Source organism: Staurois parvus, unplaced genomic scaffold, assembly GCF_062004578.1.
Source record: "Staurois parvus isolate SC_StPar_1 unplaced genomic scaffold, SC_StPar_1.0 ptg000668l, whole genome shotgun sequence".
In the NCBI taxonomy this organism is placed as follows: Eukaryota; Metazoa; Chordata; class Amphibia; order Anura; family Ranidae; genus Staurois; species Staurois parvus.
The window spans coordinates 8,018,172-8,143,182 of NW_028318464.1; the positions used below are offsets into that span (position 1 = coordinate 8,018,172).

At 44.5% G+C, this 125,011-nt stretch overlaps 1 protein-coding gene across 3 annotated transcripts; it reads left to right on the forward strand.

The window, feature by feature from the left end:
* The first annotated feature begins 40,854 nt into the window (after positions 1 to 40,854).
* On the forward strand, positions 40,855 to 92,939 carry LOC149447891 (cdc42 effector protein 2-like). Of its 3 annotated transcripts, none has more exons than XM_089652015.1 (2): positions 40,855 to 41,063; positions 87,059 to 92,939. In XM_089652015.1, the coding sequence occupies exon 2, from the start codon at positions 87,200 to 87,202 to the stop codon at positions 87,899 to 87,901; it is 702 nt and encodes a 233-aa protein (XP_089508141.1). In that variant the 5' UTR covers positions 40,855 to 41,063; positions 87,059 to 87,199; the 3' UTR covers positions 87,902 to 92,939. The 3 variants fall into 3 exon arrangements, with proteins under 3 accessions (XP_089508141.1, XP_089508143.1, XP_089508142.1); XM_089652017.1 differs by lacking the exon at positions 40,855 to 41,063 and adding an exon at positions 41,078 to 41,222; XM_089652016.1 differs by lacking the exon at positions 40,855 to 41,063 and adding an exon at positions 79,058 to 79,517.
* The last annotated feature ends 32,072 nt before the right edge of the window (positions 92,940 to 125,011 follow it).

The window sequence follows — 125,011 nt, forward strand, 5'->3', positions numbered from 1 at the left end:
TAAGAAGATTCACCATTCCACCAAAGAATGCAGGACACTGCAATGCTGTTTTAATTAGCATCTAGTGAATTCTACCTAGGAATATTTGGAAACATTTCCCTATACTTGGGACAACCACAGCTTATCTATTGTGTGTGTGTGTGTGGGGGGAATCTCCTAATTAGAGTCCAGAAGAGACATGCTGGTAGGTTAATTGGCTCCTGTCTAAATTGTCCCTAGTATGTGTATGTATGAATGTGAGTTAGGGACCTTAGATTGAACGCTCCTTGAGGGTTAGGGACTGATGTGATTGTACAATATATATGTAAAATTAACGTAAATTGATGGCGCTATATAAGTACCTGTAATAAATAAATAATAAAAGGGAACCAGACAGAAATCAATCCCCCCTCCCACAGTGTCTCCTAAGCCCCCCCCCCCCACAGAGTCTCAGAGTCTCCTGTGCCCCCCTTCCCACAGAGTCTCCTAAGCTCCCCCCCCCACAGAATTTCCTGTGTTCCCCTCTCACAGTGTCTCTTAAGTCCCCTCCTTCCCACAGTGTCTCCTGTCTCCCCCCTCCCACAGTGTCTCCTAAGCCCCCCCCCACAGAGTCTCCTGTGTCCCCCTCCCACAGTGTCTCCTAAGCCCCACTCGTCCCACAGAATCTCCTGTGTCCCCCTTCCCACAGTGTCTCCTGTCTCCCCCCTCCCACAGTGTCTCCTAACCCCCCCTCATCCCACAGAATCTCCTGTGTTTCCTTTCCCACAGTGTCTCCTGTCTCCCCCCTCCCACAGTGTCTCCTAAGCCCCCTCCACAGAGTCTCCTGTGTCCCCCTCCCACAGTGTCTCCTAAGCCCCCCTCATCCCACAGAATCTCCTGTGTCCCCCTTCCCACAGTGTCTCCTAAGCCCCCCTCCTCCCACAGAATCTCCCGTGTCCCCCCTCCCACAGTGTCTCCTAAGCCCCCCCCCCCCCACAGTGTCTCCTGTGTCCCCTTCATATCACACACACAGGTACAGGTGCCTACATGTCAGTGTGTGTAGAGCAGAGCAGGGATCAGAAGACAACACAGTGCTGAGTAGAAGGCAGGAGAAGGAGCTGCCAAGCTGGGGATTGGGTGCTTGGACAGCCTAGCAACCAATCACTGAACAACTTCCGCCCCTGACCCCGCCCTCCATCTAGCACTATGCTGCCTCCTGCTCACTGCTCTGCCTGTAACATGAGAGAGGCGGAGGCTGGGGGGAGGCAGAACTGCAGTCACAATCGACCTGTCAGCTCCCCCCGGTCCCCCTGTCTAGGGGTTTGCTTTTCTGATGTTTTAATGAAGAACGTGAACCTTGATCAGAGTAGGGTAACTGTGGGATACTTCAGCAACTCTTAGTAGCAATTTGAGGACACTAAACTTCCTTCTTTAGAACTATTAGCCACATCCTTGGACAATGATGGACTAAGCTTTGTAGTTGCAATATAAATCTTCCTCTTAGAAACCTGAGCAGAATCCTTTCACTAAGAATTAAATAAACTGAGCTCTTCAGGACACCAGACACAATGTCCCCTTCACACGCAGCTCACTCTATAGCACCAGAGGGGTGGCAAGAGCCCACAGTCTCTAGGATCTCTCACGCCAGTCTGTACTCACAGATGTCTTCATATAGTTGGTTGCCTCCTTTTAGTATCTTCCAGACACCTCCTCCCAGTGATGCCAGACTACGTCTTCAGAGGAAAAGCCCCTCAGTCAGTTCCAGCAACTTAACTACTTGCAACCTGGACCTGGAACACTGTCTACAAGGCACTAGCTGTGTATTGACCTCACAGCTTATGAGGTGCTCCGGCTGCCTTGAATTGGAAGGAGAGGTCAGCTTAATCCAACCAAGGCGCTGTGACACTACACACTGGAGTAACACACAAACAGCACCAAGACTCATGCTATTTACCAGTAGCTTTACGGGAAGTTTACATCTGGCAGAGGTGGTGGATTCCTTCACTGCATCATTATCTGAGTTTTTGCTGTGATTGCGGTGCCTTGTAGTCCCAGGGACACTAATACATTTTTGTATATATTTTATGGACTATATTTACTTCACTTTATATGGTGCACTTGACTGTTTCACTTGATATTATATAATTTGTTTAGCGTTGCACTTTTATACCATAGATCTCATTTGTTGCCACAAGTTTTTGGAAAACGAAGAAAGAAAACGAAAATGTATTTTTTCTTTTTTTATTCTTTTTCAAAACCCTGTGACAAAAATGATTCTGCAAAGTACTCACTATGCCTCTTATCAAATTGCTTGGGTGTCTACTTTCCAAAAAGGGGTCATTTGGGGGGGAGTGTTTGTATTATCATGGCATTTTAGGGACTCCAAAACTGTAAGGTTATGCACTTGGGGGCTAAGAATATGCATGCATCATACATACTAGGGGGAGTACAACTGGGGGAATAAATGGTGGAGAAGGATCTGGGAGTTCTGGTAGATCACAAGTTTAATAATGGTATGCAATGCTAAGCTGCAGCTTCTAAAGCGAGCAAAATCCTCTCTTGTATTAAAAGAGGTATAGACTCCAGAGAGAGATATCATATTACCCCTGTACAAATCATTGGTAAGACCTCATCTGGAATATGCAGTTCAGTTTTGGGCACCAATTCACAAAAAGAAGATTGGGGAACTGGAGAAAGTACAGAGAAGGGCAACTAAACTGATACGAGGCATAGAGGAGATCAGCTATGAGGAAAGATTAGAGGAACTGAATTTATTCTCTCTTGAGAAGAGGAGATTAAGGGGAGATATGATCAACATGTATAAATACATCAGTGGTTCATATAGTGAACTCGGTGTAGAGCTATTCATCCTGTGGTCATCACAGAGGACAAGGGGGCACTCTTTACGTCTGGAGGAAAAGAAATTTAATCTCCAAACACAGAAAGGTTTCTTCACAGTGAGAGCTGTGAAAATGTGGAATAGACTCCCTCAAGAGTTGGTTCTGGCCAGCTCAGTGGATTGCTTTAAAAGAGGCCTGGATTGTTTCTTAGATACACAGAATATAACTGGATACTAACATTTATAGGTAAAGTTGATCCAGGGAATATCCGATTGCCTCTCGGGGGATCAGGAAGGAATTTTTTTCCCAGCAGGAGCAAATTGGATCGTGCTTTGCTGGGTTCTTTTTGCCTTCCTCTGGATCAACTGTGGGTATAGGATAAAAACTTTTTTTTTTTCTATGGTTGAACTGGATGGACTTTTGTCTTTTTTGCAGCCCACTAACTAACTATGTGATAGGTAGTGAGGAAATGTCTAACTTTGAGTTTACTATATATTGTTTTAGAACCAAAAGTAAAAAATATCGTTTTTTTTCAAAATGTTCTGTCTTTTTTCATTTGTATCCCAAAAATAAAAACCATTGGTGATCAAATACCACCAGAAGAAAGCTCTATTTGTGTGAAAAAAAAGGATGTACATTTTGTTTGGGTAAAGCATTGCATGACCCCAGAATTACCAGTTGAATTAGCACAGTACCGAATGGTAAAAAATGGCCTGGTCAGTAAGGGGGGTAAATCTTCTGGAGGGCAAGTGGTTAATTAAGCTTTAACAATAAAACCTGTAAGCTGATTGGTTTCCATGCAGAAGTGTACAAGATTCTTGGTGACCCAGCTTTAGTAAATAAACCCCACTATGTTCTTGCAAGGGGTGATTCCTCCATCTACCTTACTCCTTATGGATGGAGGAATCTGTTGCTTGCTGGACGAACAAAAAACCTACACATCTATGACCAGTTTTAGTTAATGGTGAACAGTGCGTCTCTGTGCTGTGTATATCAAAGACTTAACCTATGACTTAACTACTTATCAAGATTTCTCCATGTACTTTATCCAGAAAAGAGTAAGTAAGATTATTTGTTATCTTACAACTTGGCCTGTATCCCAGCAGCTCTAAGACAATCACGTTTTCACCACAGAATTTACAACGAAATATTAAAGTACGATGAGCCATCTGGACGAAAAAACATGTGCAGATTGGCCCCTTCCTGCACTCTTAGGGGGCTTTCCAGAAACATGTAAAATTCCCTGTAGAAATGGGACATTTTACTGTAAAAACCCAAGGGCCCCCTTTCCTGCTCCTTCATGTTTTTTCAGAACGGAGCTGTCATTTCTGATTCTATCTGCAGTGTCACAATCTGGAATTGTGTGATGACCATAAAATATAATGACTGAAAAACACTGATTAGACGCCAGTCTGCCCAGTGATGTTCACAAAAGCAGACAGGAAGCCAGCTACGAATTACAGGAGGGCTGCAGTAAGATGCGTTCCTCCAAGTAACTACACAGAGAAGCCTCATTCAAATAGGAGATTACCATTTTCTTAGAAGTCCCCTTTGAGCTGATAACACAGGTAGGATAAAGATTACTAAAATTACCACATAAGCAATGATTTCTGCCACTTACTAAAACAATTCCTGTACACTCCACTGTGTTTCTGTGCTGTGTGTGTTAAAATGATTCAGCATTATGGAAGATTTTTTTATACTTGTTCTTGCTTAATTTTTTCTTCTCACACTGTTGATCACAAGCAGCTGCTTGAACCTGATGCAGAAGGGATAGCTGAAAACATCACAAGGGCAACATCCCTTTAGGAAAAAAGAAAACATATTTAAAAATACATTTGGTCTGTGCATGAGGCTTATGGGTAAGTCCATCTAAATTGATACTTTCAGGGATGCCGATAAAGGGGTCCTATACTGAGGGGAGAACTACAGAAGATCAGTTCCAGTAAATGCCATATCCGCAGCATCAACCACCCCTCTTGTACAGGTTCCCCTTCCTTCTGCTGACCAGAATCTTTATTTAATCATTCAGAAGTAAATAATATTATTAGATTGTTTAACTCAAGGGTAGGGAACCTTTGAGAGATGGAGATCTGCCCTAAACAACTTGGAACAGATCAAAGATCACCAGGGTTTGGCACCCTTTAACAACTTCAATACAGGGCACTTTTACCCCCTTCCTACCCAGGCCAATTTTGAGGTTTCGGCGCTCTCACACTTTGAATGACAATTGAGCGGTCATGCAACACTGTACCCAAGCTAAATTTTTATCATTTTGTTCGCACAGCTAGAGATTTCTTTTGTTGGTATTTAATCACCACTGGAGTTTTTATTTTTTGCTAAATTATCAAAAAAGACCAAAAATTTTGAAAAAAAACCCACGTTTTTCTTTGTTTCTGTTATAAAAGTTTGCAAATAAATAATTGTTCCTCATAAATTTAGTCCAAGATGTATTCTGCTACGTTTCTTCGGTGAAAATAACCCCAATCAGTATTTATTATTTAGTTTGTAGGAAAGTTAGAGTTCACAAACTATGGGATATATCTGAAAATTGACCAATCCTGAAGTACTGACAGCCAATCTAATTTCTTGAGGCTCAAAAATGTCAGAACAGTACAGATATCCCCCAAATGACCCCTTTTTGCAAAGTAGACAGTTCGACGTATTTCATAAGAGGCATGGTGAGTTTATTGAAATTGTAATTTTTTTGTCAGAACTTTTTGGAAAATGAAGAAATTTAAAAAAAAATGTTCACAAATTGTTTTTACATACTGTCACCAGTGCAGTACAGCATCATCATATAACTGGTGTGGCAGTGATTAGGGACATTGACTGGTGACAGTACGAAAATTTTTATTATTTTTTTATTTCTTATTAAATTTTTTTTCTCTTTTTTTAAGATTTTTTTTTCATATTTCACTATACCCAAAGTAGTATAATGTTACCATAGTAACATTGTACTACTTTGGGGAAGTGATCCGTTTTTGTTTTTTTTTTACACAATTTGATTGCTGATAGCAAAGAATTTCTTTGACTGAATTAAACTGCAGTTAACTGAATTAAATCGATTCATTCAGGTATTTTTGTTGTGATTAGCTGTGATTGGCCACAGCTAATCACATGACAGAGATGGGCTGTGATTGGCCTAGCCTGTGCATGTGATCACTGTGACCATTCACAGCTAGACACACTTGTATACAATGGATGGCATGAAAGGAAGCCATCCATTGTATACAACTGTTATGTGGCCTGCTGTGATTGGTCACAGCAGGTCACATGATACTGGCAATAGGGCCGGTAAACAGATTTGTAATCGACTGTGTCCGAGGTACACAGCAGGTGACAGATCTCACAGATCTCTGCGGGCATGCGCAATGCACGATCCTGAAAGGACGTCATATGACATCCTCCCGGAGGAATGAGAGGCTCGCCCAGCTGTCATTTTACTATAGGCCGGGTAGGAAGTAGTTAAAAAAAAAAAGATTAAATGGCACGGCCCCAATAATAAAAAGAAACATAATAAAACAAATGTCACTGTGAAAATACAAACTGTGTGTCTTATAAATCAGCTTTAATGAGAACCTTAGCATTCACTTTCATTCACAGATTTTTTTCGAGTCTGCGGAGTAATTGGTCACCCCAAGTCTGATGCAGGAGTAAATTTTGATGGCAGAATAACTGGTATTGCAGACTGACTTGCTTGAATAGTTTGTTGCTTGGATGGGCTGAGTTTTTGCTTAGCTGTCTGGTCTGAGTGCTGTCCCAACTGGCTGGTTTGACTTTTAGTCTGTGGGGCTGGTTTAAGTTCTGGACTGGTTGGCTAGGTTGAGTTCAAGCCTGACTGACTGGTTTGAGTTCAGGCCTAGCTTGCTGGGCCGTGTTCTGGCTTTGCTGAGCTACATACTTGCCTGGCTGGCTGGGTTGAGTTCTGGCCTTGCTGATTTCTTTGAGTCATGATCTGGCTGATTGCTTTGAGTTGTGGCATGGTGGGCCTCAGTTCTGGCCTGGCTACTGTCTGACCAAACTGACTGGTTTGAGTTCTGGCATGGTTCGCTGGTTTGAGTTCTAACCTGGTTGGTTGATTTGAGTTCTGGTGTGGTGGTCCTCAATTTGACCTCGCTGCTGTCTGGTTCAGCTGACAGATTTGAGTTCTGGCATGGTTGGCTGGTTTGAGTTCTGACCTGGTTGCTTGATTCCAGTTCTGGCCTGGCTGACTGGTTTGAGTATTAGCCTGGTAGATTAATTTAAGTCCTGACCTGGCAGACTCGTTAGAGTTCTGACCTGGCATACTAGACTATGTTCTGGCTTGAGTTCTTGCCTGGTTGGCTGCACTCTGCTGGGTTTGGCTTGTAAGAGCAGTATAAATTTTGGTTAGGACAATGCAGGGGTTAGGAGTAAGTAACACAGAGTTCAGAGGACTGTTGTGTGTAATGAAGAGCGCAAAGGTACGTAGAAGGTAATGCAGAGTGCATAGGTTGGTAATTTGTAATGCAGAATTCCACGGTCAGTCATTTGCAACACAGAGTTCAGTGGTCAGTATTCTGTATTACAGCATTCAGTGGTCAGTAGTATGTAGGGCAGCATACAGGGGTCAGTTGTATGACAGTGTACAGAGTTCAATACTATGTAGGGAAGAGTACAAGGGACACTAGTTTGAAGAGCAGAGGACAGGGTCAGTAGTATGTAGGGCAGTGTACAGAAATCAGTAGCATGTTGGGCAGAGGACAGGGATCGGTAACATATTAGGCAGCATGCATGGGGTCAGTAGTATGTATGGCAGAGTGCAGGAGCCAGATGTTTGTAGGGAAGTGTAACAGTGTCAGTAGGTTATAGGTTAGTGTGGAGGCATCAGTATTTTGTAGGCCATGGTGCAGGGTCCAGTAGTGTGCAGAGCAGTGTACAGGGGTCAGTAATAAGTAGGGAAGAGTACAGGGGGAAAGTTGTATGTAGGGCAGTATATAAGTGTCAATAATTTGTAGGGCAGTTTACAGGGATCAGTAGTTTGAAGGACAGTGTACAGGGGCTCAGTAGTTTGTAGAACAGTGTACAGGGGTTCAGTAGTTTGTATCGCAGTGTACAGGGGTTCAGTAGTATGTATGGCAGTGTACAAGGGTCAGTAGTTTGTAGGGAAGTTTATAGGGATCAGTAGTTTGTAGGACAGTGTACAGGGGTCACAAGTTTGTAGGACAGAGTCTCAATTTCCCCCATGTGCAGGGCAGTGCAAGGAAGCAATGGGGACACATAGCTCCAGTACATATTCTGGCATGCTGTTCCCCATGGCCCACCTTTCTCATCCAATCATTACATACAAGCAGCTATGATAAACGAGGGAGGAGGGCCAGTGGGGATCAGGGCAGAAGGACACATAGCTAAATTGCTTCCCTGTACAGCTCTTCATATGTGAGGAGAAGCACTTGAGAAGGAAGGTCAGCATACCATGGTCTATAACCACCAATCGAAGGGTAGATCATGATCAGCAGGTTGCAGATCCCCGATTTAACCGAATCCTTTTGTTACAGTGGCTATTTTATTATATTGATTCAAGTTTGTTTAATTTTTGGAAGATATGACTTGGTCTGCTTTTGTCATGGAAATAGAACATTACCGTATGCCAGAGTGGTAAACTTGCAGACTTTTTGTTAGCTATGAATGTTCATGCTGAGCTTGTGGGCAACTGTAATGGTTTTGGACATTCCTCTGATCATTGAGATGTGACTGTACATTTAACTTGAGCTACTGAGCATTGTAAAACCACAGGCTTTTTTCCCCAGCAGAACAGCTAAGAATAGGCAGATAAACATGTAAAAATTAGCGAAGAGTTGCACTTACTAGCTAGAAAAACCTATAATTAAACTATTCATAGACAATATTTATTATTTACCTCAATAAAAAAAGACTTTTTGAAACCTTAGCATATTAAAGGAAAAAGTATGCAAAATCATCCTATAAAAATGAGTTTACTGTATATCTTTCACAGCTGTAACTAAGCTAATTAAAGGGCAATTATGATTCTGGTTAGGGAGAGGTATTATTATTATTATTATACAGGATTTATATAGCGCCAACAGTTTGCGCAAGGCTTTACAAAATGAAAGTAGACATTACAGTTACAATACAATTTGGTACAAGAGGAAACAGAGGGCCCTGCTCGTTAGAGCTTACAATCTAGAAGTATTGATCTATGCAAGTTGTCAGTGTCTAACAGTGTTTATTAGTGAACACTTAGACATTCTTTATGCTGCCTTTTAGTTCACAGTGATGGATATAATTCTAACATCCAAATGAGCAATTACTGTGTCTTTAAGAAAGCCCTGGGAAAGGGTTTAATTAGTGCGATTGACTAGCTGAGTATTAATCCGACACAAGTCGTTTATCCTCTTTAGTCTTTAAATAGGCGTGTAAGTCTCAGGATTACCATGACAGCGAACACACGCTTCTTGGTCACCCTGGGAAACAACATATAATCATTATACGCTGCCTTGGGCCATGTTATCACAAGATGTGAGTGCTGTCATGAGCTAATGACTGCTTGGAGAATTGGCTCAGTGTACAGCAACACAGGACAAATCCAGAGTCTCACAGTGTCACACAGTAGCTACTTCTGTGCAGAATAAATGCAGACAATTGTGTTAAATTGGTTTTAAACCCAAAAGCAAACATTTATTATTTGCAGCTTACCAATTCTTAGATGCAATGGCTGCATTCGTTTTCTTTTTTAGACTTTCCTTCCTTTATTTTCATCTGGTGATCTGGCCAGTATGTCTGCTATTTTTCAACAGAACAAGCTCTCTTGAAAATGCATCAGTTAAGAGCAGTGTGAAAACCATTTACGGTTAACAGTGCTTACAACAATCAGCTTTTATTTATGTAAATTAAGCCTTTATCCCAAAAGAAAACCAACTTTTGCTGTAACTCCTTGTGTAATTGCAGTGTTAGATGGAGGTTGGCTTCAGTTTGTTAGTGTATTTAAATCTTCTAGTCCATCTAACACTCCCCTCCCACAGATTAACAATGTTGCTGTCTGCTGTGCCCTCGTAATACTTCATCTAGAGTGGGGGCAGGCTAATACAGGATCACAAGGTGAAAACAGAGAGAAAAAGCCTAAAAACATCTATTATATTGCAGCTTACCACTTATTAGATGTGATTGTTGCATTCATTTTCTTTCTTTCTTCTATTTTCATCTGGTGATCTAGCCTGTAAGTCTCTCTTGTTATTAAAAAGCACAAGCTCTTCAGCAGAATGTATCAGTTTCCTCCACTTAACCTCCTCCTTTGCATTTGCACAGTGCATACAATCCACCACCCACTCCGACGGTAATATCCTTGATCTTGTCTTCTCCAACCGCTGCGCTTCCCACAACCTCACTAACACCCCCTTCCCTCTCTCTGACCATAACCTGATTACCTTCTCTATCTCCTTGTCCTTCAACGCCTACCCCTCCAAATGTCACACTACTACCAGCCGTAACCTCCGCAACCTTAACCCTGCCCCCCTCCACTCTGCAGCTGATCAACTCCACAAGAGCATCCTCCCCCTGTCCTGCCCCGACTTGGCTATGACTGCCTACAACAACGCGCTGTCAACAGCCCTTGACTCACTAGCGCCTTTAACCACACGCAACATCAGACCCCGACCGCTCCAGCCCTGGCAGACTGATCACACCAAAACCCTCAAACGACACAGTCGTGCCCTGGAGCGACTATGGCGCAAAACCAAATCCCAACAAGCCTTCACCCGCTACAAATCTGCCTTCCACACCTACACCTTCTCCCTGCATGCAGCCAAACAAGCCTACTTCCTGACCCTCATCAAGGCCCTCTCCTCCAATCCTCGCTGACTCTTCTCCACCTTCAACTCTCTACTCTATCCACCCCCACTTCCACCCAGAACCTCACTCACTGCCCTTGAGATTGCCAATCACTTCAAAAACAAGATTGACACAATTCGCAAGGACATCGCTGCAACTCACACGCCCTCTCAACCTGTCCCCTCTCACACAGCTACCCCCTCATCCCCCCTTTTCCTCAACATAACCCGCAGAGACTTTGTCGCTGCTCAAACTCCCTCCAACCCCGTTCCCCCTCACTCAGCTACCCCCTCATCACCCCTCTCCCATGGCCCCACCACTGCTCTGACCTCCACTTCCACCCCACCCTACATTCCTCATACTGAATCCCCCCCAACACTTCACACCTTTGACCTTACTACCATCGAGGAAGTCTCCAAGATCCTCTCTGATGCCTGCCTCACCACCTGCCCCCTCGACCCTATCCCCTCACAACTCTTACGACCTCCCTCCCCCTCCATCCTACGCTCCCTCACCCACATCTTTAATCTCTCCCTCTCCTCCGGCACTTTCCCCTCCCCTCTGAAACATGCACACATCACCCCCATACTTAAAAAGCCCTCCCTGGACCCCAATGACCCAAACAACCTCAGAACCATCTCCCTGCTTCCATTTACATCCAAACTCCTTGAGCGCCTAGTCTACACCCGCCTAAGCTCTCACCTCAACGACAACAACCTCCTCGATCCCCTACAGTCCGGCTTCTGTCCCCTACACTCCACCGAAACTTCCTTACTCAAACTCTCCAATGACCTGCTAACGGCCAAAGCTAATGGCCACTATTCAGTGCTCCTACTCCTTGACCTCTCTGCGGCCTTCGACACAGTTGACCACCCCCTCCTGCTCAAAAAACTACACTCCCTCAGCCTCAGAGATTCTGCTCTCTCCTGGCTCTCATCCTACCTGTCACAACACTCTTTCAGCGTTACCTATAATGCTACCACCTCCCCCTCACTCCCCGTCTCTGTTGGGGTCCCTCAAGGCTCCGTCCTCGGGCCCCTTCTCTTCTCCATCTACACCTCCTCCCTTGGCCAGCTCATACACTCTCACGGCTTCAACTACCACCTATATGCCGACGACACACAAATCTATCTCTCAACCCCCCACCTCACCATCTCAGTCTCCGCCCGAATCACACACCTACTGAGCGACATATCTGACTGGATGTCGCTCCACTTCCTTAAACTGAACCTCTCCAAAACCGAGTTTCTTGTCTTCCCCCCAGCCCGTACACCATCCCCCATTGACTTCTCCATCACATCCAACAACGCCACAATCAAACCCGCCCTGCAGGCCAAAGTACTTGGTGTCATTCTGGACTCCAACTGTAAGGGACCGCCCGGCGGTACCACTAGCACTCCACTGATCGGACGTTCCCAGCGCACATAGTCTAAGCCCCAGAGTACTTGTTCACCAGGGCCCCTGATGGTGGGGATGGACTTGGAGTACCCTGGGACTAGGTCATGACTACTGAGGACACCCGTCAGTGGTAGGGGTATTCGCCAGGGGCTCCCACGGGAGAGAGCCAGGTATGAGGAGGTCTGGAGACCCCGTTGAGAGGGATGGATGGATGGATGGCTGAGCAAGTGCAAGGTCATACAAGCCGGGTCGGTAACTATGGGGACGGTGCGGTACAGAGAAGCGGGCAAAGAATAGTCGGGTCACACGCCAGGTCAGCAACAGCAGGTCAGATCCAATAGGAGGCATTCAGGAGAGAGGTCAGGCAAGCAAGGGTCAAGAACAGGAGAAACAGCAAGGTCAGGGCACAATCCGGGTCAGCAACTTACTTTCACAGGTTTACAGGTACACAGGATTCAAAGAGACCAGAAGGCACTGAATGACAGCTCAGGGCCGTTTAAATATCCCGCCCTGCGCTGTCATTGGTGCCAGGCGCGCGCCCGTGGTCTCTACTGCGCATGCGCGAACCTGGTTGCCGTGGTCAACCAGGTCCCGGCGCCCGCGTCCCTGCACAGGGCGGTGTACTGCGCCTGCGCCGAGCCCAGCTCGGCGTGGCGATCCCCGACATTGCCCCCCCCTACGGGCAACCTCCGGATGCCCACCCGATCTCTCCACCACGGGTGGTCGCGAAGAAACTCCCGGACTAGTCTAGGTGCATGGACATTATGAGCCGGTTCCCAGGAATTGTCCTCTGGACCATAGCCCTTCCACTTAATTAGGAATTGGGTCTGGCCCCCCCTTCTTCGGCACTTAAGGATTGTTTCCACCTCAAATTCCTCTTGTCCTTCGACAGTTATGGCCTCCGGGGGTCTGGATTCTCGTTCTGGGAAGGCATCTGGGATCACTGGCTTCAGCAGGGATACATGGAAGACTGGATGAATTCTGAACGTGTCCGGAAGGATAAGCTCATATGCTACTTCGTTGACCATCCGCTTTACCCGAAAAGGCCCCACAAATTTAGGTCCCAATTTTTTCGAGGGACAAAGCATCTTTAAATTGGTTGTGGCCAACCACACCTTCTGCCAAATCCCCTCTTCATTTCTTGTTAAACGCCTTCTTATTGTCCTCTTGGGCCCGAGCGATGGCTTCCTGGAGTATTTTGTTATTAGCGGAGAAGAAGGTCAATGCATCCTGCGTTGCTGGAACTGGGCATTCAGAGACCAAATCAGGGAGAAAGACAGAGTGAAACCCATAGTTCGAAAAGAATGGGGACTGCCCCGTTGCAGAATGGCTTGCATTGTTATAAGCGAACTCCGCCAGGGGTAAGAGTGACAACCAATCATCCTGCAGGAAAGACGTGTAGCAACGCAAGTATTGCTCCAGGGTCTGGTTCGTCCCCTCGGTCTGACCATTGGTCTGAGGGTGGAATGCAGAGGAGAGGGACAACTTGATTTCCAGGGCCTTGCACAGAGCCCTCCAAAATTTAGATGTAAATTGGACCCCTCGATCAGAGACAATGTCCTCAGGTACTCCATGAAGTCTAACGATCTCCTGGATAAATATTCGCGCCGTCTCGGCTGCTGACGGAGTCTTCCTTAGTGGCACGAAGTGAGTCATTTTGGATAGGCGATCAATGACCACCAGAATTGCTGTGTGGTCTTGCGACGGTGGGAGCTCGACTATGAAGTCCATCGCGATCCTCTGCCAAGACGGTTCGGGAATCGGCAAAGGTCGCAACAGCCCCCAGGCTTTGCTCCTCGATGGTTTGCTCTTCTGGCAGATGGTACAGGATCTCACGTAGCGCTTGCAATCCTTAGCCAGGTTTGGCCACCAAAAAGAGCGCCGGAGAAGCTCCAGAGTCGTGACTGGGCCAAAGTGTCCTGCCAGCGGGTGATCGTGGCAATGCCCCAAAACCAGGGTCCGGACTTCCTCAGGTACCACGATTGAATCTTCCTTCCACAGGAGTCCCCCCTTGTTCTGGAGGGATACCCCAACTGGGGTTGATGTGGCCATAGATGCTTCTATTAGCTTGGAGTGAAGGTCCGTCTGGAGCGCCAAGAAGTTCCCTGAAGACAAGATAGTGTCGGGTACCAGTTCTTCTTCGGAGTCCTCATACATACGAGATAGCGCGTCAGGCTTCGTATTTTTAGATCAGGGCCTGTAAGTACCGTATTTTTCGCTCCATAAGACGCACTTTTTTCACCCCAAAAAAGGGGGGAAAATGTCAGTGCGTCTTATGGAGCGAATATAAAGCGTCCGGTCCGGTATTTCTGCCGCCACCATGTCAGAATACCGGGCCGGCCGCTCAGCTGTTCTCTCCTGCAGGGCCTTACCTGTTCCTCGCTCCAGTGCTGCACAGTCTTCCCGCGCTGGCTTCTGTGACAGCCGGGTGCCAACTGCGCATGTCCTGCGCTTTGTGAATGGTCCAGTGTTTTCTGGGACACATGACAGGTCCCAGAAGGCGCCGGGCCATTCACAAAGCGCAGCACTTCTCGCGCATGCGCAGTGGGCACCCGGCTGTCACAGAAGCCGGCGCGGGAAGAAGAGGGAAAGACAACTCTGCGGAAGTGGGAGCAGGTACCTGTCAAATTCAGGTCCCCGCTCCCCCTCCCTCCCCAAAGGTCAGCAGTCTCTGGTCATCCCCTGCACTGTCTGCAGTCTCTGTCATCCCCTGCACTGTCCGCAGTCTCTGGTCATTCCCTGCACTGTCTGCAGTCTCTAGTCATTCCCTGCACTGTCTGCAGTCTCTGGTCATCTGTACTGTGTCCCTGGTATTTTCCCTGTACTATGTCCGCAGTCTCTGGTCATCTCCTGTACTGTCCGCAGTCTCTGGTCATCCCCTGTACTGTGTCCGCAGTCTCTGGTCATCTCCTGTACTGTGTCCGCAGTCTCTGGTCATCTCCTGTACAGAAATGCCCGTAGCGAATAGGGAAGAATGGAAATAGCGCAGGGCATACATGACTAGGCCCAGAGTGGTAGGGAACGAAAAGGGTTAAATTTAGCTCCAGGGGGTGGGGAATTGGTTGGGGAATTACAGGATTGGCAGATGTGGAGTGTAGGAGAGGTCTTTGGCACCTTAGGGTGGGGGTTCTGCGGAAGGGGCGTCAGTGGAGCTGGACGTGTGCAAGGACCAGAGCTTGGACCAGAGCTTCATTTTAGCTGGGTCCTGTAATTTTTCCCCCCTTTCAGACCTGTGCAGCATGGAGGATATCCTAGCTCAGCTGCGGGTGGCGGCAGCTGACAGAGGTACTGACTGGTTGCAGGGCCGGGTCTCTGAGCTGTTGGGAGACCCGGGCTTGTCACCAGCTGCAGGGGGGCGGGTGCGCCCACGTGCTCGGAGGTCTAGGCCTCCGGAGCGCTTCAGTCCGGCCCCGGCCCCTGTTGGAGCTCAGCGCCGCAATGGGAGCCCCCCTCGGGACCCTCCGGCCCCGCTGGCAGGGCGCTCACTTGCCTCTGCTGGCGGAGGTGCCGGGAGGAATCCCCGGCGATGGCGGAGCTCGGCGGGTGGGGTTTCGCGGAGTGGCCCCTCCCCCCCGCCCGCACTGCAAGGAGGAAGCAGAGAGAGCTCGGCGGGCGGGGTTTCGCGGGGTGGCCCCTCCCCCCCGCCCGCACGGCGCAGAGGAGGAAGAATGAGTGCGGGTACCGGCTCCTCCGCTGACAGGCTGTCTGTCAGGGAGGGAGCTCGGCGTGGGAGACGATCAGCTGCGGCTTCTGGGCTGTCCCCTGATGCGGCTGGTGGGCCCCCTGGACAGTCGGGAGCTGGGGCTCCAGGAAGACGGAGGAGGAGGTGCAGCGCTGGGCGGAGTGCAGCTGGGAGTGCTGCAGGACGGAGCCCAGGGACGGCGACGGGCATGGCTGGTGCCCAGAGGCGGAGGCCGGAGCGGCACAACCCTGCAGGACCCGTGGCTCCTGGGAACGGGAGGCCATCCGGACGTCGAGCTGTGGACGAGAGGTCGGAGGGTGAGCTGTCAGAACCCGATGCGGGGCGACGGCTCGCCACTCTTCATCGGTGGAGCGGGAGCGCGCGGCTGATGGGGCATCTCCTGGGCAGCCTGGTGAGTTATCTGTTCCTGTGTCTGTCTCCCTTTCTTCTGCGTTGCAGGATCTGCTGGGGGGCGGTCAGGCCGCCCCTGTGGGTGCGACCTCGGCGGCGGGCGTTGGCGGCGTTCCCCTGTCAGGTTTAGGTGGGGGTCTCGGGGAGGTGGTTTCCGGTTTGCAGGACTTGTTGCGGCGGCTGGAGTGGGGAAGTGTTGGGATCCCTAGGCCTGCTTCGGCGTGGCTCCCGCCAGCCGGTGGGGACGGGCTCGCGGTTCCTGGACAGGACAGTGGGGTGGTGCGGGGCCTGGGGGTCTCTTCTCCGCTTGGTTCTGGGACTGGGGTGGTTGCCGCGGAGTCTGGGGTTATGAGCTCTGCGGTTCCTTCCGCGAGTTTGGGGGAGGGTTCAGGGGTGTCCGGACCTGTCGGCGTGGCGGACTCTGCGAAGGGGGAGGTGTATGTGTGTTTTGAGGGCCCCTTGGGTGCGCATTTGCAGTCGGCCGTGCGGGAACAGATTTGGAAAGGGGAGTATGTGGACATATTCACGCTCTTGCCTTTGGAGCGTTTTCCATTTGATGGGTCCCGGGTTGATGGCGGTAGGAGGGAGGATGCGGAGCGGCGGCGTTTTCGGCTTATCCCCCGTACTTTTGCGAATTGGTTGCAGGCTTTCACTATCATGGCCAGTGTCCTTGGGGAGAAGGCTCCGGAGCATTGCTCGGCGTTGTTCTGTTACCTGGACGCCATTAGTGAGGCTCACAGGGTTTACGGCGGGTCTGCGTGGCTTCGGTATGATGAGCAGTTTCGGCAGCGAAGGGCTGTTCGCCCATCGTTGCGTTGGGACCATAAGGACATTGGTCTCTGGATGCGGCTCATGGCGCCGCCGGGGGCCCCTGGTCCGTTTTTTCAGGGCGGGGCCGGTGGTTCGTTTTCCCCGGGACAATCGGCCGCCGAGCGTAGGGGTTTCTGCTGGCAGTTCCAGGAGGGCACTTGTCGTTTTGGAGGGTCCTGCCGGTTTCGGCACGAGTGTTCCGGGTGCGGTGGATCCCATCCTTTCTCGGGCTGTTTCAGGCGGGGTAGAGGCCCTCCCGGAGAGCCTGCGGGTAAGAGGGACGACGCCGGTGCGGGTGGAAAGGATGGGGCCTTTCTTAAATCGATATCCTGATCGGGCTGCGGCGGTCCTGCTGGCGGCTGGTTTTTCGGAGGGTTTTCGCATCCCCTGTACTTTGACTCTGGTCCCCCCCTTAGCTCGGAATTTACGGTCGGCCTTGCAGCATGCTGAGGTGGTTTCGGCTAAGTTGTGGAAGGAAGTGGGGTTAGGTCGTATGGGTGGTCCGTTTACTTGTGCTCCGTTTGCGGATCTAGTAATTTCTACCTTGGGGGTTGTGCCTAAGAAGGAGCCGAATGCGTTCGGTTGATTCACCACCTGTCCTTCCCTAAGGGGGGGTCGGTGAATGACGCTATAGATCCGGAGTCGTGTTCGGTGTCTTACACATCCTTTGATGCGGCAGTTTTCTGGGTTCATCGGTATGGGCGCGGCGCGCTCATGGCGAAGTCAGACATTGAGTCGGCGTTCCGGCTGTTGCCGGTTCATCCGGACAGTTTTCGTTTTTTGGGTTGCCGTTGGCAGGGAGCGTTTTACGTTGATAGGTGTTTGCCCATGGGGTGTTCTATCTCTTGTGCGTTGTTTGAAAAGTTCAGTTCGTTCGTGGAGTGGGTGGTTCGGGATGTTTCGGGGGTGAATTCGGTCATCCATTATTTGGATGATTTTCTTTGCGTGGGTCCGCCGGCTTCCGGGGTGTGCGCGGTCTTGCTTGCTACGTTGCAGCACGTTGCTGACCGTTTCGGGATTCCTTTGGCGGCTGACAAGACAGAGGGTCCGGCTTCGGTGATGACTTTCTTGGGCATCGTTTTGGATTCTGGCGCAATGGAGTGCCGGCTGCCTGCAGCGAAGCTGTTGGCCCTTCAGGGTGAAATTCGCGCGGTTCAGGGGAAGCGTAAAATTCAGCTGCGGCCCTTGCAGTCTTTGTTGGGAAAACTTAATTTCGCTTGTCGGATCCTGCCGATGGGTCGGGTGTTCTGCCGCCGGTTGGCGGCGGCGACGGCGGGAATTGCCTCCCCTTTTCATTTCATTCGGCTGACTCGGGAGCATCGGGAGGATTTGCAGTTGTGGCACACCTTTTTGGATTCTTTCAACGGGCGGGCTCTTTACATGTCGGGCCCGGTTAGTAATTTTGACTTTGAACTGTTCACGGACGCGGCGGCTTCTGCGGGATACGGGGCCTTTTTCCGGGGTCGGTGGAGTGCGGCCTCGTGGCCAGCTTCCTGGCGGGAGGCAGGTTTTCTCAGTAACCTAGCGCTGTTGGAACTTTTTCCAGTGGTATTGGCGGTTGAGGTTTGGGGGGAGAATTTTCAGAATCAAAAGGTGCGTTTTCACTGCGACAATTTGGGGGTGGTTCAGGTCATCAATAGGGTCTCGGCTTCTTCCCGACCAGTGGTGGCCCTGCTTCGCCACTTGGTGTTGCGTTGCTTGCAGCTAAATGTTTTTCTCCATGCGGTACATCTCCCTGGGGTTGACAACACCTTAGCTGACGCTTTGTCTCGTTTTCAGTGGGACAAATTCCGAGAGTTGGCGCAGGCGGCGGAGCAACACAGGGTTCCTTGTCCCGACTGACTGTGGGAGATTGCCTTGGAGTTGTTGCGGGCTGGATCCGGCGGTCGGTCAGTGAGGCGACTTGGTCCGCTTACTCTGCGGTTTGGCGGGAGTGGCTGGATCTGTTGTGGCTGGTCGCTATTGATCCCTGGGGGCCGGAGGTGCGTGTGGCAGTGTTGTACTTCCTGGCGCGGAGTTTGGAGCGGGGGGTGTCGGCGTCCGCAGTGGATCGCCGACTAGCGGGATTGGCGTTTTTCTTTAAGTTGCAAGGGTGTCGGGATTTTACTAAGGATTTTTGGGTTCGACAGGCTCTGCGGGGTTATCGGAGGGCTCATCGTTGTAGGGATTCTCGTCGTCCGGTGTCGTTCGAGTTGTTGGGGTCTTTGTTTGAGCATTTGCGGACAGTGTGTTCCTCGGATTTTGAGGTGGGTTTATTTCGGGCTGCCTTTGCGGTGGCCTTTTTTGGGGCATTGCGGATTGGGGAGCTCGTTAGTTCGTCCAAGTCGGTTCTTGGGGGGTTGTTGGTGGAGGAGGTTGTGTGCTCCGGTGATTGGGTGGAGGTTCTGGTCCGTCGGTCTAAAACGGATCAATTGGGCAGGGGTGCAAAGGTGCGTTTTTTCGCTCTTCCGGGTTCACTGGTGTGCCCGGTTCAGGCGGTTCGGGAATTTTTGTCCCGTCGCCCTGGGGGGCGGGGGTCCTTTTTCAGGCACGTTGATGGCTCCCCTTTAACGCGTTTTCAATTTGTGGCGGTTTTTCGCCGGTGTTTGACGGCTGCAGGTTTCGATGCGTCTTTGTTTGCTTCGCACTCATTTCGGATCGGGGCTGCTACGGAGGCGGCCAGGTGGGGGCTGTCGGAGGATGTGGTGAAGCGCATTGGTCGGTGGGATTCCCAGAGATTTACCACCGGATGTGTTGGTGATTCACGCGGGTGGCAACGATTTGGGGGGGTAGGTCCATGCGGGAGCTGGTTAGAGATGTCAAGCTGGATTTTCTTCAGTTGCGGCGGGAGTTTCCGGGGATTGTGGTGGTGTGGTCTGACATGGTCGCCCGCACTTCTTGGCGCTTGGTGCGGTCAGTGGAGCGGCTCAACAAGGCCAGGATTAAGGTCAACCGGGAGGTGGGGCGCTTTTTTAGTCGCAATGGAGGGTTGGTGGTCCGGCATGTGGAGTTGGAGGTGGATACTTGGCGGTACCTTCGCAGTGATGGAGTGCATTTGAATGCGGTGGGCACGGATTTGTGGTCCCTGGAGCTGCAGGACGGCATACTACGGGCAGTTCGTTTGTGGCGTGGCACGCATGGGTAAGGGTTTACCCAGCGTGCTGTGGCGGTTGTTGGTCTTTGGAGGCGGTTCTCATCTTGGAAGGAAAAACAATGGTGTGGGACCCCATCCGTGGTATGGGGGGCCCGGTGGATATTCCCAGTTAACCAAGGTTTAACTGGAAGATGGTGGTGCTGCACTGCGGACGGTATGGTTGTCTCCGAGCTGCTTGGTTGCGGCTGGAGGCCTAGTGTATAGGGTTGTCCGCAGGTGCATTTTGGATCGTTTGTGGGTGCCTTTGAAGACCAACAACAATTCTTTGGTTTCCGTTAAGGAACGGTTGATGTATGTTAAAATGTGAAGTTGTTAATAAAAGGCCATGTTGGCCATTTACTCCAAATGGTGTCATGTTTTTTGTAAAGTTTATTTGGTTAAGGGGGGTGTGGAGTTGTATGGTTATGTAATGGTGGAAGTAGGAGTGGACAAGCCTATCTATGGTGCATTAGTCAAGAAATGCCCGTAGCGAATAGGGAAGAATGGAAATAGCGCAGGGCATACATGACTAGGCCCAGAGTGGTAGGGAACGAAAAGGGTTAAATTTAGCTCCAGGGGGTGGGGAATTGGTTGGGGAATTACCGGATTGGCAGATGTGGAGTGTAGGAGGGGTCTTTGGCACCTTAGGGTGGGGGTTCTGCGGAAGGGGCGTCAGTGGAGCTGGACGTGTGCAAGGACCAGAACTTCCCTCCTGCCCTCCCTGTTTGGTTGGGTATAGGGTCTCGTCCGGGGGCAGGTGAGCAAGAAAATAAAAATTAAAAAAAAAAAAAAAAAAAAAAAAACACCAGTTGGAGAGGTGGGGTTTTTCTGTTGGTTCGTGGGTGGTTGTTGGTCTTTGGAGGCGGTTCTCATCTTGGAAGGAAAAACAATGGTGTGGGACCCCATCCGTGGTATGGGGGGCCCGATGGATATTCCCAGTTAACCAAGGTTTAACTGGAAGGTGGTGGTGCTGCACTGCGGACGGTATGGTTGTCTCCGAGCTGGTTGGTTGCGGCTGGAGGCCTAGTGTATAGGGTTGTCTGCAGGTGCATTTTGGATCGTTTGTGGGTGCCTTTGAAGACCAACAACAATTCTTTGGTTTCCGTTAAGGAACGGTTGATGTATGTTAAAATGTGAAGTTGTTAATAAAAGGCCATGTTGGCCATTTACTCCAAATGGTGTCATGTTTTTTGTAAAGTTTATTTGGTTAAAGGGGGTGTGGAGTGGTATGGTTAGGTAATGGTGGAAGTAGGAGTGTACAAGCCTATCTATGGTGCATTAGTCATGTGTCCGCAGTCTCTGGTAATCTCCTGTACTATGTCTGCAGTCTCTGGTCATCTCCTGTACTGTGTCTGCAGTCTCTGGTCATCTCCTGCACTGTGTCCGCAGTCTCTGGTCATCTCCTGCACTATGTCCGCAGTCTCTGGTCATCTCCTGTACTGTCCGCAGTCTCTGGTCATCTCCTGTACTGTGTCCGCAGTCTCTGGTCATCTCCTGTACTGTGTCCGCAGTCTCTGGTCATCTCCTGTACTGTGTCCGCAGTCTCTGGTCATCTCCTGTACTGTGTCCGCAGTCTCTGGTCATCTCCTGTACTGTGTCCGCAGTCTCTGGTCATCTCCTGTACTGTGTCCGCAGTCTCTGGTCATCTCCTGTACTGTGTCCGCAGTCTCTGGTCATCTCCTGTACTGTGTCCGCAGTGTCTGGTCATCCCCTGTACTATGTCTGCAGTCCATTGGTTCAGAATATTTTTTTTCTTGTTTTTCTCCTCTAAAACCTAGGTGCGTCTTATGGTCAGGTGCGTCTTATGGAGCGAAAAATACGGTAATATGAAAATTAAATCTGGAAAAGAACAGGGCCCATCTTGCCTGCCGTGGGCGTAGACGCTTGGCAGTCCTCAGATACTCCAGATTCTTGTGGTCTGTGAAAATCAATATGGGATGTGAGGCACCTTCCAGCAGGTACCTCCATTCCTCTAATGCTGCTTTGATAGCCAACAGTTCTCGATCACCGATATCGTAATTCTTCTCCGCTGAGGTGAGTTTCCTCGAGAAGAATGCTACGGGATGGAGTAATTCTTTGGTGCCTTTCCGCTGAGACAGGATGGATCCTACCGCATTCTCCGATGCATCTACCTCCAAGATGTAGGGCAGGGCAGCGTCCGGATGGCCCGGGATGGGTGCCGAGGTAAATAGCTTTTTCAGAGCTTCGAAGGCTTCTTGAGCCTCCGGTGTCCATTTGAACCGGGTTCCAAGTTTGGTTAGTTGAGTAATGGGGGAGACCAGACCCGAGAAGTTCTTGATGAACTTCCGATAAAAGTTTGCGAACCCTATAAACCGTTGGACGCCTTTTTTGTCCGTGGGTTCAGGCCAATCTAAAATTGCAGAGACCTTCTGGGGGTCCATCGCGACCCCCGCAGTGGAGATAATCAGGCCTAGAAACGTGATGCTAGATTGCTCGAAGCAACATTTCTCCGCCTTGGCATATAACCCATGCTGCCGCAACCGCCCCAATACCTTTGCCACATGCATCCTATGATCCTCCAGGGAGGGTGAAAAAATTAGTATGTCGTCCAAGCAGACCATAACGAAGACATCCAAAAAATCCCTGAAGATGTCGTTCACGAAATGTTGGAAGGTGGCTGGTGCATTGCACAGCCCAAATGGCATGACCAGGTATTCAAAGTGGCCAAACTGGGTACGGAAGGCCGTTTTCCACTCGTCCCCCTCTCTTATGCGTACCAGGTTATAGGCCCCCCTTGAATCAAGTTTTGTGAATATAACCGCAGCCTTTAGGCTCTGAAACAGTTCTGGTACCAATGGCAACGGGTAACGATTTTTGATCGTGACCCTGTTCAGCTCCCGGTAGTCGATACAAGGTCTCAGGGTTTTGTCTTTTTTCTCCACGAAGAAGATTCCCGCTCCTGCTGGAGAAGTGGAGGGGCGGATGAATCCCTTCTGGAGGCTGTCCTCAATATATTCCTTTAGGGCCCCCAGTTCAAGCTCAGATAGGGGGAAAATTCGCCCAAAAGGAATTTCAGAGCCTGGTAACAGGTCGATTGGACAGTCATACGGGCGGTGGGGGGGCAGGGTATCGGCTCCCCGCTTACTGAACACGTCCAGGAACCCATGATAGGCTGCGGGAATAACCTGTTTCAAATCAGAGTCTCCTTCGGAGCATAGGAGAACTCGGGGCCCTGCGGGGCCCGAAGTGCGACAATGTTCCCGACAGTATGGGGAAGGGAATGAGATTGACCCGGTTTCCCAGTCAATCTGGGGGTTATGGGCCCGTAACCATGGGAGCCCCAGAATGACTGGGAAAAGAGGTGACGCAATAGCGTCCAGGCGGAGGAATTCCTGGTGCTGCTTGGCAATGGTAGTGGCAATGGGGGGAGTTTCCTGATTGAACGGTCTGGATAAAAGCGCACAGATGTGTCCCAAAGGAAATAAGTGAATGGTATATGTCAACTATGATTGGTGGGGAAAAAACTCACTGCTGCCATGGTAAAAACACATCGGTTTGTGGGAGGTATGAACAGGAGCCAGGTGCTGTGTAGTTTTGTGATAGAAATAATACACCTTGTATGGAGGTGTGCCTTTAATAAGTCATATGGTAAAACAATAATAAATAACCAGCCTGTGGCTTTAGGAAGCCAGGTTCCAAGATGGACGGCCCGTCCGCTCAGAGGGAAGCAGTGGAGTAGAATGCCTGTCAGTGCAGGGACCACGTTTACCCGACGTCCCAGCGTCCTGGATGACGTCACCACGATGTGGAGAGACGGAGGGGGGGAACTCTTGCTGGAGCCGCAGCTTTAGAAGGAAGAGGCCGGTTGCTGGGACAACATGTTTCCCACGCATGCGCTTTGTCAAGTCTGTGAAAAGTCCAGCAATCGGCCATTTTATAGGAGACCTGCACGGCAGAAGGGGCCGGCTTAACAACCAAGGGGATAATCAAAGGGATAATCAAGAGCAGACGGCTCGTCTCACAACAGGATCAGATTGCAATTGAAATATGAAAACACATTATAAGGACAGGAACAAAGTGTGATTAAAACCTAAATATGACCATATTAAAAACCTTTTGGGCTTAATTGTGTCAAAATGGCATGTGCAAGATTATCAAGGGGAAAAAATAAATAAATAAAATAATATGGTCAAACAACCCCTTTGCCCAACATATTGTCTTCTTTGGAAGATATATTGATGATATTATTTTAATCTGGGATGGTGCTCTTGACACGTTTTTACCTTTCGTACTGCATTGTATTCATACCACAAATCACACCAAACCCACCAGTGGTAACTCATATCCCCGTCTGGCACCCAGTCTTCCATCTGCTCTTGATTATCCCTTTGATTATCCCCTTGGTTGTTAAGCCGGCCCCTTCTGCCGTGCAGGTCTCCTATAAAATGGCCGATTACTGGACTTTTCACAGACTTGACAAAGCGCATGCGCGCGAAACATGTTGTCCCAGCAACCGGCCTCTTCCTTCTAAAGCTGCGGCTCCAGCAAGAGTTCCCCCCCTCCGTCTCTCCACATCGTGGTGACGTCATCCAGGACGCTGGGACGTCGGGTAAACGTGGTCCCTGCACTGACGGCCATTCTACTCCACTGCTTCCCTCTGAGCGGACGGGCCGTCCATCTTGGAACCTGGCTTCCTAAAGCCACAGGCTGGTTATTTATTATTGTTTTACCATATGACTTATTAAAGGCACACCTCCATACAAGGTGTATTATTTCTATCACAAAACTACACAGCGCCTGGCTCCTGTTCATACCTCCCACAAACCGATGTGTTTTTACCATGGCAGCAGTGAGTTTTTTCCCCACCAATCATAGTTGACATATACCATTCACTTATTTCCTTTGGGACACATCTGTGCGCTTTTATCCAGACCGTTCTTCCAGTTTTATGCCACAGAGTGGCCTGAATTATCATAGCAGCACTGTGTCCACCGGGATTATTGTGAGTCTTACATCAAGTGGGTCTACATTTGTCCGCCATAGGCGGGTTAACTACTACAATATCGTATGAGCTACAATCAAGCCCTTTATGGACATTGGTTTCCACAACACCAAGATTATACTTACCAACACAGGATTCAGCTACCATATTGACTTAATATAGAGGAACTATCACTAATTGATCATATTGGACTTATTGACACTCATTTATGTATTATGAACTTTTTTTGTATTTCTAACGTTTGATGCATAATTAGCCTCTCCCACAGGATCACATTGCATCTTCCATCCCTCACATCCTTACCTTATATTCCAGCAATAATATATATTTTTTTTTAACCCCCCCCCCCATTTTTTCAAATTTTTACCCCCCCTTTTTTTTTTTTTTTGTTTGTTTGTTTGTTTGTTTATTATAATGTCCAAAGATAGGATCACTAGATTCCAATCTATTTTTGACCGGTTCCAACTTAACCCACATGAGGAATCAGACAAAAAACAATTATATGATAAATCACTATCCAATGGAGATAACAATAGCCCCCCCCACACGGAGAGTTATGAAACTGATATGAGGAGGGCTTTTTTCCAATTACAATACGCTAAACAATTTGAAAATGTTCAATGGTGGGATCTTTCTTTTCTCAAAAAATATCTGGAGTTAGGTATCACCCCTAGAGGTCTACGTATTAAAAAACAATGTAGTTTCCTAGATGATGACCTTAAAAAGGACTGGGGCCTTATCTCAGAATTTTGCACTATGAAATGGATAAAAATTATTATACAACAAAGAGAGCGCAAACTCCAATATGCTGAAACGAAAGTCCTAGAAAAAGAGACTATAGTCAAGGAATACAGTTCATCTTGCCTCTATTCCAAGTGGCGTGAAGTACTAGATTCCAATGTATTGAAAAATGAGGATCAGATAGTTTCCAAAAAAATTGGAAAACTAGAAAGAGACATTGAAGACTATAAAATAGGTCGTATTTTTTCATGGAAAAAAAAGCTTACCAAGAGTACTGTCACTCGTGACAATCACCATCCCAAGCCCAAACCAGGACACAATTATAATAAGCGCAAACCCAATAGACAGTTCTTTAAACCCTCTTCCCTTACCCACTCGTTAGTTCAGACATCTCACCACATGCCTAACAACCTGTCCACATCAATTACTCAACCCAAACCCACCACACCCCCTCATTTAGTCTCTGCTAATTCAGTGAATCTTTCCACTACCCTTCTCCCTACCATAGAGATAGAACCCAACACACCCTCTTCCCAGCCCCTTGACATACCTTTTACTACACAGAACAACACAGATCCATCAGGTAATCCTTTTTCCATACCTACTCACAATCGATATAGCCCGCTCTCCAAAGACTTAGATTCTTTTTTAAACAATGGTACTACTATTCCAACATCCATCGAGAATAACCCCCCATCCCTTGTTTTTTTAGAGACTCTCCCAATGGGGACCCTAAAAGAAAAACGAAAATTAGACGAGGCAGACGAAGCGGAAAAAGACATCAGGCTAAAAAAGAAAGAGAGAATAGAACAACCAAATTTCACAGCACAATAAAAAATTTTTTAATCTCTCCTCTTATATTTTTTCTGATGTCGAGGTATCCTTACTGCAAAAGGGCTTAAGCTTTTCACCAGCTATAGGCCCCAATAAATTTAAATTATTTCAGGATCTAAATCGGTTTATTCGATCTCTTACTATAAAACGTCATTTTTCGAATGATCCACAACCATCCACTGTACTACACACTCCATCTATAAATTCTTCCTTTCAAGATGAAGATATAGAACTTATTCAAATTTTAGAGGAACTATGGTCTGAAAGTCATTTTCAAAATTTTGAGATCCCCCCATTTTTCTTGACCCTGACATTACACATACTCATTTTAGACCCAAATCCACATTTTACCCAGTACAATCAAAAGGGCCCTACATTGAAACTTTCTACCAAGTGGTCTATAGAGATCTTTTGACTCTATGCGATGTTCCGGCAACCAGCCGAAACCTGACAAACTCGGAACTCAAAGCCCTGAAAAATTTGGAACTCAACAAAAATCTTACTATCAGACAAGCAGACAAGGGTGGTAGCCTAGTAATACAACACACCTCAGACTACATAAAAGAATCCACCCGTCTCCTGTCCGACTCTAGCACCTATCAGAAATTGAAAGAAGACCCTTTACCCGAGTACCAGAAAGCACTCAAAATATTGATTGACACTGCTTTCAATAACGGAGTAATCAATAAAAGAGAAAAATCATTTTTATTTCCTACAGTGTGTAGTACACCCTATTTTTATCACCTTCCCAAGATCCATAAATCCATTACTAATCCCCCTGGGCGTCCTATAGTAGCCAGCACTAATAGTTTTATTAATGGCCTGTCCAAATATATTGACTTTTTCCTTCAACCAATAGTCCTGGAATTGCCATCGTTCATCAGGGACTCTAGTCACATTATAGAGGTTTTAAGCAAATATAGATGGCAATCAGGATACCATTGGGCATCATTGGATGTGTCGTCACTCTACACGTCCATCCCCCACAGCGTAGGTTTGTCTGCCCTTCAACACTTTTTATCATCAGATGCCCACATGAACTCCGTTCAGGCTAATTTTATTATTGATTGCACGGAATTCTGTTTACAACATAATTATTTTACCTTTTTAAATCAGTTTTACTTGCAAATAAACGGCACAGCTATGGGGGCAAATTTTGCTCCATGTTACGCTAATCTAACTATGGGCCTCTGGGAGAAAGAATTTATATGGTCAAACAACCCCTTTGCCCAACATATTGTCTTCTTTGGAAGATATATTGATGATATTATTTTAATCTGGGATGGTGCTCTTGACACGTTTTTACCTTTCGTACTGCATTGTAATTCCAACAAGTTTGGTTTATCATTCACTCACGTGTTTGATCCTATTAGTATAATTTTTTTAGACTTAGTTTTATCATTTGAGGGTGACACTATTCATACCACAAATCACACCAAACCCACCAGTGGTAACTCATATCTTCACTATTCAAGCTGTCACCACCCGGCATGGAAAAACAACATTCCGAGTGGCCAATTCCAGCGACTTAAAAGAAATTGTTCTAAACTCAATGATTATAAGGAATTGGGCACCGAATTGTCTGCCAAATTCTGTGAAAAAGGTTACCCCCCTACACTCATTAATGAGGCTTTCACCAAACATGGCAAAAACTCAGCCACTACAAAAACACGTGCCCATGACCAGTCAAACTCCGTTACGTTTGTAACTGGTTATAATACGGCATATCGTAAGATTACCAAGATTATACGAAAACATTGGCACATTTTGCGACTTGATCCCCATCTGGCACCCAGTCTTCCATCTGCTCCCCAGGTCACATTCAGAAAAGCCCGTACGCTCAAAAATATTCTAGCTCCCAGTAAACTGTCCATGTCCTCTCAAAACAAACAGGACATTTGTTCCTTTTTCGATAACAGAGTTGGTATTTACAAATGTAAAAAGAAAGGTTGCTTGACATGCCAATTTATCACCCATGGTAAATCAGAAATTACTGATCCGAAAGGGATCTTATGACATTCGACATTTTATTACTTGTGCCACAGATCATGTGGTTTATGTGCTCACATGTCCCTGTAAATTGATATATGTGGGCCGCACAATACGTCCTCTACGTAAACGCATTGGAGAACATAGAAGGCTCATAAAAGATGGATGTGACAAATACAGTGTCCCTAGGCATTTTCTTTGCCATCACAACAAGAATTTTAGTGTCCTAGAAGTGATGGCCATAGAACACATTCCCAAAGGAACCCTTACTGACAATGAGAAGTTAGCCCTCCTATGTAAAAGGGAAACCTTTTGGATCTATAAATTTGGATCTATGGTACCGAATGGCCTTAATGAGGACCTTGAAGTACATAGTATCATCTAAGTGGGAACTTAGGGTTCTCAATATATTCTATAATAAAACACACATCACTATTATTACATGATTATTATCTTTGATATTTTATACATTATTTTTCATATTTTATATATCTAATACCACTCTGTTTATTCGGTCCATAAGAGTAATTACTGAAATGTATTTATAATTTTTTTTTTCCTGTTTATTACCACATGTGTATATATATATATATATATTTTTTTTTTTTTTTTGATGTATATATATATATATGTATATTTTATTTTTTCATTATATTGTTTTATTATATATACCTATGCAAGTTTGTTTTATAAAATATGTATGTAGTTTTATTATATTTATGAATATTATTAGCACCAATATAATGATAATTTTCCTATTCACTATTATAGATATGAATAGGATTATTGACAATCTTTCCCACCATTCCTGTGTTTTATTGCTGTCAGCAATGTTTTTGAGATGTGAACTCATCCAGCTGGCTAATGAAGCTTCATTAAGCAGGCTCCCCCCCCCCCCCCATTTTATTTATTTTTTTTTTCCCCTTGATAATCTTGCACATGCCATTTTGACACAATTAAGCCCAAAAGGTTTTTAATATGGTCATATTTAGGTTTTAATCACACTTTGTTCCTGTCCTTATAATGTGTTTTCATATTTCAATTGCAATCTGATCCTGTTGTGAGATGAGCCGTCTGCTCTTGATTATCCCTTTGATTATCCCCTTGGTTGTTAAGCCGGCCCCTTCTGCCGTGCAGGTCTCCTATAAAATGGCCGATTGCTAGACTTTTCACAGACTTGACAAAGCGCATGCGCGCGAAACATGTTGTCCCAGCAACCGGCCTCTTCCTTCTAAAGCTGCGGCTCCAGCAAGAGTTCCCCCCCTCCGTCTCTCCACATCGTGGTGACGTCATCCAGGACGCTGGGACGTCGGGTAAACGTGGTCCCTGCACTGACAGGCATTCTACTCCACTGCTTCCCTCTGAGCGGACGGGCCGTCCATCTTGGAACCTGGCTTCCTAAAGCCACAGGCTGGTTATTTATTATTGTTTTACCATATGACTTATTAAAGGCACACCTCCATACAAGGAGTTTCCTGATTAACTACCCCTGATTTTATCTGAGAACCATCGGCCAAAAAGATGTTGAAGCCCTTCTGTCTGTGTTGGAGAGGGATACCCTGCTGATGAGCAAAATCTAAATCCAGGAAACAGCTGCATGCCCCCGAATCAACTATGGCTGCCACCTCCACGGTCCTTTCTGGAAGCTGAAAGGAGAGGGGCACTACTAAGTATTGAGAAGGACAGGTATTGCTAATAGACAAGGAAGAAGAACGGGTGCACTTACTCATTTTCAGTGGGCAGGATCGCACCATATGGCCAGCTTCACCGCAGTAAAGGCAGAGGTTCTGGGCTCGTCTGCACTGGTGTTCCTCCGGTGGTAATTTAGGCCGTGCCAGGCCTAGCTGCATAGGTTCCGGAACACCTCCTGGTGGTGGATTCTGAATGCTTTGTCGGGTTGATTGGCTGGGGCCTAGGAATGGACCCCAGGTATTTCCGCGACCCTGGCCGGACCTCTCGGGCCTGCATTCCCGCAGTCTTCGGTCAATTTTAATTGTCAGGGCAATAAGGTCTTCTAGAGACTCGGGAACCTCTACCCGGGCCAGCTCATCTTTCAAGGGATCGGAGAGCCCCATACGGAACTGGTGCAACAGAGCAAACTCGTTCCAGCGTGTGTCCCCCATCCACCGCCTGAAATCAGAGGCGTATTCCTCTGCCGCCCGCCGGCCCTGTCGGAGCGCATATAAGGTCGCTTCGGCAGAGGATGCCCGCTGTGGGTCATCATACAAGATGGCCATTGCTTCAAAAAAACTATTGACCGATCCCAGATGAGGATCATTGTTTCCCCTTAACCGGTGGGCCCAATCCTGGGGTTCACCCTGCAATAGTGAAATGATGAATCCTACTTTCACATTTTCGGTCAGAAAGGTACGGGGTTGTAGCTCAAAGAGCAAGAGACAGAAAATGACCGGAAGCGTGTGCGGTCCCCGTGAAAACGCTCCGGTAAGGGTACTCGGGGTTCCGCCATAGGGAGCGGGCGGAAGCCCCTGAGACTGGCTCCTGAGTTACCAGGGCCGGGGGTGCAGAAACCGGGGCCTGTGGGGCAGGGTCAGAAATAGAGCAAGTCTGGAAGCGATTCTCCAGCTGCATACATCTGTCCTGCAGGGCCGTTACGGCCTGCATCAAATTAGCTAGGTGCCTGCAAATTTCCTCTAGCGGGGAGGGCCCTCCTCTAGGCTCAGTCATGGCCTTCTGGTACTGTAAGGGACCGCCCGGCGGTACCACTAGCACTCCACTGATCGGACGTTCCCAGCGCACGGAGTCTAAGCCCCAGAGTACTTTTTCACCAGGGCCCCTGATGGTGGGGATGGACTTGGAGTACCCTGGGACCAGGTCGTGACTACTGAGGACACCCGTCAGTGGTAGGGGTATTCTCCAGTTGCTCCCACGGGAGAGAGCCAGGTATGAGGAGGTCTGGAGACCCCGTTGAGAGGGATGGATGGATGGATGGATGGCTGAGCAAGTGCAAGGTCATACAAGCCGGGTCGGTAACTATGGGGACGGTGCGGTACAGAGCAGCGGGCAAAGAATAGTCGGGTCACACGCCAGGTCAGCAACAGCAGGTCAGATCCAATAGGGGGCATTCAGGAGAGAGGTCAGGCAAGCAAGGGTCAAGAACAGGAGAAACAGCAAGGTCAGGGCACAATCCGGGTCAGCAACTTACTTTCACAGGTTTACAGGTACACAGGATTCAAAGAGACCAGAAGGCACTGAATGACAGCTCAGGGCCGTTTAAATATCCCGCCCTGTGCTGTCATTGGTGCCAGGCGTGCGCCCGTGGTCTCTACTGCGCATGCGCAAATCTGGTTGCCGCGGTCGGCCAGGTCCCGGCGCCCACGTCCTTGCACAGGGCGGTGTACTGCGCCTGCGCCGAGCCCAGCGGCGCGGCGATCCCCGACACCAACCTATCCTTCCAGCCCCAAGTCCAATCTTTAACAAGCTCGTGCAGACTCCACCTCTGCAACATTGCCAAAATACGCACGTTCCTAACCCCAGAAACCACTAAACAGCTCATCCACTCCCTCATCATATCACGACTCGACTACTGCAACTCCCTCCTCACTGGCCTGCCTCGCCGCTGGCTATCCTCGCTTCAGTCGATCCTGAATACGGCTGCCAGACTCATTCACCTTTCCAACCACTCCATTTCCGCCACCCCCCTCTGCCAATCCCTCCACTGGCTTCCGATTGCGTAACGGATCAAATTCAAAATCCTAACACTGATGTACAAAGCCGTCCACCATACTGCCCCGAACTACATCACTGTCCAAGTATCCCCCAGCACGCACACGCCGCTCCTCACAAGACCTCCTTCTCTCTAGTTCCCTGGTCTCCTCCTCCCATGCCCGCCTCCAGGACTTCTCCAGGGTGTCACCCATCCTCTGGAACTCCCTGCCCCAACCCATCAGATTATCACCTACTCTCCTCTCCTTTAGGCGCACCCTGAAAACCCATCTCTTCAGGGAAGCCTACACCACCCCCTGCTAACTTGCCGACCTCCTCCACTCCTCCTACCACTCCATCCCCCACAGCTATCTCCTCCTGTGCCACCATCCCCTCCCTCCTAGATTGTAAACTCGAAAGAGCAGGGCCCTCAATCCCATCATGTTTTGCATTGTATTGTTATTGTTCCGTCACATGTTCTGTCCCCCTTTGTAATGTACAGCGCTGAGCAAACTATTGGCGCTTTATAAATACTATATAATAATAATAATTTACCACTGACAGGGGAGGTTAAAATGATCAGCTTTTATTTAGTCATGCAAAACCTTTATCCCAAAAGGAAACAAACTGTTTACTGTAACTGATTATAAAGTGTCAGCTAGAATTTGGCTTCAGTTAGTTAGTGTATTTACATTTGCTAATACATTTAACAATCCCCCCCCCCCCCAAGACTGACAATGCTGGTGTCTTCTGTACCTCCATCATCCAGAGTGGTGTCTCACTAATACTGGAGGTCTGTTAATGGGCAGATCACCAGGTATAAACAGAGGGTAAAAGTTAAAGAAAAGAAAACAAATGCAGCCACCACATCTAATGGTTTTTAAGCTGCAATATATTAAATTTTTGTTTTGGGTTTAATTCTGCTTTAATCCAAAAAATGATAGCTGAGTTTAATATTTAAGAAAAAGAATGCAGGCTCCACCTCAACCAGAATGATGCCCAAATATCCATAGATTCCGCTCATTCGCCTGACACCTAACTAGCTGTCTTCCCTGCATAGGTGCCAGGTGAATTGTATTTTCCACGGTAGGCCTAATATGTTCATATGTGTAAAATGTAGTAAATATGCATTTTGCTGCTTTGGTTAAGCCAGCCATAGATGGATCGAAATTTGGCCGGTTCAGCAGTAGTTAAACATGCCGCACCTGTGACTACTGTTGCATCTTTGAGACAATCCTAGGAATTCTGAAAGAACCCACTGCACACTGCTAATTGCCCTTTCCAGCAAACTTTGCAATAAAAAAAATAAGGATTTTTAGTTCATGCTTATTGCAATACATGCAATACATGTTTAAGCTGGCCAAATGAGTCAAAGTAATCCATCTATGGCCAGTCCTACACTGTTCTGCAAATGCAAATCCACCCCTTCCTCCTCTCCTTATTTATTGGCTCATCCCACTAGCCAATCAGGTCTGATGAAAAGGCAGGTTGCCTAGAAACGCGTCACCGCCCCCTTGGAGGATTCCCAGCAACGTCCTAATGTCATTTCCTGCCCGGTGGCCATCTTGGATGTGCCTCAAGCTGGCTACTGTACCCACGCTGATGTGAGAGATCAGCAGTGCCTGCCCTGGATCCCGGTTCTTATCTGCGCCGCGACTCCCGGTGACTGCGCCTGCCACCCTCGCCTCCTCCTGTGGGACCCGCCTAGAGCGCCAGCCACGCAACACCTTGGCATTACAGCCATCCATTTGTGAGGTGCAGCACAGATGACATCCTCCTCCTTATGCATTGATGCCTGATATCTACCCACGTCTTGTGAGTTTTTATAATCTTGTGTGCAATAAACTTTTATATTCATACTGCACTTAGTCTGGCGCACTTCTCTTTCTTCTCCATTTACCACAGAGTCCGGTTTACTCTAGAAAGTGCAAGCCTCACGACGATGTCTACATTGCAGCGTTGTATATATATGTATACACATATATATACCATCTATCTCAATCCAGTACTGTTTGCATCACAAGGCCTTTTTTCCCCTCCTTTCCCTACCCCCCTCCCCTCCCCCTTTCCCTTTCCTCATCACTAAAGCTGCATCATCTACTTGTTGTCCCTTTATTACTAGAATATATGATTATATATCTTAATTTCTGTTTACTGGATTATTTTGTTTAAGATTTACTGAGTGAACGTTATATCCACTACAAATTCTCTTGCGCCAATTGCATTTTTATTATTGTGGACACAATGCCAACATGGGGCAAACAGACACAAAGTGGAGGAGCGCTACTAGGTTTAGATCTGACTACTGAGCTGTAATGCAACAAACAAAATATACCTGTGCTCAAATTCCAATAGCTTGTACATGCATTATATTATTATATAGGAGCTTCTCTGTAGCACTTCTCTTGTTCTGTAAGCTGGATGTATATCATTCGCAGTGTAAATGATCTCTGCAGGAACACTGCATGGTATGGTACCACTTCACTAGCACTCTGGAAGTGCTTCTTGCCATCTATTCTTATTCGATGAGTACGCTGCATTGCACAACTTCCTATGTGTGCTCAATGTCTTTGTTACTGTGACATTTGTTAAAAAGCTAGCCATACACCAGTAGAAGGTTATTCAAATGTTTGTATGGAGATTCTGAAAAAGTGTTCATCAGAGCTTTCATTGAGTCAACCAAAGTAGCCCACGGGTGGAAAGAAAGAAGATTGCCCAATTCTCTCATCAACACTGTTCATAGCAGATTTCTTTTGTGAACATGAGCATTACAGTTTGTACAGTTTTTCCCAAACAAAAACCACATTCACAGTTAGGTGGCCTATACATAAGTCAATTCTTTCCATTCAGCCAGTGGGTTAAATAAAACAAACAGCCCAATTCTCCCATCCATGCATTCAATGTGGATGGGGAAATCCTCCCTGCTGAGTTATTGTATACTGACAGATGGGAGACTTCCCCGCCATCAGAATACACTGATCAGTGCTGCCAGCCATAGCCGGTACAACTGATCAATAGGGAAAAACCTGACATGGTGGTTGTACAGAAGTTGATCAATAGATTGACTTCTGTACAAACAGCCTACCTATACATGGATTGAAATTCAGCCGGTCCCTACTGAACTGGCTGAATTTTGATCCATGTATACCCGGCTTTAGAATTTAATTTGTTTGAGAAAAACTTTCCATCCTATTCCTTTGAAATTTCTCATCACTATGATAAAAAAGAACATCAATTTGACCCTACTAAACATTTGAAAATTGAGCAAACCATCTGAAAATGAATGAAATTCTACTGCTATATAACCACTCCTCTTTTTACTGTGTCCATAAGCTGCACTCCTTAACCGCTTCCCAACCACCCTCTAGCAGATATACTGCTACAGGGGGGCACAGGTGCGCAAAATCACATATATATACATAATTTTGCATTTCCAAGTAGGGGCGCGCGCCCTACAGCTGTTCGCAACTGTCAATCACTGGGTCCCGGCCAGTGATTACTCACCGGCGCCCAGTGATTGCCGAGCATCTCCGACAAGGAGGAGAACTGTATGTAAACAATACAGTTCTCCACCCTCTCAGCTCATGCACACTGCTTTGCATGGCTGTGCACAGCACAGCCATGCAAAGCAGTGTGATTACAGTGAAGCACATGGACACAGACACAAGTTAAACAACGCACAGTTTTTGATCGCCCCTCATGTTAACCCCTTCCTGCCCAGTGCCCTTAGTACAGTGTCAGTGCTTTTTTTTAGCACTGATCACTGTATTGGTATCACTGGGGATGTCAGTGACACCAAGCCGGCCCCCCCCCGGTGTCAGAATGTCTGCTGCAGTCCCACTATAAGTCGCTGATCGCCGCAATAACTAGTAAAAATTAAAAAAAAAAATTCCAGTATCTTTACCGCCATTTGTAAACGTTATAACTTTCACGTAAGCCAATTAATTTACACATATTGGGATTTTTTTTTAGCAAAGACATGTAGCAGAATACATTTTGGCCTAAATTCGTGATGAAATTTTATTTTTTTTAATTACTGGACAATAATAGCAAAAAGTCAAAATTATTGTTCTTTTTCTCAAAATTGTCGGTCTTTTTTTTTATAGCGCACAAAATAAAAAATGCACAGGTGATCAAATACCACCGACAGAAAGCCAATTCATGGGAAAAAAAGGATGTAAATTTCATTTGGGTGCAGCATTGCATGACCGTGCAATTTTCAATTAAAGTAACAAAGCACTGTAATGCTAAAAATTGCCTGGTCAGGAAGGGGGGTAAATCCTCAGGAGGGCAAGTGGTTAAGCTATTTAGTCACAGCCATATTTTTCTTGAAGCATGTTCCACTATCTTATAACCACATAAATTGCTCTCCAAGTTTGACATCTCTGTTGTTGGTTGTGATTATTATTGCAAAAACTAAAGCCAGATATATGTGTGTTATTTACAACCAGTTTATACAGCTTTCCAATCTGTGCCTGCTGAAAACTAAAGGCTAACTGCATCTTCTATGATCTATTAAGTCGTGTGACCTCTCCCAGCATGTCTGAACCCTTCATTCTCCAGTTTCACTGCTGACTTACCCACAAGTGTCCTAAAGCAGATCAGATGAAAGAAAACAGAAGTGAAAAGGAAAAAAAGACAAGCTTTTAGGGCCCTCTCACACGTATGCACTGCAGTAACTCATTCAAGGCATGGCTGCAGTGCCATTTATTGTGAATGTTCTCCCAGTGCATTGTACAGTAGGTGCCAAAGCGCAACGCATATACCTTGTGCTGATGTGCGCTGTGGTGCATTCGAAAAAAAGGTACGAGTGCATTATTTGGTTTGCTCAGACCTCATAACTGTGAATGAGCCCTAAGAGCTTGTTCACATCAGGTGCATTGATTTGCGTCGATCAACGCAGGCTCAACGCAAGGACAGTCCAAAAGCAGTTGCTGTCTAAGTGCCCCATTCACACCACATTAGTTTGTTAGCATGCATTGAGAAAAAAATGCATGCATGCTACATTTTTGCACTGCAATTCACAAAAATGTGTATCAATGCAGGGCACCTATCAATATTTGGACCTTTGATGTGAACTGGACAAAAAAAACTAGTTAAAAAACACAGTTCAAGGTACAATAAAACACAACAAAATTTAATTTGTGCATTTTCTATGCCTTTTAATATGTGTTGTGGTGTGAATAAACCCCACATTTTTTTCATGTTCCCTTTATGTAGGCTACCTACACATAAATAAATATATTTCTAAGACAGTCAAATATTTAGTTGTCATCAAATGACTCATGATGCAAGGAACCACAGTATGACTCAGAAAATACTCAGTGAAAGATGTTTTCCTTTTTGTCCATAGAAAACAAAATATTTTCTGTTAGTCAGTGGCCGCATTGTTCTGGGAACTGGTATGTTCTCTGTGTTTCAACAGTGCGCACTGAAAGAAACTGGAACTATCAGGCTGAGTGATCTGTGCCTGACAGTAGGACTATAGTTCTGGCCTGATTGGCGGAGAGAGCTCAGTGCATGAGCGTGTGTTCATGTGAACACTGAACACCAGTGGTGGGGGTTATTAATACTGTTCCACCCATCCCGTGACCATCATTGCTGAAGAATGGGGGTGAGTTATTGGTGTAGACAGCCACTGGCCATCAATATTTGTGGGGGGGGGGGAATCATTTTACAGCCCTTAACCACTATAGGCCTGGCCCAATTAGGGGAAAGAGCTCAGTGCATGAGCGTGTGTTCATGTGAACACTGAACACCAGTGGTGGGGGTTACTAATATTGTTCCACCCAGCCCGTGACCACCATTGCTGAAGGGTGGGGGTGAGTTATTGGTATAGTCAGCCACTGGCCACCAATATTCGTGGGGGGGGGGAATAATTTTACAGCCCTTAACCACTATAGGCCTGGCCTGCTTGGGGGAGAGAGCTCAGTGCATGAGTGTGTGTTCACGTGAATACTGAACACCAGTGGTGGGGGTTATTAATATTGTTCCACCCAGCCCCTGACCACCATTGCTGAAGGGGGGGGTGAGTTATTGGTATAGTCAGCCACTGGCCACCAATATTGCTGGGGGGGGGAATCATTTTACAGCCCTTAATCACCAATGCTTGGGTGGGGGTGTAATCACCAATGCTTGGGTGGGGGTGTAATTTTTACAGCTTTTACAGCCTTCTACTGACCACCAATGTGGGGGGCTAATTCTACTACCACTGACCACCAATGTGATAATGAAAAGGGCAGTTACTGCACTCACACCAGTACTTTGAGTTATTATTGCTACCAATACGACCAGTGCTGTGGTTCTATTGCCATCAATGACACCAATTCTGGGACTTATTTTACTTCCACACTACACACTACATGCCATAATACACCATGAAGCATCATCCACTTTATTGGCCAGGCCTTCAGGTGTTTGGTGCTAGGTTCAGTATCCCTACTTACAGCTGCTGCTGTCTCCCCTCTCATCTCCATTATGCATATCTTTTCATTTTATTATTATTGAACATAATTTTGATATATGGAGGGGGTGTTAAAAAAATGATCTGCCCCGCTAGGTATCCCTTATATCTGCTGGGTAGTTTAGTCTGCAGGTATACCTTCCAACTTTTTAATATGAGAAGAGGAACTGCATTCAGTACAAAGTATATAGAAAAAGGACACACGCCACCCCCCCCATCACCATAACCCCAACTATTGAGATCATGAAGAACTACTACGTATTATTTTTCACCACCACCTTTTCTTTATACTAGCTTTTAAAAACAACAAATGCAATAATATAGAGCAGGGGTCTCCAAACATTCTAAGCAAAGGGCCAGTTTACTGTCCCTCAGGCTTTAAGGGGACCAGACTGTGGGAGTAGAAAATGCCCTGGTGGCAGTGCCTCATCAATGGCTTTAATGGGATGAATATTGCCCCATTGTTTATCAATGAGAAGAAAAGGTCCTTTATTGATGGTGTCAATAGGGGGAATGGTGATCTGTCATTGGTGTCAGTTGGTGGAATAGTACCCCAAGGGCCAGATAAAGGCAAGCAATGGCCCACATCAGGCCGCAGTTTGGAGACCACTGATATAGAGGTTTGATAAAATATTTAGTGCTGTATAACGCTTTGGTACTTAAAGCCCAACTGCAGGAAACCTAAAAATCCTCCTTTGCTGTGTGGCCATGCTTGCACTGCAAGGGTTAACTGCTTGTTTCTGTCTAGGGGCCTAGAAAACAATTTTTACCTAACTGATCCTTGATCCTCCGCTCCCCAACAGATGGCACTCCCCAGGTTTTGGCAGTGGACTGCCTTGGTGTCTTCACATCCAATGCAAAGCTATGATCCTTGCATTGGCCTTTGTGATGTCACAGGACCTTAGACTGCCAGAGCATAGGGGGAAGAGCCTGCTGAGACTGATCTAGTGCATGGCGGAGGCTGCAGGAATGGAGGATCAGGTAAGTAAAACTGCTTTCCCCTAGAACTAAACAAGCAGCCTCACTGCATAGGAAGATTTTTACATTTCCTGGAATTCAGCTTTTAGGGCTAGTTCACACTAGATGCAGTTCAGTGCATTTTTTTTCTCCATCAAAAATGCATGCACAGTGTTTTCCATGTATTCCAATGGCCCTAGTTCACACCAGTGCAGGCAGTTCCAGTCGGTTTCCAGAACAGAAAAAAAAGAACATGCTGCGTTTTTTCTGCACAGAACAATACTGGAACATAGCAAACCGCATCAGATCTGCGTGTGGTGTGAACTGTAAGCAAAAACGTATCCGGAGTACATTTTTGTAGTGTGAACTGGCCCTAAAGCAGAATTCCGGGCAAAATTTTTTTCACACTATGCAGTGGGACTGTGCCCGCACTGCATGAACTAACTGCTAAGGGGTGATATGAGTATATATACTTAATGAATCTCCCGATCTTCCGAACACAAGACCAGTCCTTGCCACTTCCGCCTCCCTGCACGCTAGTGGTCTTGTGAATGGACTGTTCCTGACACCATCACACCCATAGACCAGCTCCAGGTGTGAGGACCACAGGAACAGTCCACCACTGGACATGGGGGAGCAAAGTTTTCTGGAGGATCGGAGGAAAGGGTAAGTATAGCTTTTCCCCAAACCCCTGGACAAAAAGAGCAATTAACCCATGCAGTGCGGGCACAGCCCCACTACATGGGAAAATAAAAATTTTACATGGAGTTCTGCTTTAAATATTACCTTTTTATGCAGGTCTATACATCTGATTACAATGAGCTACAACGGAGCGGAAAAGAGGTGCAGGGGGATTTAGTTCAGCCCCTGTAAATGAGGAATAGCTGGGATGTATGTGCATATAAATATGGAGAAAAATATAATGTGAGACATGTCAATTAAAAACCAGGAATACACTAAATATCATCTCTACATTTATCAGATTTTGTTTTGCAATAGACCTCCTTTAAAAATGCAAAACTGTTTCTTAATGTGCAGGTAGGGATTTCCAGTAACTATAGAACTCAGTGCTGTCTGATCCCATCCTGATGTCATATCAGCATGATGTCTGTAGATCCCTTTCTATTGGGTAATCATTTCCAGGATATGATGAGTGTTTGCAGTGTATTTCTATGTCTAGCTATCGAGGGGTTACTGGGAATGTGATGTCATAGTCTTTAGGGATTCCATAGTCAGGGCAGGGGAAGGTGAATGTGCTGAGGCTCCTCCCTGACTCTCTGTAGTGAATGAGTCAGAGCCTGGAGTCTGCTGTGTATGTGACAAGGAGGAGAGCAATCTGAAGGTTGGATGGTCTCATCTGTGTCAGGGACATCATCACAGGTACCCAGGAGCTGTCCATCTACATCACACCGCTGCATACAGCCTCTATCCAGGTCAGTGCTGATTCTCTGCCATCAGGATTACTGCAGTAAGGCTGCAACATTCTACAGGGATGGCTGCGGAGGGATTAGGAAAGAGACTGCTTCCATAGAAAATGCATTACAATTCTGCTTTTCTATTTCAGGAAATACACTATTTAAGGAGCTTTTTAGGTAATCTATATTATCCATATATGATATATGTATGTTTATCATTTATAAATGATTTGTGCATCAGTATGTATATTTGTATACCTTGTACAATCCATATATATATATAAAGATAGAGAACGAGAGAGAGTAATTTACACACACACACATATATATATGTGTATATATATATAAATAATTGGAGCATGTAGCGCCATAAATAAATGATATAATACTGTTTAGTATTATATCATTTATTTATGGAGCTGCATACTCCAATTATTTGTATTCTGATCTGAGGTGCTGAGGATTGCCTTATATGCTAGCTGCCGATATATTGTGCTTTGCGCTCACTTACCTTACTTTTATTTATATATATATATATATATATATATATATATGTGTGTATATATATAGATATATATAACCATGGTGGTTGTGTGAAGAGTCCCAAAAAAAATTAGCAATTAGCCATCCCATATGCTCATTATTTCCAATAAAAATCAGATCATGTTCTCTTTGAAATGTGGGTGGTTTATAGAGACTAATGAGCATAAAGGGAATTTTGAAAAAAAAAGAATGTATGCTGTGTGTTTTCCCCAATCACTGCAGCCCAAACCCAGTGTCTGGTCATGGTAAGATTACATCTCCATTATTAAGGGGATTTATTACAAATATGGAATATTATACAGCTACAGCTGTCAACTGTTTTAAATGGAGTAGGTTATATTTTTATACAATGTATCTATAATAAGAAATGTTATTGTTTCTAAAAATATTAGCGTGTTAATTTGAGGTCCCTTGGTATTATGGTAAAGGTTTATTGAATACTGCTGTATGTATGCTTTATAAGGTCTTTAGTAAAAAGGTATATGAAATCATGGCAGGGTTCTAGAACTTGGAAATTGATCTAATAATATGATTGAATGAATGAATGACTGACTGTGTCTAATTATGTGTGGAATCTCCCTACAACTTTATATTTTGTAAATGTATACAGGGCTCTTTATAGATGTAATTGATATATGCACCAAGATAGCGTAAGATGTTGGATGTTTGTAACTAAAAACTCTTTGGACTTCTCTGTCCATATTCAGTCTGCTGGGGTAACTTGTAATTGTATGAGGGGGGTTCAAGTTAAACTGGGACTTAAGTTTATATAATAAAAGAACAAATTTCAAGGAGTGGATACTGCATTTATTTTTCTACATACTCCCCTGCTACAGTTATACACTTATCCCAGCATTTTACTAATGCCTGGAAAGCTTTGGCACAGAAATATTTGTCAGTATGCCTGAACCATCCTGGGACAGCCTGCTTCACTTCATCATCATTGTGCTCACCATTCCCACAGAAAGACTTGTCTCTTGTGCAATTTCACAACAGGTTAGACAACGATTATCCAGCATCAGGCGTTCCACGTGCTGAATGTTCATAGAAATGACTGCTGTGGGCTGGGAACCACCATGGCTGGGATCGTCACTGACGAACGTATGGCCATCTTTGAAGCGTTTACACCATTCAAATGTCTTACTGTGGCTGAGCGTCTCATACTGTGCTTGAAGTCTTCTGTAAATATGCACGGATTTTACTCCTTCATTCACAAGAAACTTCATCACCACACTCTGTTCCATGCATGCACCAACACTCTTGTCCACCATCTTGATTGATGGTCTCTGGACTTGTTCACAATATGGGCGCCACCTATCAGTAATAGGACACACTTGCCACGTACTACTGCATGTAGTACCGCCACACTAGTATCCCTTTTTATACCTGTAAAATGAAATGTCCCGTTTGACTTGAACACCCCTCAAATTATTGCCACTTTTACCCAAAGTTCATTTTGACACAACTTTTACATTTCCTACAAGCTTGCCCTTCAATATTTTTGTCATTGCTTCCAAATTGGTCTGGACTCCACTCAGAGGCAGGGCCCCGGAGTGCTTGTTTCACTTTTCTTAGATACACAGAATATAACTGGATACTAACATTTCTAGGTAAAGTTGATCCAAGGAATATCTGATTGCCTCTTGGGGGATCAGGAAGGAATTTTTTTTCCCAGGAGCAGCAAATTGGATCATGCTTTGCTGGATTTTTTTTGCCTTCCTCTGGATCAACTGTGGGTATAGGATTATAACTTTTTTTTTTGTTGTTGTATGGTTGAACGGGATAGACTTTTCTCAGCCAAACTATGTAACTATGTAACTTACTCTATCACTTCTCAAGCCTCCACTTATTATATAAAAATTGTGCATCTGAAGGACTGAACTGGGCCATAAAATGCTTTTGCGTCAGATATGAGGGGCAGCCATTCAGATTTCAAGCCAGGCTTTTAGTTATATAGTTCCTACTCGGGCTGCATTCACATCTGAACGCTTTGTAGCTTGAAGCTTGAAACTGAAAGACGCTAAACAAGCAAAATCCCATTCAGTTCAATAGCCTCTTTTCACACTCAGATGTGAACAGGGGCCAGTGAAACAAATGGGATTTTGCTTGTGTGTCTTCGAGCTTCAGGCTTCGAGCTACTAAACGCCCAAGTGCAAAAGCAGCCTCAGTGAAATTAATGCAGAGTGCAGTGGCAGTAGGGCCTAAAAATTATGGGGCCCAACTAGAGACGTGACAGGGTGTTTATTCACAATGGACCCCTGTGGCGATTTCTAGGGCCCCAAGTATGTATGCTTTTTCCATATATTTAGCACATGCGTGCTCATATAACAAACAGGTCATAATGAAACAGTTTTTTTTTTATCTTTTTGTCATCCATTTCCCCGATGTTAGAACAGATAAGGAAATTATAAATCTGATTATACAATTAAAAGATAAGTTCACCTTTAGTAACGTTACACCCATATTTTGGGTGTAGCATGTTACTAACTGAGAAGCCCCCCCGAATCCTTGTTGTGACAGTAGGCCAGGGATCTTTTTCCTGCATCCGCTGTCACAATTTTAAAAACACAAAGCCATGCAGGGCTCTGCTCACCTGGCTACTTCTTTATTCAGAGAGTTTGTGAATGGGAGAACAACAAATATCATCAGCCACTGTGGCTGATGACTTGTTGTTCTCAGTGAACTACCAGGGTGCTGGTGAGCACTCTAGTTAGTTCATTGATTCTTCCTGCCATTCAGTAACTGCCCATATGAGGTAAGTGCAAACAGCTACATTGACAGTCTGCAAGAGCCTGAGATTGTACCCATGATCTGCCTATGTGCAATGCTTTACATACACCTAATAAAAAAAAATAATAATTGCATTTTTTTTTACATGCAAAAAAGATGTGCATTTTTTCATTTTTTAAAAAGGTGAACTTATCCTTTAAAGATAAGGCCTTCTAACATAATCCAAACTTGAATGATACTATCTCTACATGCTTACAGACAAATTTGTGGGACCTATCTTCTGATACCCTTGCTAAATTTTAGATGATGCAAAGAATTAAAAACAAATTGCTTAATGATCCCAAGTAAGTGATGACAGCTGTTGCACACCATGCAACTGCTAAAGAGCCCAGATGCACAGGGTGCCCAGAGATGTCAGTATGCACATTTATGTATTAATCAATAACATTTGTCAAATATATGCAAATAAAATAAATGTATGTATACTGTGGAAATCTCTATAAGATTCTGATAAAAGCAATTGGTATGCTGTATCACTAGGTGAACTTCCTTTCAGATGGAGATGAAACAGACCATGAATAATTTTGCTGTAGGGTCCCATTAGAATGATAACCTAGTGAAAACCACTGGGTTGGGAAAATAGTTTTTTTCTGCAGTGATTGCAGAAAAACGCTCTTATTACGTATGTTGACCAACAATTGTTGCATGTGGGGGTACCTTTATACTAATTGAAGGGAACATTATTTGAATTAAATAGTATTTATAACTAGAGATGAGCGAATCGAACTTGGCGAAGTGGAATTCGTTTCGAATATTAGAAAATATTCGAAAAAATATTAGAAAATATTAGAAAAAATTTTTCCAAAAATGGCGGCGACATGTGTGGCGACGGAGCGGGGATCTCTGGGAAGGCGCGCAGACAAGGCGCGCTGACCCATAATGCATTCATTCATGACATGTGATCGCATTAGCCAATCAGCAGCCAGCCAGCCAGCACTGTGTAATGGTGGAGCTATAAATTGCGGCCATCTTACAATTCTCCATTTGCCTCCGGTCATTCAAGAGAGACAGACCTCTCTGTATTAGGGACAGAGTTAGGGCCACAGATACTTTAGGGACACAGAATCGTTACTTAGGGACACAGAATTGTTACTCAGGGACACAGAACTGTTACTCAGGGACACAGAACTGTTACTCAGGGACAGACACAGAATTGTTACTGAGGGACACAGAATTGTTACTGAGGGACACAGAATTGTTACTGAGGGACACAGAATTGATACTCAGGGACACAGAACTGTTACTCAGGGACACAGAACTGTTACTCAGTGACACAGAACTGTTACTCAGGGACAGACACAGAATTGTTACTGAGGGACACAGAATTGTTACTGAGGGACACAGAATTGTTACTGAGGGACACAGAATTGTTACTGAGGGACACAGAATTGTTACTCAGGGACACAGAATTGTTACTCAGGGACACATAACTGTTACTCAGGGACACAGAATTGTTACTCAGGAACACAGAATTGTTACTCAGGGACACAGAACTGTTACTCAGGGACACAGAATCGTTACTCAGGGACACAGAATCGTTGAATTAAAGAGTATGTCAGACAACACGCAGAGGAGTGTCAGAGGAGGCCATGTTTTAGGAGCGAGCAGACGTGGCAGCAGAGGAAGGGGTCGAGGCAGCACTAGTCGCAGCCAGAGGCCAGTGCTCCCGGTGTCATCCAGCGGTCGTGTCTCCACCAACAACCCTGCCGTCATCGATTGGTTGGCTCGGTCGTCTTCCTCTTCCCAGGTCACCTCTGACACCTACAGCCAACGGTCGGTGGGTACGTCAGACACAACCGTTAGTTGGCATGGCCCGGGAGCAAGCCCACTGAAATCACGTGTCCTCTACCTGCCCCTGTCCTTTGGTGTTCCCTCACCAAGCGAAGTATCGCATGCTGTGGGTTCAGCCCCACTGTACAGTGAGGAAGAGCTAACAGAGGGCGGTCAGGAACGGGGGGAGACATCCGCCTCTTCAGCAGCCAGGCGAAGAAGTACTGGCGAGGAGAGTGGCTCGGTAGCCGGTCTAGAGACAGGTCTGTCTCCTGACCCACACGCAGCCGAGGGGGCTAGTAGTGAGGCGGAGACCCTAATTGATGATGATGAGGCTGATCGCACTTGGCAGCCTCGTCGTCATCAGGCTATTGCTTCCGCATCATCAGGAGAAGAGGGTGCCAGCTTGGCAGCGAGCAAAACAGTCGGTGGGTTGCCCAGGAGGCAGCAGGGTCGCAGCAGTGTCAGTGGAGGCAAACGGCCACGGAGTAGAGCACCAGCTCCACTGCAGCCTACCACAACGGCCAGTAGTGGTGCCGGTGTGCACGGAGGAAGTAGCAGTCAGCCAGTGAGGAGTAGCGGGGGCAAAGTTTCCTACTTGGCGGTGTGGCAATTTTTCGTCAAGCCGCCCGAGGAAGTAAACGTAGCCGTATGTCGACTATGTGGCCAGAAAGTCAAGCGTGGCCAGGGGGCCCATGTTGGGACTACAGCGTTGCGTCAGCATATGCAGCGTCGCCATTCGGTGGCCTGGGAAAACCGTGATAAAGATACGGCGGTTCTGCCTGCCCCAGCCCCCGCTCCATCACCCGCTCCGTTACTTGCTCCGTCACCCGACATCAATCGCCCTCTATCAGCTTTATCAGTCAAGGCTCCAACACCTCTGCTGAGGGGAGTTGTCGCTCGTTGGCATCTTCCGCTCGTTCAGATGCTCCTTCTCCTGCTACTCCTCTTCACGGATTCCGTCAGCAGTCTTTCTTGGAATCCATTTCCAAGAGACAACAGTTTGCGAGCACGCACCCGACGGTGCAGAAGCTGAACGTCCTCCTGTCCAAGTTGCTGGTGCTGCAGTCCCTCCCTTTCCAAGTGGTGGACTCAGCACCTTTCCGAGAAATGATGGCTTGTGCCGAGCCGCGGTGGAGAGTGCCAAGCCGGCATTTCTTCACCAAAAAGGCAGTGCCAGCCCTGCATTCACATGTAGAAGAGATGGTGGGCCAGTCTTTGAGCATGTCGGTCTCTGCCAAAGTGCACGGCAGCGCCGACGTGTGGAGCTGTAACTACGGTCAGGGACAGTACATGTCATTTACGGCCCACTGGGTGAACGTGGTGCCGGCACAGCCGCACCAGCAACTTGGACAGGTCACGCCGCTTTTGCCTCCACGTTTGCACGTCCTTGGTCCAGCAAAGATGTCCGCCTCTACCACCTCTTCTTCCGCCGTGTCCTCAGCCGCCACCCCCGTGCCAAGTCCCATTACCCGACCGGCATATCACATGTGCAGGGCGCAACGGTATGCCTTGGCGAACGTAGTCACACAGGGGAGGAACTTCTGAGTGTAATGAACAGAGAAATCGACAGATGGCTGTCTCCGCGCAAACTGAAAATCGGAACCATGTTGACCGACAACGGAAAGAACATGGTGTCTGCTCTGCGTCAAGGAAGGTTGTGCCATGCGCCATGCATGGCTCACGTGTTCAATCTGGTTGTCAAGCGGTTCCTAAAATCCACCATCCCACTGCAAGACATCCTTAAAATGTCACGTAAACTTTGCATGCATTTCAGCCATTCCTACACCGCAAAGCACACCCTCCTTGAGCTGCAGCGGCAGAACGGAGTTCCACAGCATCGCCTGATCTGCGACGTTGCAACAAGGTGGAATTCAACCCTACATATGTTAGACCGCCTTTACGAACAGCGAAAGGCCATCACCGATTTCCTGATGTTACAAGCGGATAAAGGTACTCCCCTGTGTAACTTAGATGTCAGCCATTGGCAGCTCATGCGTGACACCTGACGCTTGCTCAGGCCCTTTGAGGAGGCCACGCTATTCGTGAGTCGGCAGGACTATGGGATGAACGACTTCATTCCTCTGTTGCACGTCCTGGAACAAATGCTGTTAACAATGGCTGGTCAGGGTGCGGTAGACGTGGCGCACAGATCTCAACGCCACATGACCCCTGTGGGGGCAGGACAGGAAGAAGAGGAGGAGGTAGAGGAGGACATTGGTGCTCAGGAATTATTGAGTGAAATGGGTGGTTTTTCCACTCAGCGGACAGGAGTGGAGGAGCAGGAGCATCTGGTAGAGGAGGAGGAGGAGGAGACAGAGGACCCAGACGCACCGTGGCAGTATGCTGTGGAGATGGAGGCAGGGAGTCCCTCGCCTTCCTTGGCACAAATGGCCCATAGCATGCTCGGTTGCTTGCGTAGCGACAGCCGAATAATAACCATCAGACAGAGGGATAACTTTTGGCTGTCCACCTTGTTGGACCCTCGCTACCGTTCAAAAATGGTGGCCTTTTTCACACCTGCTGAGAGGGAGGCCAAAATAACGTACTATAAAAACCACCTATGTAGTTAGTTGGTCTCTGCCTTTCTGCGCCAATGTCCATCCTCAGACACTGTGGGCCCTGTGCGCTCGCATTCCGCTGCCATGGCAGCAGGGGAGGGGTGGGGTGGTAGGAGCAGTGGCAGCTCCACCAGCAGCAGCTGCCTCAGTCTGCAGTCGATGATGAGTAGCTTTCTTCACCAGCGCAGTGAGGAAACTACTAACCAGCCGCAGCAGCAGCAGCATCAGGTGGACCTGGAGCAGGACCTCAAACAACAGGCTCGGGCCTACTTGGACAGCACCCTGCCAACCGAGGTAGACAATCCCCTTGACTACTGGGCAACGAAACTTGACCTTTGGCCCCAACTAGCTGAATTTGCCCTTGAAAGGCTGTCATGCCCGGCCAGTAGTGTGGCATCGGAGCGCGTGTTTAGTGCGGCAGGAGGTATTGTAACTCCGCGGAGGACACGACTGTCCACCCAAAGTGTGGAGAGACTCACGTTTGTGAAAATGAATCAGGCGTGGATTAGTCTGGATTTCAAACCACCAGTTCCTGACACAACTGACTAAATCCGCCATGAATCATGCCCCAAACATGTTAACTCTGCCATGTGCCACTTTCAAGTCTCCTCACACTGCTGGTGGGTTCCATTTTGTCATAGGGTGCTGGCAGATTACGGGCCTCCCATTGCTGCTGCCAGGCCCGTAATCTGTCATGGGCCCCTGTACCGCCTCCTCATGCTGCTGCCAGGTCCAGAGTCTCTCATGGGTCCCTGTACGGCCTCCCATTGCTGCTGTCTCCATCGCCACACTCTGCCATGTGCCACTTTCAGGTCTCCTCACACTGCTGGTGGGTTCCATTTTGTCATAGGGTGCTGGCAGATTACGGGCCTCCCATTGCTGCTGCCAGGCCCGTAATCTGTCATGGGCCCCTGTACCGCCTCCTCATGCTGCTGCCAGGCCCGTAATCTGTCATGGGTCCCTGTACGGCCTCCCATTGCTGCTGTCTCCATCGCCACACTCTGCCATGTGCCACTTTCAGGTCTCCTCACACTGCTGGTGTGTTCCATTTTGTCATAGGGTGCTGGCAGATTACGGGCCTCCCATTGCTGCTGCCAGGCCCGTAATCTGTCATGGGTCCCTGTACGGCCTCCCATTGCTGCTGTCTCCATCGCCACACTCTGCCATGTGCCACTTTCAGGTCTCCTCACACTGCTGGTGTGTTCCATTTTGTCATAGGGTGCTGGCAGATTACGGGCCTCCCATTGCTGCTGCCAGGCCCGTAATCTGCCATGGGCCCCCGTACCGCCTCCTCATGCTGCTGCCAGGTCCAGAGTCTCTCATGGGTCCCTGTACGGCCTCACATTGCTGCTGTCTCCATCGCCACACTCTGCCATGTGCCACTTTCAGGTCTCCTCACACTGCTGGTGGGTTCCATTTTGTCATAGGGTGCTGGCAGATTACGGGCCTCCCATTGCTGCTGCCAGGCCCGTAATCTGCCATGGGCCCCCGTACCGCCTCCTCATGCTGCTGCCAGGTCCAGAGTCTCTCATGGGTCCCTGTACGGCCTCCCATTGCTGCTGTCTCCATCGCCACACTCTGCCATGTGCCACTTTCAGGTCTCCTCACACTGCTGGTGGGTTCCATTTTGTCATAGGGTGGTGGCAAATTACGGGCCTCCCATTGCTACTGCCAGGCCCGTAATCTGCCATTGGCCCCCGTACCGCCTCCTCATGCTGCTGCCAGGTCCAGAGTCTCTCATGGGTCCCTGTACGGCCTCCCATTGCTGCTGTCTCCATCGCCACACTCTGCCATGTGCCACTTTCAGGTCTCCTCACACTGCTGGTGGGTTCCATTTTGTCATAGGGTGCTGGCAGATTACGGGCCTCCCATTGCTGCTGCCAGGCCCGTAATCTGCCATGGGCCCCCGTACCGCCTCCTCATGCTGCTGCCAGGTCCAGAGTCTTTCATGGGTCCCTGTACGGCCTCCCATTGCTGCTGTCTCCATCGCCACACTCTGCCATGTGCCACTTTCAGGTCTCCTCACACTGCTGGTGGGTACCATTTTGTCATAGGGTGCTGGCAGATTACGGGCCTCCCATTGCTGCTGCCAGGCCCGTAATCTGCCATGGGCCCCCGTACCGCCTCCTCATGCTGCTGCCAGGTCCAGAGTCTCTCATGGGTCCCTGTACGGCCTCCCATTGCTGCTGTCTCCATCGCCACACTCTGCCATGTGCCACTTTCAGGTCTCCTCACACTGCTGGTGGGTTCCATTTTGTCATAGGGTGCTGGCAGATTACGGGCCTCCCATTGCTGCTGCCAGGCCCGTAATCTGTCATGGGCCCCTGTACTGCCTCCTCATGCTGCTGCCAGGCCCGTAATCTGTCATGGGTCCCTGTACGGCCTCCCATTGCTGCTGTCTCCATCGCCACACTCTGCCATGTGCCACTTTCAGGTCTCCTCACACTGCTGGTGGGTTCCATTTTGTCATAGGGTGCTGGCAGATTACGGGCCTCCCATTGCTGCTGCCAGGCCCGTAATCTGCCATGGGCCCCCGTACCGCCTCCTCATGCTGCTGCCAGGTCCAGAGTCTCTCATGGGTCCCTGTACGGCCTCCCATTGCTGCTGTCTCCATCGCCACACTCTGCCATGTGCCACTTTCAGGTCTCCTCACACTGCTGGTGGGTTCCATTTTGTCATAGGGTGCTGGCAGATTACGGGCCTCCCATTGCTGCTGCCAGGCCCGTAATCTGTCATGGGCCCCCGTACCGCCTCCTCATGCTGCTGCCAGGTCCAGAGTCTCTCATGGGTCCCTGTACGGCCTCCCATTGCTGCTGTCTCCATCGCCACACTCTGCCATGTGCCACTTTCAGGTCTCCTCACACTGCTGGTGGGTTCCATTTTGTCATAGGGTGCTGGCAGATTACGGGCCTCCCATTGCTGCTGCCAGGCCCGTAATCTGTCATGGGCCCCTGTACCGCCTCCTCATGCTGCTGCCAGGTCCAGAGTCTCTCATGGGTCCCTGTACGGCCTCCCATTGCTGCTGTCTCCATCGCCACACTCTGCCATGTGCCACTTTCAGGTCTCCTCACACTGCTGGTGGGTTCCATTTTGTTATAGGGTGCTGGCAGATTACGGGCCTCCCATTGCTGCTGCCAGGCCCGTAATCTGCCATGGGCCCCCGTACCGCCTCCTCATGCTGCTGCCAGGTCCAGAGTCTCTCATGGGTCCCTGTACGGCCTCCCATTGCTGCTGTCTCCATTGCCACACTCTGCCATGTGCCACTTTCAGGTCTCCTCACACTGCTGGTGGGTTCCATTTTGTCATAGGGTGCTGGCAGATTACGGGCCTCCCATTGCTGCTGCCAGGCCCGTAATCTGCCATGGGCCCCCGTACCGCCTCCTCATGCTGCTGCCAGGTCCAGAGTCTCTCATGGGTCCCTGTACGGCCTCCCATTGCTGCTGTCTCCATCGCCACACTCTGCCATGTGCCACTTTCAGGTCTCCTCACACTGCTGGTGGGTTCCATTCTGTCATAGGGTGCTGGCAGATTACGGGCCTCCCATTGCTGCTGCCAGGCCCGTAATCTGTCATGGGCCCCCGTACCGCCTCCTCATGCTGCTGCCAGGTCCAGAGTCTCTCATGGGTCCCTGTACGGCCTCCCATTGCTGCTGTCTCCATCGCCACACTCTGCCATGTGCCACTTTCAGGTCTCCTCACACTGCTGGTGGGTTCCATTTTGTCATAGGGTGCTGGCAGATTACGGGCCTCCCATTGCTGCTGCCAGGCCCGTAATCTGTCATGGGCCCCTGTACCGCCTCCTCATGCTGCTGCCAGGTCCAGAGTCTCTCATGGGTCCCTGTACGGCCTCCCATTGCTGCTGTCTCCATCGCCACACTCTGCCATGTGCCACTTTCAGGTCTCCTCACACTGCTGGTGGGTTCCATTTTGTTATAGGGTGCTGGCAGATTACGGGCCTCCCATTGCTGCTGCCAGGCCCGTAATCTGCCATGGGCCCCCGTACCGCCTCCTCATGCTGCTGCCAGGTCCAGAGTCTCTCATGGGTCCCTGTACGGCCTCCCATTGCTGCTGTCTCCATCGCCACACTCTGCCATGTGCCACTTTCAGGTCTCCTCACACTGCTGGTGGGTTCCATTTTGTCATAGGGTGCTGGCAGATTACGGGCCTCCCATTGCTGCTGCCAGGCCCGTAATCTGTCATGGGCCCCTGTACCGCCTCCTCATGCTGCTGCCAGGCCCGTAATCTGTCATGGGTCCCTGTACGGCCTCCCATTGCTGCTGTCTCCATCGCCACACTCTGCCATGTGCCACTTTCAGGTCTCCTCACACTGCTGGTGGGTTCCATTTTGTCATAGGGTGCTGGCAGATTACGGGCCTCCCATTGCTGCAGCCAGGCCCGTAATCTGCCATGGGCCCCCGTACCGCCTCCTCATGCTGCTGCCAGGTCCAGAGTCTCTCATGGGTCCCTGTACGGCCTCCCATTGCTGCTGTCTCCATCGCCACACTCTGCCATGTGCCACTTTCAGGTCTCCTCACACTGCTGGTGGGTTCCATTTTGTCATAGGGTGCTGGCAGATTACGGGCCTCCCATTGCTGCTGCCAGGCCCGTAATCTGCCATGGGCCCCCGTACCGCCTCCTCATGCTGCTGCCAGGTCCAGAGTGTCTCATGGGTCCCTGTACGGCCTCCCATTGCTGCTGTCTCCATCGCCACACTCTGCCATGTGCCACTTTCAGGTCTCCTCACACTGCTGGTGGGTTCCATTTTGTCATAGGGTGCTGGCAGATTACGGGCCTCCCATTGCTGCTGCCAGGCCCGTAATCTGCCATGGGCCCCCGTACCGACTCCTCATGCTGCTGCCAGGCCCGTAATATGCCATGGGCCCCCGTACCGCCTCCTCATGCTGCTGCCAGGTCCAGAGTCTCTCATGGGTCCCTGTACGGCCTCCCATTGCTGCTGTCTCCATCGCCACACTCTGCCATGTGCCACTTTCAGGTCTCCTCACACTGCTGGTGGGTTCCATTTTGTCATAGGGTGCTGGCAGATTACGGGCCTCCCATTGCTGCTGCCAGGCCCGTAATCTGCCATGGGCCCCCGTACCGACTCCTCATGCTGCTGCCAGGCCCGTAATCTGTCATGGGCCCCTGTACCGCCTCCTCATGCTGCTGCCAGGTCCAGAGTGTCTCATGGGTCCCTGTACGGCCTCCCATTGCTGCTGTCTCCATCGCCACACTCTGCCATGTGCCACTTTCAGGTCTCCTCGCACTGCTGGTGGGTTCCATTTTGTCATAGGGTGCTGGCAGATTACGGGCCTCCCATTGCTGCTGCCAGGCCCGTAATCTGCCATGGGCCCCCGTACCGCCTCCTCATGCTGCTGCCAGGTCCAGAGTGTGTCATGGGTCCCTGTACGGCCTCCCATTGCTGCTGTCTCCATCGCCACACTCTGCCATGTGCCACTTTCAGGTCTCCTCACACTGCTGGTGGGTTCCATTTTGTCATAGGGTGCTGTATGGCCTCCCATTGCTGCTGCCTCCACCGCCACACTGTGGCTCCACACTCTGGTTTTGGCCCCGTGACTGCCCAAATGAGTGAAGTGTGCGGTGATTCTAAGATCGACGGCACTCATCTGCATGTCATACTGACTGACAGTATTATTTCTCTTCCCCAGCAGACTCCAAGGGCATTTAAATTAAGGGTACAGTGTTCTGCACTAATATAAAGGCTCTCTGAAGCCTAGAAACACCCTTTTTATAAGTTAAATTCGCAGCGAATATATTTGCATTGAATCGAATTTATTCCTCGAATTCGCCGAATCAGCCGAATCGAATTTTTGAATACTTCGCTCATCTCTATTTATAACAAATACAGCCAGGTATGAGGCTCCCTGTTCAGTTTATATACCAGGTCTGGTGGCTTGTGAGTTCTACATGCCTAAATATTGCACGTGACACTGCACATCCAAGTATTACTTAACCTCCCTAGCGGTCTGATTATGTCCATATTTCTGCGCTCAAAGCGGTACATTTTTTTGCATGGAAATATGTATTTTTTTTATTCTAGGCCTGTATGGTTTAGGAATAACTCACTGAAATCTGTCTGAACAAGAGTCTAGTAAACATCCCGGGTAGGATAAAGCTTGAAACACGAAATCATAAATTATATTTTAATAAATAATCATAAAAAATAATAATATAATAAATTTAATTCAATAATATAATCAAACCAAAAACACTGAAATTTGAAATAAAGTGCCAAGTTCGCACATCACTGAGCAAAGTTTTCAGTGTCTAATGACGAATTTCCCCACAAATCATTATCACTCGATTCTGCAAGTGGTTCTAATTTACTATCGCTGTTCTCTAGCTGGTCTAAAACCGCTTTTGACCTAAAGGGACGCTTTTTGTACGCCATGGACTTTTCTGTTTCCAGGCAGAAAGAACAGTAAAAATGCAGGCAGGGCACAGGACAAAGCACTAGGGACAAAATGAATGTGAAATGCTTTTGATACAGTAATGTTTTACTATGTGATTTTAGTGAATGTCACTTTTTGTCATTTTCAAATTTCCCGCCGTTCCATCCCCCGTACATCCCAACGCTCGCAGGGGATGGAACCCAGATGACAGATGCCAGCATCCGCCGGATTACATTGCCGGGGACACTGCAGGAGAGATATCGCAGGAGCGCAGGACAAGGTAAGTGATCGAGGGATCGAGGGATCGCGGAGCAGCGCCGCATGGTAAGCCCGAGTGTAGCTCGGGGTTACTGCTTGTGGTACTGAAACTTTACCCCGAGCTACACTTGGGAATACCGCCAGGGAGGTTAAGACAATCAGATCAAGCAGTGGTTAGCTGCAAAAACAAGCATATCTTGGCCTTGGAAGCACTGTTCGCACACAGAATTTTCAACCTACTTGAACTTTTTCCATGACCAGTGGCAGGTCAATGTTGTTCACTGTCTATATGCTTTTGCCTTTGAAGAGTGAAATAGTTATCAGACAACAGTTTTTCCAACTCATTTGGTTGATCCTGTCCCTTCAGGACAGTTGGATAGATTGCAGATGGCTGGGTGACAAAGCCAAAAGTATCTGCGTTAAAGCGAAGTTCCAAAATTGGAAGCTCCGTTTGCCTCCTCCACCCCTCTGCTTCCACATTTGGCACCTTTTGGGGGGGAGTGGGTACCTGGTTTAAACATGTACCCACTCCCACATCTGGCTCAGTTTGCCACGGAAAACTGATCTGGAAGTTCGCCCCCTTCCCATAGGGCTGCAGCCCATTACCAAAGCGCGCCGCAAGGCTTCACTGCTGGTTTCCCTTAGTCAATATGGTGGCGCCAGCACTCGAAAGCTGTTTGAAGAATTGGCACGGGGTGAGGACACCACTGGATTTCTAGACAGGCAAGTGCCTAATATTAAAAGTCAGTAGCTACAATATGAACCAACTGAAATTTTCTTAGCGTGTGTCCCATTAGGGCATATCCCACCTGACATCCCTTTTTTGAAAAATCAAAGGAGCAAGGCAGAAAAAATGCCAACCCAACAGCAACTGCATCCAATCAGAAGCAGCCGCTATTTGTCCATTCTGACAGCTGACAGCCGCGGCTGTCAGAATATAATAGCTCAGTAGGAGGATTCATCCATCAGTGCTGTAAAGGCTTAGTGAAAAAAAATCTAATAATGTATGGCCAGTTTAAGAAGACCCTGATCCCATATCTATGACAAGCTGTATACCTCTGTTTACTTTGTTTCCCTAGAACAATAGCACAGCAATAAAATAAATAAATACATTTACGAAATTGAAAGATCACTAACTATACTCTCTGTACTGTTTACACAGTTCCATTATCTGATGGTTTCATAATAGGGTATTACTCCAATAACAAGCTATCGTCAGTGACCTCTCAATAACACAGACCTGCCTCTATTATGTACTTGGTTATTGGTTAACATGTGTGTGTGGTCTTGTGCCAGGTAATTTTGGGTCTGGAATTTCGGGGTCACAGGGGCACATTTTTTCCGTTAGTAAATCATGGTACTTAGAAATTCCCTGATATTGTGTAGTTTTTCCTGGTATGAGTCATTATAAACCAGCAGTGATTGTTCTTGGTTAGACTTACCCTTAGGCACATACGTAGACATGTTTTATGAGCTGTCAGTGATGTCACATGTCAGATGCCTCCTCCACATCCCAGTGTTGCCAAGTATAATGATACAGGGATTTGCCATTTTTAGAAGAATTGTGTTTGTTTTATATTTTATTAATAAATAAATGAATTTTTCTTTATAAATCTGTCTTCAGCCCTGTTTCACATCTGTGCGGTCATACGGGCTGTGATTTGCACGGGCACGAGAGCCCATTAATTTGAATGAACTCCCGTGCCCTGGGACATGTAGGGAAGAAGTCCCTGCACTACTTTGGAAATCGCAGCCCGCATGGGAACCAAGATTCCCAGTAGGTTGCGATTTCCAGTGCGGGTGGCGTGCTATTAGAATTAATGGCACCTGCCTGCGGGTCCTGCATTCCTCTGTGTGGGTGGTGCGGCTGCAGGTATTTGTGCGGGTCCCTCAGTGGCACTACCTGCACAGATGTGAACCAGGGGTTACATAGTAATTTGACTAATATATTGTTTGCTAGTGACAGTGGCATTATGCAGGGATTAATATGAACCTATACATTGCTCATTTGGGGCAAAGCAATAGGTTCACGTGACTACTTCCCTCCCCATCTGCATATAATGATATTAAATTGCCCCCACACTTCCTGTCTGTTTGGCAGTCAGAAGCCAAGACAAATACCCATCACTTCTAGGTGTGGGAGGAATCATAGGATCTATTCCCCGTTCGAATGACAGCAGTATGGCAGCTCATGCAACTAGTGCTTTCACAAATGGTGACATGGAAAGAATTTTAAGCTCTGCATTGGCAAAGCACAGGCTCACTTCAAAAACCATACCAGTATGGATAGAAGTTGGATATTTCCTCCTGGGTTCCCATAAATGTCCAGAACTCCAGCAGTGGGTTCCATCTGTAGCTACCTTAAATACACATTTAATAATGTAAAAAAAGACACCAATCCTTCTTGTTCAACTAATATAAAAGATGAATACATTAATAGAAAACCTCCACATACAGAACCTTATACCAACAGGGTATCCAGGCAAAGGCAAAAAGAAATAATTCATAATCAAATTTACTCTTGTGGGAAAATATATTTTTCCTGATCCCCTAAATTGTATATTCCCTTGATCAATAATTTCTGATGTTTTTAGCTATAGTGTAAATGTTAGTATCCAGTCATATTTTCTGCATTTACAAATGCATCCAAGTCGTTTTTTTAAAGCAATCTTCTAAGCTGGCCAGAACTAGTTCCTAATGCCTAGGACACACGATCTGTAAATTGGATGATAAAGATCACTTTCAGAGAAATCCTACAATAATCTGATCATTAGTATGCAGCTTTCGACAGCTGATCACAACAGTTCATGCAACAGTATCCGAATGGACAAGCACGAAAATATATCTCGTACGATAACAGAGCAAACGATTTTCGTTTATTCGGTACAGTATTCATCTGAATAAAATTGAGAGACCAAGACCACGCATACTCGCAAACCAAAGTATACATTACATCACTCACGAAGTTGTATTCTGTCATACGAGTTTTCTTAACTTTAGTAACCTCTTCATTTTCAATATGTGACTAGCATGCAAAAAAGAGGACAACCAATCGCCCAGTATTCTCATCCTGTGTATGATGCTTTAGTCTTCTCTGCTCTCTCACAAGGACTCTTGCACCTTTTATGGCAGATGGAGAAGTCTCAGTCCTTCAGCTTTATTATCCTTAAAGAAAAATATCCTTATCCATTCTGTACGCTAAAGTACCTACTCTGTCCCAGATGTATATTTACCTGCATCCGACAGCTGTTGCCTACTTTGCTGAAAGCCAAACTTGTGCAGTTCTAAGAGAACTTCTGTGACCTGGCTCTTGAGGCAGGAGACACTCAGTAGGCCTTTGGGAGTCTATTGAGTCTATTGTGAAGGAGTGCCTAGCACAAAGTAGATTTTAGCTGTGGTATACAGGTAAGTATAAATCCAGGAAGGTGGAGGGGTTGCTTTATGGGCAGAAATGATAAGTACACTTCATGTGAAGAAATAGATAAAATTCCCTCGCTCAACCATTTAATTCAACGATCTACAGCTAAAGACTTCTGCTTCTGGCCGAGATGCCTCATCCTGCTTGTAGTCAATTCATGGTAGATACAAGCCGGCTACTCTGTGTTCTCCAAAAATGCTAATCTTTTTGGCTACATATTAAAATACACAGTGTGTAGAGTTAACACGTTTCAGCCACAACAGCCTTTCTCATAGCAAAATGCTATGAGGAAGGCTGTTGTGGTCAAAACACATTAGCTCTGTACAGCCCCTTATTTACTAAAGCTGGTTCACTCAGAATCTCATGCATTTCTGCATGGAAACCAATCAGCTTCCAGGTTTTATTGCAAAAGCTTAATTGAACAACCTGAGGTTAGAAGCTGATTGGCTACCATGCACAAGTGCACAAGGTCCTGTGTGAACCAGCTTTAGTAAATCCCCCCCCCCCCCCCCATTGTGTATTTTAGTATGTAGCCAATAAAGATCAGAATTTTTGGAGTACATCAAGTAGCCAGCTTGCACCTACCATTAATTCACTTTGTGTGAAGGTCCACTTATCCTTTAAGGTGGATTTAAAACCTCATTTCCTTTATATCTGTGGGCAAAGTCACCTTAGCCTATATTTGCACTGCAGTTACCATGATGCTATGACATCAGCCATTTGGGGACTTGAATGTTCAGTCGAGCGCTGACATAAGCACGCTGGTAACTGTGACAGTTATCACCAGAGGTATGCCTTGAATGTAACTGTTTTGGGAAACAGTTAAATTTATGGGTTTAATTCTGCTTTAAGTCTCGTTCACACCATGGTGCAGAAACATCAGTTTTTCTGCACGTGTTCTGCAAGGGCACAACAAAATCAATTGCTCTGTATGTGCCCTGTTCACACCACAACACTACTATCACGTGCAGATTTTTTCTGCGCAGGAATCTGCAACATGTATAAAACTCATTGAAGCACGCATGAAAACAGATGTAGATTGATGTCTGCAAGTGAAATATGTGCGTCAGTTTCCATCAGTTTCTCTACGTATGGCGTGAACTAGGCCTTAAAATGGAAGTGAACACAAAGTAACAATTTGCTGTGTTATGGGTAAGATTAGAAATGGAAATTTTCCTTAAGTGTCTACATCCTCCTATCTGTGCATCTGCAGTGTGAGATTTCAGGCACTGCTGCCTCTCACTTCTAGTTTTAGGAGATTTGAAGTGAGATTTGGTTATGCCACTGTTCTACTCACTGTTCTCCTTGCTGGAGGCTCTAAAATGATGAAAAACAGTCATGCCCCTACTAAGATGTCTGCCTTTGAAACAGACAAAGTGCAGAACAAGGCATAGTAAGTCAACGATGGAGAAAAGATCAGCTGCAGGGAGACCATAAGCAATACTCGTTAATAGATCTTTTTCTACCACTTCTACAGTTTACTTTCTGTTTTAAAAAGTTTTTAAAAAAGCAGTACGTATAGTCTTTGATTCTTTTTTTTTTTATACTTGTGGAAATGTTACTATTTCATATGTAGGATTGACTAAGGATCAGCCACATACTGTAAGTGGTAGGCACTGTCTTAGATCAGCTTACATTTCTACAGTGCATCTAACCAAATGTTTGATATGATCAGGCAGTACTGTGTATTTTTATAACGTAACTAAGCCTCTGAAGTTGTATCAAGAACACTGCCAAGCTATGTCAAAACTGAAGGCATACAGTGTTAACTCTGCTCAATTGTATTTGCACAAATCTGAAAAGCAATGCTGGAGGTCAAAGCTAATACTTTCTCAGTGACTGTGCCAGTATGTATAGTAGACTATTTTATGACTCCGTTTAATAGTGAAGTACAAGGATATCAGCTTCTGCAGTTGTACATATCTCTCATAGTGTGTGCCATACAGCTGCCTAATGGTATTCACATTCATTGCATAGATAAAAATGTTTTAAGTCGCAAGCTATGTTCCCCCTGCATCCACTGACTTCAGATTACGTGAATAAACATGCAGTTGACAAGTGTGAGCAATGATGAAAATAAGGACATCAGGTTTATTTGAAAATCAGTGTTATACTTTAGGATTTACATATAATCTCCAATCCCAGAGGACCCCAGTTTTGGAGAAACGCGTTGGGCGGAGTCTTCTGTGACGTCACCATGTTACAGCTGGTGTAATGACACCGCGGTTGATTTGAATCTGTACACTGCCTTTATGCACCTTATCTATGTAAGTGCAATATTTTATTAAATAAACCTTTAAGTTTTATCGGGTTGCACTATGAAGTCTCTTCTGTTCTAACCCTTCTCTACACTGTATGGAGAGTGGTTTGGTGTGAGGAATCCTTCTGGGTGAGCCCGCAGCTGTCCATCCATCTCCTTCAATATTGATAGCACGGGTGTCAGTGTGGAAACTGGACACCATCTGCTCATTTGATCTCTTGATTTGGGATCAAATTGGTCTGGTAAGAGACTGATTTGTTTGGTGTGGTGAGCACTTGTGGATACCATAGCACCTTGTTGGAAATTATATTCAGCACGCAGCACTTTTCCTTCCTTAACATTGGATTTGGGACTTATTATGTATTTTCATGTTACGGACATTGATTCATTCACTTTATATGTACAGGCAGTCCCCGAGTTAAGTACATTCGGCTTACGTAATACTCATACTTACGTACACTTCCCTCGGGACCGGAAGTCAAGCTGTCAGCATTCTTGTGCAGCAAGCTGATAAGAGACTAGCTGATAAGAGACATCAGAGAGACATAAGAGACAGAGACATCCATTGCTCGTTACTTGTGGGGCTAGCAGTGTCTGCCCACTATCTCCAAAGTGATTTAAGACTGTCTGTCTGCACCTCCGGGGAGAGGAAAGGAGAGGCTGTCAGGCTGCTCACTGAAGTGATCCTCCGTCTGTGCAGGGGGGAGGGGGCAGCGTGTGCTGTGTAAAGGAGAGCAGAGTTCTCTCATACAGTACATTACAGTACAGTGTATTTTTACCCTGCAATAATGCCTCCAAAGCAAAAAGCTGATGCAAGTGCTGGCACAGCAAAGAAAAAGTTAAATATGTTAAGGCAAACATGTGTCCAAGCTGCAGTTCTTATGCAAAACACCAGTTTAGAGCCTCTTGAGGTTTTACTGCTTTCTGTAACCTTATTACAAAAACGTAATCTAATATCCTGTCGTTTGGTTAGTAGTTAGTGCTTATAAAAGTGCCTGATTCAACTTATGAACAAATTCGACTTATGAACAAACCTACAGTCCCTATCTTGTACGTAACCCGGGGACTGCCTGTATATTTTTGTACACTTGCTTATGTGAGTTTGTGGTTAATTTTTGTTTATTGTGTCAGGATATTATTAGTGTACAGCGTACTATTTTTATTGATTTTTTTTGGTATTCAGGAAGAGAGTAGCGGCAGTTCACTTTATCTATTTATTTATTTATTTAATTTAACTTATACATATACATATATTTATATATTGGTTCACATTATATGTTGGGCGTAGCACAGGTTTTTATTTTTATTTTTATACACACGTATGATTGGTAGCCTGTTCGAAGGCAAATAGTGCTTCGTGGAGTTTATATAGCTGTTCTTAAGGACCAACATACTCAATATTCTTAAAGTGATTGTAAATGGAAAATAAAAAAAAAAATACTTACCTGCTATGTGTAACAGAATTGCACAGAGCTGCCCAATCCTCCTCTTCTTGGGTCCCCTGCCACTGCTTCTGGCTCCTCTTCTCCGGCAAGTGTCTCTATAGGAAGCCACTTACTAAGGGGGCACGCGTGTGGGCTCACTCCCAAAACCGCTCTGCTTGCGTCTATAGACACAGGCATCGAGGCTCGGCCCCACACCCTACTCCCTCCTTACTGGTTTTGATTGACAGCAGCTCAGCTCACTCTGTGTGTAATGAATCTATATGAGTTTCACTTTTTGAATTGAATTACTGAAATAAATGAACAGTTTGACGATATTCTAATTTATTGATATGCACCTATATCACCCTCTCGACACCTGTCAATCGCTCAAATCACTTTTCAGAGGAGAAGCAGTCCTTGTCGCAGCTGTAAATGAGCCCTTTCTCTTACTCCTTATGTATTCATAGTGTAACCTAAGTTTAAGTTAGCATTTAAGTACAGCTCTTTTTTAAGATGAAATACAAGCATCAGCACATAGAGCAGTAATAAAATTGAAATAAAGCAATAAATAAATATTTTTTTATTTAAAAAATACAAAACAGGCATAATTAAAAAAGGTTTTCTCTTGCTGTAAATGTATTGAGCACTTCCAAGGACCAGTCTAGCTAGCAATGTTGGGAGAAGTATAGGAAGTCGGGGTCATTGCGTAATGCGTCATTAAATATATTTTTGGCATAGTGCTCTGAATTATGGGAACTGCAATAGAAAATCCCTGTCCCAGGGGTCTTGTTGAGATTGTCCTGACAGTCTGGTGATCTGATTCTCTAGAACACACTGCCACTCAGTAGTATACAATGTTGAGTAAACTATGTGTGATTTTCATATATAATGCAACGATAGATCTGAGGGCCATTTAAGATAATCCATCTCAGTGTGAGTTACAAGAAAACAGTAACAAGCAGAAAAGAGGGCTCATTCATACGAACAGTGAAAATGAGAATTTGGCACTTGTTCCTACCACATGGGGATTGCTTCCTCTTTTATGTACATGGGACCCCAGTGTACCTCTAATTTTGTGTCACACTGCAGGATGCATTCAATCCATTAAAGCAGTATTCAGGAAATCATTCTTGTCAATAGTATGCTCTTAAGATTTTTTTCCAGCAGCCTGTTCTCTTGATTTTGCAATGCAGCTGACACAGATCTACTCCAATATTGTCTTCCTGAAGTCTAAACCCAGCCAAAATATTTCAGAAGTGCTGAAAATATTAGGGTCCATCCACTTTAGAGCATTATGATAAAACACTGCACATTTAACTACATTTTACTGCAACGCATAGCTCCACGCACATTATAGTGCAGTGTGTTGTGCCTATCATTTTTATTGGCGCCCCAATGCATTGTTACAGTAGAGGGAAATGCACCTGCACTGCAGTTTACCACAAAGCATATGCCATGCGTTGCAAGGCACTACATTAAAAAGTACGTGTTTGATACTTAAAAGGCGCTGCCAACAAAATTAATTGTAAGAAATGTGAATATGTTAGAAATTCTGTATTTAGCCCTATAGAACAGACATTGCACAGTCAATATGTGCTTTTCAGTTTCACTGCAACAAGGAAACAGGAGACTCTTTTCAGAGAAAAGACATAGAGTATACCATAAATGCAGCTACAAACTTATAAACATTGACATCTACTGGTTGTAGAATATATCTCTACTGAATACTGATGTAGTTGTTGCACAAAATACATGAACACTGTATTCCAACAGATTGGGCCCTTGGTATTTTTATTGATGACTGTGGCTCTGTTTGGTAGATTTCCCCTATTATCCCTGTGACCCAAGGAAGGGAGTCATTGACACAGGAAGGTTTAGATAACAGTGAATGCTTGAAAGGGGCTCTAAGCTTTCCCCACTCTTCTAAAAAAAGTTTTATGCTGTTGTACCTGTCCCTGTTTCAGAGATTTCACATCACTTCCACATCACTGTAATGGGGGGCGTCTATATACCTGCTCACCCCTTCCACAGGTATAAACATGCTTGCTTGCGCAGTACAAGCATGTTTGTGTGGTAGGCTGTATTTCCTGTATAAATCTAAAAGTTTAATTTTCAGTTTTGGCTGGTGTATAGGTATCTGTCCATAGACTTTATTTGGCGGTCAGTTGTGCAGGTACAATCGGACCACTCTCAGACAAAGCTCTGCAGTGGTACAGAGTGCTAGCTAGGCCTATCTGTTGAGTTCCGTTAGTGGACAATGGGGAGTAAGGAGCAGAGAAACTCTGTTACCTTATCAGAGGGGGAACAATAATGATCAGGGCAGCTAACGGACTTCACAGGTATGACATTCCTACCTGATGGGCCCAATAAAGATTCCCAAGATATCCAAAAAAAGGATATACCCTCAGCCCTGTGGCATTATCTCTTGGTAAATTGCTGATCATAACAGTACAAATTTATGTCTATTTACTGCAATTACATATTCAATAGTAGAGGAAGCAGAGTTCTTCTCTTCCTCTCTGTACTGGGTGTGTGAGATCAGCAAGGCTGAACGGGGCCAGCAATAAGTGACCATTGCTTGTGTGTGATCAGGCCCAGTATGTACTGTCAGGATTTCCTTGCAGGAAGATGGCTACATTACACGTATCAGTCTGCTGTCTCCTGTCCAGATCTTTTAGCCAAGAATGTGTCAGGGTGGGGTGAGGCCCACCATCTGTCAGGCCATCCCTGGTGCTAAACTCTTGCTGACTCCACAGGGATGGTCTGGGGTGCAGATTGGAAACAGAAGATTTCAGTCTGTGATTCTATCTGTCATCTTACAGCTTTCATAACGTTATTACAGCACTTTGCATAATAATATTGCTCTTCTGAAGTGTTAAGTATCTTCAAGTGACTGTGTCTTACAATGAAGAACCCCTTAACTTTTAGTTTCAAATGAGCTTGTGCTAATCTATTTGTAAACTGCAGCTTCATTACTACATCATCATCCAGACGTGAACTATGAGTGTGATAGATGGGCAGATGTCTGTCATCAGAACAAATGGCATGGGAACATTGGTTCACAAGCTAACACAAACGTATGTGCTGATGTCTTTTAGCGTATACTCACAATGGACCAGCCTTTTTTTACCTTAGAAGAATCTTTAAAATAAGTTTTAGGCTCCTGAAACCGTTACTAAAAATTATTATGTATCTATAGTTCACGGAACACTAGAGGAAGAGGACAGAGCAAGAATTACCTCCCACATTATGGATCAGTGGGAAGAAGGCCTCTTACATTGGTGGTCCAGTGGGTTGAATGTACCTCACATTGGTGGCCAGTGGAAGAAAGAAGGTCCCTTAAATTGATGGTCAGTTGAAAAAACGTCCCTTGCATTGGTGGTTAGTGAAAGGAGAAATGCCGCTTACATTGGTGGTCAGTAGTAGTCAGAATGTCTCTTTCATTGGGGGTCAGTAGAAGAATGTACATTCTTGATTTGACTTACTGTACATTGGTGTTCAGTTGGAAGAAGAATGTCCATAACCTTGGTGAAAATTGGGATTAAGAATGTCCCTTACATTAGTGGTCAAAGCCAGGAAGAATATCCCTTGGTGTCAGAGGTTTCTACTTGAGGGACAAGAGGAGAGCAACCCCTACACCAGTCCCAGTGGTGTATTTTGGTTTTGTTCTGCCCTAGGCAAAATTGGGCACCCCCCATCTAAATTTGTCCTACCCCTTCCTGTTTAGGATCCACCTCTTCAGGACAAGATAGGAGCACGATTGTGGGCAGTGTGACATAGGGGGACTGCAGGACAGGAGGGGGGCAGTGTGATAAGGGGGCCACAGGACAGGAGGGGGGCAGCATGACAGGGAGGCATCAGGACAGGAGTAGGCCATCAGGACAGGTGGGGGGTAGCAGGACAAGGGGGGGCAGCGTGATGGTGGGTAGCATAATGGGTGGGGGGCAGCTTGACAGAGAGCAGCATGGTGGGGGACAGCATGCGGGGGACAGCATGATGGATGGGGAGGCAGGGGAACAGGTAGAGGACAGCGTGACAGGGTGGCATGGGACAAGAGGGAGCAGCGGGATATGAGGGGGAGCAGCAGGACAGGAAGAGTGCAGCGGGACAGGTGAGGGGCAGTTGGACAGATAGGGGATAGTGGGACATGTAGGGGACAGTGGGACAGGAGGGGGAAAGCGGAACAGGTGTGGGGCAGCAGGAAAGGAGAGGGCAGCGGAACAGGTGTGGGACAGGGTGACAGGTGGGGGCAGTGTGACAAGGGTCAGAATGAAGGATGGGGGGCAGTGGGACGGGGGGAGGGAAGTGTGACAATTGGGGGGCATTGTGTCGGGGGGACAGTGATACAAGAGTGGGGAAGTACCAGTCCTCCAAGCTCTTACCTGTCCAGCAGCGGCTACTCCAGATGTTGTCAGGATTACTCCAGGAGGGGTACCTTTGTCCCATCTTCCCTAGAATCTCCAGCGGCAGCTGTAAAAGAGCCAGCACGCTCCTCCACCCTGACCACGTCCTCTTCTTCTTTCTCCTCCACAGGCCCTCCGCTGGCACCTCCTGGCCATCCTACACATCCCAGCGCACACTGACAGCCAGCCCCAGCCCTCACGCGCTCCCAGTGCACACTGGGGATCCTCCCACCACTCCACCCTCCTCTGTAGCCAGGCCCGTGGCCGGGTGACCCTACTTGTGTGTGAGCTTGGCTTGGCTGTACCCCCCCCCCCATGGCAGCCCTGCCACTGACACACACACTATCTCTTCTGCCTGGGGGGCGGCGCCACCCCTCTGTAAAATTCCGCCAAAGGCAAACGCCTTGTTTGCCTCATGGAAAATACACCCCTGACCAGTCCTTAGATCTGCTAAGTAAAGCTGTCTCTGAAACTATGTAGGCACCATCAGGGAGAAGAGCAGTATATTAAAGTGATATTAAAGGCTTATTTTATTTTTAAATAACAAACATGTTATACTTACCTGCCCTGTGCATAGGTTTTGCACAGAGCAGGCCAGATCCTCCTCTTCTTGGGTCCCCCAACTGCGCTCTGGTCTTATCTTTCCTGCTCCCCTAGCAAGCGTGTCCTTAAAACACACCGAACAGGGCTCTGCCCCGCCCCTGCTCCCTCCCTGCTAGCTGTGATTGACAGCAGCAGAAACCAATGCCTCCCACTGCTGTTCCTGAGTCAATGAGGAGGCAGCAAGCTGGGAAAGCAGCCACTCTCGTGCACAGCGCTGGATCGAGACCGAGTTCAGGTAAGTATTATGAGGGGCTGTAGGGAGAGCTGCATACTGAAGTTTTTACCTTCATGTGCAGAATCCATGAAGGTAAAAAACCTCCAGCCTTTAGAACCTCTTTAAGGTATATATTAAGAGTTAAAACAAAAAAGTTTGTCTCTTTACACAAAGCCATTTCAGAGAATCTTGTCATGTCTGTGGTATGGATACGTTAGTATTCAACAAACCCAGTCCAACTTGATTTCACATTTACACTTCTATCTAAAATTATTCTGTAAAGTGTTACAATGTGGACTTTATTCCTCTATAATTACACACACACACGAAAACACACTACTGTCTAATATTCTTTCTCCATAATGACCGCAGGATCAGTGTATTGCTATGGTAGAATGGTGTATAGAGTGGCATCTGAAGGGTTAAAGTTCTTGGCCTAATCCATCTGCTTGTCTTGTGTGAGGCCAATTGGGGGGTTGCTGGGGGTCTGAGGTGAGAGTTCAGCTCCTTCTCACAGTCCCCTGGATGCAGATTTCCTATTAACCCATCCATCACTAGAGGCTTTCCAGACAAACAAGAGGCCACCCTTTTGGACAGCCATTGAGGCAGCAGCTAGATCGGCTCAGCTCTTTAATCATCTACTGGAAGGTCCAGTAGGAAGCAGGAAGTGTTTGTTTACTCCTGTCTATATGTACAACAGAGCTTTTCCAGTAAAGCCCAATTACAGATTTGAGGAAGTTTTTGGCAATAAATGAAATATATACATAATATATCTCACAACATTTTCTATGTTTGCTTTTTATGCCTCTGGTAGATTTCCATGCATCTTCTCCAATGTCTACACACACATTCTCTCTGTCAATCTGGGTAACGTTTTGGGTTTTGTTTGTTGGATAAGTGAAGGCCAATAACAATATTTTTTGTCTTTTTAGGACCAGGTCCATTCAGTAGCAACTCAGGGTAGCAGCTCAGGTCCTGATACCTCCTTGAGAGCCATTAGCAAACACAAAATAAACCGTGCAGGGCCTCTAAAATGGCACTAAGGTTGTCCCTACAAACGTTTTGACATAATCCTTCACAACGCAATGGGGGTGATTTACTAAAACTGGTGCACTCAGAATCTGGTGCAGCTGTGCATGGTAGCCAATCAGCATCTAAATTCAGCTTGTTCAATTAGGCTTTGGCAATAAAACCTGGAAGCTGATTGGTTTATATGCAGAGCTGCACCAGAATTTGCACTCCCCACTTTTAGTAAATAACTCCCAATGTCATCATGATGTAACAGTGTTGGTATATGTTGTAGAACAATAGTGTGGGTTATTATTGCCAGATGTAGGGCCTTCAAATTATGTGATCAGAAGTGCTGCAGTGGTCGAGCTACTTGTTGTGCCCATAGCCTTGTCCATGTGTTAGAAATGGATGAAAATGGATTTCCTATTTATTACTCAAAGCCCAACTTTGGCGATCTGAAAATTCCTTCTTGCAGTGAGGCTATGACTGCACTGCATGGTTTAGGCTTCTTTCACACAAACATATCAATATGTAAACCTGTGTGAAAGGCTGCCTTCACCCAGTCAGGATACACAGATGTCCCATGCTGCTGCATACAGGAAACCTATTCAAATCAATGAAAGGCGGGTGGCTGCATAGACCTGCACAGATCTTCAAACGCATCCCCGACTGTACATCTGTGTGGGACCAATCAGAACACAGTCTGCAGTTTTTTAACATAGACATGGATGTTTTACACATGAACTCATGCATTAATGTAGCTAGATTCAAGAACAAAGATGTAATATATTACTAGTCTTACTAGTAATTTTACTAGTCTTTAGATGTGGTGCCTGCATTTGTCTCCTTTTTCAGGCTTTTTGTTCCTTTAATTTCATCTAGTGATCCTGCCAGTGACACACTTGTTCCCTAGGGTGACAACACTCATTTATTGTATTGTATCTATATCGGAGCAATGCGGTCACTCTAGGACAGGAAATGTGTTTCCAGACTACAGAACACTTCTGCATAGTATACAGGGCACAGGACAAAGCACTAGGGACAAAATGTATGTGAAATAGTTTAATACAGTAATGTTTTATTATGTTATTTTAGTGAATTTAGTGAATGTCACTTTTTGTCATTTTCAAATTTCCTGCCGTTCCGTCCCCGTACGTCCCGACGTCGCAGGGGACAGAACCCAGAAGACAGATGCAGGCATCCGCCAGAGGACATTACAGGGGACACCACAGGAGGGACATCGCAGGAGCGAGGGCAAGGTAAGGGAAGAACAGATCCCGGAGCAGCGCCGCATGGTAAGCCTGAGTGTAGCTCGGGGGTTACCGCTTGTGATACTGAAACTTTACCCCGAGCTACACTCGGGAATACCACCAGGGAGGCTACGGGGGGGTAAATCATCAAGAGGGCAAGTGTTTAAGCTCGGTGTTTAGCCCTGGTTCACGCTGGGTGTGACTTCAAAGTGGTGCAATTTGGTTCAATTTAAGAGTGATTTCAGCACTACTTCATTGTGATTTCTGACGATTTCAATGTACTGCAACATGGCTATTTCCAAAAAATGAGAAAAAAAACTGCGTGGGGGTCCCCCCCAATGAATACCAGGACTTCGGATCTGGTATGGATTTTAACCACTTCCAGTCCGGACACTTTTACCCCTTTCCTGTCCAGGCCAATTTTCAGCTTTCAGCGCTGACACACTTTGAATGACAATTGCACGGTCATGCAACACTGTACCCATATGAATTTTTTAGCATTTTTTTGAGACAGATAAAACTTTATTTTGGTGGTATTTATTCACCACTGGGATTTTTATTTTTTTTGCTATATAAATGAAAAAGTCCAAACATTTTGAAAAAAGGTGTTTTTCTTTTGTAAATAAATAATCTTTCTTCATATATCTTGGCCAAAATGTATTCAGCTATTGTTTTAGTAAAAGAAATAACCCAAATTAGTTTATAACCAAAAATTATAATTTTTCAAAAATTTTTTTTACATTTTTATTTTATTTTTTTATATTATTATTTGTTTTGTTTTTTTACATACTGTCACCCTAGCAGTGTAGTGTCACCACAGTGACACTGTACTACTTGTGGGGGGGTGATGAAGATTTTTTTTTTTTTGTTTTACACGGATTGCTTTTACACCCATAAAGGCTGTAAAATCAATCATTTCTCTTTCTCTCTGGCTGCATTCTTGCAGCCATCAAGAAATACTGGGAGAGCTGTGATTGGTCACAGCTTGTGACATGGTACTGTTGTGAATAGCCTTGTACCATCTGTGATCATTCACAGATTTCACACGTAGTAAGCAATGATGTCAGAAGTGACATCTTGCTTACTACTATTCATGTGATCACTGATTGGCCAATCAGTGATCACATGATTGGGACCTCACACAGAGGTCCCGTACAGCGATCGGTGTTCTGTTGTGTCCGGAGGAGCACACACAGGCTAAAATGGCGGGCGCCATTTATGAACAGCAACCCGCCCCTGCACTGCTCCCGTCCGGCCGTTTATATACATGGGCTGGATGGGAAGTGGTTAAGGAGAACCCCACACCAAAATATTTTTTTATCAAAAAAAGGCAGCCTGGAAAGGCCAGGAAACAGCAGAAGACGAGCGATTACCCCCGTTCCTGTACCATACCAGGCCACATGCCCTCAACATGGGGGGATGCTTTGGGCTAGGGGGGATCCCCCAAATCAGCTTGTCCCCATATTGATGAGGACAAGGGCCTCTTCTCCACAACCCTGGCCTGGTGTTGGGTGACTTAATGGAATCTGGAAGCCCCCCTTTAACAAAGGGGTCCCTAGACCCCGCCCCCAATATGAATGAGTATACTAATACTCATTCACCAAAAAAGTGTCAAAAGTGAGTAAAAACACAACACCAGGTTTTGACAAGTCCTTTATTAAAAAAACAAAAACAAAGCAAAAAATAAATGCCCCCCCAATGTAGATCCAATGTCAATCACAAAGAACGCAGCAGCCGACCCAAAAAAAGAAAAAAAAAGATCTCTGCACCTGACGCAGGCTCTCACTGTCTGACGGCTCCGCCGTCTGACAGTTCTTAATTAACTAAGTGACAGTTACACCCAATGCCGTCTCTGGTTGACCTGCTCCCTTGTGATATCATCACCCCAGCTTTGAAATATTGTTAAAAACAAAAGCAGTCATATATTGTGCCAGAAATTAACAATCACATCCCACAATGGTCCTGGGGAAGGTCTTAAAAATCTCCAACACGTTTCACAGGACAATCCCACTTCCTCAGGAAGATCTGGCATTGATATTTTTCTAAGATTATAGAAAAAGCCAACATGAGTAACAGTAAAACAAAATACACATATTTTATACTTTAGATCTTTCCACATGTATGTATTACCTGTTACAAAGAAACCCACATGGCTTACAATCAGTTCCCAGATTTAGAGAGCCGCAAACATCATATGGAATAGGGAGCTTATACCATTCAGCTTTGAAGATCCAGTATTATAGAACAAAAAGGAGCATGTGCCCTATGAGATAATAGTAAAAAAATGAAATACTACAAACTTCTCTCAACATACATCGATTGTTGCATAGAGCTGCCAAGGAAAACGGGGAGAACAGGAAGAAAGGGGAGGAAAACCCCCAGTGTGATAAACTGGGGGATATTGACAATAATAAGTGTAGATATTAACTATTCAGCTTAGGGAACTCCAAACTACACCCCATACTCCCCACACTATAAGGTAAACATATTCCTTATTATGGCCATAGCAACATTTAGTAGGTCACTTGATACTTCCTCAACCACCCCTAAACATAACTATGTATTTCCCATATCTCCCAAATTTTTATACATGAACAATGGAAAAGAGTATTTAAAAAAGGGACAGATACCATAGTAGAGAGTGTCAAGGACACAAACATGTATGGAGCTGTAGTTCCAAGTGATCCTGGGGGTACCTTCCAGTCATCAAATTAGATCTCTCATGGTTCCCCCATCAATCTCTCAATAGATGTCAGCAGTTCTAAAGTTACCTGTCTCCAAGCATATCCTGGTGAACCAAGCCATTCATCCCCTCCAATGCTGTATGGGCTTATATAGCCCTAAAATTGCACCAAGAACTGTGCTTCCGCTGATTCTGCACATGCACATAACAACGTCATTGCATATGTTGCCACGCAGTGATATCATGATGCGTACAATGTCAAGCAATGACGTCATGACAAAGCTGCCATGTCTGTATTCCCTTATACTGAACCAAAGGAGACAAAATCCAATAAAAACCTTTCAAAAACCGTATTAATTGGGGGCCATATTGCTACTCCTTCCACCATATTGGTAGTCCCCAAATCACGACAGTAGAATACTAATAGAACAGGAAAACCAGAAAAAGGAATATTAATACAAATATCTAAAAAGGGGGGGGAATATTTTGAAAAAGGGAAAAAAGAACAAAGCAAAGAATGTAAGGAACACTATAATCTCACCTACCCTCCAAGCACTAAGCAATAATTGCAAGGAACAAGGCCCTCCAATATGATGATTGCGGCTTTTTTATGGTAGGGAATCGGGTGTATTTCAGTATCTACTCATGCTAATTATAAGACACTTGTAATAGTCAACACTGGCAGAAATATGGCTTTCACAAAAACGCATGTACTAGTGCTTTGTAAGCTGGAGCTGTGTCTGCTGTACCGACCTTCATATGCACAGCAGTGTGTTAAACTGGCCATACACTATTAGGTTTTTTGTTTTAGGGTGGATGGATGAATCATGTGCTGTGACTATTATATTCTGACAGATGGCTCCAGTTATTGTCAGAATACTCGAACAGTAGCTGCTTCTGAGTGAATGCACCTGCTATTCAGTGAACAACTTTCTGTCCAGCTCCTTCAATTTTTCAGTTGAAGGATATTGGGCGGAAGGGTGGCAACAGGATCACCCTTGGAGTGAACTTTAATAGGTTCATCAGGAAGCACCCAAAATTTGCATAGTGTAGGGCCAACTTTAGTGGCCATAAAACACTTTGGAAATGTATATAATGACCAGCAAAACCTACTAACATAAATTAGAGCAAATTATGAGAAAATTGGTCTTCTCTAAATTTCTTTTAGCTTTCCAAAAATGTTTATTACTCTTTTTTATGATTTATTCTAACACAGTATAGTACAGTATTCAATCATATTTTATTATACTGAAATCAGACCAGTGATGCAAGCTGGTGTCTTACTGTAACAAATTGCACACTGTTTAGAATTAGCCTATACGTGATTGCAGGAATGTGATGTCACAGTTAAATGTTAAGCCTGGGAAACAGTCATCTTCTAATATTTCTAAGTATAGTATGTCCTTCATGTGAGCAAACTGATGACACGGTTGGGTGGGGACTGAAATAAATATATGGATATATTGTATGGACTCACATTGCACAGTCATGGTTTATTTCTGCCTGGAGAATCTGCTGATACTGCAGAGTGAATAATCTCCTCTGTCTATAGTTGAATAGTATCCTGGCTGTAACCTCTATCAGGTATAATCCACAATCTCATTTTAGGTGCGTCCAGAATGCCAGATAAGCGCGTGACATCTCAAACAGGTGTATGTGCAGCTCATTCAATTAGTCCAAGAGATCAAAAAGACTTTACGCCTACAACTTTTTTGGTTTTGGGTGGATGCTAGGAGGTTGAAACTCTGACTTTTTTTGTCATAGCTATATCAGCCTATTTGTTGTTGTTTTTTCATTATTGGTGATGGTGTCTTGGGCAAACCCTATTTTGAAACCGTGCGGCTTATAGTGAAGTCGCACGATTTCAAAGTTGGATGAAATGCCAAATTCCGGTGCGATTTGCAAGACATCTGATACAGATGTCTATGAAAATCTCACCAAAAGTAGTGCATGCACTACTTTAGAAATTGTTGTGTCTCCGACCAAGTCTGAACCGCACCGATATAACCACTCTAATTGCAGACAGTAGGCTGCGATTTGGCATGCAATTTAAGTCTAACCCATAACTTTAACAGGAACCAAGTCCTTAAAGTGGTTGTAAACCTCCAAACTGAAATATGAACAAAGCATATATTGTACCTCTAGTGTGTACTTTTCTTAATTAAGAGCACTAAGTGTAATTTCTGTCTGCTATCAGCATGAATCACTTCTGAAAAGTTTTCCTGACACGGAAAAATATGGTCACAGGAGAGGGACCCCCAGCAGATTGACAGCCTCAGCTTTGTTCCTGTGTACAGCACACAGGGGTTGTGTCCAGGGGCGGAATGACAACTCATGGGGCCCCTGGGCAATAGGGGATCATGGGACCCCTGTGTCCTTGCCCAAACTCAAAAAAGCCTATGAAAAAGGTACCAGGGGCATCTCTTGGGGCCCCCTACTGACCCCGGGCCCTCGGGCAGTGCCCGAGTTTCCAAATGGTCAGTCCGCCGCTGGTTGTGTCCTTTCCCTCCAATCAGCTCTCAGCTCTCACTGAGCTCTGCAGAGTGTAATTTCAGCTCTCCGCCTTTTTTTTTTAACTATCAGACAAGCTTTATAACTTCTGGACTTTGAACAGATGTAGAGGACTGCAGATAAACAAGTACAATGTATGTAGGGAGATTTGTCATCTCTGTGTATCACCTGAGGCCAATCACTTCAGTGGGTATATGGAAGGGTTTGCAACCACTTTAAAGTGGAACTAAACCCATCAATTTACCTGTTTCCCAAAACAGTTACATTCAAGGCAAGCTGTGAATGATAACTGTCACAAGTGCCTTAGGTTCTCTTCTGAACTGTCAAGCCATCAAATGGCTGGTGTCATAACCCATCACATGTGCAGAACCATGGCAGCTGCAGATCAAACAAAGGCTAAGATGGTAGCTTCCTTGACTGTAAATGATAGGAGAGTTTAGTTTTGCTTTAACCTAGCCCTTACATTCACACTAGTCTAGCGCTACCCCCACAGTAGCTGCTAGGTAGATTGGGTTCTATGTGGTTTTGCCTTGACTATCAAACCTAGAGCCCTCTGCCACACCTGGTAGAACGAAAGTAGTTGCAAACCCTTATGGATACAATGCACTCAGCTGTGATTCAGTACCAGAAAATAAACACAAGACTGGCTAATGGTAAATGAACTCAGTGTATTGTAACATGTTGCGGTATATGGCAGTAAATGAGCAAATAGAGAAATAGGTCAAGCACAGTCCACTAGACAATACTAGGTTACAACTGTTATTAATGACATTTTATATGGTTGAATTGTTTAATACCTGATAATTTATAAATTTGCAATAAACAATGGCATAGATAACACTGCAATACCTTTCTAGCGACCAGTAGGCTATGCTGCTTAGAGTGTACTCTGTATGAAATGTTACACTAAGACCTAGACCTTCCTACAGAGGTCCCTTGTTCTCTGGATGACAAGTAAAGTTCTTAAAGAACAGCTATCTGAGAAGACAGTCCTTTGCCCTAATTTTTCAGCCAACTAACATTGGGGCTCAGTCTTTCCAGTGGTGCATATACGTGATGCTTCCTCCATGTTCCCCTTCTCTTTGGGAGCTAAGTATGGGTAACATAAAAGGCCTACCCTGGGGTGGGTTCTTCTAGGCTATGCTAGGCACCAGTGTTGCCAACCTACCATATTCAAATTCACTGACATGACACACGAATTTTACTGGCGCAGTCAGGTTTTTACTTGCATTTCCAAATGTTACAAAATTACAGTGTTAAGTGCAAATTTAAGTATTTAGGCTACAAACAAGTACAATTTGCAATTAGTAATGCGATTTAAGGCAAATACTGTAGCAAAAAACATTTATTTTATTTTCGATATGGTAAGTAAGTAGCTCAGGGTCAGGACTCAGGAGGTTAAGAAATTAGAATGGGCAGGCACACACACATGAAAATGACTCTCACCCTGACACTGACAGCAGTGTGCAGCAGCACAGATGATTATACCTCAATGACATGACATGTCCCCTTCTGAGTCACAGCAACAGTCTCTCTCCAAGCCAGGTGGTCCCTTCAGTCCACTCCAGTCCAAACAGCACTGACAGTCCTGCTCCCAGCTTGCCTTGCTCCTGTCCTGCAGACCTGCACACAAGGCTCCAGCTGCTCCGCTTGGCTCCCTTGCACCATGACATCACACGACATGCCTCCTGCTGGTGGTGTCCGAACAGAGCACACTATAGCATGCACTTGGATGGTCTTGGCTGGCTTCGGCCAGGAACTGCGCATGTTCAGTCTTGAGCCGAGTGTTAGCCATATTTTTAACTGGCCACCTTTTCCTGGCATTTACTGGCAGGAGAAAAGTGCCGTTTCTTACTGGCTGCCAGTAAAAATACTGACAGTTGGCAACACTTTTAGGCCCCTGTAACAGGATCATTCTACTTTATACATGGGGTACCTTTACTCTGTGCCATTTTCATCAATGCCATGGGACAAGGCTGAAGCCGCTGTTGGTAAATACTCGAGCTTAGGGTGGGCCTTTACTCTTAGAGATGAACATACACCACATACACTTGCACCATAACTGTCCTCCAGTTAACACTCAGATTCCCATGACAATGTACATTCTCACTGCAGACTTGCAATTAGGAGGGACACCCTGAGCCTTGTCCACATCCTTCTGCCCAGCATTTTCCACTACCATTCCCAGCAGCGGAATAGAGGCTGATCCACCTATAACAGGTACATGCTACAGACAGGCTGCATTACTGACTGTAGACTTCCGTTACCCAGAAAAACCATTTACTGTCTTTCTATCCCAATGTGTTAGTGAAGCAAAAACTGTAGGAAGATGACATTACTTGCATTACACTTTGTGGACCCGATGACCTCCTACATCACGACAGGCTCCAAGAAGTTTCAGGCTCTCTCTCCACAATCCCATGGCTCTCTGCTCCAGACCACTGTCACTTTTTTATATCACAGGACCAGTGGGTTGGACCCAAAGGAACTGACCAAGAAAAAGACCCAGGAAAAACATCTAAGCCTCCCTTCCATGGAAGCACCTAACTAGTTCAATTGCAACCCGTTTACACACATAAGTACAGTCTCCGTAAAGTCTGCATGCAGTGAGTAAGGCTGCTAGTTAGATGGCCAGTCCCTATGCACTCAGTCTTATTATTAATGGCAGCAATGCCCTCTCACCAGTCCCATTGACAGAACAATTTTGGTCCTGCTGTTTAGATGTCAGTTCATTTCTGGATCTGCCTAAAGCGACTCCATTCCTAAGCACACAGGATTACCAGCGCTCTGGTTTCTGTCCCAGGCTGCAGGCTTGTAGCAGGTTAGTGTGCACTCAAGGATAGCAATGTGCACATTCCAGTCCCCTCACAGCATGAGGAAGTTCTCTCTCTAAAGTTCAGGAGAAAAACATTTTCCTCCTGTTATGAGTGTAGTCCATAAACCCATGAAATATCCTCTTCCCAGACTACACTTCCCTGAGTTCAGTGCAACCGGCATCAAAGTCTCTCAAGTCCTTTATGCCCACTGCTTCCCTCTGCTGGATAAATGCTGAATGGCACTAAAAGCCAGCATAAGTGTGGATTCGCATATGTGCGGGATTCATACATGTGCGGTGTGGACTGAAGCTCAGGTATCACAGCTAATTGACAGAGTAGTTGCTTAACGATTCAGGTCAGGTTTAGATCAGGTTCAGGTCAGGATTTTATCCTGTTTACAACAGATGACATGTGTGGTTTAGAATAACCTGTAATCTGCACCTGAACCGGACCACACTGCTCAGAAATCGGACAGGACTTTTTCAATCTGCACTGACTCTGCACCATAGGAAGCAATGTTATTTCACGTCATGTGCCTTGGATGCAGTTCGAATGTGAACCGGCACAAAGTCTTGTATAGACACACAAAGCAGCTGCAGCACAGTGTCTTTACAGTGGCTCCTTCTCTAGCCAAGCACCTGGCCACACTAGAGTTTGGTTTAATTGAATGCAGGAGAAATTATCTGGCACATATAAACAAACGTTATGCTTCCCTGATCAGGTTCTCCAGCATTTAAATGAACTTGTGTTTAGATGTGTTTAGATGCATTCAGTGTATCTAATCTGCCCCTGGAAGCAGAGAATAATATTTTCTGTAAACACAGTTAAACTGAATGCACCTAAATGCAGGTAGAGCATACTGCAACATATACCATTTAGACCTCATTCACACTGGCACCGTAAATATGGTTACCTGCATTTAAAAAAAAGAGTGCAAGATTATTTCTATTGAGAAGTTTGCTTTAATTTTCTAGCTGGTTTCAGAAGCCTGATGGAATTTGGTAGCCATGGGCAGCAGCACTCTTATTAAAGGATGCAAAGGCACCACCTTTTTTATTGGGAGGTATGGGAATCTAAAGGGAAGCCATACTGCAGTTAGGTTAGGAAAGGAGGGAGGAGGTGAAGTCTGTAAAAGGATCAGAGCTCAGAGGTGCAGCTCAGCAGATCATTGTTAGCACGGCTGCATTTTATTTTATGTCAGAGGAAATGTAAGGTTGCAGCAGATGGGATAATGCTTTCCTATACATGACATTCTGGACAAATGCATTTAACATGTTCTGGGCAGAAGTATGAGCTGAAATGTATCCCGGCTTCTCATTAATGGAGGGAGGCATCTGGGAGGTTAGTGCTATTTGATATAATCTATGAGATCAGCTCTGCAGCCATCTGTCTGCTGGGAGCAGCCATGTCTGATATAAGAAGGAGGATCCAGGAAAGAATGGTACAGCTGTCCTCATCACCTCTGTCCCAGGAGTCGGTAATTATTTCATCTCTTCACAAAGCTCTGTTCATCTAATGGCCCCGTCTGTCTTTGCAGAGCCTAGCCAGGTAACCGATCCATAATTTTTATTCTATGACATGACCTGTCCTTGCTTCTAAATAATCGTGTATTCCTCAAATCCTAAAGCTGAACACTATGCATATATAAAGGCACAAGATAATGCAGTGCTGCAATAATTAATACATCATTAAATTTTTCTTAAATATGAGCAGTGTAAGTACCTGAATTTGACTTGATATCAGCCTTTATTATCTCCTAAAGGAACCACAAGAAGCCAATGCTCCTGTTTCTGCAGTGTGCAAGAAGCATGCAAATAGGATAAGGGAGCAAAGTGAAATAAAGATGATCACAGATTGTAGGTCATTATATGCTTTGTCACTATGCTTTTATTGTTATTTTATTCTTGTATTCATTTTTCAATAGCAGCATTTTTCATTACGTTATTTTTATGTGACATCATTTGTTTTAGCTACAACAGACCCAGCTACATGGGGATCTGCGGCATCTTATTAGGTATTCTGTTTTGTCATTCTCTTATGTTTTATGGCAGTGGCTCTCTTTATATTCACCTCAGGAAGATAATCACAACTGTTTTTATAATTTTTTATCCCTTATATATTTTGTAGGCTATCAGTTTAATTCTATTCAGATTAGACCGTCCATTCAGTGTTGTGCACCTAACAAAATGGTTCCTGATAAAACTTCCTGTTAGGCTCAGGGAAAATGGCACTTGTTGCCATAGTTAACATCTAAACAAGGTCCGATATATAAATGAGGAATATGGTGCCGTGACTTGAGAAAGTCACGTGACTTGTGACGAAACGCATCAGTGCCGAGTCTGTTACATCATTACGCCAGACAGGAGGTGAGTCCCAGCACACTTTGTCCATTCAGATGCTGATATTGAGAAGGTCTTAAGGGAACAATGTACGTTACTTTCCACAAGCTGGCTATCTATGTGCACAGATGTTGGTGCACTGTTAAATGTGAGCGGATTTTACGTATCTTAATAAAGGCTCAAGTTTCTATACAGTTTAGAACTATGATGGCTCTTTGATTTCCTTTTTATGGGCACAACCCTGAATTCTGCAACCCGCCCAGTCCGTACTAGGTCTCTTATATGTGAAGGATCGCTGTGAATTCATAGGAAGCAGTTGGCCACTGGTGTATCACCCCAAGGGGGAAAGCGCATTTAGACCTGTATAAAGGTCTAATTTTCAGGTGAGCACATAGTTTGGTTGGTGGCGGAACACCTGGTATTGTGGACCTAAGAGCACAGGAACATCAAGATGGTTGCAGTTATATGATATCAGTATGATTAATAAAGAAGATTGACATCATTGAGACAAAAAAAAGACATGAGTTATTCCGTTTTTCGGAGTTCCCTTCACTATTGCCTTGCTGTACATTCATATGTTTTACACACTGGATATATGTTATTTATTAGGAGGAATATTGATACCAGTTACACAATTAAAGATTGTTCTGTTTTTGGGGGGTTCACACCACTATTACACTTTCATATGTTTTATACACTAGATATATGTTATTTATTAGGAGGAATATTAAGAAAGATTGATACCAGTACACAAATAAAGATTGTTCTGCTTTTGGGGGTTCCACCACTATTGCAGTATTACACTTTATTGGTTTTACACGTTGGATATATGTGTTTTTCATCACTGAGGATTTTCAGCTATATCATTACTATTATGTTTTTCAGTAACCTATTCTTGATTGTATTTTTTTTAATGTGTCTGTCTATGTCATTTTAGCAGCATGCACTATATTAGTCCCCTTTCAAACTGACGGTCTGATCAGGTCCTCATGTCAGTTTTTTAGGTGAACCCGATCAGACCATCCATAGCTCTCTATGGAGCGGCGGGTGTCGCAGACACCCACCAGCATCCGATCAGATCCTGTACGCTAAAAAAAGATCCTTTTCGTTCCCTATCACTCCGGCAGATCGGATCAGATGACAGTCGGATGGAAATGGACAGGTGGTCTGTTTCCATCCGACTGCCCATAGAAAACAGCAGATTGTGTCGGAGCCTGCTCTGCATTAGTGGAGCAAACACAGACCTGTCATCCATTTGCTCAGCCGGGATCAGTGGAGAGATCCCCCGCTGAGCAAGCGGTTCCGCTGACGGGTCCACCCCATCTGAAAGTGGCCTTATTCTTTGAATATGGCTATATGTTGTTTTCTAGTCCAAGGGCATCAGATATGTATCAAAGGGTCACACCATTATTGTACTAAAAAGGGAGCGATGCATTAAAAAAATGATAAGTTGCAAGATGTTACATTTTTGTTTTTGGGCATAATCAAGTTTTAAAGGCTAAGTTCACCTTTTCAGGCAGAATTTCACTTTTCATAATAAATAAAATCCTTTTCTAATGTTCTTTCTACCCCAGCCATCCCTCTCACTTACCTCTTCCACGAAAACTTTACATTTTCACGTTTCTGTTTGAATTTGCAAAAAATTATTTCTGCTTCCATCATTTTATCTAGATCATCTCCCATCATGCACTGTGTTAATGCATCACAGAATAGGGCGTGCTTACCTGTCTGGACCACACTTCCCTCATTACCATACCACCTCTTGTTATATTTCCACCCACTTTCCTAATACTTTCCTTAAGGTGATCATACACATTACACTCTGATTGTACAATTTCCTGAAACGCGCTGATGTGAATGGAGTCTCATTGTTCTTGTTTAAACACAGCAATTTTACTTTCAGGCCTTAGTTACATCTAGCATAGTGGGAGCACATGGTTTTTGGCCCAGCAATGGGCTTCCCTACATGTGGCAAAGTAGCTCACAGGACATTTTGGCAAGTTGCGGTTTGCATGTTTTTAACTGTGTGTTTTGCTGCTTATGTGGCTTGTTTTTTTCACTGGGCAAAACGTTTTTTCTGCCGGTTTTTTCTTCTGCATTTGGGATGCCGATAACAATAATATGGCACTAGTTCATTTTAGGTGTATAAAGGTGGCCATATACTATACAATCTCCTTTAGATTTACCAAAGCTATATAAGAGGGCACACCTTTGTATCCAATCACTTTGTATGCATTCAGGTAGTTGATAGTAGATCTAAAGGAGGTTGTACAATCAGATTGTATAGTGAGCTTTACAGACTTTCAGGGACATGCTTCTCCTGTTTTCCATACTACAACTCTGTTCCACATAGGCCCTTATGTAATACCTCAAACTCCTGCACACTCTGCCAAATATGATGAAGGTCAAGATGAAGGTAACAAAAAATAAGATCGCTTACTGGCTGTGTATTTAGTGAGAACAGATAATGATATATAGACTAATGATATATAGACTAATTAATAATGATTGCATGTGTGTACGGAGGTGGGTGGAAGCAATCTCCTGGAGGGGGAGTACAGGTGCAGGATGTGTGTTGAGGTGGTGAAGTACTTCCTTCTAACAATTTTAAAGTAATAAATGCCATATTCCAGGATGGAGCAAGAAGTAATGGAGGGGTTTTCTGTGAACAACCAGGGGCTGAGGTAATGCCTGTCCTAAAAGACAAAGAAAGTTATTTTTTTACTGCAACAAAGGAATATTGATGTTATATTGTTACATAGGGGAGCTGGAATTTAGAAAAAAAGGTGAACTTATCCTTTAAATAAAGATACTTTATTTTCATAGTTGCAGCAAATCACTTGGTTCATGGCTGAAAGTATTTACGGCATAAGTGGATTGTGTTGGATTTGTATACATTAGAAGGTGGGGTAAAACCTTATTTACTGGTGCCTCTACTAATGCCCATACCAAAGTTCTGCATGTCTTTAATCAGTGCCAATTAGCTCATCAGAATATCAACAGCAATACAAGAGAAAGTTCTACTACTGGCAAGTGGGATGAAAGTCACTGTGACAGGCAATTATTTTGTGATAGGCTCTGGGAGGGCTTGTCCATCCTGTTTGTTTAAGGGGAAGGAAGCTTATCCCAAAATACAGCCCTGGTTTCCCCCGGAAATCTATTAATACAGATCCCATGTAATTAATGTGTTACCATCCTTATGTTTATCTTTGCCTGTCCTCCCTGATTAAATGAAGATTATTCCTGCTGGTATGATGTTTCTGAAGCTCAGTAAACTATACCCCCCCACCATGGCTGTTTCCTGATAGTGTGATGTTTGATTTTATGCTCTATAGAACAAGCTGATGGCTTTTTTTTAAATAAAGCAGAAATTTGCAATGTGCATTTCCTTCTAGTTCATAAAATTTGGTCTCAAGGTGGTCTGTGCGGTCTCCTATCTGAGTGATCTCCCCCCCCCCCTCCAAGCTCTTGGGCCAATTTTCCAACTTCAACAGAGATAGTGGCAGTAATATTATGCAGAAATACTTGCAGTTTGTCTGCTAAGGTGTCCACTGTCAGAATTGGGGTCACTGGCACGGGTTGTGAAGCTGCAGGGGGGTCTGCATCATCCCATGCATCTCAGCAGGTCTCCTGGAGGGCTCACCGGGGATACCGCCGCTGCCCGGGGATGCAGGCCTAGTAAAGAAATGGTTCAGCACCGAGGATCTGGAGGAGGCGGCGTGGGCGGCTTCCAGCACCCGATTTTTCCAATGGGGATGCAGCGGTGTGTGGTGACCTGGTAAAAGGCGCTCCCAGAGCTCTAGGTGTGGTAGAAGCAGAGCGGGAAGGTCGGTAAATCCGAGGGTTGGTGGAGCTCCGGTATTAGGCGGCTGCCATCTTGGACCACCGCCGTGCATTTCCTTTTAACAACCAATGAGTCACCTTTTTTTGTGAACAAGTGGTTTGGTGGTAGATCGGGGCAGTAGGGGTGTACAGTAAAAGTCTTTTAAAATTATACTAGAAGTTCAGATGTTTTATTTTAAAAATTACAAATATGTCATACTTACTGTTATGAGCGCGGCGTCAGACCCCCAGCCCTTCTTACCGACTTGTGGCCGAAGGACTAGCCAATCTAAAACCGAGCTGTCACTTGGGTAACAATGCCACGCTCAGCTGCACCCTGCACAAAGATGTTCCAACTCACTGGACCACAAGCTATGTGCCGCAGCCTGAGAGCGATTGTTACTGGGTCAGGTTAATTACGCAATTAACCCTTCACACTGCCACCACCACCTTTTTGTACGGAGAAAGAGGAAACTCGCCAATCTTAGCAGTAACACTATGATGTTTGAATAAGCGTCTGTATACACCCTGTCACCGCAGGCAGATGTATGCAGAAGTTTAAAACACACAGTAGCACTCTTCAGAGACAGGGATTCTTAGTTTGCATTAAAGAGCTTTAGAAACAGTTCAACGCTTTTCAGAAAATAGGATTTATTACTCAAAAAGGTCAGAAATGGTGCAATAAAAAAATTTACAGAAAAAGATGTAGCCAATATATATAAATACAGAGAGCAGTAACACAACAGAGAGATCACAGAAGTTTAAAAAGGTAGAGTACTTGCCAGAAGTCCTGGTTTAAGCAGCGTTCAAGTGTCCTGAGCAAAAGGGTACCGTTTCTCCCAAAGTTGGTTTCTGATGTTAAACGGGAGAATATCTTCATCTTACTTCTCTTGGGCCTGACAGCCTCTTTTCTAGTCCACCAGCAGGCATTGTCTCTGAAGCCAAGGGCTAATCACCTCATGTGGGGAGGGGGTGTAGGCGGAGACCCAGGCTAGTACCAAAAATCCCTCGCAAGTTATACCATGGTCAATCACCTTCCATAGGTACATGTAGCATCCTATCCACTGGTAGGATAATATGCAGAATGATATTATGAACGTCCAGACACCAAATATGACATATTTGCTTGGGACGGTTAAGGAGATATCACTTTCTGCTCTCGGGTAGACGTAATCTAGGGATGTAAGGTATCAGGTGATTCGCATTAAACTGATCTGTCTGAATATATGTTTTTTTTCATTGTACATTTTTCCTGCTGTGGGAAATTATGAAAATGTATGAAAAAGTGGTTTCAAATGGGATGTAAGGTTTTACTACTATTCCGGAATGCTTTCAAGTCCAGCAACTGACGGGTTTATAGCTTTACCAGCAGCTCAGAGCAAGAGTCTGCCAGACACACTGGAATCAGCTAATTGGGTTTACAACCATTAAGTGTATCCAGCTGTGCCCGATGCACTCCTGAACTCAGCCACACCAGACCACATGCCATTCAACAGGAAGGGAGGGGGGGGACTGATTTGGAGTGAGAATGACACAAGATGGAGGATCTTTAGCAACATGGACGTCCGTGTCCATATTTGTGCGCACGATTGCTACACTTACATGCTCTGTTTTGCACAGAACAGCCCTGATCCTCCTCCACATGTGCATGCTCGCTCCCGAGCCACCTTTGAGACACAGACATCGCTGTCTATAAGACACACAGAGTGCCTCTCCCCCCCCAAATTCCGCTTACTCGCTGTGATTGACAGCAGTGGGAGCCAATGGCTTCCGCTGCTGTGTCTGAGCCAATGAGCAGGAAGAGACTTGGGAGAGCTGCTCATGCACAGCACTAGATCGAGATCAGGCTAAAATGCAAAAAGGTAAAATACCTTCAACCTTCAGAACCACTAAAAGTGTGCTTTAGGATCTTCTTTTTTAAGCCCTTGCACTCCAGTCACATTAATTAGCTTACCTGGCTAGGCAAAATCCTCCAAACCAACAACACAATGTGCATGGCCGCACTCCCTTAAAAGTATTTAGAGTCAGCAGGGTTTTGACTCAAAAAGCCAACACCCTTTCATTCTAATGTGTTTCATCCTATCCTGGCCTTAGACATATCATACTATAACTTAGGTCAGAATTGGTCAAAACACATCAGTATGGATGTTTTTCCCCTTTTATATATGTTTAATTTAGATTATGATGGATTCTAAATGGGTGATGGCTTTTTTGATTTACAGATTTCTATTGCCACTGTCTTGTGGTTTTAGTTTTGCTGTATTAGAATGCCATTATATCTGAAAGACAGTGCAAGCTGGAAAGAAAAGTGAAGCACTATTTTTGTGTATTTCCTTTATTAATAAACAGGGGAAATATTATGTAGCTGTGTATGTGAATTAGGGCTACATTTTGAGGTCCTCACATCATCACATTTTAGTAAGTGTGTTAAGGTAGTTCATTAATTAAAGTATAACTACAGGCAAAACATTTGTTGTTTTGAAAAGAGTGCAGAGGGTTTAGAATGCCATTCAGGTTTGTATTGCTGTCTGCGTCCCCATAGGGGAGATTCACTCTCTTTATTTGTCTTGTTTACTGTTATCACCAAGCATGAAAGTAAAAGGAAACTCCACATTTTGGGCTGCCACCAGAAAAGAAATAAAGGGGAAATCTTCCAATGGTTTCACTAATTTCTGGTGATACTGTTAACAATCAGGGATTTCCACTGTTTGGTGGTATTTTCTATCATTTGATTATTATTAATAAAAGGTACAGCTTTCTGAAAAATATTTTTGTATATTGTGATAAGTCAAGAATATATTCACACAAAATCATAAAGTTACTGGAAGGTCTGCTTTATAAATGCTTGTGAGAATGTAAGAGGGTTACAATAGCATATATATTGTATAATGACTTTTCCAAATTAATAGAGAACATTTTTTCTTTCAGGTTCAAAGGACGATTCGTTTTCAAGCAAGATATTTATCCCACTGAAGACAATGTCTATCATATACATGTAATTGCCTTGGTGATACTTCTTGTGGAGGTACTTAGAAGAAGTTTATTTGTAATCAACCTTGTCAGTGAAGAATGCCAGCTAAAACACCAATTTATTTGAAGACCTCAACTCCCAAGCGGGGTAAAAAGCCAAAGTTACGTGATGTTTTATCAAGGGAGATGATAAGCCCACCTCTGGGAGACTTTAGGCATAGTGCTCACATAGGACTGGAAGGGCAAGAAGACATGTTTGGGGAATTGTCCTTTTTGCAAGGAAAGTATGATCTGCTTCCAAACTTGGGCCGGAAGTTGACTATGCAGAGTACAGACACCAGTCTCGACCAAGAGTTTCACTCTCATGACAGTGATGGAAGCTTCCGTCCCTTTCTAAAAAATGCAGTGTCTCTTCCCGTCTTCACTGGTACCCAAAGTAAGGAGAGAGCACCTCCAAAACCCCCTAGACTCCACCTGGATGATGTTCCAAGCCAACGTTCTATGTCTATTAGTTATGGAGAGGGACGCTTTCATAGAGAAGAAGAAATGTCCTTCTCCTCTATCTCACAGGAGGAGAGCAGCAGGGTTTTGACAAATTCAGCTTGCTCTTCAGAAGGTTCCATTACTGGAAACATGTTCACCCAAGAACACGGGACAAATGAATCTCAAGAAAAGCCAGATTGCACAGATTCTAAGATTGTGGACACTCCATCTGAGTCACTGTTTGGGCTGGAGCTGGACCTTGGCCCATCCATCTTGGATGATGTCCTGAGGATAATGGATGGTTACAAAGCTTCATGACATTGGAAACACATAAACATTTTGTATATAGTCGTGTAAGGACACTATTTATTAGTACAGAAATGCTACAAAAAGAACTGGTGACAAAATAGTAGAGTTGGACCATCATCTGCCTACAATACCTATGGATATTTGGTTCTTATTATGAAACAGTATTTCATATTAGCACTAAGAATATAACAGTATATTATAGAATGACATTTTGCTGGCATGAACACTTACAGAGAATAATAGTATTTATTATACACATTTCTTTAACAGGTTTAAGAACTAAAGGCAAACTTCAAAATATTACAGACCCCAAAAATTCTCATGGCTCATTCATACCACATGCATGTTTTGTGCTTTCAGTGCAGGAATATTTTGCCCAAATCAATCATCTGCTTTTGGTTTGGATTACAAGAGATGTGCTGCATTGATATAAATGAGAAAAAAGCAAGCTCCAGTTTACAGTTCAATTGACAAATATAAAATGTCCAATAAATTTTGAGCACCTGGTATAAATGAAAAAGCTCATCCAATGTATTTATTTTTTTTTAGAAGAGTCTTGTGTAAAAATATTACTTCAGCTATGTACATTGCAATAATTCCATTAGATTTTTAATGTGTTTTTTTTTATAGACATTGAAGTTGTCAATGCCAGTGCACCGCGATAAGTGACAGGCTGGTATCCCTTCTATAATTACATGATCAATCCCAGTACATCAATATGAACCAATGTATTGCTTTAGACGTGCAGCACCTTTTGTAGAATCTGATCACAGATGGAACTTTTACAGCAGGGCAGTTCAGTGGATGACTGTAATTTGACCTCAAGCTTTGTGCATGCTTCTGGGAAACATGGTAAGCCAGTTACATAAGTAGGGAGATAAAAATTCCAAGAATCTCATGTATGAATTGAATACGGTTGCCATGTTTGCCAGTAAGGTATATTTACAGTTTAGAAAGTAGTAGTAAATTATGGCTGGCTACACGCTGAAATGAAAATAGAAGGTAGTTACATTAAGTTAAAAATAGCTTGCATAGTGATGTGGTGGATATACTGTTTTTATAGATTGCCAGGTTCTGTACTGCATATTAGCTTTTTTCTCAATAAAATTAAGGTAAGTAAAGATGTTATTGGCTGCATTTAACAATTTCAGTAGTTTAATATTTAAAATAATATCCTGCTTTTCACACAGACCTGAGGGCTTCATTGTCGTACTAAACCAACAAAAGGATGATAAGGCAGATGGCTTTGAGTGCTTGCAGTGGCCCTCAGTTAAATTTCTAGAGTAGTCTGATACACTCATTTAGGCCACCACCAAGGTTATATTGGTCACAATGTGACCCACCTCTTCCTGCTGCACCTAACTCCCTCTTGGCCCTTGAGGCCATCTATTTGAAGCAGGTGAAGAAGGAAGGGAGGGTCACTGATAGCATAATAAAGCAACCTCAGTTTTCATGTTTTGGAAGTTAATGTGAGTGCACACATCAGGAGGTACCGGTATTGTCAATCAGATGATGGCCCTAGCCACAATTACACTTTACGTTCTCAACTGGTTGAAAATATTTGATGGGTAGAAGAAAGTGAAGTCTACTATTTCATTGAAAGGTGTGAAGTCTTATAGGTTACCATTAGTAAAGGAGATACAGATTACATGTTTAGTAATGGAGAATTCTAGCTTACCATATATAGAATACAGTGGTAGTTTTAAAAGGTAACTCCACTCACCCCAGAATTACCAGCAAATGTACAAAGTGTTCATGCTATATCTTCTTTTCAAAAGTTCTATACACACAAGCATTGCTTTTTATTCAGTTGTAGACCTTCATGTGAGAACATCAGATTCAGCACATTAAAACAAACTATTTACAAGCTTTAAAAAGTTTTTGGAACCCTTTTAACAATAATTGAAGCTTGAGTAACAAAAACAATTTTCCTGATGTCTGCTAAGTGAAACATTAAAGCCACAGCCAGCACACAGATTAAGAGCGATATTCAACATTCCAACAATGGACATGAGGGGTCCTTTAAAGCAAGCCTCTGGTGAAGTCATTTGAAAAAAAATATCAATTGTATGGTTTTAATTGACTTTTTTGTACCATCTGATTGGTGTATCTCCTGCCTCTGAACAAAATGTCTCATCTGAGATGTTGGCACTACATTTAATTCACAAATCATAACTTTTCCCTGTGTTTGGCCCTACCTGTAGACTACCCAATTATGTGTTCATTGAAGTTTTCCATCATAATGATTGACCAATAGACGGAGCAGGGAGGGGTGGGCTGAGCAGGACTTTGGGGAAAGTTACTTTTGGCCCCATTCATACTTGGGAATGGGGCCATAAGCAATTACATGTGGGAGACCCAGCAGGTAGCCCCTTTGAAATTAATAGGAGGCTGAGAGCTCCCACAGCTAATTATGGCCGCTGAGATGTAATTGCTCATAATCGCCAGGAACCCCTGTTGAGTCCCTGTCATGTATTCACTAATAGCCCCATTCCAGGGGCAGACTTACAACTCATGGGGCCTCCGGGGAATAGGGGATCATGGGGCCCCTGTGTCCTTGCCCAAACTCAAAAAAGCCTATGAAAAAGGTACCAGGGGCATCTCATGGGGCCCCCTACTGACCCCGGGCCCTCAGGCAGTGCCCAGGTTTCCAAATGGTCAGTCCGCCCCTGCCCCATTCACAAGTGTACATGGTGCCTTAACACTGAACTCCAGGCTATACAACTAAAATACATATATCAGATCTGATTTGCTTTCCAAAAGATTTGTAGTTCTGTTGCATAGTCCATGACAGCACATGATTGGCTCCTACTGCTGCCCCTCCCTCTACTGGTACTGCTGTGCAGCTGATTACAGAAGGCTGATATCAAGACAGACTCAGGTACTTATACCAGCTGCTGTTTAAAATGGTTTAATACATTGAATGTTTTCTTTTAAGAACATATAACAGCATTATTTGTGGTTTGTTGTATCTGCTTAGAGTTCAACTTTATGATATAATACCTTACCAGGGACACACCATTAAAATACAACAAGTTCAACAATCAGTATATATAATAAAGCCCACTAAAGCCATTTGTTTGCTTCTGTGTTGATGGTATCACCATAGGCTTACTTTAAATGCTTTTGGAGAAAACAACTTAACTTAGCTTTTTTTAATGTAAATGTGCTGTTTAAAAAATAAATCCCTCTACTCTATAGAAAAAAATACCTGGGCTCATGCAACCAAGCTGGAGTTATTGTTCTCTTTAGGTGGGATCACCATACACTAAAGATACCGCTCCTAACAGCAAACAGGTAAATCTGAGGTCTAAGCTTATTGATGAGGATCAAGTTTGTTTTCTTTTCTAAAATTGTGCTTATCTTTAAAATACACACCAGCCATTCTCAGCCAAGGTTCCGTGGAACCCTGGGGTTCCTCAGGAGGTAGCAAGGGGTTTCTTGAGCTGTGATGTACATCCCTTCTGATGGTGCCTGCATAGTTCCAGATGCAAGGTCACTTGGCAGAACCAGCAGCATGACAGCAAGTGTGGCATTCTGACCATCACTGTTAGGGGGCATTCTTCTCACTGACCAATACCATTGTAAAGGGTATTTGCTCAATGACTCCAATTGACTAATCTGAAAAGGGGTTCCCTGAGACCTTAACATTTTCTTCAAGGGCTCCTCTGGGTTAAAAAGGTTGGCAAAGGCTGCTATACAGAATGCTTCTCAGTCTAGAGTTCAGTTAATGCTTGTGTGAATTAGAAACAAATGTTTAATTGTGACTGGAGTTTACCTTTAAGATGTGAAGTAGAAGAGTAAAGACAGAAATTAAATTTGGCAAGTAAAGGCCAGGCAACTATAGCTGGGAACTTGCTGGATCTCTCCAAGCAATACTATTTTTTTTAGTGCTGTTACCGGTTCTGTTGAAAACTTCAGCAATGAGAATGATTTTGAGCTGGCCTGCTGTGCTGTTGGTACCTGGCCTGTACTTACCACTCTCCAGACAGCATCCCGTTGCTATGACTTCCATTGGCATAGGAGATGGAGTTGAGCAGGCGAGCTGCATTGCTGGGACCAGATTTGTGTTTGCGCCATTAGTCAGCATTCCATATGGCTCCAGGTAATGTTGATGGCCTTCTTGATAAGTGAAGGCAGAAATATTGTCATGTGATGCCCGAAGATACGCTTTTCCATTGAATACATTTTGGCGAATATTGCTAGGCATGCTGCTATTAACCCCATCTCTTACTCCTACTGATTTCTGCAAGGTCCCGGGTATGCCAATCATAAGCAGGACTGCTCAAATAATTGAAAGTATATATATAATTGGATTTGGTAAGTAGGAAGGGCAAAAGAGTAGTTTATGGACATGGGTTAGTTGTAAATAAATAATAACAACGTGGAAGTGTTATGCAGGTTTGAAAATGATTTGTTTGAAAAAACTGCTCCTTGGTTTGTGGTGGTAAATTATAAAACATTTTCCAAAAAAGACTGTACCTTTGATGAATGTTTAGTTCACAGACAATCAATTTGTTACACCAAAACAGTCTGTTTAATGAGAAGCACTTAAATCCTTTGGGATAAGTGGCTGACAGCATTTGTTTTATTGTGCAGAAGGACAGACAGGATAAGAGTAAAAGGGTAAGCAATAATAATGGCAGCAATTGACTAGGATGGGAATATTTATTTTAAATTCTACCTGCCCTGTCAACTCAGCATGGTAACTGATAGTTGTCACATCCCCAGTACCTCCTTCCATTGAGGTAGCCATCTTTCTCTCCCTGTCACTGTGCCCTCTGCTGGACTGCATTGGTAATGCTATATATTTTCTTTTGTATATAAATGATACTCTGTTGGATAATTTCGCTCAAGGCTCAGTTCTGCATGAGTATAATGCATCAGACTAATTTGGCTTTCTACCCTTGTTTTGTATCCTTTGTAATAATGGTTTTGTATCGAAATCATTGTTTCTATATTATGGGGCACAAAATGCTTCCTACTCATCTGGAAGTATAAATACTAATTAGATACTTGTTAGTTTTAATTAAAGATGTGTTAATAATTTGCTGCACTGTGTCATAATTATAGTGTGCATGTATGTGTGTAAATTGGAAAAAAACGTGTGTTTCACTGGTCAGCTGGTTCAAAGAGTGGTTCTTGTAAGCAATCAACACTCAACATGTGCATTTCCTAATATCCATAATCTCCCTAAACAATGAAAGTAAGGAGTATGCCAAAATCATCTCAAACTTGATCTCAAATGAAAGCTGAATGTGTCTGAAAGCATGTTGCATTTTCCCATCTACACATTCTTTATTTTAAAAAGAGCAATGTTTGAAGAAGAATTCCAGGTATAGATATTTTGTACATTGGTTCAGTTCGGACCAATGTAACTATGCATCTACCATACCTGACTGATGTTGCTGAAAGCAGGAAAACTTTGAACTAGACACCACTAATCACCACTAATCACCACTTGCTTCTGTACCTGTGCTGCGTGGCTGGCCTGCTGCATTCTAAACACAGAAGGTTGGTCACTGGGCCATACAGAGAATGCTTTGCATTTTCTGAATAAATGCAAAGCACTTTCTGACTAGACAAGGTAGAGATCACTGTCCCACCTCTCTACCTCATGCAATCAGAAAATGCTTTGCATTCATTCAGAAAGTACAAAATATTCTCGGAATGGCACCTGTAGTGAGCAGTCAAGGTCCTGTGTTCAGAATGCAGCAAAACAGCCACTCAGCACAGGATGCAGAAGCAAGTTGGTCCAATGTAACTATGCATAAAATATCCATATCTGGGTACATGTGTCCCCTGAAGTCTGAACCCCAGGATCTTTTTGCCAAAAACCTCACACTACCTATGTGCAAGCACTATGAGCAATTATTCCTAGATTGTAAGCTCTAACGAGCAGGGCCCTCTGTTTCCTCTTGTACCAAATTGTATGGTAACTGTAATGTCTACCTTCATTTTGTATAGTGCTGTGCAGACTATTGGCGCTATATAAATCCTGTAAAATAATTCCCCTTTCGGGGGGATTTTTGGGTACCCCCTACATCACATTCCAGAGATGTAGGTATATCTCTCAGAACTACATTGCACTCCTAGCATAGGCTGCCAATCAATGGCTGTAAATGGGGAAAGACTAGGGTGATCCACAGACTGAAGCTCCCCACTACAGGGAGCATTGCCTGCAAAAACTGCAGTTGCTTGGCTCAAGATGAGGGAGCTACAGCCACCAGTTTTGAAAGATATGTCAGGGCAAAATACAAAACAACACATTTCCTACATTTCTTTGATACATGCACATACAAGTTTCATCCTTTTAAACAAGATGCAAGTATAGAAAAATAACTGATAATGTGCCAGAAATACAGTGTGCTCCTGTCTTCCTCTTTGACATGACCAAACAGTCAGTGGATAGCATAAAGAGTGTCATAAACACTCTTTAGGAATCCTTCGCACTTCAGCACAACAAATGTTGATGCTTGAGACAGAGTCATATAGCTACTCAGGTGTCAAAACATGCCTCCACCAAACAGTAAAAAATGACTGCTCACCTTACTTATGACCAGTAGAGCACTTTCCCATTCAGGGGTTAATCCTCTGGTACCTTTAAAATTTCTTCTCCCCTCACCACTGGACTCCAAGCATGGGATAAAGTTTATGTAAAAGCAAAAAAGCCTCTAGTGTTCTCTGTAAAACCTTTATTATTGCCCAACAATATAAAATAGACTTACAGGACACAGCACTGTTTCAATAAAGTGCCAAAAAGAAGTGCATGTAGGTCGGCTACCAGCCAATGGCAAGATGGCCACGGAATAACGTCACCCCGTGAGCAGTGGATCCTACCTGTACAATTTATGTCAGCACAACCGCTAGCAGACTCCACTAGAAGAACGTGACAGGGTGACAGTGCAGGAACATAACTGGGAGATAGTTGTCACTCCATAGCAGGATAGACCTGATAAAGCACAATTATGGCAGGATCACCAGAAACATTTAGTAAAAGCTAAAGATGTAAATTTAATTAACAATGTGTTAAATTTAATTAAACTTTATTCATTTAAGAAGCACACAATTGTCTAACATGCATTTGCCCGCTGTAACATTATCAGTAGCCTTTACCCGGAAATACTTGGTCTCAATAATTTAGAGCGTTGTACGCATATGTAGCACTACCCCCACAGGAGCTAACTTGTATAGTGAAGTTCTCTGTAATGTGCCTTGACTCCAAGAACAACCTTGGCCCCTCTGACACACCTGGTTGATCAAAAATCACTACAAGGATGGATAAATACCCAAGTGTAAAATACCTTTAACCTGGCTGTGGGTACTACAAATAAATAGACCTATAGTTGTTTAGTGGTAAATGCTCTTAATCTATTGATACCGGTGAGAATAAATAGTGAATTGAACATAAATGAGCACACAGATGACTGATTATAACACAGTCTACTAGACAGAATAATAACTATGTGTAAAGTGTCAAAAATAAAATTTTATACCCCTAACTAGATTCAGCTGGATAAGATAGTAAATCAGCTATAATCACTATTAGTAAACATTAAATGCAATATAAATGAGTGCACTCTAAGGTTAGAGTGCACTCTAAAGGATTGGTAGGGATGCAGTGTCTCTTTAGAGCAGGCATGTCCAAAGTCCGGCCCGTGGGCCATTTACGGCCCGGGGGTCGGTTTAATACGGCCCTCCAACAGCCCTCCCTGCTCTGTGTAATGTGGCCCTCCTACGGCCCTCCCTTCTATGGCAGACAGTCCTCTGCTTGAGAGCAGAGGGCAGTGCGCATGCCTGACTGCGGCGCGTTCTCCCTGGTCTGTGTAAATGCGGCTGTCGCACGGCCCTCCTTTCTGTGGCAGACAGTCTTCTGCTTGAGAGCAGTGCACATGCGTGACTGCGCCGCGCTGGGAGCGACAGAGGGCGGTGACGTCAGGGCCGGGCTTCCAGCGTGAAGTGTGTTTCTCTTCCCTTCCCGGCTGCCGAGCAGAGACTTCAGCTCCAGCTACCTTTTTCACCCTTCACATTAGTGCAGGTAAGTTTTTTTAAAATTTATTTTCAATACATTGTGAAAACTCAGCTGTCAGTTGATCTTAATGTTATGAAATGAAAAGTATGTAGTTTGCAATTAACTTGGCATAAAATAATTTATTTGCATTTAATTGTAATGGTTCAAAGAATGTTCGGAAAAATGTTCGGCCCTCCACCATGTTCACTTCATCCAATCTGGCCCTCTTTGAAAAAAGTTTGGACACCCCTGCTTTAGAGGTACTGTACCTCTTTGGCTAAAAAAAAACAAAACAGGCCTCAGGGCAGCAACTGTTGGGGACAGTCTTTAGTCTTGACTCTTCAGCTGGCTAAACTTTGGGGGCCCATTGACACATGTTAAGGCTGTCAAATAAGACCTGCATGCAGTATTAGATGAATGGAGTAGGTATAAGGTAGTTCCCAATGGCTCAGGAAATAGCAGTGGTAACATGTAGCAGCCAAAAGGCCTTCTCACCAGACCCAGCGACACAGCAGCAGTGATCTCTCCAATTGGGTATCCGCTCACTCTAGGTTGCCCATGACAATGCTTTGTCCTTCTGTACTCGGGTCACACTCTGTACCCTCTGGCTGTCCCACGGCTGTGGACCCACTGACACAGGCTTTTTCTGTGTTAGGTGGAGTTCCTTAACACGGTCCTGTCACATCACTCTGCTGTCACACTCTCATACCCAGCTACAAATACATGCTATACAGTGTAGTATATATTGTAAATATTCTAGCAAACATGATAGCAGATTCTTACTTGCTTACCTTCTGGCAGTAAAATAAGCCACTGCAATAACTTCCTCAAACCAAAGGAATTTAAAGTGGCAACTGCAAGGGTGTAAGCAGGTTGAAATGCTGGTTAGTGAGACCGATGCTGCCCAACCTAGGAGGGAAACAGTTAACCTGTTCTCTGCATTTTTTGCTGAGGTCTTCCTCATCCCGTGCTGTTATTAAAAGGGAGGAAGGTTCAGCCCAGTGAGGCAGTCTGCATGGGAGTGAAGACACAGACAAGCCACAGCATGTAATCTCCAATTGCTTACAGGGAAGAGAGAAGGGGGAGCAGTTCCACCTCAGAAAGACCATGTCAGGGGATTGCTGGGACCTGCAGTCCTTCAGCAAGAAAACCAGCTATGGAGATCTGCCACTGTGGACTCTACTTTGTATTGACTCTTGCCTGTGCAGGTATGCTGGGGCAGTCACAAGTCTGAGTTAAGGACTAAGTAAGGTAAAGACTGTTGCTGTTCTGGGGTGACAGGTCTAATGCATACTAAAGGGAGTGGTTCATAGCCCTCCTGCCGAGTGTTCAGTGCCCCAGCAACCGGCATCAGACCTGCATGGTGGATACCCTAGGGACCCAGCCATATGGTATGGAAGAGAAATTAGTTAATTATGTGTGTGCAGGGGGTCCACGCTGGTTTTGGACAGGACCCCCTTCTGTTACTGCAAAGGAGGTGGCAGAGTCAAGCTGGACTGGTGGAATGGGACACTGCTCTGTGGTGTCTCCTTCAAAATGTCGCATCCTGAGCACGTGTATGTATCGTTGGACTGGGGGGAACCTGTGTGAGAGCTACAGGTTATGATACATAAACTCGGGGGTGTACAGCTGCTTTTAAGTTGGGGTACCGCCATAATGTTGACGTCACATGAATGCGGCTCCACCTGGTCCTGGGCATTAGCGAACGTGCACACTGGAGAGTCCAGAGAAAGGAGAAGAGAGAGAGAGCAAAAGGTCTCATGTGCACCCAGCGAGTCGGCCCCGCCCACAAGGATCTGCCTTCTGAAATCACCTGATCCGTCACAGTGTTATAATCAGAAAAAATACGTTTAATTAGAACCCCCTTGTCATCTCCATTCATTTCTGCAAAAAACATGTGTCATGCTTGGGGTGCCATTAATTGTTAATGACACCCCAAAAACAGCAAACGGATGCATTTTTTGCTGCCTAAAAACTTACAAAAAACGTGGTAAAAGCTTGACAGAAACCGTGCAAACCAGAACACAACAAAAAGCTCCATGAGCTACTTTGCGGCATTTGTCATGCGTAGGGTAGCTGATTGAAACCAATGGGCCGCCCCATGAATGGCGCATGAAAAACGCTCAAAAGACATGCGTTTCAAATATGCTAGATTTGATTGCAGCCTAAGAGAGTGCAAGCAAATTCTCTTTTGTAAGTTACCAAAAGAGCCAGGAGGGGGCAGCATTCCCTCTTGAAAGATTTAATCACAATGTCAAAAGAATTAAATGGAAACAGAAAATTCTTACACATCAATCTAATGTAAACAAACTTATATGTAGTTACATATAAAAAAACCCTTTCTGTTTATGGTTTGCATTTATCTATGTACATTTCAGCGGCCTTTTTACCCTCTTATCTCTAGGCTGAAAAACAATGGACTATTTGCAGTGATGTCTAGTAGTGATGTAGCTGACCTGAACTGCCTGGACTGGGAGTGGAGAAACAGTGTTTTTTTCATTCATGACAATGAGTTTTTATTACATCAAATAATAAGGGGATTTAGGGCCAGATCACATCTGTACAGTGCAGTTTAGGTGTATTACCACTGAATTCTACAGTATTTCACAGAATTGAGAACACACCTCACATTTTTGTAAATATTTTATTACATCTTTTCATGTGGCAACACTGAAGAAATGACACTTTGCTACAATGTAATGTAGTGAGTGTACAGCTTGTATAACAGTGTAAATTTGCTGTCCCTTCAAAATAACTCAACACACAGCCATTAATGTCTAAACCGCTGGCAACAAAAGTGAGTACACCCCTAAGTGAAAATGTCCAAAGTGGGCCCAAAGTGTCAATATTTTGTGTGGCCACCATTATTTTCCAGCACTGCCTTAACCCTCTTGGGCATGGAGTTCACCAGAGCTGCACAGGTTGCCACTGGAGTCCACTTCCACTCCTCCATGATGACATCACAGAGCTGGTGGATGTTAGAGACCTTGCGCTCCTCCACCTTCCATTTTTGGATGCCCCACAGATGCTTAATAGGGTTTAGGTCTGGAGGCATGCTTAGCCAGTCCATCACCTTTACCGTCAGCTTCTTTAGCAAGACAGTGGTCGTCTTGGAGGTGTGTTTGGTGTCGTTATCATGTTGGAATACTGCCCTGCAACCCAGTCTCCGAAGGGAGGGGATCATGCTTTGCTTCAGTATGTCACAGTACATGTTGGCATTCATGGTTCCCTCAATGAACTGTAGCTCCCCAGTGCTGGCAGCACTCATGCAGCCCCAGACCATGACACTCTCACCACCATACTTGACTGTAGTCTTTATACTCCTCACCTGGATGCCGCCACACATGCTTGACACCATCTGAACCAAACATATGTATCTTGGTCTCATCAGACCACAGGGCATGGTTCCAGTAATCCATGTCCTTAGTCTGCTTGTCTTCAGCATACTGCAGGCTTTCTTGTGCATCATCTTTAAAAGAGGCTTCCTTCTGGGACGACAGTCATGCAGACCAATTTGATGCAGTGTGCAGCGTATGGTCTGAGCACTGACAGGCTGACCCCCCACCCCTTCATCCTCTGCAGCAATGCTGGCAGCACACATAAGTCTATTTCCCAAAGACAGCCTCTGGATATGATGCTGAGCACGTGCACTCAACTTCTTTGGTCGACCTTGGTGAGGCCTTTTCTGAGTGGAACCTGTCCTGTTAAACCGCTGTATGGTCTTGGCCACTGTCCTGCAGCTCAGTGTCAGGGTCCTGGCAATCTTCTTATAGCCTAGGCCAGGGTGGGCAAACTGCGGCTCTCCAGCTGTTTGGAACTGCATTTCCCATGTGACATTGCAACATTACAAAACTGAAAGTTACAGCTATGACAGGCATGATGGAACTTGTAGTCCTGCAACAGCTGGAGAGCCACAGTTTGCCCACCCCTGGCCTAGGCCATCTTTATGTAGAGCAACAATTCTTCTTTTTCAGATCTTCAAAGAGTTCTTTGCTATGAGGTGTCATGTTGAACTTCCAATAACCAGTATGAGAGAATGAGAGCGATAACACAACAATTTAACACACCTGCTCCCCATGCACACCTGAGACCTGGTAAAACTAACGAGTAACATGACACCGGGGAGGGAAAATGGCTAATTGGGCCCAATTTGGACATTTTCACGGTTTCACGTAGGGGTGTACTCACTTTTGTTGCCAGCTGTTTAGACATTAATGGCTGTGTGCAGGGGCGGACTGACCATTTAGAAACTTGGGCACTGCCCGAGGGCCCGGGGTCAGTAGGGGGCCCCATGAGATGCCCCTGGTACCTTTTTCATAGGCTTTTTGAGTTTGGGCAAGGACACATGATCCCCTATTGCCTGGGGGCCCCATGAGTTGTCAGTCCGCTCCTGGCTGTGTGTTGAAGTATTTTGAGGGGACAGTAAATATACACTGTTATACAAGCTGTACACTCACTACTTTACATTGTAGCAAAGTGTCATTTCTTCAGTGTTGTCACATGAAAAGATATAATAAAATATTTACAAAAGTGTGAGGGTTGGACTCGCTTCTGTGAGATACTGTATATAATGTACATTTTCAGGAAAGCAAAATAAATATACAGCAAGTATGACATTTTGTGCTGCAACGCACCTTAATAATGGTAACACGTAAACTTTTATAGTAAACCTCCAGTAGTGGTAGAGAGGGGAGGGTAGGGGGAAAAGTGGAATATCCCTTTTTTAGTTGAAGTCCCATTTTAAAGCTACATGCACAAGGACATAATTATTTGTAAAATATGCCTTTTGCCCCCGCATCTCGTTTGGGAATTTTCAAGACACTGTATACAACGTACTTGTCATGCATGGCCTTTAACGATGTCTGCTTTTTCTTGAAATCGATACCTATTTCTGACAGGTACCTACTCCACTTCTGAGGAAGTTCACCTCCCCACCTGCAACCTCTTGGGACATGTCACAAGTCACAGGAGGCTACAAGTTCATTGAAAAAGTGCAGCACTACTCGCATGTGCAGTGGGAAGCTGTCTGTGAACCATCCCGAAGTCACAGCCAGCTTCCCACATCCAAGCAAGTGGTGCTGGGGACCTGAAGGCTGGTGAAGAACCGGTCCAGGTGAGGAGAGTGCTCGAATTTGTGATTGTATTTGGAGTTGCTGACTTTTAATTTTTTTTTCAAGAGCAAATTTTAATCAGCATTCCTCCTTAACATTAGTCATCCATATTGTGTTTAAAGAACACTTTTAATCCTTTAGTATATTTAATAATGTGACAGCAGTGATGTAAATTTGTAGGCCTCTTTTACACAGGTAAAATTGGATCCAGTGGTAAGGTTTTTGGTAAGTCTAGGGCCGCAATTGTGACCCAGTACAGAGTATACAACATGTAGTGTTTGGAAAGCTTCCAACACATCCAGAACTATTGGACATACTGAATGTAGATGTGAATCACCACCTGCATGTCAGGTAAGTTTTCATATTCAACCTTAACAGAGTGGCATTGACCAGAGTGGATGTAAAATATGCAAGTATACAGATCTTCCTTACACAGTTTAGTCAGAATAGGTGTTAGGAGGGGGAGAGAGCATTTTTGATAGTAGCTAGGTAAAGCTTGGAATTCTACTTTAATGGTGCTGGCATATTTTTTTGGTGCACCTTATCTCCATGGCGGGGATGATCAAAGATCCTAAAGTGGATCTGCAAAACTTCATCCCTTCATTCCACACCACCTCTGGTCCTCAACATGGATTGCAAGGTTTTTTTCCTCCTTATTACAACCCTGCCCCCAGTGCACATCATTCAGCTAGGCAAATGAGGTACACTTTCCTCCCTTTGCTTCCTCAGATATGCACATCAGATATCCAAGGATTCATAGCCTTTCATTCAGGAAAGGATGAGGAGGTGGGCCTATCCGTGCATTATTGGGAGGTGTGCCAGTGGAACCTGGAACAGCCTGCAGTCTATTGACGGTGCGGGACTGAGTGCTGCCAGAAGAGAAGAGGTTCTCGGCTGGGCATCACTGGATCTGCTGGGTGGGTAAGTATCTAAAATGTGCTGACTGCACCTCAAGTAGGCAGGGGTCATCAAAAAAATATGGGGGAGAGTGATTATCCACCTTAACAGCTCTGCTATTAGAAGTTATAGAAATGATAATTTTTTTCTACTTTAAAAGTTTTTCTTTGAAAGAATGTTACCAATTTATGTAGAAATCAGACCAAAGTACAAACCAACATTCTTTGGACGGGAGTGTAAAGCTGAATGTGTTTATTGCAAACACTGTACATTTTTTAAGTGACCTTCCTTGTTCTTCCTCTGTTTGGAAAATGGTCTGTTTACAGGTAATGGAGCATTTCCTTGAGCACCTGTCCCTGATGCGCCATTGTCTTCAGCATCATCAGGACTGTAGCACTACCCTCGTAAGGGCCGCTGGATTGATTGAGTCCCCCTAAGCTTTGACTGGCCAGTCAACATGCATTTTCCACACTTGTACTTTCAGAGGCAGTAAACAGTCCTTGAACTTGGTTTTATGTTTTTTATTAGGGGTTAAGAACTTGGATGGGGTTTAGGGGTATATGGGATGCCCAAGGAACAACCCAAGGACGACTTCTCAGCAACTATGTACAAAAATGTGGATTAGCAATAGTCTGTATTAAGGAGCACTAACGCTCCTTTGGTGTACCTCTTCAGACACTGGATGATTCCTCCCCCAGCTGCACCAAGGGTATCTCTGGGCAAGGAGTCCCAAGAGCTTACAATTAAGTAGTCCCAGATGAGAACTTGTTGGGTCTGACCGCCCTCTCCTCTTATCTGGCCCAAGGGGTGTAGGAGTACTCACACTGTCCTGTCAGTGTGCAGGGTTGGTAGCTGCTTTTAGGCCTTTCACTGGGCTGTCTCCTTCCCTGCTGCTCAGGATGTCCTCCCTAGGAGACTTTAGGCAGTGGAGATCCTCTTGTCCAGCAACCAACCTGTAGATAGGCTCCCCTCCCTGGGGCCCCCTCCCTCCAGGGAGACAGCAAAGTGAATGTAATGCTGGTGAGTCCACCATTAAAGTGACATTTTCATGGGCTTATATGTAAGGGATCCACCAGTTGTCGTATGAATGGTTTTCAGAAGATGACTTGTACATGTTTCATGAGGCAGATTGACTGCAAGCAATTTGCCAATCAAGCTGGGGCTGCACAATTATGCACCACACATGATCATACAAATAAATCAAACAGAAATCATACAGAATTTTTTGTGGTACTTTTAAGGTGCCAATATAATTTCATAACACAAATGATTATATGATAAAATAAGCCTCCATAAGGTTATTGATAATATCATACAACAGCCACAAAAAAATAATTTTTACAATCTATACAATTATAATTTCACAGTCTGCCCTAGTTACCCTCACCTTTACCAGTATCACCAGTATATTTTACATTTATTATTAACCAAGATAATTCTTGAAAAGACTTCAATTGTTGATCCTGGTGAGTACACAAAATGCTTCGTGGGTCAATGAGCCCTTTTCCTCAGGTTCTGTAAAACTATATAAACATGTTATATCAAATTGTAACATTGTTAATGAACATAGCTATATCAACTTATAACATTATATCAATATGGTATGGCGGTGAAATCCCTGGACAGATAGCAATGGAGAACTAACTGGATGGGAAATTGCTGCCTGTGGATTGATACACTGCTCAAAAAAATTAAAGTAACACTTTGAAACACATCAGATCTTAATGGGGAAAAATATCATGCTGGATATCTACACTGATATGGACTGGGTAATGTGTTAGGAATGTAAGGATGCCCCATTGTTTGATGAAAATTAAAATTATCAACCTACAGAGGACTGAATTCAAAGACAATCCGAAAATCAACTTGAAAAGATGATGCAGCAGACTAGTCCATTTTGCTGAAATTTCATTGCAGCAACTCACAATGGTACTCAGTAGTTTGTATGCCCCCACATGCTTGTATGTATGTCTGACAATGTTTTTTTTTACTGCACCAAAAATGCAGCAAGCAAGTCTTTGAAAAGTGCAACAAACCCACAGCTGACCAGTGTGAAAAGTTCCATACAATTTAATGCTCAGATTTGATGGAAGAAAAACAGATATGAAGGTGTGAAAAGCAGACATATTTTATTTCTTTCTGTACTAATACCTTTGGTTTCTGAAGAAGCTTAAAATAGCAAAACACCCTTAACCCAACCAATTTCAAATATTAGAATCCAAAAAACAAAAGACAGCCTCTCTGTCTCCCTCCTCACACACAAAGCAGCCTCTCTGTCTCCCTCCTCACACACAATGCAGCCTCCCTGCCCTCTCCTCACACACAATGCAGCCTCTCTGTCTCCCTCCTCACACACAATGCAGCCTCTCTGTCTCCCTCCTCACACACAATGCAGCCTCCCTGCCCTCTCCTCACACACAATGCAGCCTCCCTGCCCTCTCATCACACACAATGCAGCCTCCCTGCCCTCTCCTCACACACAATGCAGCCTCTCTGTCTCCCTCCTCACACACAATGCAGCCTCTCTGTCTCCCTCCTCACACACAATGCAACCTCCCTGCCCTCTCCTCACACACAATGCAGCCTCCCTGCCCTCTCCTCACACACAATGCAGCCTCCCTGCCCTCTCATCACACACAATGCAGCCTCCCTGCCCTCTCCTCACACACAATGCAGCCTCTCTGCCCTCTCCTCACACACAATGCAGCCTCTCTGTCTCCCTCCTCACACACAATGCAGCCTCTCTGCCCTCTCCTCACACACAATGCAGCCTCTCTGTCTCCCTCCTCACACACAATGTAGCCTCTCTGCCCTCTCCTCACACACAATGCAGCCTCTCTGCCCTCTCCTTACACACAATGCAGCCTCTCTGCCCTCTCCTCACACACAATGCAGCCTCTCTGTCTCCCTCCTTACACACAATGCAGCCTCTCTGCCCTCTCCTCACACACAATGCAGCCTCTCTGCCCTCTCCTCACACACAATGCAGCCTCCCTGCCCTCTCATCACACACAATGCAGCCTCCCTGCCCTCTCATCACACACAATGCAGCCTCCCTGCCCTCTCCTCACACACAATGCAGCCTCCCTGCCCTCTCCTCACACACAATGCAGCCTCTCTGTCTCCCTCCTTACACACAATGCAGCCTCTCTGCCCTCTTCTCACACACAATGCAGCCTCTCTGCCCTCTCCTCACACACAATGCAGCCTCTCTGCCCTCTCCTCACACACAATGCAGCCTCTCGGTCTCCCTTCTCACACACAAAGCAGCCTCTCTGCCCTCTCCTCGCACACAATGCAGCCTCTCTGTCTCCCTCAACACACACAATGCAGCCTCCCTGCCCTCTCCTCACACACAATGCACCCTCCCTGCCCTCTCCTCACACACAATGCAGCCTCTCTGCCCTCTCCTCACACACAAAGCAGCCTCTCTGCCCTCTCCTCACACACAATGCAGCCTCTCTGTCTCCCTCCTCACACACAATGCAGCCTCTCTGTCTCCCTCAACACACACAATGCAGCCTCTCTGCCCTCTCCTCACACACAATGCAGCCTCTCGGTCTCCCTCCTCACACACAAAGCAGCCTCTCTGCCCTCTCCTCGCACACAATGCAGCCTCTCTGTCTCCCTCCTCACACACAAAGCAGCCTCTCTGCCCTCTCCTCACACACAATGCAGCCTCTCTGTCTCCCTCAACACACACAATGCAGCCTCCCTGCCCTCTCCTCACACATAATACAGCCTCCCTGCCCTCTCCTCACACACAATGCTGCCTCCTTGACCCGCTCTTCACACCCATTGCAAACACCTTTAGGCTCCATGCACACTAGCGTTTTTTTTTAGCTCAAAAAGTGCTGGGAAAATGCTGGATAAATATGCTAGTAATAGATTTGTTTAGTAGCGTTTTATTAACGTTTTAGTAGTGTTTAGAAGCATTTAGGTGCTTTACCATTTTATTAGCATTTTTATAGTACATGTACAAAAAAAGAGAAAAAGCTAGAAAAAAAGCTGTCAGTAGTGTTTTAAAAGAGTTTAGGAGCATTTAGCATTTTTTTTCTGCTGGAAAAACACTCCAAAAAACTCTACAAAAACAATTTTTTTCTGCTCCTGGAAGCTGACGCTCAAAAAATGCTAATAGTCTAAAGTAGTGTGCATGGACATATAGTGAGAACACTACTTAGCTTCTATAGGTAGAAAAAAAATGGTATTATCAGCTTCTAGGAGCTTAAAAAAACGCTAGTGTGCATGGAGCCTTAAAGCCTTTGTTCTTTTTAAATCCAACCAAATTGCCCAAATAGAATAAATATTGATCTTTAGTGTGAACTTCTTTTCCTCTGCCTGCAGTAGAATCTCAGCCAAAGCTTTTTTGGCACTGAGAAAGTGTGAGGAAACACAAAATGTACAATTTTCACTGGAACAGAAGGTGTGTGGAACTCTTTAATGGGGACATCTGTTCTGGTGACAACTGTCAAAGTTAGGATTGCTGCTTCATTTGGTGAGATTATGTCTCACTTTCTGTTTTGTCTCCAATCTCCCAAATGGGATTCAGACAGTAATAAAAACCTTCCCTACATCATCCAAAAGAAGGTAAAAGACTTTGGCTAGAGTTTCATAAAAGAGTTTATATAGAGTGCATTAAAAAAAACCCTGCTGTTGTGTGCAAGCCCTGATGAAGGGCATCTATTGGCCCTGGAAACATGCTGGCTATTATTTTTCTTCTTCATGTCACATTGTTATCAACAATAAAGGATTATGAACTCTTGCGGTGATTGTTTGGCACTCTGTTTATTGATTTCATATGGACCTTTTAATTCAGGTGGTCCCTACGTTGTGGGCCCTCCCTACCAGCCCTTACATGACAAGAGAAAGGTCTGAACTAAATGCCTCACATTTGTTCTTGAGCTTCTGTCAGATGACAGGTACACTTTATTCTCTACAAAATGAACCTCAGCTTTCTAAAGTGTGATTAAAAAAGAACAATCTCAAACAGACAATGTCACTAATACTGTATATGCATCTCCAATTGCGTTTTCCACTGTTTAGAGATAGCTGGCTGGGCATTTTTTTTAGCTGGTAGGGGTGTACACAGCGTTTTTTTTTTCCTTGGGTCTTTTATTTCTTCCTGGCTTTGGATGATGGCGGTCATTAACCACTTGCCCTTCAGGGGATTTACCCCCTTTCTGACCAGGCCATGTTTTGCGATATGGTGCTGCATTACTTTAACTGACAATTGCGAGGTCATGCAACACTGCACCCAAATGAAATGCCCTTTTCCCTCCACAAATAGAGCTTTCTTTCAGTGGTATTTGATCACCTGTGCATTTTTTATTTTTTGTGCTCTAAACAAAAAAAGACCGACAATTTTGAGAAGAAAACAATATTTTTGACTTTTTGCTATTAAACATGTCCAGTAAAAAATTTTTAAAAATCAAGTTTCATCATAAATTTAGGCCAAAATGTATTCTGCTACATGTCTTTGGTAAAAAAAATCCCAATATGTGTAAATTAATTGGTTTACATGAAAGTTTTTGTAGCGTCTACAAATGGCAGTATATATATACTGGGATTTAAAAAAATTTTTTTTATACTAGTAATGATGGTGATCAGCGACTTATAGTGAGGCTGAAGTGGGCATTCGGACACTGGGGGGAACTGACTAACTGTCACTGACACTAATACAGTGATCAGTCCTAATAAAAAGCACTGACACTGTACTAATGACACTGAGCAGGAAGGGGTTAACATCTGGGGCGATGAGAGGGTTAACTGTGTGCTGTTTTACTAGGGAGACATGCTGCGCAGAGAGATACCAAGCAGCATGTCATTGCTGGTAGGAGAGAGACCTGTGTTGTTTACATACAGACCTCTTCCCCCGTCAGCGATACTCAGCGATCACCGGGTGTCGGCAGGGAATCTCTGGCCGAGACCCGGTGATTGACAGCTGTTGCCGCCAATGGCAGCATGGGTAGGATGTGCACGCCCCCCCACCCAGAAATGCAAAGTCAAGTGTATACAGTATATATGTGATTTTGCGCAGCCCTGCCACCCTGTAGCAGACTTATACTCAAAAAGACTGAGTGCTGTAATAAAATCAAAAGGTGTTTCAACAAAGTATTAGTTTAAGGGTGTGAACACTTATGCAACCATATTATTTTAGTTTTTTTATTTTTACTTCCCTCCACCTAAAAGATTTCAGTTTGTTGTTCAACTGAGTTGTACAGTTTATAGGTTACATTAAAGGTGGAAAAAGCTCTGAAATGATTTATCTTTGTCTCATTTTTGTACATCACAGAAACCTGACATTTTAACGGGGGTGTGTAGATATTTTATATCCACTAAACATCTACTAACTAAAATTTCCAAAGCTTCCATAGTGGGAGCACATGTATAAATGGATAGGTTAAGGGCAGGTGTGCCTGGAGGAGCCCATCCCTCCTTAAAGGTACAGGGACGCACGTGACGCCCAGCTATACCAAGGGCACACCTGCTCTTAACCTATCCATTTATACATGTGCTCCCACTATGGAGGCTTTGGAAATTTTAGTTAGGTCCACAGTATATAGAGGGCCCTTGACGTGGGACTGTGGCTTATGCATGTATTTGCAAATGTGTGCAAACAAAACCCTCTGTTTTTAACACATACTGTTAGACAGGGCCAGATTGGTTGTTTCGCAAGCTGGCTGGTAAGTGTTGCTGGGAAATCTTTTGTTTGTTTTGTGATATATATATACTGATGTGCAACCATATCTATCTATCTATCTATCTATCTATCTATCTATCTATCTATCTATCTATATCTTTGTATATATCATATACAGTGGGGATCGAAAGTTTGGGCAGCCCAGCTAAAAATTTGTTTTAATGTGCATAAAGAAGCCAAGGAAAGATGGAAAAATCTCCAAAAGGCATCAAATTACAGATTAGACATTCTTATAATATGTCAACAAAAGTTAGATTTTATTTCCATCATTTACACTTTCAAAATAACAGAAAACAAAAAAATGGCGTCTGCAAAAGTTTGGGCACCCTGCAGAGTTAATATCTTGTACTGCCCCTTTGGCAAGTATCACAGCTTGTAAACGCTTTTTGTAGCCAGCCAAGAGTCTTTCAATTCTTGTTTGAGGTATCTTTGCCCATTCTTCCTTACAAAAGTCTTCCAGTTCTTTGAGATTTCTGGGCTGTCTGTCACTCACTGCTCGTTTAAGGTCTATCCATAGATTTTCAATTATGTTGAGGTCAGGAGATTGTGAAGGCCATGGCAAAACCTTCAGTTTACGCCTCTTGATGTAATCCCCCGTGGATTTCGAGGTGTGTTTAGGATCATTATCCATTTGTAGAAGCCATCCTCTCTTTAACTTCAGCTTTTTCACAGATGGCATCAAGTTACCATCCAAAATTTGCTGAAATTTTATTGAATCCATTTTTCCTTCTACTCGTTAGATGTTCCCTGTGCCACTGGCTGCAACACAACCCCAAAGCATGATTGATCCAACCCCATGCTTAACAGTTGGACAGAGGTTCTTTTCATTCAATTCTGTGCCCCTTCTTCTCCAAACGTACCTTTGCTCATTCCGGCCAAAAAATTTCAATTTTAACCTCATCGGTCCACATAACTTGTTTCCAAAATGCATCAGGCTTGTCTATATGTTCATTTGCAAAGTTCAAACAATGATTTTTGTGGTGAGGACGTAGAAGAGGTTTTCTTCTGATGATTCTTCCATGAAGACCATATTTGTACAAGTATCTCTTTATAGTGGAATAGTGTACCACAACTCCAGTGTCTGCCAGATCTTTCTGGAGGGATCGTGCAGTCAAACGTGGGTTTTGAATTGTTTTTCTCACAATCCTGCGAGCTGTTCTGTCTGATATTTTTCTTGGTCTTCCAGATCTTGCTTTATCTTCCACTGTTCCTGATGACTGCCATTTCTTAATTACATTCTGAACAGAGGATAATGACATCTGAAAACGCTTTGCTATCTTCTTATAGCCTTCTCCAGCTTTGTGAGCGTCAACTATTTTCAGTTTCAGTTTTTTAGACAACTGCTTAAAAGATCCCATGGTGCTGATTGTTGGGGCAAGGTCAGATGAGTCTGGGCATTTAAAACCTTTGAGATTGACATAACCTGGTCTTCCCAGACGATGATTGAGAACAATCCATGACACTGGCAGGTCTCAGCTTTGCAAAGGGGCAGTGCATGCTATAAATTCTGCAGGGTGCCCAAACTTTTGCAGACGCCATTTTTTTGTTTTCTGTTATTTTGAAAGTGTAAATGATGGAAATAAAATCTAACTTTTGTTGACATATTATAAGAATGTCTAATCTGTAATTTGATGCCTTTTGGAGATTTTTCCATCTTTCCTTGGCTTTTTTATGCACATTAATACAAATTTTTAGCTGGGGTGCCCAAACTTTTGATCCCCACTGTATATCTACATACTCTGAATGTTCTAGGGTTGTCAGTGGTGTACCCCAAGGTTCAGTGTTGGGACCCTTACTTTTTTAATATATTTATAAATGATAAGGTATGAAGGATAAGAGGGTCTGGGATTAAAAATCCCATTTCAGTATTTGCAGATGACACCAAGCTGTGCAGTGGAATAACATCCTTACAGGATGTCTTCAACTTACAAGCCAACCTAAATGCACTGTTTAATTCGGCAACTATGTGGTAAATGAGGTTTAATGTTGATAAATGTAATGTTCTGCACTTGGGGGCTAAGAATATGCATGCAGCATGCATACTAGGGGGGGTACAACTGGGGGAATCTTACCCCTGTACAAATCATTAGTAAGACCTCATCTGGAATTTGCAGTTCAGTTTTGGACACCAATTCACAAAAATAACATTGGGGAACTGGAGAAAGTACAGAGAAGGCCAACCAAACTGATAAGAGGCATGGAGGAGCTCAGCTATGAGGAAAGATTAGAGGAACTGAATTTATTCTCTCTTGAGGAGAGGAGATTAAGGGGGGATATGATCAACATGTATAAATACATCAGTGGTTCATATAGTGAACTCGGTGTAGAGTTATTCACCCTGAGGTCATCACAGAGGACAAGAAGGCACTCTTTAAGTCTGGAGGAAAAGAGATTTAATCTCCAAACACAGAAAGGTTTCTTCACAGTGAGAGCTGTGAAAATGTGGAGTAGACTCCCTCAAGAGTTGGTTCAGGCCAGCTCAGTGGATTGCTTCAAAAAAGTCCTGGATTCTTTCTTAGATACACAGAATATAACTGGATACTAACATTTATAGCTAAAGTTGATGCAGGGAATATCCGATTGCCTCTCGGGGATCAGGAAGGAATTTTTTTTCCCTGCAGGAGCAAATTGGATCTTACTTTGCTGGGCTTTTTTGCCTTCCTCTGGATCAATTGTGGGTGAAGGATTAAAACGTATTTTTTTAATGGTTGAACTGTATGGACTTTTGTCTTTTTTCAGCCAGACTAACTATGTAACTATGGTAACGTTGGCCCTTTATACCGCACTAATATATGCAGTGCTACAGAGAGTTAACAGGTCATCAGGTCTTGTACTACACAGTAAATGGTCAAATTCAAGTAAAACCAGTGTAACCAGTAAGAATTCCTCACATACCAACATCTGAGATTTATTGGGATATCTATAAATAGAGTGACACATGGAGAGCAAAGGTTGAAGCAGTTATCTTACCTTGAAGAACTGCTGAAATTTCCAGATCTGTGTTACCTCATATCCTCAAGTCATGAGTCTACATAAGGTCTTGTTTCTTCCTAATGCATGGATTTCTTCCTTAAAAGCTAAGGCTAATATTTATATCATAAACACCCACATTGCGTGTAGTGCTGTATAGCTGTGGAAAGTTTGTTCAATAAGACAAAAAGCGCTGACACTCAGTCGTATTCTTTCAAGTATGGCAAAAAATAGGTAGATTTGGTTGGCTTACGCAAGGCATAAATGTCCCATGATTTGATTGTAAGCTCTTGAGATATTCTAATATACAGTAGAGTACTTTAATAATGGTTTGAGGCCAGAAGCCACATACAGTCAGGTCCATAAATATTGAGACATTGACAGAATTCTAACATTTTTGTCTCTATACACCACCACAATGGATTTGAAATGAAACGAACAAGATGTGCTTTAACTGCAGACTGTCAGCTTTAATTTGAGGGTATTTACATCCAAATCAGGTGAACGGTGTAGGAATTACAACAGTTTGCATATGTGCCTCCCACTTGTTAAGGGACCAAAAGTAATGGAACAATTGGTTTCTCAGCTGTTCCATAGCCAGGTGTGTGTTATTCCCTCATTATCCCAATTACAAGGAGCAGATAAAAGGTCCAGAGTTCATTTCAAGTGTCCTATTTGCATTTGGAATCTTTTGCTATCAACTCTCAAGATGACATCCAAAGAGCTGTCACTATCAGTGAAGCAAGCCATCATTAGGCTGAAAAAACAAAATAAATCCATCAGAGAGATAGCAAAAACATTAGGCGTGGCCAAAACAACTGTTTGGAACATTCTTAAAAAGAAGGAACGCACTGGTGAGCTCAGCAACACCAAAAGACCCGGAAGACCACGGAAAACAACTGTGGTTGATGACCGAAGAATTCTTTCCCTGGTGAAGAAAACACCCTTCACAACAGTTGGCCAGATCAAGAACACTCTCCAGGAGGTAGGTGTTTGTGTGTCAAAGTCAACAATCAAGAGAGAAGACTTCACCAGAGTGAATACAGAGGGTTCACCACAAGATGTAAACCATTGGTGAGCCTCAAAAACAGGAAGGCCAGATTGGAGTTTGCCAAACGACATCTAAAAAAGCCTTCACAGTTCTGGAACAACATCCTATGGACAGATGAGACCAAGATCAACTTGTACTAGAGTGATGGGAAGAGAAGAGTATGGAGAAGGAAAGGAACTGCTCATGATCCTAAGCATACCACCTCATCATGGTGGTGGTAGTGTCATGGCGTGGGCATGTATGGCTGCCAATGGAACTGGTTCTCTTGTATTTATTGATGATGTGACTGCTGACAAAAGCAGCAGGATGAATTCTGAAATGTTTCGGGCAATATTATCTGCTCATATTCAGCCAAATGCTTCAGAACTCATTGGACGCCACTTCACAGTGCAGATGGACAATGACCCAAAGCATACTGCAAAAGCAACCAAAGAGTTTTTTAAGGGAAAGAAGTGGAATGTTATGCAATGGCCAAGTCAATCACCTGACCTGAATGCGATTGAGCATGCATTTCACTTGCTGAAGACAAAACTGAAGGGAAAATGCCCCAAGAACAAGCAGGAACTGAAGACAGTTGCAGTAGAGGCCTGGCAGAGCATCACCAGGGATGAAACCCAGCGTCTGGTGATGTCTATGCGTTCCAGACTTCAGGCTGTAATTGACTGCAAAGGATTTGCAACCAAGTATTAAAAAGTGAAAGTTTGATTTATGATTATTATTCTGTCCCATTACTTTTGGTCCCTTAACAAGTGGGAGGCACATATGCAAACTGTTGTAATTCCTACAACGTTCACCTGATTTGGATGTAAATACCCTCAAATTAAAGCTGGCAGTCTGCAGTTAAAGCACATCTTGTTTGTTTCATTTCAAATCCATTGTGGTGGTGTATAGAGCCTAAAATGTTAGAATTGTGTCGATGTACCAATATTTATGGACCTGACTGTATTAGAACTTACATTCTGACACCCTTATGAAATTGAGTTTATGAACATGGTACCCATTAGAGGGTTTTGTCCTATGAGACCTAGGTGCTAAACATAACATTGTGATGAAATCATTGCTGAGACTCATTTGGATTATTTAAAATTATTTTATTGAACCACTTGCTATAATATATCCATTTACATCCAATAAATCAGAGACATTTAACATTGTTATACATTTTTCTATATAAAGCTGGTTATACACCAACAGAATTTAGAACATTCATATGAAAATTCAGAATTGCTCACCAGAGCATTGATAGTAACAATATGGATTAAAATTTTGTTAGGAAACCCTGAAAAATTTGCCTTGCCAATGTTTCGAATTCTTAGGCCCCTTTAACACGGGCGATCTGATCAGGCCCACCTGTCAGTTTTTCAGGTCAACCTGATTGGATGGTCCATGTATCCTTATAGACTAGTGGGTGTAAAGTGCCCATTTACACCCACCTTCGATTTGATCCGGTCTGTAGTAAAAAAAAATGGAATTGGATCTGTTCCCCTCCATCTAGGCAGATCGGAGGGCAGCCGGGTGTAAATGGACAGCCAGTCAGTTTTGTATATATTTGTAAAAACATTCCAGAAATGTAGATTGTATTTTTAAAAATATTTTTCATATATTTTGTAATAAAAACACATCTCAACATGCAGTATGTATATATATATATATATATATATATATATATATATATATATATAGATAGATAGATAGATAGATAGATAGATAGATAGATACAGTTGTGTTCAAAATAATAGCAGTCAGACATCACTAACCTGATCAATCACTGTTATGGTCGAAATTATATTTCTACATGGCAAATAATTTACTAGCAGGTTTAGTAGAGTAATAGAAATCCAACAGACCCAACAGTCATGACATGCCTGCTACTGATTCTGTGTAATTGAATCACTAATTGAAAGGGGCATGTTCAAAATAATAGCAGTGTGGAGTTCTATTAGTGAGGTCATTCATTCTTTGAAAAACAGGTGGCAATTATTGCCCTTATTTAAGGAAGGAAGGAAGGCAGCAAAAGTTGTACATGCTGGTTACAGTGCATTTCTCTCTGAAATTCTGAGGAAAATGGGTCATTCCAGATATTGTTCAGAAGAACAGCGTACCTTGATTAAAAAGTTGATTGGAGAGGGGAAAACATATAAAGAAGTGCAGAAAATGATAGGCTGCTCAGCTAAAATGATCGCAAATGCTTTAAAATGGCAACCAGAACCTGAAAGACATGAAAGAAAGTGAAAAACTACCATTCGAATGGATAGAAGAATAGCCAAAATGGCAAGGACTCAGGCAACAATCAGCTCCAGGAAGATCAAAGAAGGTCTAAAGTTACCTGTGAGTACTGTTACAATTAGAAGACGCCTATGTGAAGCCAAGCTATCTGCAAGAAGCCCCCGCAAAGTCCCACTGTTGAAAAAAAGACATGTGCTGAAGAGGTTACAATTTGCCAAAGAGCACATTGACTGGCCTAAAGAGAAATGGCACAACATTTTGTGGACTGATGAAAGTAAGATTGTTCTTTTTGGGTCTAGTGGCCGGAGACAGTTTGTCAGACGACCCCCAAACACTGAATTCAAGCCACAGTACACTGTGAAGACAGTGAAGCATGGTTGCGCAAGCATCATGATATGGGGATGTTTCTCATACTACGGTGTTGGGCCTATTTATCGCATACCAGGGATCATGGATCAGTTTGAATACATCAGAATACTTGCAGAGGTCATGCTGCCTTATGCTGAAGAGGAAATGCCCTTGAAATGGGTGTTCCAACAAGACAACGACCCCAAACACACCAGTAAACGTGCAACATCTTGGTTCCAGACCAACAAGATTGACGTTATGGAGTGGCCAGCCCAATCCCCGGATCTTAATCCAATAGAAAACTTGTGGGGTGACATCACAAATGCAGTTTCTGAGGCAAAACCAAGAAATAGAGAAGAACTGTGGAATGTAGTCCAATCATCCTGGGCTGGAATACCTGTTCACAGGTGCCAGAAGTTGGTTGACTCCATGCAACACAGATGTACAGCAGTTCTCAGAAACAAGGCTTATACAACTAAATATTAATTAAGTGATTCAAAGGAAAGCAAAATCTCCAAACATTTTTCAGTTTATATAGTGAATGTTTGAGTTTGTAAAGAAGAATACAAACACTGCTATTTTTTTTTAACAGTCTAATATTCACTTTTCTTCAATTTTTTTAGAAGAACAACACAAATTTGATATATTTTTCTTCATGTTTTGATTTGCATGTTTTGTAGTGTTCCCAATGCATTTGTGTGTATGGAAATAAAAGCTATTAGAAGGATTTTGAGCTGTATTCACTTTTTTGAACACACTGCTATTATTTTGAACACAACTGTATATATATATATTTATTGAAATATATTGAATATGGCCAAAATTGTAGCATTTCAAATATATCGCAATATATTTGGGAAGAATATTTTAACCACCTTCCGCCCACTATATAGTACAATGATGGGCACAAGGTGGTTTTCTCGTTCTGATAGGACGTTATATGATGTCCTTCCATTCTCACCGCGCATGTGCGGCTCAGGGAGCACGCAGCGCGGCGATCGCCGGTGCACTGTGTCCCTCGGACACAGCGGATCACGGATAGGGCTGAAGATGTCAGCTCGGTCGTGTGATCAGCTGTGTCCAATCACAGCTGATCACATGTAAACACGGAAATGCCGGTTATCGGCATTTCTCTCCTCTCGAGCTGTCACGCTGACAGCTCGAGAGGAAAGCCGGTAATCGGCTTTCCGCGGAGGGGACATGTACACTGATCATCAGTGTGCCCTGATGATCAGTGTGGCCCCAGAAGTGCCACCTGTCAGTGTCCATCAGTGCCAGCAGTCAGTGCTCATCAGTGCCACGTGCCAATGCCCATCAGTGCCGCATCAATGCCACATATCAGTGCATACCAGTGCACATCAATGCCACATATCTAAGTGGAAGTGAATGTCCAATGTTCTCTTGCAACTACACTTGCATAAATGCCCAATGTTTTGATTGTAAGCTGCTGGATTGTATGTTCTAACTTTTGGGGACAAAAGTCACAGACCAGAATATTAATCTGGTTTTATAGAACCAAGTCTTTAGCCACTTGCCCTCCAGAGGATTTACCCCCCTTCCTGACCAGGCAATTTTTTGCATTACAGCGCTGCGTTACTTTAAATGACAATTGCGCGGTCATGCAACGCTGCACTTAAATGACATTTACCTAATTTTTTTTCCCACTAATTGAGCTTTATTTCAGTGGTATTTGATTGCCTGTGCATTTTTAATTTTTTGTGCAAAAAAACAATATTTGCTATTAAAAAAACAATATTTTTGACTTTTTGCTATTAAACATGTCCAGTAAAATAATTAAAAAAATCAAATTTCATCAAAATTTTATGCCAAAATGTATTCTGCTACATGTATTTGCTAAAAAAAATCTGTGTAAAAATAAAATAAAAAATACTTGTAAACTAATTGGGTTCCGTGAAAGTTATAGTGTTTACAAATGGCGGTATAGATGCTGGAATTTTTTTTATACTAGTAAAGGTGGCAATCAGTGACTTATAATGGGACTGCGGTGGGCTGACACTGGGGGGGAACTGACATCCCCAGTGACACAAATACAGCAATCAGTGCTAAAAAAAAAGCACTGAAACTGTACTAATGGCCCTGAGCAGGAATGTGTTAACATGAGGGGCGATCAAAGGGTTAATTGTGTGCAGGGAGTGTTTTACATAGGGGGCAGTGTGTGTGGGCTTCACTGTAAACACATCGCTCTGGATGGCTGTGCTGTGCACAGCCATACTGAGCAGTGTGCCCGAGCTGAAAGGAGGAGGAATGTTAGTATACAAAACAGGTCTCCTCCCCGTCAGAGATGCTCGGTAATCACTGGATGCTGGTGGGTAATCACCGCCGGCTAAAGACTTGGTTCTATAAGACCAGATTAATATTCTGGTCTGTGACTTTTGCCCCTAAAACTTAGAACATACAATCCAGCAGCTTACAATCAAAACATTGGGCATTTATGCAGGTGTAGTTGCAAGAGAACATTGGACATTCACTTCCACTTAGAATGTACCAGGCTTTATAAGATAATTACCAGTGTAGAGTGCTGGGTTACTTGCAGTTTGTAAGTTTTCTTTTCCCTGAACCACAGACCAAACATAAGCAGGTGCTCAAACCCAGAACCCAGATGTATGATTGTTTTAGGTCTGCCCCCTACTACTGTCTATGGCCAGCTCTGGTTACTAGGACATGAACATTAATGGGAGAAGATAAAACTCCTAAACTGTAACTTCACAAATGACATTGACCTTCAAAAATTCTATGAATATTTCTGTCCAAACTGAGTTCTGTAATGATATTTTTAGAAGAGTTTTTGCATTGAAAGACTGTATTAGGAATGAGATTTCACCCTGTTTCATGACCTCAGGAAGTGAGTGTTCCTTAGAGCAATAAGCAGAATGATTATGTAACGTCAAGGAGGAAGGTGAGTTCATTTTCCTATTTGGTAGGTTTAAGTTTTTAATGTTGCACAGTGATGGTCATTAGTTTGTGGCAAAAAGAAATAAAGTTGTTTCCTTGTTGTGACTTGCACATTGAACAGAAATACAAAGTCCTTATATAGTAATAATTATATTAAGTGGTAAATTCCCCCATGTGTTTATCGGAGCAGATTTACACAAATGTCTAAATAAGAACAAACATATTGAGGCCAGTAAATGTGAACATGTGTGAGGGAAAGAGCATTTCTGGCTCATTTGGGAGCATTCCTTTAACTCCTCCACCCATCTTCAGCATTTACAGGAAAGTCCTAAAGCGTAGTGCTAAGATATGCTTAACCTCTTGAGCTCACTTAATGCATATGTGCGATGGCAAAGAGGATGGGCTTTAACATCTACACATATGCATCCATGGGCAGGCAAGGTTTCTGTGTTGATACCACGCTCACTGCGAGCTCCCAGCATAGGCACTGAGCCAGGGGTGGATTGACCATTCGAGAACTTGGGCACTGCCCGAGGGCCCGGGGTCAGTAGGGGCCCTATGAAATGCCCCTGGTACCCTTTATAGGCTTTGTTTGAGTGTGGGCAAGGACACAGGGGCCCCATGATCCCCCATTGCCCGGGGGCCCCATGAGTTGTCAGTCCGTCCCTGCACTGAGCTGTTATAGACATCTCCTGGTCTCTAGTAATGATGGCCCACCATCTCACAGTGGTCATGTGACTGGTCATTCCTTCCTGCTTTCCCACCAAATAAAGACCCTGTTAAAGGGATGCTGGGGCTGGGTGAGAGGGGGTTACAAAACTTCAGTCTGTACAAAAACATTTCTATTATTTCTAATTTGAAACCTGCTCAGTTTTCTAAATGTAAATCTACAGTGTTGGATTTCTTCCATTCAGCCTGTGGGTAGGTGCAGCAGAAAACACACTTCGCAAATAAGACTTGTATTGAAGAAAAGGCCCAACTGTTAGAGCTTCTTTTCTTTAGGCTCCATGCACATGGCTAAATTAAAATATTCCTGTCTATGAGGGATCTTTCAGCCAAAAAAATTTACTAAATAAAATACTTGTTTTGGTGCATAATTACAAGTGTCTATGCTTGTTTACAGGCATTTAGAAGCATATGTGCATAGACTCATTCCGTAGGGTAGAATATTAATTTCTCTGGCCGCTAGAATAAATTTACATACTTAGGTGCGTGTTTATGCATAACTTATGCCAGTAAGCACTTGCACAAATGTAGGTTTGTCCCATAAAAAAGAAATTAAAAATGCCCATAAAACTACTAGTGTGCATAAGGCCCAAACTTTATAACTAGGCACATATTTTTGTGTTCATTCTGTTCTCTATAGTAGATGTAAAAATGTTTTGATAGAAGTTCTTCCCTACAAAGAAAGGTTGACAGAAAAGCTGTAGGCTGTTATAATAAACATATAACAGCTGTCATGATTCTTACTTTGTAAAAGCTGAACTTCAGGGGGAAAAAACAATATTTGCACATTTGCTATGTATTTGCACATTATTGGGTTAATTTACTAAACGCAAATAGACAGTGCACTCTGCAAGGGAATTTGCTCCAGAGTTTAGTAAATGAGAGAATGCTCTGCTGACTTCCATCATCCAATCATGTGCAAGCAAAAATACTGTTTTTTTTTCAATTTCCTTGCATGTGATTAGGTATTCTTTGCAAAGTCACGACTCTGTGACATAATTTACTTAGATGTGTATTTGAACTTGCTAGCAAATTTGACTTTTTCATGAAGAGTCAATTCCCTAGCTCCTAGCTGCACATCAGTTTTCCAATTTTATGAGAGTGTCTAGTTATTCTCCTGGCATGCCCAGCTCCTCCACCTCTCCTTTCACATCTTTACATAACCTTTTATGTAGCATCCAGTGGAGGAACAAGAGGAATACATGTTGACACTCTCTCTCTGAGCCTTAAAAAAAGGCTTGCTGGTGAGAATCTTATTGCCGTTGACTACCATGACAACTACATTTTACATTCTGAGTTGTACGTTACATAATCCTGATCCCTGCAATCTGTACACTATGTTGTATGTTATATAATTCTCATCAAATTGTTTATTGACTCAATAGTTTCTGGTTGCTGAGTATTCCCTGACGGCTTTAATTAAGTTCTTCTTGAGCCCTGGTTCACACTGATGCGGTGTGGAATTCTCAGTGTTTTCAGTGCGAATTCCGCACCGCATCACAATCGCACCCCGTTCATACGAACCGATGCGGGTGTGTATGTTAAGTCAACAACACCCCGACATTGGTCCGCAAAACGCGGTGCAATGTTTTCTAGAATCGGATCGCATAGGTGTGAATACCTATGTGATCCGATTCTAGTGCGGATCCAAAAAAGGGTCTTGCACGACTTTGATTCGGGTGTGGTGCCAATAGAGCCATACAAAATGTATGGCTCCAATCGCACTGCATACAAATTGCATGTGATTTCTACAGGAATGTGGTGCGGTTCTTGTGCGAATCACATGGTATTTACCGCACTGCTGTAGTGTGAACCTAGGCTTAAGGTAGGCTCCAAGAAAGTGTTAGCTCACTGTTGATATTCTGTGGGCAGAAGTGCAAATTAATGAAACAATTTATTTTTTTCTAAATATTGTCCTGAGGTTTACATGTGTCTATAACAGTGTTTCTCAACCTTTTTTCAGTCAAGGCACCCTTTAAAGTCATGAACAGTCTTGAGGTACCCTTTAAAATGATGGCCAGTCTCAAGGCACCCCATTCTAAAATGTAAAATAAAAATTCTAATAGTTTTACCTAGTGCAGCAACACCCACGCACGTAGGACACCCAATGTTAGAGAGGATTTATTCTTCCAATGAAAATACACTTTAGCACATTGGTATTGAATAGTATTCCAATGATTCTCTTCTCCCTCAATTTCTCTCTATCCCTCAGCTAATTTGCCCCCATTACTGACAGAGAGGGGTAGGGGAGGGTCAAACATGGATGCTGTGCAGGTGACCGTCATTCTCCATATTAACTGATGGAGTCATTGGTTGTTAGGATGCTAGTGGCTAGAAGGTTGTAATGGTGCACAATGAAAACCTGTGGCTTTGTGTAACTAAAAGGCAGGCTTGATCCATCCGCAGACTTGTATACAGTTTTTGGGCAATGTTTAGGAAGTTTGCAGAGGCACCCCCGAAGAAACGTCAAGGCAGCCCAGAGTGCCTGGGCACCCTGGTTGAGAAAGGTTGGTCTATGAGACTGTCACATGTTGCACAGTAATTCTGTCGGCACAAGGAAAGTGGCATATGTGTGCAGTGTATAGTAGGCACAGGCTCTATTTAACTATGCCAATTAAGCCACACCCACTTTTTTGCTGCTCTGCATGTCATCTTTACTGGTGCATCTCTCTTTCTAAAATTCTAAAGTTAGGAAGTATGGTAACTACTTCATATCTACATCTCTGCATGTAATGTTTCCCTTAGACTACAATGAGGGTGAAGCAATGGGCATAAACCTTATTTTTTTCTGAATGATTAGGAGTAATGTACAGCGCTGAGCGAACTATTGGCACTTTATAATTACTGTATAATAATAATATAATAATATGTATAGACTGCATCAGAAATGAGAGCCTCTGATGCGTGAAGCTGTGACTCCCCGGCATGCAGATTCTAAAAGCTGGCAATATACTGACAGTCTGCAGGCTGCACAAAAACAAATTTGCAGATTCCTCCATCCATGCTATATAGCACAGATGGAAAAATTTCCCATTGTGCTTATTGTATTTTGATATTTGGCCCCACATACTTTCAAAATACCCAAACAGCATTTGCATCTGATTGGATGAAGCTACTTTTCAGCCAACAATTTTCCACCCTGTTCTCTCTCTTTTTCATCTGAGGAATGCACAACAGGAAGCAGCAGACAGGGCCCCCCACAGAGAGAATTTTGTCCAGCTCCTCAGGAACTAGCCAAAATTCGATTATTGTATGGCCATCTTTAGGAATTAGATGTTCCCAGACCAGTTAACAGCACAAAAAAGTGGCATGGTGTAGCCAAGCAATGCTAGGATTAAAAAATAAAATCCCTGTGTTGTTAGACTGTATTCCTTTTAATATGTTTCAATTCTATTTATTTAGGTCTGACTGAAGTGTCTTGAGGATATGTATTTGTACAGAAGAGCTGTGAAGTCACGTTAAGGATCTGGTTCACATACAGATGCAGCATGTGATGTATCCCACAAACAAACACAAAATGTTTCTGTGTATAAAGGAATGGTTCTTATTACTGAAGGAAAGCAAAATGCTCATTAGCCCTATTAGTCCAGGCTCTGGCTGTCACTGGGACACTGATGGAGGCCACATGTCTATAACGCTACAGGAAGAACAATGACTCATTCACAGTGGGAGTCGGAGAAGAGGACAGCCATATACAATAGGGTCCATCTCCAGGGAGTACCAGAATCTTTTTCAATTTCAGACATCCAGTTTATAACAACCATACTGATAGTTTGCAAACAGCCGTACACTGAAAAGTTTCCTTATGCTTCCTATTATCAGGTAGATCATGCTAATACTTTTTGTGAAATAAAAATACTCCTTACGTAAAATACACATATTGTAAGAATTTTAGTAATATTAGCTGCAGACTTTTACCAGTTTTTGTTTTGTAAACTCTAAGACAGGACTTTGCTGTTATAAGCCTTGGGAAGCATATCCTGTCTTCAGCTAATAACAGATCTTCTATTCCTCCTATCAGTTCATCCCCCACAGTTATTACCTTTTGTACCACCAGCCCCTCCCTCTTAGATTGAAAGCTCCAAGGAGCAGGGCCCTCCTAACCCTCTTGTATTGAACTGTATCGTTGCTGTATTGTCTCCCTTTATATTGTAAAGTGCTGAACAAACTGTTGGCGCTATATAAATCCCGTACAATAATAATAATCACTTGGCAAGTACCATTTCCTGCCTCCCCAATGCCGTTAGTGACAAGCGGAAGTCAACTGAAAAACTTGAGCACTGAAGTTATGCCCTGTCCCCACCAGCCCAGTATTCAATCTTTGTGTCACTAAGGGTACTCTGATTGGATACTGTGCCAGTAGAGGTGGTATAGGACATTGATCATCTATAAGAGGAATGATTCACTTCACCCAGTTCTGAAAAACAATCGGGGGGGGGGGGCATCTTGCCCTGCTCTTTATCTTCTTGAGCATTGGTCCCCTCACTGCCCTATGAGTTCTCCTGTCCATGGTATCTATGACAGAGGACCTGGTGGTGTCACCTACATCAGTAGGAGGTGTCCACATCTTGCAGGTAGTGATGTTTACACCCAAAAAGGGACTCCGAGTAGAAAAAAGAAGTGAGAATCAGCATTTGTACAGTTTTAATTTTCCGTATCAGCAGTTAATTAGAGAGGGGTGGAAGGAAGGTTTGCAAATATCCCGAAGTTGGGCATTAAGTAAAATACAGGTGCTTACAATGTATGGTCTACTCCCAGCTTCTGTCCACAGTACAGGATCAAGCTAGTTTCCAGGGTAGGGTGCAGTGGTCCTGGGATATTGGAAAGTTTGCTGGAGATATCTGAGATGCTGCCCTGGAATCTGTTCCGGTGATTTCTATTTCTCCCTCTCATAAATTGTCTCAATTGTTTATTCTTCATCGAGCGTATAGGACCCTGTGCAACTGTAGTAAGCAATGGATAGATTATATTAATTCTTTACTCCTGCGGGACAAACTCACGTACCAACATCACAATGCTTATCGTAAATTCCAGCAGGTATGGCAGGGTTGGCTGGATACACCTGGGCTTGCCCCTCCTCAATTGATAGTGGACAAACTTTTGTAGGTGTGACATTTTATATCAGGTGTGTGGCTCCACTCCTTCCCTTAGGGGAGATCATGTGCATCTCCCATTTTTTCTGATGAGACATCTTGGATGAACCAGATGATGTTGTTGATGTGTTTTTTTTCTATTGTTTGAAGGCATGTTCCTTTCCCCCATTTCTGTTTACATCTGGACGGGAAGGAATAAAAAGGAAAAAGCAAGATATTGTCAAGAAAGTTTTGAATCCTTGTGGTCTCTATTTTGTTTGATTATAATTTTGTTTTTCTGTCCATTACGGGAGCTGCATATCCACAGTGCTCTATTTATGTGTAATCCTGCTGATGCAGTAATGTCATTGTGGATTCTGTAAGTACTATGCCATTTTCTCTATTATATTGACTATAAAAGTTGTTTGGATTAAAAAAAAGAAAATGTATGGTCACAACCATTACCTAATAGGAAATCAACACAAACATGGCAATCCCTACACTTCAAAGAGCTTCCAAAAAACAAATCTGATACCTTGGATCATCCTAAATGTTTTCTCTTCATAGCAGTGGCATCCCCATCTATATAATCTTCATGGTACACAGCCAGGGTGACATACTGTATTATCACCACACTGATGACAGGATTCTTTTGACAAACTTAAGGGCGTATTTTTGCGTAAGCATCGATTTCAAAACCCATAGAAAAAGTGATAAAAAAAAGCCAAACCTGCTTCCCTATAACAGGATGAGTAATCCAATTTAGGAACACTGTTTTAAAACCTCAATGATTCACAGACAAGTTTATTTTCAGCTGTGTTCATTTCAAAAATCCTTTCTTAGAAGTTTGAAAAATTTTCAGTGAAGTGAAACTTTTAATTCAAATTGTGCAATCAAGGAGGCTTGTCTTTTATTGCAGAAGAGACGCACTCTGGAGAATTCAATAAAGCATTTACAACACTTTTCTGGTGGTAGATCCTTTTAAAACTACCTGTGCTTAATTCAGACGGAGTATTTGTCGCACTTTCAGTAAGATTACACCTGCGATAAAATGCAAGCAGTTCTTACTAGCATCACTTTAAGAACATGTGGCT

Bases quoted from the DNA above. Each gene is read 5' to 3' on its own strand.
- LOC149447891 (XM_089652015.1), top strand. From the start codon at position 87,200: ATGCCAGCTAAAACACCAATTTATTTGAAGACCTCAACTCCCAAGCGG.